At 43.5% G+C, this 144,179-nt stretch overlaps 1 protein-coding gene across 1 annotated transcript; it reads left to right on the top strand.

Moving 5' to 3' along the window:
• The first annotated feature begins 44,864 nt into the window (after positions 1 to 44,864).
• Positions 44,865 to 132,011, top strand: GLRA1 (glycine receptor alpha 1). Its single transcript, XM_061424109.1, has 9 exons — positions 44,865 to 45,743; positions 83,463 to 83,590; positions 89,109 to 89,176; positions 111,078 to 111,301; positions 113,977 to 114,059; positions 115,421 to 115,558; positions 117,648 to 117,862; positions 125,181 to 125,327; positions 131,551 to 132,011. Exons 1-9 carry the CDS (start codon positions 45,688 to 45,690, stop codon positions 131,863 to 131,865), a joined length of 1,374 nt encoding a protein of 457 aa, XP_061280093.1. The 5' UTR covers positions 44,865 to 45,687; the 3' UTR covers positions 131,866 to 132,011.
• The last annotated feature ends 12,168 nt before the right edge of the window (positions 132,012 to 144,179 follow it).

Here is a 144,179-nt window from a genome sequence, read left to right as displayed (position 1 = left end):
CCAGTATCTATCTTGGTAGCCAGGTCACACAATGACTTCTGATGTGCTTGCTCTCAGAAAACTAAGACCTCTTTAAGTATTTTTCAAAGTGGCTTCTCTAGACAGTGTGTAATTCAGCTCTACTGTTAACAATTAGTTGGTTCATAGCTGAATGCAACCAGGCAGAATCCATCGGAAAAAACCACCAAGGAAACTTATGTGTTCTGTCCCATTCAAAACTCTTTCTTTGAATGTAGCTAATTATTATCCGTTGGTCCAATAGGAATAGACATCCTGTTAACCAACAAAACAATCACCATCACTTATAAGCCCTTAGGTCTCTATTTCATAAAACATTTTCCTGTCAACAACAGAAACTAGTATTTTGAGCACCTATTATTAAATAAGTACCAGGCAAATTGATGGTCATAAACCCTTAAGATAATCCTGCAAGGTGGCGTTATTATTTCCTTTTCTTAAATGAAGAAACTGAGGCACAGGGGAGTTTAGTGAGCACTCCAAGGTTTCACAACTACCTCAATACTTTCTCTCCTATAAGGACCAGGTCTGAGATTCAAATCCTGGTCTGGATCCAAAGCTCATACTTTTTCCACCACAGCACAAGGGTTTTTGAGTCACTGGTGCACCAGTGCATTCTGGGCTGCTGAGCTTCTACCTAATTTCTGTTGCCTGAAATAAAAACACACGATGTGAGAGCTATGAGCTTCAGTTTTCTTTGGGGAGTTACTAAGGACTATAGCCTGAGAGACAGCCTCTCATGTGGCCCTGAGGGACTGCTCCAAAGAGGAAAGGGGGGTGGTCAGAACAGATGTAATTTTGGAGAAAGGGTATATGCAATCAAGCACACATCTTGGTAGAAGGCTATTGCCAGTCATAAGAAACTTATTTCGGATGATAAGGTTTTTAGTGCTTTTCTAAGTTTGGGAAGACACAAGAAATTGGGTTCATAAAACTTTTGCTTGAGCTTACCTCAAGAAACAAGAGAAAAATCAAATAAATAATCTAATTTACCCTAAACCAACTAGAAAAAGAAGAGATGAAGAACACCAGGGTTGGTATAAGGAAAGAAATCATAAAAATTAGGGCAGAAATAAATGAAAAAGAAACAAAGGAGAATATAGAAAAAATCAACAAAACTAAAAGCTGGTTCTTTGAGAAGATAAATAAAATAGACAAACCATTAGCCAGACTCATCAAGAAAAAAAGGGAGAGAATCAAATCAACAAAATTAGAAATGAAAATGGAGAAATCACAACAGACAACACAGAAATACAAAGGATCATAAGAGATCACTATCAGCAACTATATGACAATAAAATGGACAACTTGGAAGAAATGGAGGAATTCTTAGAAAAGTATAACCTTCCAAAATTGAACCAGGAAGAAATAGAAAAATCTTATCAGATCCATCACAAGCACAGAAATTGAAATTGTAATAAAAAATCTTCCAACAAAAGCCCAGGACCAGATGGCTTCACAGGTGAATCCTACCAAAAATTTAGAGAAAAGTTAACATTTTTCCTACTCAAACTCTTCCAAAAAATTGCAGAGGAAGGTAAGCTGCCAAACTCATTCTATGAGGACACCATCACCCTAATACCAAAACCAGACAAAGATGCCACAAAAAAAGAAAACTACAGGCCAATAGCACTGATGAACTTGAATGTAAAAATCCTCAACAAAATTCTAACAAACAAAATCCAACAACATATTAAAAAGATCATACATCATAACCAAGTGGGCTTTATCCCAGGGACACAAGGATTCTTCAATATTCACAAATCAATCAATGTGATACACCACATTAACAAATTGAAAGATAAAAAAACTATATGATTATCTCAATAGGTGCAGAAAAAGCCTTTGACAGAATTCAGCATCCATTTATGATAAAAATCCTCCAGAAAGCAGGCATAGAAGGAACATACCTCAACATAATAAAAGCCATATATGATAAACTCACACCAAACATTATCCTTGATGGTGAAAAATTGAAAGCATTTCCCCTAAAGTCAGGAACAAGACAAGGGTGTTCACTCTCACCACTACTATTCAACATAGTTTTGTAAGTTTTAGCCACAGCAATCAGAGAAGAAAAAGCAATAAAAGGAATCCAGATTGAAAAAGAAGAAGTAAAACTCTCACTGTTTGCAAATGATATGATCCTCTACATAGAAAACCCTAAAGACACCACCAGAAAATTACTAGGGCTTATCAATGAATATAGTTGCAGGATATAAAATTAACACACAGAAATCCCTTGTATTCCTATACACTAGCAGTGAGAAAACAGAAAGATAAATTAAGGAAACAATTCCATTCACCATTGCAATGAAAAGAATAAAATACTTAGGAATAAATCTACCTAAAGAAACAAAAAACCTATACATAGAAAACTATAAAACACTGATGAAATAAATCAAAGATGACACAAATAGATGGAGAAATATATCATGTTCATGGATTGGAAGAATCAATATAGTGAAAATGAGTGTGCTACCCAAAGCAATCTATAGATTCAATGCAATCCTTATCAAGCTACCAATGGTATTTTTTCACAGAACTAGATCAAATAGTTTCATAATTTTTATGGAAATACAAAAAAACTCGAATAACCAAAGCGATCTTGAGAAAGAAGAATGGAACTGGAGGAATCAACCTGCCTGACTTCAGACTATACTACAAAGCTACAGTCATCAAGTCAGTATGGTACTGGCACAAAGACAGAAATATAGATCAATGAAACAAAATAGAAAGCCTAGAGATAAATTCACACACCTATGGACACCTTATCTTTGACAAAGGAGGCAAGAATATACAATAGAGAAAAGACAATCTCTTTAATAAGTGGTGCTGAGAAAACTGGTCAACCACTTATAAAAGAATGAAACTAAAACACTTTCTAACACCATACACAAAGATAAACTCAAAATGGATTAAAGACCTAAACCTAAGACCAGAAATGGTAAAACCCCTAGAGGAAAACATAGGAAAAATACTCTCTGACATAAATCACAGCAGGATCCTCTATGATCCACCTCCCAGATCAATGGAAATAAAAGCAAAAATAAACAAATGGGACCTAATTAAACTTAAAAGCTTTTGCACAACGAAGGAAACTATAAGCAAGGTGAAAAGACAGCCTTCAGAATGGGAGAAAATAATAGCAATCGAAGCAACTGACAAAGAATTAGTCTCAAAAAATATACAAGCAGCTCATGCAGGTCAATACCAGAAAAATAAATGACCCAATCAAAAAATGGGCCAAAGAACTAAACAGACATTTCTCCAAAGAAGATACACAGATGGCTAACAAACACATGAAAAGATGCTCAACGTCACTCATTATCAGAGAAATGCAAATCAAAACCACAATAAGGTACCATCTCACACTGGTCAGATTGGCTGCTATTAAAAAGTCTACAAACAATAAATGCTGGAGAGGGTGCAGAGAGAAGGGAACCCTCTTACACTGTTGGTTGGAATGCAAACTAGTACAGCCACTATGGAGAACAGTGTGGAGATTCCTTAAAAAAAAACTGGAAATAGAACTGCCATATGACCCAGCAATCCCACTGTTGGGCATAAACACCAAGGAAACCAGAATTGAGAGAGACACGTGTACCCCAATGTTCATCACAGCACTGTTTACAATAGCTAGGAAATGGAAGCTACCTAGATGTCCATCAGCAGACAAATGGATAAGAAAGCAGTGGTACATATACACAATGGAATATTACTCAGCTATTAAAAAGAACACATTTGAATCAGTTCTAATGAGGTGGATTAAAGTGGAGCCTAATATACAGAGTGAAGTAAGTCAGAAAGAAAAACACCAATACAGTATGCTGCTGCTGCTGCTGCTGCTGCTGCTAAGTCGCATCAGTCATGTCTGACTCTGTGCGACCCCATAGACGGCAGCCTACCAGGCTCCCCCGTCCCTGGGATTCTCCAGGCAAGAACACTGGAGTGGGTTGCCATTTCCTTCTCCACCAATACAGTATATTAACACATATATATGGAATTTAGAAAGATGGTAATGATGACCCTATATGTGAGAAAGCAAAAGAGACAGATATACAGAACTGACTTTTGGACTCTGTGAGAGAAGGCAAGGGTGAGATGATTTGAGAGAATAGCATTGAAACATGTATATTTCCAAAGGTGAAATAGATCACCAGTCCAGGTTTGATGCACAAGACAAGGTGCTCAGGGCTGGTGCACTGGGATGACCCTGAGGGATGGGATGGGGGAGGGAGGTAGGAGGGGGGTTCAGGATGGGGGACACATGTATACCTGTGGCTGATTCATGTCAATTTGTGACAAAAACCACTACAATATTGTAAAATAATTAGCCTCCAATTAAAATAAACAAATAAAATTTTAAAAGAAAAAGAAAAAAAAAAAACACTTTTGCTAGAAAGTATCTATCTGAAGGTCTGTCTGCCAGTTTTCCCAGAGCACAGAGCACCTCATTCCTGACCTCCTCCCTGAACTCCTTTCAGGGGGTGTTGAACATTAGCAAGTGCAGTGGCCAGTGACTTGACCCTTTCAGAGCTGAATGGCGAGTAACATTCATTGGTTATCAAAAACATTCTAGAATCCTAAGGAGAGAGAGACCAAGGGACTTGTCCAAGGTCCCAAACACTGGCCATCCTTCTGAATCTTTAGCAGCTAGTATCTCCTCCCCTGATCCTGGATCCAGGCACAGAGGACCCCTTGTCCTGCCTTAAAAATCCACACTCTTGTTTCTGGCTGAGGCTCCCAGAGCTCAGAGGACCTCTGCAGGTCAGAAGGTTAGAGTGGGCCAAGTCACATCCCCTGCAGAGAAAACCAATCAATCTCATGTCGACCCACCTGTTCTCCACAAGAGCAGCTGATCAGCCATGGCTGATAAGAAGAAGGTATTCTAAAGGTCAAATGAAGGCTGGGTGTCTGTCTGCCTTCTTTCATGACAAATGTGTCTGAGACATGAGCACGGTGAGATGGTGATATTTTAAGATGAGTAGCTTATTGGGAACACTGAATTCACCCAGCCCGTGGCAGTCCCATTTTATCAAATGCGGTGTCCAGGGATTTCAAAAGGCAGAGCAATGGAATGAAAGCAGTGGAGTCCCAGAGGGCAGGGGAAACCCAGGACACAAAATCCTGGCATCAGCTGCTGGTCTTTGGACCTTGTTGCTTGGGCCCTTTGAATCTCAATTTGCTCACCTTTTTTTTCTTCATCATTTCCCTTTTTTTATTGAAGTCTAGTTGATTTACAATGTTGTGTTAGTTTCAGGTATACAGCAAACTGATTCATTTGTTCATGGGATTGCAAAGAGTCGGACACGACTGAGCGATTGAACTGATGTATATATATTTATTTTCCTATATATATTCATATATATTGTTTTTCAGATTATTTTCCCTTATAGATTATTATAAAGTATTGAGTATAGTTCCCTGTGCTGTACTAGGTCCTTGTTGGCTCACTGTTTTATATAGAATGGTTTGTTCATGTTAATCCCAAACTCCCAATTTATCCTTCCCCACTTCCCCTCCCCTTACTCATCTTTAAAATGAGGTCACTGTTTAAGCTATCATCGTAATAATACTGTGACAAGAACACAGAACTGCCCCCCTGGATTTCTAATCCCATGCTGTAAAGTGCTAGAGTTGCAAGAACCCTTAGAAAGCAACTAGCAGAGCGGGTTATTAGTGGACCCTACTTTCAAAAGGACTCTTGTGTGGAACTCCAAAACACAAAACTGATCAAATCCCAACTTCTGCTCTGGTTGTCACAGAACTGGAGGGCACAGAACAATCACCAGCACCTCTTTGAAACCTGAGTGCACCAAGGAACAGTCCAAAGACCATCCATTTAGGAGCCCATTTTACGAACAAGGAAACTGAAGCCCAGAGGAGTGAAGAAACTCAAAGTGAGTTTAGGGCAGAATCCAGACTAGAGTTCAGGACTCTCAGGTTCTAGTTGAGGGCATTTCCTACTACTACACAGTAGAATGCTCAGTCTTTGCCTCTGTGTAACTAAGCATGCCTGACATAAATTATACAGTGCCCTAGAAAGTAGCATCTCTTACCTTGGTTTCTACCAAAGCCAGTCTTCACACCTGTTAATAGCATCAGCTAACATTTACTGAGCACTTACTCTCTATCAGGCACGATGCTAAGCATTTTCCTATGCATCATGATCTCATTTAATACTCCCAATGAGCCTGTAAGACAGCTATTATTTTATTCCCATTTTAGACATGAGGAAACTGGCAGTTGGTTGAGTAACTTACTCAAAGCCATACAGCCAGCAAGGAGGTGAGCCAGAGTCAAACCCTCAGGGCCTATACCTAGGGGCCAATACACAGTCACTGGGGTCCTCAGCAAGCCTGAGGAGTTGAGGAAGACCTTTAAGCTGGAGTGTACTGATGAGACTGCTTCTGAAATAGAACCCCACTGCCTTGGCATTTATAGATAGCCTTGGCCTTCCCACCTCAGTGCAATTCTTTTTGAAGAAAGGGACCCTCAGCCACCTGTTATTTTTTTCTGTTTCTTTCTTTTCAGTTCGAAAGGCCCATGCTCTAAAATGGAGAATCAGCTCCTTGGCTTCTTTTCTCCCCAGGCTCCTCACCTTGTGTCTGAGATGGGTGAGTCAGCGAAAGGGTCGACCTTTACCCAGAAAGGAATTGGACAGCTTTTTGCGTGGCCACCAGGTGAGGGTCTCAGCAAACCTGTGTCCTCTGCTGATCTGACACAGACTAGTGACCTGACAGGTCTCCCACGATCACTAAGGCCACCAGCAAGTTCCGTCAGGGCTCCTCAGAGCCAAAGCCCACAGTGGTTACTGCAGCTTCCCTCCCTTCCCCCATTTCACCTGTGGCTCAAGTCTGCAGTTCTGCAAGGTGGATGAGACAGCTGCACCCTTGGTGTGCACACAACATCTCTGGAGTCTCATTAGGTCATCATCAAGCCCAACCCCAGCCTCGGCTTTGAAAGAAATTACTTTCCACCAACCAAATTCTGCAACTTTCGTTTGTCCCTGATCTTTTCTGCCTTGACCCCAAAAATGCCAGCTCTGCACAAGGCTGCTGAGACAAAGGCTATATATAAATGCCAGGGCATTGGCGTTCCTATTTCAGAAGCAGTCGATACACTCCTGCTTAAAGGTCTCCCTGAACTCCTTAAGATTGCTGGGGATCTGAGTGCCTGGGTCTCACTAGAAAGGACCAAAAAGGAAATGAGAGTTAGATACCCTCTTCCCTGAAACACAAGTTAGCAGAAATAACTGGGATGGCAGAGCCCACTGCCAACTCAGTCAGTACTTCCCCAACCCCAAAGGAACCCGGGTGTCAGCTGAGTCATTCTACAACCACGTAACAAAATACAGTCCCGAGAAGGATAGTACAGGGTGATACTAAATGGCAGGGGAAAATGTTCATGACTGTCTCTTCCAAGAAAATAGCACATTTTATTTTTATGCTTTCAAAGCATATATATTTGTTCATGTATAGATAGAATATATACTTAAAAATTAAAATTTTATTGTATGAACTGTTTTCTATCAAGGTCTTTTATTTTTTAAAGTAGAATAAACATCTTTCTGAACATATGTGTGCATGAACAGCATTAGAGTACTAGTGATTTTGTTCTTTCTTATGTCCATACTTTTGGCAAACAGCTATTGATTTTGCACATTCACATTCGACTTCTTTGGGGAACACCCATCCTGCCCACCCTATTGTGGCAGAACAATCATAGTATTCTCATTCCTGCCTCCATCACTGCCACTCACCCCAGAGACTGGCACGTGACTCAGGCTACCAAGCAAAGTTGTCTATCCCTCTACACAGAGTGGATGGTTCCAGGAGTGCCCTGGCCCAGTCTGAGCCTCTAAGACTTACTATCTGAATGTTGTCAGAGAGAGAGCCTTGCTCTTCCGCTGGAATTTCGAGTTTAAAATATCATAATAAGCTGAGAATTGTTGGGAAACTTATTATGCTACTTCCATTACATACAGGAAATCGTGCCTTAGAATGAAGGCAAGACAGTGTGGAAAACAGAGCCAAAAAAAAAAAAATGGAGAAAAAGCCCAAATGATTGAGATTCTGGATCCAGTCACACCTGAAGCTGAAGTGATTCTGAAATTTTCATGTGATCCAACAGATCTCCCCTTTAAACTCATTGAATTGGATTTCTACAACAGACCTAACACATGTGTTTTCTAAACAACAACTTCAGGTACGTGTGTGTTACTTTTTGTGAACAATGGAAAACAACCTCACTCATTCTTGAAGCTATCAGTGTGTTCCTCAAAGCTCATTTCTCTCACTTTATAGCACCAATTTTCTACTCCATATTCCCACATATTATTAATCGGTTCATTTTTCATATGTCAATTCAATTTAAAAATAGAGAACTAAATACACGTTTCTCCAAAGAAGACATCCACGTGTCCAACAAGTACATGAAAAGTTGTTCAACATCACTAATCATCAGAGAAATACAAATTAAAGCCACAATGAGATACCACCTCAGACCTGTTACAGTGGCTATCATCAAGAAGATAAAAGATAAGTTTGGGCAAGGATGTGGAAAAAAGCGAACTCTCCTGAGTTGTTACAGGGAATATAAATTGGTGCAGCACTATGGAAAGCAATATGGAGGTGCCTCAAAATATTAAAAATAAATCTGCCATGTGATCTAGCAATTCCACTTCTGGATACATACCCAAAGGAAATGACAACAGAATATTAAGAGATCTTAAGCTTTCCCACATCTACTGCAGCATTATTACAACACCCAAGACATGGAAACAAGCTATGCGTCTGTCAAAAGATCCATGAGTAAAGAAGATGTGGGGTGTGCGTATGTCAATATGTGGCTTTTTACGGCTTATTATGATATGTTTAGCTTGAAGTTTCAGAGGAAGGGCAAGGCTGTCTCTCTCTGACAACATTCAGATATTAAGTCTTAGAGGCTCAGACTGGGCCAGGGCTCTCCTGGAACCATACACATATTTATATGCATACACACACCCACACACACTGGGATATTATTCAGTCAGAAGAAAGACAGATGTCTGCCATTTGCAACAACATGGATGAGCCTTGCAGACATTATGTTCATTGAGGTAAGTCAGAGAGAAAGATAAATACTGTACGATACCATATATATGTGAAATTTTTAAAAGCCAAACTCATAAAAACAGAGAGTGAAATGGTGAATACCATTGGCTGGAGGGTGGGGGAATTGGGGAGACATTGTTTAAGGGTATAAACTTGCAAATAGACATAAAAAAGTCCTAGAGATTTAATGCACAGTATAGGGAACATAGACAGTAATACTATATTATAATCAAACTTACTAAAAGACTAGATCCTAATTATTCCAACCACCAAAAGCAAATGATCATTATGTGATGTGATAAAGGTACAAATTATCGCTGCAATGGAAATCATATTACAACATATAAATGTCCCAAGTCAAAGTCTTGTACACCTTACATTTTCACAATTTTATATGTCTAATGTGTTTCAATTTTTAAATAAAAGAAGCTCCCCAAATAAAAGGTGAACTTCCTTGAAAAAAGGAGCTATGTCTGCCTAACCCCATGATGCCTAGTACCCCAAACATTGTTCAGAGTAGGAACTCAGAAAACCCTGCCTTGCTACTCTCCATCAGCAGCTGTTCAGTTCAGTCACTCAGTCATGTCCGACTCTGCATCCCCATGAATTGCAGCACACCAGGCCTCGCTGTCCATCACCAACTCCCGGAGTTCACTCAGACCCACGTCCATCGAGTCAGTGATGCCATCCAGCCATCTCATCCTCTGTCGTCCCCTTCTCCTCCTGCCCCCAATCCCTCCCAGCATCAGAGTCTTTTCCAATGAGTCAAATCTTCACATGAGGTAGCCAAAGTACTGGAGTTTCAGCTTTAGCATCAGTCCTTCCAAAGAAATCCCAGGGCTGATCTCCTTTAGAATGGACTGGTTGGATCTCCTTGCAGTCCAAGGGACTCTCAAGAGTCTTCAACACCACAGTTCAAAAGCATCAATTCTTCAGCACTCAGCTTTCTTCACAGTCCAACTCTCACATCCATACCTGACTACTGGAAAAACCATAGCCTTGACTAGATGGACCTTTGTTGGCAAAGTAATGTCTCTGCTTTTGAATATGCTATCTAGGTTGGTCATAACTTTCCTTCCAAGGAGTGCCTTTTAATTTCATAGCTGCAATCACCATCTGCAGTGATTTTGGAGCCCAAAAAAATAAAGTCTGACACTGTTTCCACTGTTTCCCTATCTATTTCCCATGAACTGATGGGACCAGAAGCCATGATCTTAGTTTTCTGAATGTTGAGCTGTAGACATGCATTAAGTTTAGATTTCAACTTGGGGGATAAACTGCCTTACAGCCTTCTCATTCTCATTATGTTCATAAGAAGAGCCCTGCATGGGACTTAAGTCCATGGTCATATATTAATATAGAAGAATCAAACCCAGAATCACTGAATGTTAGAATGCAAAGAAACTTGAGCCATTAGAGGTTTTCAAACCACCTCTACAAAGGCCTAGGACTGCGTGTGGATGTAAATGGGCAGCAGTTTCAAAATCTGATGAGAGAACCAAGTAGTTATGTTGAATGTGCTAACCCCCCACCCCTGTTTCTACTAGAAAAACCCCCATTTAATCTATTTAAAAACTGAGAGTGCAAAAACACTCTTATGCTTTAAAAAAAATTAGACTGCAGATCCAATCAATGCTCTTATTCTACACAAGGGCAAGGGAGGAGAAGAGCTTGCCCAGGATCCCTCGGGGGTCACTGACAGAACTGGGTTAGAGCTTGGTCTCCCAATATCCAGGTCAGTACGTGCTCCACACTACTGTCTGCTTCTCCAGATGCCTTTGAGTTTCCCATCACCCAAGGCTTTTGAGAGCCCAAGACAGTGACTCTCCAAGGTCCATGACCCTCATACACCAAAATCACACACATGTGCGCACACACCCAGTCACTCAGTCATGTCCAACTCTTTGAACGCCATGGACTTCTGCCCACCAGGCTCCTCCTTCTGTGGAATTTTCCAGGCAAGAATACTGGAGTGGGTGGTCATTTCCCACTTCAGGCGATCCTTCCAACCCAGGGATCAAACCCATGTCCCCTGCATTGGCAGGTGGATTCTTTACCACTGTGCCACCTAGAAAGTCCCCCAAATCATTTGAGAGTTTATTAAAAACCCTAAAGGCTGGGTTCCACCCCAGACCTACTTAGATGTACAGTCAGGTGTGGGGTTCCAGGATGGGGTTTCTAACAACCATGCACTAAGTTCAGGTAGCACAAGTCTAGAGTCCATCCAGAAATGGAGGCTCCTGCCAATCTTCTCTGGAAATCCTACCCATCCCTACCAGTTCCCTGCCTGGCTAACCCCAGCCTCCTGGGGAGTGGTAATTGAATGTCACATGTTGAGAATAATCCTAGAAAATCCTTTGTCATCATGCTCAAGTCCCAACAGCTCAGAGTAATTAGATCTAGACAGGGGAGAGGCACAAAGGAATAGTATATTAATGCAATTTGAAGTTTCTGAGGCTCATGCAATGAGGGAGACCAGGATCAGCAAAGGAAAGCACAGCCATAAATCCCAAGTGAAGGGCAGCATGGGGGACCCACAGGAAACCTGGAATAGTCCAAGTTCATTTCAGCCTCTGTCACCCTTGCTGTCTGTCTCCAGTCTGGTGTCCCATCAAACAAGGACATGCATACATGGTGGCAAACATGGTCCTTTGCAATGTTAAGCAGTGATGGATGCAAGAGCTCCCCTCTCCTCAACTGGCTATGTTTCAGCAACTTGGTTTCTAATAAAAACTAAGAGCAATTCTTCCTTCTCCAGATCTATTAAGTCAGAAACCCCAGAGTGGAACCCTCAGTTCAGTTCAGTCTCTCAGTCGTGACTGACTCCTTGTGACCCCACGGACTGCAGCACACCAGGCTTCCCTGTCCATCACCAACTCCTGGAGCTTACTCAAATCTGTGTCCATTGAGTCAGTGCTGCCATCCAACTATTTCATTCTCTGTCGTCCCCTTCTCCTCCTGCCTTCAATCTTTCCCAGCATCAGGGTCTTTTCCCGTGAATCAGTTTTTTGTATCAGGTGGCCAAAGTATTGGAGTTTCAGCTTCAACACCAGTTCTTCCAATGAATAATCAGGACTGATTTCCTTTAGGATAGACTGGTTGGATCTCCTTGCAGTCCAAGGGACTCTTAAGAGTCTTCTCTAACACCACAGTTCAAAAGCATCAGTTCTTTGGTGCTCATCTTTCTTTACAATCCAACTCTCACATCCATACATGATTACTGGAAAAACCATAGCTTTGACTAGATGAACCCTAAGATCTATATTTTTATAAAGATCCCCACTGATTTTTATGTAGCCAGCCCAACTCCAAACTACTGGGAACCCCCATACAGGTCCACATTTGAAAGCTGCTGGATACTACATAAAAAAAAAAAAAAAAATTAGGGTAGAAAATGCATTAAAAAACAGAGCCTGAAAGGATGAAAGAATTAGAAAGTCACCATCTTTTAACTACTAATGAGAAGATGATCTAGACAAGATCATCAGTGTATGAAACCCACTAGCCATCTATGAGGTCTATGGGGTCGCACAGAGTCGGACACGACTGAAGTGACATAGCAGCAGCAGGTGAAAAGTTGTCATGGTGGGAACCAGGCTGACGTCATGGAGCTTAGGACAACGTGACATTACATGCCTGGAATGTGGTAGAAAAGAAGGAACCCATTCACCATACCTGCCTATAAGGTCATCTAACCTAAAATATTGAGTCTGAATATAATCACATTCTAGACCTAATACCACTTAATAGGAAATACTGGGGCTAAAAGAACAACTTAAATAACAATACGAAGAAGCAATCAACTAAGTTCTTAATACATGATCATCAACAAAAGAACCCAATTTCAAACAGGCTAAGGTGATATCAACAATCAACTATTCGAGGGCAGCTTTGAAACAATCTGTGAAATTTAAATGTGACTGGTTATAGGTGATATTAAGGGGTTATTATAATTACTACTAACCATAATATTTTAAGTCATTATCAGTTAAGCTAGTTAGGAAGAATTTACAGCTAAAATGACATGATTCTGGCATTTACTTTATTTATCTATTTAATGGCATTTACTTTAAAATGCTCCAGCTTTTCAAAAAAGTAGAGGGATAGTCAGAACAAGATTAGCAAAATGTCAATAACTGCTAAAACTGGGTGTTAAGTTTGTTTATCATTCCTTACTACATGTACTTTTAAACATCTCCAATTAAAAAAATATATATATATATTCATTCTAGGCACAGTTACTCATCCCTAGTAGGAAAAGGTAAGTGGGTGGATAAGAATGAAAAAATAAACAAGCAAATAAAAATATAATTTACTAAAGCATGAGGGGCTGCTCACTATTGCCCCACATAAATAATGAAAAAACTCTTTAGACACTCATTCATTTTTGCTTCAAACCTTATTTCAGGCCTGATATTTAGATTCTGTAAGGTTAAAAATAACTTGGAGTCAGGGCAGGGGCAGAGAAGGGGTGAAGTTAGCATCTAGTACAGCAACCAAATTCCGAAATTCAGGCAAAATATAAAGTACAGAATAATAATTAAGAAAAGTTAACTACGGTTTCCATCATGATCTAGTGGATAAGAGTCTGTATGCCAATGCAGGGGACACGGGTTTGATCCATGGTCCAGGAAGATCCCACATGCCCCGGAGCAACTAAGCCTGTGCACCACAACTATTGAAGTCCATGAGCCCTAGAGTCCTTTGTTGCTCGGCCACAAAAGAAGCTGTGACAATGAGAAGCCCCATAGACTACAACCAGAGAGTAGCCCCTGCACGACCTGAGGAAGCCCACACACAGCAACGAAGACCAGCACAGTCAAAATAAATAAATCTTAAAAAAAAAGTTAACTAGATTGACCTTACTCTAGGAACTTAGTATTATCTTATTAAATCTCAAAGCACCTTTAAAGGCAGCTACCATCACCCCAATTTATAAAGAAACTTAGTCTCAGTAAAGTCAGGTAACTCACCTGAAGTCATGCGGGGTTGTGGCGGGGGGAAGTTGGGCCATCACAGGGCAAAGGGAGAAAATGTGCTTGGGAAGATGGGATCAGTTCTTACTTGTTCCTCACAAAAACAAGTTTAATGATGGAGAAGTCAATGTTCATGCTCTGAACAACGAGGCAACCTGAAGGCCCAGGGGGCAAATAGAGGGTTTTATTAGTACTACCAGTTTTCTTTTGTCTCTGGAAGAGGAAGGAAGCCTGCCACATTTAGGAAAGTGGCAACTTCTGCAGAGGCTCAACCCCTGAGACCCTCCTCTGGGATTTGCCTGCCCTTCAAAGTCAGTTCCCACCAGAAGAATCAGTCTTTGGGGATTGAGACCTTGGAGTCAAAGAGACATGGGGCTTGAACTTAGCCCCACCACTTAGCAGCTGGTGACCCAGGAGGGCGTACGGTTCTTTCTAGGCCCATGAGTGAAGTGGGATGACAATTGTCCCTCACTCACAGGGTGATAACAAGGTTTTCACATCACGTGTTTGACTCCATGCAGGTGATGAACGAGTATCAGTTGCTGTTGGGATGATGAAATTTCACATTCCACTGACATTTTTCCTTCTTCCAGACCCCTTGAGCTCACTGGCCAGTGAACTACAACCATAGGACACCAACGCCTGGCACACAGCAGGCAGTCAATAAACATTCATGTCTCTCCCACAGGCTTATAACATTATTGACTTGTGAACATGCTCCTCAACCAGCACACAAGTACAGAAGGTCAGACTGGTCTTTCAATTCTGTATCCCCCATTGCGTGCAGCAGAGCTTTAGGGATTCAACAAATGCTTCCTGAAAGACCTAAATGAATAGCAAAGGGTTGGCTGTGTCTATGGGACAGAGTAACCAGGGCCCCGGGCACTTCTATAGCACAACCTCCAGTCGAGTCCATTCCTACAAGACATACTGCAAAATCTAACCAGTCCAGTGAGGGTGATTCAAGCCCCAGGTGACCAGAAGCAATTTCTCCCGACTCTGCAACACCCACCTCCTCTCTCCGCTCTGCCAGGCCAGGGGGTGGACACATCCCTTCCGGTGATTTGTGATGCCTCTGCTGGGATGGAGGGAACGCAGCAGCGGTGACAGTGCCTAGCGGGGACGCATGCAGCAGGCTGTCCTGCTGGAGAGATGCAGGCTGGCCACAGAGCCGAGCACAGGCTCCCCCAGGCAGGGCGTGCTGCCGCGCTGACCACAGCAATTCATCATGCTTAAAAACCTGCCCACAGGAGGGGCCCTGCACAGAGGCTGGGGAGCCGAAGCCGCAGGTTCTCAGGGAAATTCAGGGCTGGGATCATTTTTTTGGTTTTTTGTTTTTCTCTTTTTCACCAAGCCTAAAAGAGTGGTGAGAAACATCCAATCTGCAGGATCCTGGGAGGAGCACTCATTGCGGACTAAACAATCAAAACAATGTATGAAAACTCGACCTCGCCCACGAGACAAACTCCCTTTTTCCTGCAAAATATTTCCTCCTGTCCTTCTGCTTTAGACACCATTTTCTGTGCCAGAAAGAGAGCTCAGTTTTGAGACCCAGGTGGTCTAGCCCAGCAACTGTGTGACCTTGAGCAAATCACTTCTGCCCTCTTGACCTCAGCTTCCTCGTCTCTCAGAAGAAAGGGACAAGCCAGACCAGAGTTCACAAAGTTAAATGATTAAGTGGAAGCAGTTTACATCTATATTTGTATCTATGTCTATACCTGTGTCTATATTGTTGTTTAGTTGCTTAGTCCTGTCCAAACCTTTGTGACCTCATGGACTGTGGCCCACCAAGGCCCTCTGTCCATGGAATTCTCCAGGCAAGAATACTGGAGTGGGCTGTCATTTCCTTCTCCAGGGGATCTTCCTGACCCAGGGATCGAACATGCATCTACTACATTGGCAGGCAGAGTCTTTACTACTGGGCCACCAGAGAAGCCTATACACACACACACACACACACACACACACACAAATATATTTATTCAATGTGTGGGCAGATGGTAATGGTACTAAGCTGTTTACACTGCCACTTGACTAAAACCCTGGAAAGGTATAACAAAATAACACAGCAAAACAAAACTATCACAAGCACATTAATTAGAGAGTTACCGAGGACTATTTCACTTCTGTGGCATTCTCCTTCACTTTCTTTCAATGGTATCTACAGTTATCTCCCATGGCTCCATCTGCGTGGTGCCCTATCAGAGTTGGCAACAAGGTGCATTCGTGGCAAGTAGCACTGTAGCCCTGCAAGAGATTCCTTCTCCCAAAAAGTGAGTGGAGAGAGGTGAGAAGGAAGGGTGGGGATAGGAGGGAGATTCGTGGGGGGATGGAAAGGGAGAAAAAGGAATCTCCTCCTTTCAATCATTTCTCAGTATCCCTACAAGTCAGAAAAGTGAAACTCAAGGGGGTTACATCATTTAGCCTTAAGTATCTCCGTGCAGAGCAGAGACAGGATTTAAACCCAGGCCTGACTAATTGAGAAGACCCTGCTCTCTTCTTTCTCCCCCTTTCCCCCCAAATGGGGTCAGTGAGAGCCTGGTTCTGACTGAGCCAAACAAAAAAGCACCCACCACACACACATGTGGGATTCAGGGGAGAGAAAAGAAAATACATTCAGCAACTAAGCATTTCAGAGGTAGATGTCTCCCTAATGTACCTTACTCTCTCCAGTACCGTTGGTTTCTAGCACTTGCCTGCATTCTTCCCTTTGCCTAGAAATTCCCCGCCTCTGACTAGGCTCTAAGGACCAGTTAAAGACTTCCTCCTCCAGGAAGTCTTGCTGATTCATCCCTCTCTGCCAGCCCTTGAAGTTTTCGCTTTACACAGTTGACAGCCCACATTACTGGTAATAAAAATATGAATATAAGGCACAGCAGTAGTTTTTATTGAATTCTAACTCTATGTCAAGCTCTGTTCTCAGTGAGTAATAGATGTAAAGTTTAATCCTTACAACAACGCTGTGAGGTGAGTATTTTCAACCTCTTCCTCCAGCAGTAAAGTTAGGTAATTTGTCACAGGTCACAGGTTCAGAAGCCATATGGACCACGTGGACAGGATTCAGACCCAGGCAAGTCCAGCTGTGGGTCATCCCTCACCATCCCCTTGCACTGCCTCATGGTCCCAAGCTTCTTTACAAACAGCCTCCTCATTTTTCACCTCATGTCAGGCTCATAGCAAACTTCAATTATAAAAGGAGAGTAATCTTAAAAGAAAGCAAAAAACCTGTTCAGTTAGGAAACTTGCCAAAGGAACATACTGGGTTCATGATCATTCTGAGAATCCAGGTCCCATGGACCCCCACTCCCATGACTGGACTTGTAATTAAGTCTTGCAACCAACACTGAAATGCCTCCCAGAGGTGGCATGGCTGGGACCAAAGATCCAGAGTTATGAGACACTGCCGGGGACCAGGGTTGCGTGACCATGAAATCATGGACAATATTCAAGATCCTGGGAAGAGGAGGCCACAGGTCCTGGGCAGCAAATGCTGACAATTCTGTGCCCTCTGGTAGAAGGTGTGAGGCTGCTGTGCTTAACCCAAGGCTGCATACTGCATGTATCCAATGGAGGATGGAGATTCAGTATGTGTGAGTTTCTCTTTTTCAGGAACTCTATTATCTGTGAAAGTCAGTAGTGTCATCCCCTTCTTAGAGAAAATGAAACTAAGGCTCAGAGAGAGGAAGGTCTGGACCAAGACAGCAGAATAAATCAGCACAAAGAATGAAACCCAGGGTTTTTCTCACTTTATTCTCTCTTGACCAGATATGACCCCAGCAGCACCCAGCAGGCCCAGACAGGGGACCATCACTCACTGGAGAGGTGGCAGGGAAACCCCAGCTATCTGGCTTGTTCCTGGGCATGTCTCCAGCCTCTGTAGACAACCACGCCACGTGCAAGAAGGGTAGGGTGCTACCATCTGCACAGAGCCTTACTGAGAGGTCTGGGGTGTCTTGGTCGAGCTGTTAGCTGGTTCCAGCAAGTGAGCACCTTTAGCCTAATCTAATACAGGCCTTTAGCCCCAGCACGGCCGAAAGAAATCACCCTGAACTCCTCTCATCTGCTCTGTAACAAACAGCTTCCTTGGTCAGGGAAATATTTTTTAAAAATCCTGGCAGCAGGAAAAGAATGGAATAAATCCTGTAGGGTTTATGGATTTGAAAGGAAAACAATCCTGTTTTGGTCTGTCTCCATATAAAATAAGATTTCTTAATGTTCAATCTCCTGGGGTCTCCTTGCTGTGGAAGCCAGGGATGGTAACCCGACTGCAAGGGTCTGCATTGAGATGTCCATGGGCGATAAGGAAGTCACTAAGGAAAGCAGAGGAGAAAGACAATTCTTAAGTCAGTTAAAGCTCACTAACAATTAATGTCCTTTGTCAATGGAATGGGTGGGCTCCACAGGACAATGAGTCAAAGGGAGGCTGAATTAATCTGTTGGGGACCCTGTAGCAGATCCTTTTGGATAGAATTAAGTAGAGGCCTTCAAGGCCCTTCCAAATCTTGGGTTCCGTTCCCATGATTCTTGGAGGGCATCTGTTCAAATAGCATAGATTTCAGAATCAGGACAATGCAGTTCAGTACTTGCTCTGCTATTTAGAGGCTGTATGAACTTGGGGCAAGTGTTCCTGACCTGTGAATCACGGCTGACTTTCCTCTACCTCTTTGGATTATCAGTGGGGTTGACAATGGCAGGGGGAGGGGGGCTGTACCCTGCGAGTACACAGGTCCTCAGAAAATATTAATTCCCTCCCTCCCTCTAAGGGAGCGCAAGGAATTCCAAGATCCCCTGATCCTAAGACTCATAGCATTTCTTAAAGTCTGATTACAAATAAAATAGGACAAGCAAAACATTGATATGGAAATCTTCTTTCCTCTCTCTCAAGAGCACTAAGGCGATCTCAACCTTTGAGATGATGCCCGTGTTGATTTTTATTTCCAAGCTTGCAATTTGGCACCCTTCTCTAAGCTTTTTTTTTTCCCCCTTTTCCTTCAAGTGACAGGCTGAGCAGTTACTTTAGCCAAAAAAAAAAAACCAGGCTGAAGTCTGCACCCTTCCTTCCAGAAGATAAATTATGTTGGTTTTTGCAGTGAGTGAATTGGGGCAGGAGAGAGATTTCACTAGAATAAAATGTTCTGGCTGAAGAGGTGACTTGAAGTGGATCTGCTTTGTTTGCAGAGGTTTCCAGGCCCCTTGATGTCCTAGGGTTGCCACTCACTTCCAGGCCATCCAGTGTGGCCTGGGGGCAGGGCAGGTGGTAGGGGGAGGTGGCAGTGCCAGAAGACTTTGGAGCACAGATGGCCCTGGGTGAAAGGGTCCCAGCCATTGCTAAGCTTGCCTTTCTCCTCTCCCTTCTCTTGGGGACAAAGCTATAAGTGGAGATAGGAAGGAATAAACCATCCTGTTTCTTTTCAGAAGGAAAACAGCTTTTAGTAGGATTGTCCAAGATATCACACCCGAGGAGAGAGAAGGCTTCCTTTCACTGACTCAGCATTTTCCAATCAGTGCAACACCCGCTTCGTGCGGTACAGGAGATGATTTGGGGTAAGACGCAGACACGATGTTAAATCACATTGAGTCACTTCGTGAAAAAGTTATTTCCTTTCCAACTCTTCTCAAAACCTTCTCATTATGAAGAAGAAAGTCTCCGTTTGGTACCAGTGTGTCTTTCTAACACTCTACTGCCACTTCTTAATCATCCTTTTCAACAAAAAAAAAGCAGGCCCTGGCTGAGGTCCCTTAGGCAACAATATCTGCAAGAATGTAATTACTTTTTCTATTTTTGTTATATTTACTTTCACATCGCCTACTTCTTAAAGCAAGTGGTAAAGGCTTCCCATTTATCGTAGTATATAAAGATCCTTTTAAAATAAATATACGTATGCTTTTTAAAGGGAACTGATTTTTTTTAAATATTAAGTAAACAATATAGCTGGTTCCCCGATATGACAGCAATCATAAAGCTAGGATACAAAACACTAAAATTGAAGAAATACTGGATTAGTGGGAAAGAAATACACTACATGCAACTTTTTTCCTCCTTTCTTAAATTAAATAATATATCTTGTTGCCTTGTTTTTTCCAGCTGAAATGAAAACTGAGGCTCTTTAACTTCCTTTTTCCTTTGTTTTCCCAAGGCTTCCCTAGCAACAGAGGAATCTGCAGCTGAAAAGAAGTATGACTGCATCATCTTCCTTTCCCTTAGATTCTAGGTGAATGCTTTCAGCAATATAAATGCTCACTATACTCATTTACTTATTCATCTATTTGATTAACATTTGCAGATGCCCACTCCTTTGAGTCCTTCTGATACAGCAAAGAAGAAAGCCAGGTCCCTGCCTTCCTCAGGCTTCTAGGCTTGTTGGGGAGACTGACTCTAACTACACAGGCAGTCATGATGCAATGTCACAAGGACTGGAGTGGGCGAAGCACATGATGCTTGGAGCACCAAGAGGGGCTCAGAGGGAGCTTGCTGGGCAAGGGTAGCTGTACAGTTGACCTTGAATTGCATGGGTCCACTAATATGCAGATTTTTTTAATAGTAAATACTACCTGTCTGTCTGTGCTCAGTCATGTCTAACTCTTTCAAGACCCCACAGACTGACCACCAGTCTTCTATGTCCAGGAATTCTCTAGGCAAGAATACTAGAGTGGGTTGCCATTTCCTTCTCCTGGGGATCTTCTAGACCCAGAGATCAAACCCATGTCTCCTGCATTGCAGGCAGATTCTTTACCACTGAGAAGCCCAGGGAGCAAAGTAGAGGGGGAATATTTCCATATCCTGCTAATTCATTCAATAAAGAAATACTGATAGAGATTTTATTATGTGACTTCCAGGCACATTGGAAGATAGTGGATTTAGACTTTGTTCTCCAAGGACTACAACCCTACACAATCCAGGATTGGTTGAATCCACCAATATGGAAAAATATGGAACAGAGGAAACTGGTAGATGATGAGACTTTCCTGGTGACTCAGATGGTAAAGCATCTGCCTACAATGCGGGAGACCCAGGTTCAATCCCTGGGTTGGGAAGATCCTCTGGAGAAGGAAATGGCAACCCACTCCAGTACTCTTGCCTGGATAATCCCACAGACGGAGGAGCGTTGTAGGCTACAGTCCATGGGGTCACAAAGAGTCGGACACGACTGAGCGACTTCACTTCACTTCACTTCATATAATTTACACAGATTTTCAAACTGTGCAGAGGTCAGCTCCCCTAACCTTCATGTTCAAGGATTAAATGTATATTGTTACTGTTAAGCCTATAAGTTCTAGAGTAATCAGACACAGCTCCCAGTACCATCTCTCTCTTGCTAAGAGACAGTGGGCAAGTGACTTCAACCTCAGTCCCAGTCTATTAAGTAGGGATAATCATGTTATCTTCTCTTAATACTATGGAGAGGATTAAATGAGACAATGACTATAAAATCCTTTAGCATGCACCCAGCACATAGTAAATGCTCAATAAAGGCCAAATAATTTCTTACAGCATCTTTCATCCAAATACTATCTCTTACATACACACATACAAACACACAATTTCATGCAAATATCCCTGCCTGAGCAAATTCTATGTGAAAAGGCAAAGAGAAGTTAAGAATATTCTCAATGACTTCCCTGGCAGTGGCGTCAGTTTGACCCCTGGTTGGGGAACTAAGACCCTGCACGCTACATGGCATAGTCAGAAAAAAAAAAAAAAGAAAGTGTTCTTAGAGCACTCAGCAGATCTAGGACAATACTAAGGAAAAATACTTTCTTGCTTCAGATCTGATAGTATTTCCTTAAGCACAATTTGGTCTGGAGTCCTGGGTTTGTAGTAGAGTTGATTACCAAGGTCAAGATGAAGAAATTCAAAAGAAAGAAGAAAGAGAGTGCTTCTCAGTTACCAGTAAGAGAGGAGGGGGAAAAAAGCACCTGAAATCATGGTAAATAACCAGATAATAAATGTTAGAAGCAGAAAAATAAGATCAAATACTCCCTCCTTAGCTTAGAAAGACTTCCAGATTCCATTAGAAAGCATGAGGAACTGGAATGGGTATTTATGAATGCACAATGTCTGTGACGAAAGCTAGAACTATTGAGGAAAATCAAAATATCTCTTTTTTATAATGCTTTCATGCTTATGAAGCAGATTCACATGCTTCCAGTCCTCACAATGGTCCTAAGAGGCAGGTAGTATCATTAGCTCCATTCATAATAAATGGAGACCTGAAGCGGGGAGAATGGACTTGGTGTGCCCAAGGTCACCTGGGGGCTAAGTAAAAGTGCAGGGGCCTACACCAGGCCTCCTGAGTCTAGGGGTTTGTGAACTTTTTCTACAAAGGGCCAGACAGTAAACACTTCAGGCATGTGGGCTGTGCCATCTTTGTCACAAATGCTCAACTCTGCCCTTGTGGCATGAAAGCAGCCATCAGTTCAGTTCAGTTCAGTCACTCAGTCGTGTCCGACTCTTTGTGATCCCATGAACCGCAGCACGCCAGGCCTCCCTGTCCATCACCAACTCCCAGAGTTCACTCAGACTCACGTCCATGGAGTCGGTGATGCCATCCAGCCATCTCATCCTCTGTCGCCCCTTCGCCTCCTGCCCCCAATCCCTCCCAGCATCAGGATCTTTTCCAATGAGTCAACTATTCACATGAGGTGGCCAAAGTACTGGAGTTTCAGCTTCAGCATCAGTCCTTCCAATGAACACCCAGGACTGATCTCCTTTAGGATGGACTGGTTGGATCTAAGCAGCCATAGACCTACATAAATAAATGGAAGTAGCTGTATTTACAAAAGAACTTATATTTGAATTTCATATAATTTTCACGTGTCACAAAATATTATTCTTTCAATTGTTTTCAACCTTGGTAAAAAATGTAAGAGCTGTTCCCAGCCGGCGGGCCACACAAAACCAGGCAGTGGAGCAGATCTGACCTACCATCTCCAGATCTGACCTTGCCATCTCCTACCTAGGAGACCTCAGAGATGAATGAGACATAACCTCTGCCCTCCAGACCTGAGAGAAGAGGATGCACAATCAATTCTCCACCTACAGAATTCATTTCAGTTAAATTTTGGTCACTGCGTATGACTTCCACGACACTTGCCTCAGCTGCAGAAAATTTCTATTATTTAATCCTTTTTGTCCATCAACTCATTTTCCTTACTTCCATAGCTTCTTTTTTAATATTATAACATTTTTATAAACAGAAAACCCATATTACTGGCCAAAATCAGAAGATGAACCGAAATAAAAACCATGTAATTAAATGAGTGCTATTAAATTCTAGCTACCTACAACCACTCTGGGCCTGAGGCCTGCTCTGTCCCATGCCGTTATTTCAAAATGAGAAACTGGTGAGTGGCAAAAAAGTGTGAAGTCATAGCAGCACCAACAGGAGACCTTCTTGGTATAAACAGAAATACTGAAGTGCAAACAACTGCCTTACCACATACTTCATTTCCACATCTTTGTCCATGTAAACCATATTCCCAGACACCAGACCCACGAAGCCCAAAGTCTGGAAACTGCTCTAACACAAGCCAAGTGCCCTAGGTTCGTACAAGCAAGAGAGAACCACGCAGACGGAGTGCAGGAGAAGCTATAGAGAGGAAGTGGTCTTTTTCAGCAGGACTTTGAATGATGTCTAACATTTCATTAGCCATCAAATTCAGAAAGAACACTTTAGACCAACTGAAAACAAAAGAGTACAGAAAGATGGAACAAAAGAGATATGACTTCTAAGCTATGAAGGGCCTGGAATAGCATGCCGCAGGCTGTGGATACCAGCCTTCTTGTTTTCTCAATGTTCCCCAAATCAATGGATGCTCGAGGCCATATGTTTAGGGTCTTCTCTGAGAGGGAGATAAGGAGATTGGACCAGGGTTTCTAGAGAAGACCCATAGGATCAGAGAGAAAATGAGGACTGATGGCTCCTGACTTTTGTGCCACTGAAGACCCATTTCTCATTTACCTTCGTGCATTCCTGGCTTCAGAATGTTTCAATGACTTAAGTCCTGAATGATTTAAGTGTCAGTGATTGTCCTTCTGTTTGCTTAACCAATGACATACATTCTTGTTAGTTACCATGACAGATCAGTATTGACCATACTGAGTTGCTCTAGTTCCAGCCAAAGTGAAGGGAAGTAATTGGGGTGGTCTCATTTGGGTGACTCTGTCTGGCTTCAAATTAAATGCTCTCAGTGCTCAACCCTGCTGCCCTGTACTGAGACCACACCTACCGATGGAGGGCCAGTTCTCCAAGGCCACCAAATGTATTATACGGCACAGAACTGGCCCAGGCCTAGAACAGCACTGATGGTAATTTTTAAAGAGAAAGAAAGAAGAGGGTATCATATGCTCAATTGCTTGCTCTCACTTCCATTTGGAAACCCACACATAAATATGGGAACTGTTCTCCTTTACAGACTGCAATGTAATCACAGAGAAGCAAATGCGGTTTGCGGGAGCTGCCTCCCACCTGCAGTGCTCCCAGAGTGTTCGATAACTCAATAACCTCTCAATTGGTTGGTGGAATAACACTGTAAGGTGGTGTGGCTGCAATGCAGCTGCAGAAAACACCCAGTGGGGCCTCTTCCGGGAGCCCCATGGAAGCAGCAGGACTGGCCCTCAGCAGAATCATCAGAGAGACCCAGCCCATCTTTTGCCCCCTCAGTTATCGTCACCATGCAGTGCACACAAGGCTTTGAGGCTTGCAGACAGTTCACCTTATCTCACTGCATGTGCACATTCCCTGGGGCGAGAAGGGGGACAAGAGAGCTGAGACCCTGTGTCTTACATCAGACGACTCCAAACTTCCACTCCCTAAAATGACCTCTCCTGACCCAGCCCACCTACCTGACATTCACAGCTTCCTTTCCAGCATGGAAGATGGTCTCCAAAAAATAAAAAATGGTTCAAATTCATTGTGGCCTTCCCACGCTCTAGCAGATACTTTCTGTGTGTGAGCTCCCACATTTTCAAGTCTGTGTTAATTTCTAACTCAACTTGGCCCAGCTTGCCTTAGCCCTCATTAAGCTGCTCTTGAACATTTGTGCAGTTTGGCCTTCACTTTGCTCTTACGCTTTATTCCTCACTGCTCTCCTCCATACCCTCTGTGGAGACCCACAGGCCATCTCCCAAGGGAGTTCTGCCCCTACTCCTGGCCCCAGGTAAGCTGACTATCTAGCATGCCCTCCTCTCATTGGTCTACCATTCACCTGTCTCCAAAGTCTGAATTCCACCTCCTCCAGGAGCTCAGACAGTAAAGAATCTGACTGCATTGAGGGAGACCCAGGTTTGATCCCTGGATTGGGACGATTTCCCTGGAGAAGGAAACGGCAACCCACTCCAGTATTCTTGCCTGGAGAATTCCATGGACAGAGAAGCCTGGCAGGCTACAGTCCACAGGGTTGCAAAGAGTTGGACACGACTATCAGTGGCTATCACTTTCACTTTCCAGAAGCCAACAAGTCCCTTGGAGTGTGCTCACAGCTCTGGTGCTGCTCTGTTCATGGACCTCGTCATCCTTCCCCATGTTACTGGAGTCTACTTCCCAACTGATGAATCCTTTTGGGGAGGGACTGTGCCATTTTAGATCCAGCACCTCTCCCAGGAGAAATGTTGTGTGACTGAAGAACTCACTCCTCGAATTAGAGGGTGAACACAGGTTTGGGAGGCAGATACCACCTTGACTATAGTAGTGTGTCATCTTTAGATTACACGTGGCCATGAATGACGAACTCTCCAAACCTTAGCTGTTAGAGGCCCAGAATACACTCCTCACGGGTTGTTGGAGGATTAATTGACACAAGGCACACCAAACTCTTAGCATATTCCTGGAGCAAGAAAAGCATTTAATAGGTGATACCCATTGATATTGAGGTCTTCCCTGGTGGCTCAGTGGTAAAGAACCCACCTACCAATGCAGGAGACAGGAGTTCGATAGCTGGTTCAGGAAGATCCCCTGGAGAAGGAAATGGCAACCTACCCCAGTGTTCTCACCTGGGAAATCCCATGGACAAAGGAGGCTGGTGGGCTATGGTCCATGGAATTACAAAGAGTCAACACAACTTAGCAATTGAACACGCATGAATGAACCCACAGAGATAGACCTAGAACCTCAACTTTCTGCCAGATTCTGAAATAGGCACTGGAGATTCTGCAGTTGTTCAAATAGTGTCTGCTTCATATCTGAATTATTTTATGTAAGTCTTATCTACCCAATTAATGGTGCTACCATTTATTTAGCATTTACTATAGTAATAAAATAATACATGCGTTATGCTCAACAGTTTATATTAGTTACCTCCTGTAATCTTCACAAGGTTACTCTATAAATTGGACACATTTACTACACTGGGAAACAAGGCTAGAAAGATTTAACTAACTTGCCTAAGGTCACACAGCTAATAAGGGATCACACACAATCACACATTATCTGACTCCAAAGACTGATCTCATAACCTCAACATCAAGCTCTCTCCTCGTCTCTAAGAACTTGCTGTTGACTTTTTCCCATTCTCACAGTGACCTCTGTTACACAGGGGTTAACACTTTAGGTTACCATCAACTTAAATGTGTATCTATAAAACCCTTAGGGGTAGGACAGGTACCAGTAAATAGGTTTCAGAGAGATAAAAGGAGTGGGGGGGTGAGGGGTAGGCAGGAGAACTGGTTTTCAGGTCAACTCTTCTTCACCAACTACCTGACATTCAGTGTGTGGACCAAATGAGTGACTAGAAAGAGGAAGCCCAAGGAAGCACTGGACTGGAGACCCTGAGTGGTTAAAAGAAACCTAACAACTCAAGGGATGGGGAAAGTGGGCAAAACAAAAAAAATGAAGCAGAGGAGAACCAGAGCAGAGCCTCACGTATGTGAGAACAGCTGCTTTTAACCTTTCTTGCCCAATCACCCTCTTGTTTGACAAGAGGCAAACCTCCTGACCTCGGGTCTGTCATTACTAAAACAGGGTATTGAGAGTCCACCCTGCCAGGCTTGGTGGATCATAGGGAGACCCCACTAGGATTCCTCAAAGTGCTTTGAAAAAAGTTAAAGAAGGTATATTTTGAGGGTGATTTTTAAAAATTTCTTTCTTGGAGGGCTATAACTGTGATGTGATGTGATATGATGAAAAATGCACCATCTAAATGGTTTAGGTGGTACATTTTGATAGTTCTGTTGGTAGAGTCTGACTGCAATGCAGGAGACCCCAGTTCAATTCCTGGGTTGGGAAGATCCACCTAGAAAAGGAACAGGCTACCCACTCCAGTATTCTTGGGCTTCTCTTGTGGCTCAGTGGGTAAATAATCCACCTGCAATGTGGGAGACCTGGGTTCAATCCCTGGGTTGGGAAGATCCCCTGGAGAAGGGAAAGGCTACCCACTCCAGTGTTCTGGCCTGGAGAATTCCATGGACTGTATAGTCCATGGGGTCGCAAAGAGTCAGACACAACTGAGCGACTTTCACTTTCAAAAGGTTTAGGAAGCAGTGTTTTGCATCCTGTTTTGCTTCTTGGGGCTGTTTTACTACTTTGAGTAAACTCCTTCACTTCCTGGAGTCTATTTGTTCCTACTTATAAATCAAGGATATGAACTTTGATGTCTGGGTTGGCCTGAGTCATAAACATGAAGGTGTACACATTAGCCCATTGTACGGATGGGTCATCATATGAGTCTGGGGTTTCTACAACTGTGTTCTGTTTGTTAAATGCATTATATAAATAATAAATAATAATATAAATAATAAATCCTCATTTATAGCCCTCCTAATAGAAGACAGCATGATTCACTTTAAAGTGATCCAAGTTTGGGGGTCAGACTTAGAGTCTCAACTCTATCCCTTACTAGCTGGGTGGGCTGAGTTACTGTGACCTTTTTCCTGTACATTTAAAACAGAAATTAAAACACTACTTCATTCCTCTCCTTTAAAATGGAGATATCGTGTAGATAAAACATTTACTAAGCACCTACTGTATGTAATCATTTCTTATCAAGGAGCTTATATAAAAGAAAAATTATATAAGAGAGTCTTTGAGTCAATTTTTTCCACACTTGTTAAATCTCAAGAGGGCTTCCCTGGTGCCTTAGACAGTAAAGAATCTGCCTATAATGCAGGAGACCCGGGTTCGATCCCTGAGTTGGGAAGATGCCCTGGAGAAGGAAATGGCAACCCACTCCAGTATTCTTGCCTGGAGAATCCCATGGACAGAGGAACCTGGCAGGCTACAGTTCATGGGACTGAAAAGAGTTGGACATGACTTAGCAACTAAATTATTAAATCTCAAATCTCTCAGGACAGAGAATGAGTCTGGGAGCAACCTTGCTCTCAACCAAAGGATTGCCTGGAAACTGGAAATCTCCTCTTGCCCTGTTCTAAATGGCCAAAGGACAAGAATGGATTTTCTGATCCCAGAGTACATGTTTTGTTGATGCACTAAGAACCCAAGCACTGGAAATTCAGGTCAGGGATTTGGGGGGAAACTGAAGAAACTGCCAACAGCCTTTTGGGAACCCAATGTTAGACATGAAGCTTTTAAAACAAAAAAGGACCCCTTGCTTCTGAAAATTAGAAGAAAACTGACTTTAATGAGCGGCAGCAACCAGGATCCCAGGAGAGTAGAGAAAGGATATTGTGTTTTTATCTTGCACTGTTGGCTTTGGAAAGTGGCTGGAGGCCTCAAAGGCTCAGATCTCCAATCTCAAAGTCAGCTGTCAGCTAACTGCTCAAAGGCAAACACTGCAGGGACTCTGAGAGCCCTGCCGGGACCTCTGAGATGTTACCAAGAGGAAGGATGGACACAGCCCCCAGGAAGCGCAGATCACACTCAGGCTAGGGATCATGGTGGAAGGGGAAGAGTGGTGGTAATAGCAATTATAATAATAATCCTGCACTTTCTCTGTGCCAGGATATGTTTCTTTTTTGTGTGCATGACTACACACTCTCCCAATGAGGTGGATATTGTTACCATCACCATTTTACAGATCAGGAAACCAAGGTTCAGAGACATTAAGTAACTTTGCCAAGGTCACACATTAGCAAGTAGCAAAGCCAGGATTTAGACGCTGAAGCCCACATTCTTAGTCATTGTGACCACCATCTATGTGGGTATCAACTGAGTAAGATTTACCTTTTGAGTACAAGTTTTTCTCCCTAGAGCATTCCACGACCAACCACAATGAAGATCTCTTGAACCTAGAAGCCTAACCCCTCCTAAGATGCTGGAATGTCCTCTGCACTCATCGTCACCCCAAATCTGCTTTCATGCCTTCAATTACACATATTAACTACCTTATAAGGCATATCCACCACCTTTCAAGAGCTTTGGTTACAGGAAATCCTACAATGAGCTGAAACATGTTCCTCTGAAATGTCTACCCATTGGGCTTATTTCTGCCTTTTAGGGTCGTGAGAACAAGTTCAATCCTTCTTCCACCTAACGGTCCTCTAGGTACTGAAGAAACAATTCTGGACCCTTGGAATACACCTTACAGGAGTTGTCACCTCCTGCCACTCTTATAAAAAAGAAAAAAAATTAAGCATTTATTTACTTGTTCACACTCTCAGTAAACATTCCCCAAATACCCAGCATAGATCAAACACTCTGCTATCTATGTGCTGAGGGGACAAGGGAGCTTAAATTCTCAGAAAGAAGATAAAACTATACACAGATCATTATATACAAGGTAGAAAATGATGAAAGCATAGGAATACCTGGAGGGGTGCCACACAGGTTCTGACAAGAGATCTTTTCCAGCTAGGTCGTGTGTGAAGACAGCCTAGAAGAGACACCATCAGAGCCTGGTCTGGAAGAATAAGAAGTATTACTGACCATCTGCTGTTCCAAAGACCTGGGTGGTCAGAGGGTCCTGTTGCAGTAAGGAAATGAGAGTACTGGTCTTGGAATGGATCTGCTGTCCTGTAGCGCTCTCTCTCTCTCTGAACCTTATTTTCCTCTTCTGTAAATTGGAAGTAGTAACACTTAACCCTGACTACCCCCACATTGCCATAAGGATCAGGTGTCATGGTTTTGAAATAAGATGATAACAAGGGGAAAGTGCCCTGGGTATGCAAGGAACTGATAAATCCTATTTTCCTGTTTGAGGATCCCTCTGACTCTTCTACAGTTTGGTGAGAGCTGGAGGAATCAAAAGTTATGTGCTTTGGTGAGAATGCCACTGAAGGGTTTCTATGCCACTGAAGGGAGCAAAAGAAGAAGGAAGAAAACTGAAAGGATGGAGTTTGCCTAAGCATGAGTACGACAACCAAATCACAGCCTCACTTCCTCGGCACCATCTCATTATAGAATAATCCTATAAGGCGTGATCAAAGAAAGGATCAGCAACTCAAACACATTATCAGCCACCTAAGCCTTTAGAGGAGAAGGCCTACTGAGAGATTAAGACACTTAGGACCTGTCTGAGAGGTTTCCCTGCAGTTAGAGTTTCACTAATTGACATCCAAGCATCAGCAGCCATTCCATCTGATTCATCATTACCACCACATGAGAAAGAAGTGCCCGCCCTCACACAGAGTCATGGTCTGAAAGCAGAGAGCAGAGGCAGGTACATGGTGAGATTTTCTTCAAGGCACATAAGACATGCTTCTGCCTCTAGTCAGGCTACAAGGATGCACTCTTGGGTTAGGTACAAGTTGCATGTCCACATGGCCAGTCAACCATCAACAGGCATTTATGGAGAACTACATGAATCAGGGCTCTTTCCAGTGTAAAGGGAAGAGAAATGCAGCTGAAACTGGCTTAAGAACAAAATAAATGGATTGGTCCATTTAACTAAAGGGGACAGAGGAGATCACGGTTTGAGGCTAGCTCAATGCAGGTGCTCAAATAGTATTATTGGGAATCTGGCTTCTCTCCAACTCTCCATTCTGATTTCCTCAGTATTGGCTTCATCTTTTTTTTCCCTTTTAATGGGAGTCGGGGGGTGGGAAGCGGAGTGGGCTCTCCAATTTACATCCTCAAGGCATTAAGTCTAACTCATTATGATTGGATAGATTTGAGTCATATGTTTATTCCTGAGCAAGTTACTGTCCAGGGACTGGAGTAGATTGATTATACAGTCCTGTATCAGGCTCTCCCACTCTTGGATCTTGGGATAACTCCACCCAAACCACCTGGAGTGACAGTGGGTGAAGTGACAGGGTATTCCTCAAGCAAAATTCAGGTACTGATACCAGAAAAGTGAATAGATACTGGCAGGGCAAAAACAACGGACACTTATTCTCAAAACTCCTCCTGGCACAAATCCACACAACACAGCCACATTTTTGTCATCAAGGAAACTATTATCTAGTTGAGAGGAAGTTGCCACGTGTAAAATTAATAGAAAACCTAATTGATTATAATAAATAACCTGAAGTGTACAATACAGAGCATCAGTCTAAAAAGTGATGGTGGGAGTTTAAAGTGCAGGCTTGGAACCAAACCCCAGTACCACCAGTTACCTGCTATAACTGAACACTTGATCTCTCTGTGCCTTAAACATTATCCCTCTGTAACATGGGGGCAATAATAGAGTATCCTCCACAATGTTATTGTGATAACTTAATGAGAGAGTTTATCAGGAGAATGAGCAGAGTGCATGTTATATGGTAAAGAAATCTTGTAGGATTTCATTCATTCATTTAATGCTTACAATGTGCCAACAGGCATTGGCAATATAGGAGAGAAGAAGAAAGTTCCTATTATTGTGGTGCTTACATTCTAACATGAAAAGGTAAATATGTAAATGAGCAAAAAAAATTTAGATGAGGCTCCAATCCCAAAGAAAGGCAATGCCAAAGAATGCTCAAACTACTGCACAATTGCACTCATCTCACATGCTAGTAAAGTAATGCTCAAAATTCTCCAAGCCAGGCTTCAGCAATATGTGAACAGTGAATTTCCTGATGTTCAAGCTTGTTTTAGAAAAGGCAGAGGAACCAGAGATCAAATTGCCAACATCTGCTGGATCATGGAAAAAGCAAGACATCTATTTCTGCTTTATTGACTATGCCAAAGCCTTTGACTGTGTGCATCACAATAAACTGTGGAAAATTCTGAAAGAGATGGGAATACCAGACCATCTGACCTGCCTCTTGAGAAATCTGTATGCAGGTCAGGAAGCAACAGTTAGAACTGGATATGGAACAACAGACTGGTTCCAAATAGGAAAAGGAGTATGCCAAGGCTGTGTATTGTCACCCTGCTTATTGAACTTCTATGCAGAGTACATCATGAGAAACGCTGGGCTGGAAGAAGCACAAGCTGGAATCAAGATTGCCAGGAGAAATATCAATCACCACAGATATGCAGATGACACCACCCTTATGGCAGAAAGTGAAGAGGAACTAAAAAGCCTCTTGATGAAGGTGAAAGAGGAGAGTGAAAAAGTTGGCTTAAAGCTCAACATTCAGAAAATGAAGATCATGGCACCTGGTCCCAACACTTCATGGGAAATAGATGGGGAAACAGTGGAAACAGTTTCCCTTTAAATAAATAAATAAATATTTCTCTTTAAATAAAGTCAGACTTTATTTTGGGGGCTCCAAAATCACTGCAGATGGTGACTGCAGCCATGAAATTAAAAGATGCTTACTCCTTGGAAAGTTATGACCAACCTAAATAGCATAGTCAAAAGCAGAGACATTACTTTGCCAACAAAGGTCCATCTAGTCAAGGCTATGGTTTTTCCTGTGGTCATGTATGGATGTGAAAATTGGACTGTGAAGAAGACTGAGTGCCGAAGAATTGATTCTTTTGAACTATGGTGTTGGAGAAGACTCTTGAGAGTCCCTTGGACTGCAAGGAGATCCAACCAGTCCATTCTAAAGGAGATCAGCCCTGGGATTTCTTTGGAAGGAATGATGCTGAAGCTGAAACTCCAGTACTTTGGCCACCTCATGTGAAAAGTTGACTCATTGGAAAAGACTCTGCTGCTGGGAGGGATTGGGGGCAGGAGGAGAAGGGGACGACAGAGGATGAGATGGCTGGATGGCATCACTGACTCGATGGACGTGAGTCTGAGTGAACTCCGGTAGTTGGTGATGGACAGGGAGGCCTAGCGTGCTGCTATTCATGGGGTCGCAAAGAGTCGGACACGACTGAGCGACTGAACTGAACTGAACTGAAGTATTAGGAAGAAAAAAAAGAGTGATGATGATGGCGGAGAGGGACTTCAGAAAGGATGGTCATGGAAGGCTTTATTGAGAAGGTAACATTTTAACTAAGATATGAATGAGGAAAAAACAAAGCATAGGAAGATCTGAGTTCAAAGATAAGTGGAAAAACATCCGTAGCTTGCTGAGATAAGGGGAGAGAGGCAGGAAATGTGGTCAGTGAGGGAGGTCGGGTTGACCATGATAAGTCCATGGTGAGGAATTGTATTTCATTCTAAGAGCAAATGGAGTTCAATGTGAAGATTTAATATTTTAAAGATTACTCCACTGCTGTGTAAAGAATGAACTATGAGTTGGATGTAAAAGTAGAAATAAGAGCTAGCAAAGAAAAACTGCTTGAGGGAAGAGAAGAAGTAGAAAAGTAACAAAGGCTAATCCCTGAGGAAAGCATCAGGTGAGATAGACAGAAAGATGGAACCAAAAGTTAGCGCGTTAAAGAAGCCAGGCACATAACACAGAGTGGTTGTGGGACACTGTCAGCGGCTCCCTATTGCCTCCTGGCTATGAAGAAGTAATTTGTATCTGACAAACCCTCATACTGAGAACAACTATAAAAACTGGATCAAAAATAAAATCAGGAGTTGGAAGGCAATGGGAAACAAGGCAACTGTGTCTTGAAGGGCCAGAGGAAAGGAAACATATTGAAGTGGGTCCTAAATTAGTGCTTCCTCCACTCATTGTGTTTTCTGATACTCACTGCAGGACAAAAAAGGCAAAACAGAAAACAGGGGCCTAGCAGTTCCACTGGGCTGAAGGGACAAACAAAAAAAATAGTTACAGGCAGCCAGAAATTACGGAAGAGCCAATATACTAGAGAAAAAGGAACCACAGAAAAGTGAGCTGCATATTTTGCAAGCAGTTTCTGTCACTGTTCAGTCACTGAGTCATGTCCAATTCTGTGCGACCCCACGGACTGCAGCACACCAGGCTTCCCTGTCCTTCACCATCTCCCGGAATTTGCTCAAACTCATGTCCATTGGGTCCGTGATGCCATCCAACTATCTCAGCCTCTGTCACCCTCTTCTCCTGACATCAGTCTTTCCCTGCATCAGGGTCTTTTCCAATGACTTGCCTCTTTCAGCCTCATTCCTTCCAATGAGTATATAGGGTTGATTTCCTTTAGGATTGGGTTTCTCCATACATTTGCCAAATTCTCAGATGCACATGTATGTGGTGAGAGTCTGAGGAACCAAGCAAATCTAGCTGATAACCTCCTCTAGGAGGTGAAGCTCATTTTCCAGTCCTTGAGTAAGAGCTGGACTTAATGACAGAGTTGCTTCCAAAGAACAGAAGATGAGAATGGACAAATAGTGGCTCTGCAGTGCAGGAACCTGCCAGACACTACCTTACCCAAATGATCAAGGTTAACATCTACAGTGATAAATCACGGTGATATCATGTACCTGATGATATCAAATGACAAGAAGGGCACTTCACCACTCTGATATTCTTCCAAAAACTCATTACTTCAGTCTAATCATGAGAATAAACTAAAATCATTCAAACTCAAACTGAGTGACATTCTCCAAAATACCTGACCAGGACTCTTCAAAACTGCTAAGGTCATGAAAAACAAAGACTGAGAATCTGTCACAATTCTGAGGAGATTAAGGTGATGTGATGACTAAATATGATGTGGTATCCTGGACCCTGAGACAGTAAACAGACTATCAGGGGAAAAAAATGAATTGAAAAACTCCAAATAAATCCTACAGTTTTGTTATTAGTAATGTACCAATATTTATTCCTTAGTCCTGACAAATGTACCGTGATATGTAAAGCATTAACATTAGGGAAAACTGAGTGAAGGGCATATGGGAATTTTCCATAAATCTAAACATAAAACAAAAAGATAGTGATGGGAGATACCATAGGGAAGATGGTCAGGGAAAGCTTCGTTACAAAATAGAAATAAAAGACTGGTTTTGAAGAAGCACCTGCAAAGAGGTTTAAAAAAAAGTGAAGCAATGCTTTTAGCAGTCCCATAGATTTGGGGAAACAAAAGTTGGAATTTAGGACCCATCAAAGGGAAGATACAGCTGGTTTTCAGCTGAGACCCTATAGGCTATACCCAAGGATAAAGGGAATCAGAACAGATGCCCCTCACAAAGCCTGAAACACAGCTTCAGATCACCTCGACCCACAGCTGGATCAAGGTGAGCTCTCCAAACTCTGTCAGCCATGAGGAAATTCAATCCTTTCTAGAAGATAACATGATTCAAAGCCACTATAATTTTTCATAGACAATTTAAGGTGTTCACTTCAAAAATACCAGGCATGGCAGTATACAGGCACAAATGACCTAAATCCAATTTTTAAAATACCAGGCAACAGAAACAAAGTAATAGATAACCCAGATTTTAGAATTATCAGACAGGAACTGTAAAATAATTATGATTAATATCTTCCAGAAAATAGGTGAAAAGATGGAGAATTTCTTCAGAGAAGTGGAATCTATTTTTAAAAAAGAAAAAGAAGTGGAAATGCCAACCTGAATATTAAAACAATTGAAATTAGTTTAATAAATAAGTGAAAAACAAGGTTAAACACAGCAATGAGAAGATTAATCAAGAGAGTAGAAAACATCCAGACTGATGTGGAGAGAGGGATATAAAAATGCGGAAATAAGCATGAGCAACATAAGGCATATAATGAAAAGATCTAACATGTGAAACTGGGATTCTAGATGGACAAGAGAAAGTAAAGAAGCACTAATTAAAGAAATACTGAGTATTGATGAAATACATCAAGACACAAATTTAAAAGACTTTGAGCTTCAAGCAGTATACTCAAAAAGAAAATCTAAAGAGATGGGGGAGGAATGGGAAGCCTCCTACACTCTTGGTGGGAATGTAAATAGGTACAGCCACTGTGGAGAACAGTAAGAATATTCTTTAAAAAACTAAAAATAAAGTTTCCATATGATTCCACAATTCCAATCCAGAGCATATATCCAGAGAAAACTGCAATTCGAAAAGATCCATGCACCGCAGTGTTCATTGCAGCACTGTTCACAATAGCCAAGACATGGAAGCAACCCAGATGTCCACTGACAGATGAATGGATAAAGAAGATGTGGTACATATATACAATGGAATATAACTCAGCCATTAAAAAGGAATGAAATAATGCTATTTATAGCAACATAGATGGCCCTAGAGATTACCACACTAAGTGAAGTCAGAAAAAGAAAGACAAATCCATGTGATATCATTTATAGGTAGACTGTAAAATAATGACATATATGAACTTATTTATGAATCAGAAATAGACTCACAGACACAGAAAACAAACTTATGGTTATCAGGGGGGTAAGAGGAGAAAGGAATAAATTAGGAGTTTGGCATTAACAGATACAAACTGCTATATATAAAACAGATAACAAGGTCCTATGGTATAGCTCAGGGAACTATATTCACTATCTCATAATAAACTGTAATGGAAAAGAATATATATAATATGTCTAAATCACTTTTCTATACACCAAAAACTAACCCAATATTGTAAATCAACTACACTTCAATTTAAAAAAGAAAGAAAGAAACCAATCGTAGGGAGCCACTGCGATGTAAGGCAGAAAGAATGAAATGATATCATTGAACAATACACTTCCAAATACCTTAAGGATTTAATATTTTAACTAGAAAATATTTTGAACTGAATAATATTGAAAATATAACAATTTGTGGGATGCATCTAAAGTAAAAATCAGGAAAGAATACAAAGTTATATATATATGTGTGTGTATATTAAATACATTGCATACATACATTATTAGAAAATAAGAAAAGTTAAAACCCAATTATATAAGCATCCATTTCAAAAAGCCAGAAAAACAAGGAAATTAACCCCCTACCAAAAAAATGAATAAGTTGAGAGGGGAAAAAAAATAACAGAAAACAAATTTATAATATAGAAAAAATTAAAGCTGGCTATTTGAAGGGGCTAATAAAATTGCTAATACCCTAGAAAAAGTAATCAAGAAAAAAGAGATAAAGTACAAACTACCAGTATAACAAACAAAAGACATCACTACAGACTCAACAGACTAAAACGATAAGAAGATGACAGAATTTTATGCAATTAAATGTGAAAATTTACCTAAAATGGACAAATGCCCAGGGAAAAACACAACTTATTAAAACAGATACAAGGATAAATATACAGTCTTAACAGTCCTACACCTACCAAATAAATTGAATCTGTAAAGTAAAACCTTCTACTAAGAAACCACCAGGCCTAAATGGCTTCACCAATGAACATTTCTAAACATTCAAAAAAGAAATAACACCAATTTTACACAGACTTTTCTAAAGAAAAGAAAAGAGGAAACATTCACAACTCGTTGATGAAGCCACCACAATCTACACCAAAACCTGAAGAAGACATTTTTTAAAAGGAACATTTCGTGTCAGTTCCGCTTGTGAACAAAGATGATTTTAATTAGACAAAAACAAGCAAATGAGAAGCAATAGAAATTAGAATAATATTAATATAGTCCCTTTGGTAGATAATGCCTGGGAGGGGACATAGAGAGGCAGGCAGGTTATGTTCTCTGTCATGATAGCTTACTTTTTTTCTTCAATATCTTTTTTTTTAATTTATTTTTAATTTGGAGGATAACTGCTTTACAATACTGTGTTGGTTTCTGCATTACATCAGCATAAATTAGCCATAGGTATCCATATATCCCCTCTCTCTTTGCCCTCCTTCCCACACCCCAGCCCATCCCACCCCTCTAGGCTGTCACAGAGCTCTGGGTTGAGCTCCCCGTGTCATACAGTAAATCCCCACCGGCTATCTGTGTTGCCTATGGGAGGGTGTACATGTCAAAGCTGCTCTCTCCATTCATCCCACCCTCTCCCTCCCCTACTGTGTCCACAAGTCTGTTCTCTATGTCTGTGTCTCTGCTGCTGCTCTGCACACAGGCTCAACTCTACCATTTTTCTAGATTCCATATATTTGCATTAATATATGATATTTGCTTTTCTCTTGATAGCTTCCATTTTGTTAATAGTTTGTGCACTACACACACACACACACACACACACATATATCTGTTTTCCCCATTTTAAACAGTTTTTTTTTAATTTTACATAATTGTATTAGTTTTGCCAAATATCAAAATGAATCCGCCACAGGTATACATGTGTTCCCCATCCTGAACCCTCCTCCCTCCTCCCTCCCCATACCATCCCTCTGGGTCGTCCCAGTGCACTAGCCCCAAGCATCCAGTATCGTGCATCGAACCTGGACTGGCAACTCATTTCTTACATGATATTTTACATGTTTCAATGTCATTCTCCCAAATCTTCCCACCCTCTCCCTCTCCCACAGAGTCCATAAGACTGTTCTATACATCAGTTTTTAAAGATGCAGTACAAGAATCTCTTTTCATCACCTCCTCCCTTCAGGCAACACTGTGTAGGCTCTTCTTGTTTTACTGTTTGCCATAGTTTCTAGCACCGAGAAGGTACTTAAATAGTTGTTCAAAACTGAATGAACAAACCTTTGGTGAAACATGTAAAACCACAGCACTGTGTCACACACACACAGCCAGTGTTTAAACTACATGTTCTTTTAAAACTAATGAATGAATCACTGAGTGAAAACTCAGAAAAAAAGATGTATCCTCTGCTGAACTTTGTTGATGCCAAAAGTCCTTGTAGAGGCAGTAGAAAATGAGAGACCCAATAAGAGGAACAGACTGAATAAACATGAAATCAGAGTCAAGGGCAGATTGAGAAGAAAGCAGGGGAAAAAGAGGCAGAGATGGCTTGAGGGAGAAAATAAAATGAAGCATGAGGGGTAATAAAAAGTCTCACATGGACGTCAAGCTGCTAGAGCCCAGGGTGGAAGTACAGACCTGGCAGTGAAAGAGAATCCAAGAGTCTCCAGGAAGAAAGCCAGGGTCTGATCAACATGATATGAAGCTTTTGTCCTCTCTCATCCAACCTTCTCTGCTTGTATTTTACGTCTCTGAGTGAAGGCATTGGGAGCCATGACTTGAGAGGCAGGAGTTTTGAGGTCTAGATTCAACTTTGTGGTGGAACATTAAGCCAGTCACACCACTTTCCTGCCCCCGGGGTGACCAGGCTATAAAGTGGAAGGAAAGCTCTCTCAGTATTTTATGCATCTGCCTCCTGTGAGACCTGTATACAGGTCAAGAAACAATAGTTAGAACCAGATATGGAACAATGGACTGGTTCCAAAGTTAGGAAAGGAGTATGTCAAGGCTGTATGTTGTCACCTTGCTTATTTAACTTGTATGAAGAATACATCTTGCAAAATGCTGGGCTGGATGAAGCACAAACTGGAATCAAGATTGCCGGGAGAAATATCAATAACCTCAGATATGCAGATGTCACCACCCTTATGGCAAAAAGTAAAGAGGAGCTAAAGAGCCTCTTATGAAGGTGAAAGAGGAGAGTGAAAAAGCTGACTTAAAACTTAAAACACTCAAAAAACTAAAATCATGGCATCTGGTCCCATCAATTCATCACCAAAAGACAGGAAAACAATGGAAAGTAACAAGACTTTATTTTCTTGGGCTCCAAAATCACTGTCAATGGTGACTGAAGCCATGAAATTAAAAGACACTTGCTCCTTGGAAGAAAGGCTATGACTAACTTAGACAGCATATTAAAAAGCAGAGACATTAATTTGCTGACAAAGGTCTATACAGTCAAAGCTATAGTTTTTCCATTAGTCATGTATGGATGTGAGAGTTGGACCACAAAGAAGGCTGAGCACCAAAGAATTGATGCTTTTGAACTGTGGTGTTGGAGAAGACTCTTGAGAGTCCCTTGGACTGCAAGGAGATCAAACCAGTCAATCCTAAAGGAAATCAACCCTGAATATTCATTGGAAGAACTGATGGCTGAAGCTGAAGCTCCAACACTTTGGCCACCTGATGTGAAGAGCCAACTCATTAGAAAAGACCCTGATGCTGGGAAAAATTAAAGGCTGGAGGAGAAAGGAACAACAGAGCATGAGATGGTTGGATGGCATCAATGTCCACTGACTCATTGGACATGAGTTTGAGCAAGCTCTGGGAGGTGGTGAAGGACAGGGAAGCCTGGAATGGGGTCACAAAGAGTTGGACACAACTGAGCAACTGAGCAACAACAACCATTGAGACTTCCTAAATAGCTCTGAGTTCCCTTCTTTAAAGCCCAAAGAACATAGGACTTTCCTGGTGGTCCAGTTACTAAGATTCAACACTCCCAACGCAGGGGGTCCAGGTTTGATCCCTGGTCAGGGAACTAGATCCTATCTGCTGCAGCTAAGACCTGGCACAGCCAAATAAATAAAAGATCTTTTAAACCACAAAGAACAGACTATTGCTTTGTGACTAAAAATGTTTAAAAGTAGCAAGTGCATTCTCTAAGTTGAGTTAGGAAAGGCTGGCAGCAAGCTGGCAGCTCCTTGGAGGAAAGTCTCTTCCTTAGTCCCATTTTAAGACCCAAATTCATCATAACACTTCAGCACAATTAGGCAAGCTGCTTAGTTGCTCCAAATATCCATCTCTCTTTACAAAGTATCACCAGAGCCTGTTAAAGCAGCACTGAAGTCTCCAGCACTCTCCTCTGTGAATGTCATTCTGGACAGAGGATTGCCATTGTGTTAATTACATTAGCTGGCTCAGGACAACATAATCTCACCTGAATAACACTGTTCCTTCCTCTTCTTTTCCTCCCTCTTCTTTTCCTCCCTTCGGGTTCTCTGCCTGAACATTTTTGTTCTTCTTTCATTCACTCACTCATTTATCCTTGCACGAAATAGTTACTGAGCATTTCCTATATGCCAGGCACTGTGCCAAGTGCTAGGTATATATCAGTAACAAGCCTGGTAAAGCTCTTCCCTTGTAGATTTCCTTAACCTTTATCTTAGTTGGAATTAAAAAAAAAAAAAAACAGTGGAAAGATCCTTTAGCCAAAATTAGGGTACCTGTATTCTTATCCCAACTCTGCTAATTTTCCTCTTCAATATATAAAAGAGTGGAATAGGAACAGTCTCTAAGAATCTCACATGGATTTTTTTTTCAGTAGCTCCTAACTAGTCTGAAGCTTTCATTTTGCCTCTCTCCTCCCTGCACATTTATTCTAAACACAGCAGCCAAACTAACCTTGTTAAAATGTTGTCAGATATTGTTACTGCTTTGCTCAAAACCTTCCAGTGGGTCTCACTGAAAATACAACTCAAAGTCCTTACTATGCCTTGGAGGTAGAATACAATCTAGTCCCTAACTACTTTCTAAACTCTTTTCAGGCACCCTCTCCTTCACTCACTCCACCCAGGCACACTGGCCTCCTTGCTGTTTCTTGCACACTCTAAGCATACTCCCCCCTCAGGGTCTTTGAATTTGCCTTTCTGATGCCTGGAAAGCTCTTTCTCCCCTCCCTGAAGTTCACAGGGCTCATTTCCTCACTTTCTTCAGTCATTTTTTCAAAGATCTCCTTTTCAGAAGGCAGTCCCTGATCTGCCATGCCACAGTTGCAGTCCTCCAACGCTGCTGCTAGTCGCTCAAGTTGTGTTCAACTTTCTGCAGCCACATGCACTGTAGCCCATCAGGTTCCTCTGTCCATGGAATTTCCCAGGCAAGAATATTGGAATGGGTTGCCATTTCCTTCTCCGGAGGATCTTGGCAATCCAGGGATCAAATCGACGTCTCCTACTTTGCAGGCAGATTCTTTACTAGTGTTACCTGGGAAATGTGATCTGACTACCCTATGTAAAAGACCATCTCAGAGTTGGTCTCTGACCCTTTACCCTGCTTTTTCCTTTTTAATCCTTATTATTGCCTAATACATCATAATTTACTTATTTATCTTCTGTCTCCATCTGCTAGAAGATATTCTCCAATGGAAGAGGGATATTTACCTGTTTTATTCTGTGCTGTATACCCAGTGTCTAGAGCAGTGCCTGACATGAAGTAAATGTTCAATAAGTGTTTGTTGAGTTAATGAAAGAATGTGTCTCCTCTAGTAATAAAATAAGGTCTCAGTGCATGTCATAATTTAGTCATATTTGGAGGAGTTCAAATCTGGCTACTGGGGCCTATAAGGGACCAATAAAGTACTGGACTTAGGCTACAAAGGATGTTCACCAATAGCAAAAGACCATCAACTGAAGCCAATCCATCCCACTCCATTAAGAGTTCTGTTTCAGAGTATGGTGGTCACCCTAAGATTAGACTTGAATGCCATTGCTTCTATGCAGCTTCTTAGTGGGAGAGGAGTGGGCATGACTATCTTTGTTTGACTTAGGCCAGAGAGGTTTGGTCATTTATCCAATGTCATCCAGGCTTTTTAAAGCTGAGAGAAAATAAGAACAAAAATCCCTGACCATGGAGGTCATGGTTTTTATTTGCAAAAGTGACATACACAAGACAGGAAGATCTGGGTATACTGTTTAAGGCATAAGAAATATGTGAGGTATGAAGTAAAAATGAGAAACTTTTACCACTGTAAATCTGAAGTGACCATATGTCCCAGAGGTACAAAGTACTAGTTATCTTATGTATTATTACATCCCCAATGCTTGGCACATACTCAGGTTATGTGTGCTAGTTAAATAAAAGTAGAAGCCTCACATTAAACAGAAGCCTACTAGAAAACAGGCAATAATTACTCTCATCTCCTGCAGAGGCCACAGTCTTAGAGCCATTCACACCCATAAACAGCAACACCACACACACACACACACACAGCATCTCCTAAAAGAAAAGAAAAACTAACTGTACACACAGCATCCCTACCTGCCTGCAGCTTCCTAGCCAGGTCAGGAGCAAAAACAAAGTTGCCAGCTCACAGTTTACTTCAGTACCTCCACGGGCACAGCAATGACACAGATGGATACAAACATATACGTCTATGTGGACAGAAACCTATTCACAAACCCAAGTGTACAAATACACATATACATTTCACATTCACTTCAGAATTAGGCAGGTGGGATAGGCCAGTTTATATCCACAGAAACATGTGTGCTTGTCTTTTCCAAGCAAACTCAAGGTGGGCACATAAAGAAGTATAGAAACACATTCACAAAGATAATATTTATTTCAAGGTATGACTGTAAGAAGTAAATGAGATTATGTGAAGTGCACAACAGTGCCTGGTGCATTGAAGGCATACTAACCAAGGTTACTGATAGATAGATAGATAGGAGTAGATAGATAACAGACTGACAATATAAATTTGTATCAGACTCATGTGAATATTCACCTTCAAAGCAAAATTTCCTACTCAGTCACTAGTCAGAATTTCATGGGAGTTCTAAACAACTCATCACTGTTCTGGTGTGGGGGAGCCAATAGAAAAGGAAGTAATGAAGGGTGTGCTGTAACAGCGTGGAAAGTAGGGGGCGAATCCCTGCTGATAGGAGACTGGTGGACAAAGTTTTCCAGACTTCTTTGCTCAGAGAAAGCCTGAGCTTGGAGAGAAATAAGCTGTTAAGAACTATTCTAGGGAGAATTTTTGAGGCTATTTTGGAGGCTATTCAGCCTCCAAAAACTCAAAAGAAGGAATTCCTAAAGCTACTAGGTAAGAAGGAGGGGTTACCTCCTTTCAGTAGGCTGGGAGAGAGAGAGACCCCAGTGTCCCAGCCAGTTCAAATCAGCCAGAAAATCCTGCAGAGGCTATTAATCTACTAAAGTCCAATAGCTTGGAGAAAATCTGATTAACTCCACCTCCCCAGCTGGGCTCTAGAGTGAAATGTATAGCTGGTTTCTGAGATTCAAATAAGCTGGGGAAACAGAAGCAGGAGGAAGAAGGAAAAACCAGAGAATGGGAGCAGTAAGTACTGGATACCTGGATGTACAACTTTGCACTACTATTATTTTGTAGCAAGCCGCAGCTCTCTGAGGCTCTGTTCCCCAAGCTTATGAATGTAAATAAAACTGTCTCCTGCCCAGTAGAAAGAGGACATATCTTGCAGTGAGGCCAGGAATGCTCCCTCTCCGCTGTGTAAACCGCTCAAGGAATTTCTCCTGTCTTTTCCTGCTGCAGTGGTCCTGAGGAGAGAGGGAGTGGGGAATCTTCCTTTATGGATCAGACTTCTTTCTGAAACCTCTCCTCCCTTCTCCTTTTTTTTTTTTTTTTTGGTGGAGCCAAACCATACTACTTCAGAGCTCTAAAGAAACTCAGAGATCAAGTTCAATTCTTCCCTTTCAAGATGATAAACAGAGCCCAAAGTCACGTCTGAACTGGGACCCGTGGTGTTTGCTTCACTAACGTACAACTACAGTCTTTAAAAATAAAGGCAATATTTTGAAAGACCTCGAGAGATTAACTCCATAACCTCCCCCACTCCACCACCAACCTGCAATGGAGAGGGGAGACACGAATCTCATTCAGCACTCTAAGCGTTAAACTCAATCCAGAGTCTAACACGCAATTGGCCAAACACTGGGAAAAGATCTGGTTTTCGCAGCCACGGGCCAATGAGCGCTTCGAGTGGGAGGGTTTGAAGATACTAAGGAGTTTTTCCCCCCTTTTTTTCTCTCCACCCCCTCCCGTCAGCCATCTCCCGCCACCCCCCTACCACCAATCCCCCACGCCGCCAGTTTGTTAAATTAATGCAGTAAGAAAGTCTGAAGACCTGAAGGAGTCCTGGCCTGAGGAAGATGGGCGAGCTCAGAAAGCCGAGATGCATCTGAAGCCTTGTGCTCCTGAGCCCCGCGGGGTCGCCATGGACCCCGGCAGCCCCTGAAACTTGCCCTGAGCTCTCTCACGTCTGCAGCCCCAAGCAATGGGACACCTCTTCTGCAGCGATCATAACTTATTCGGCGGGGACCAGAGAACAGGGATCGCAAGGCGACAGCAGACGGGTACGCAGGCAGGGTAACGAGATTCCGGGACTCGGTGGTGATGCACCAGCCTGGCACATTCTCCGGGATTTAACTGAAGGCAACACCGTCAATCGCTTCCCCTAGCGCCTAACCCCCTCAGGCCAGCCCAGGGGCATAAAGCCCTGATCTCCCTACCCAGGATGCTCGCCCAATCTAACGGTCCGAGGCCAGCGCTCTGATCTCCATAGATTTTTTTTTTCCTTTCACGGGGCTGGCCGTTTAAACAGAAAAACAGGGGTAAAAAAGAAAATATACCCACCCCCAAACGTGCCTCCCCAGCGCCGCAGGGAGCCAACAGACACGCTGGAGTTTAACAAACAGCAATACTCTTCGCGCTCCTGAAAAGCAGGGCTGGACGCTCTCCGTGGTGCTGAAACGCTTAGAGGCTGCCTCTGTCCGTGGTACCTAGAGCCCCGTTGCTCCGATTTCCCCTGGGGCTCTCCCTCCGCGCCCCTGTTCCCCACCTCCCCTTAGGATTTGGATTATTTTCTTCAGCAGCGCTCGCAGGTTTTGTAAGTGCCAATTTGAAACATTTTTGCCCCCATAACTCGTGGACTACAAAGCACAAGGACCTGAAAAATGTACAGCTTCAATACTCTTCGACTCTACCTTTGGGAGACCATTGTATTCTTCAGGTATGCAATTTTTTACTGACCACATCGCTCTGATGGAAATGGGGGAAAGGAGCATGGAGGCTGACTCTGTCCGTGATCCCCTCATTCGGGGGGAGGAGGGTGCTGTATACCGCGGCAATCGGGTCCTTCCATCCCCCGCTCCGTCCCTCCACCCCCGCTCCAACCGCCCGCAGGGTGTCTGGCTTGTGCGTGGAGGTCTGAGACAGTGGCCGCCCTGGCAGCTGTTTCTTGCGATTTGTTTGTCCTTCTGCCTTTTACACTCCCTGCCCCATCACTCTCCCCCAAACCCCCTGCATATTGACTCTCATTCGGCTGAGGACTTTAAGGGGAAGCTTTAGGAGTTACTCAGTTTAATTAGGACTGCATTCTCTCTAACCGCAGTGCCGAAAATCTCAGCTCTCCCGTCTGGGAGCCAAGTGACAACTAGCGGTGACGGGGAAGGTTGCACTCGAACCCACTGGACATAGAACATATTATTTTCTCTCCTTTTTTGTTGTTGTTTTCTTTTTCTGCGGTGTGGGGGTGGGGGGTTGTTGCTGAGGCTCAGTGATTGGAAACAATAGCGTTATGACCTCAGGTTGTAAAGCTCTGAACGTGGGTGCAGAGGGGAATCTACTCAGGAACAGACTCCGGAACACATTTCTCTTTTGAAACTTTGACTCCCTCCTATCTCCCATTCATCTTTCCAAACTCTGCTTGCTAACTGCAGATCCTGAACTGAGGGACAAGTCTCATTTGTTTTGTTTTTTTAATTTCTGTCTATCTCCAACTCAGGATGAGTTCCCCCAGCCACCATCTCCTAGGTTAAAATTTTCTGTCCATAGGCTTAGCATTCTTACATTAGCACAAGTGAAAAGTGAAAAATCACATCTTCAGGAAGCATTGAAATGTACAGTCTTTTCGTAAGTGGGTGAATCATGCCATCTTCAGAGATGGTTATGATAAATTCCATTTACATGAATTGAAAAAAATTAGTCTTCTCCCATGACCTGCAGGGATCATTAATCTTCTTCATTTTAGACGTCTGCCTCTCATGTTTTACCATCACATTGGATTAACAGTCACTTGAAAAATCCACTCTAGGTTATTTTTAAAAATAAGTAAACCAACATATATTAGTCTCTCCCATCATAAATCTACAGCAAATATTTCTTGTTGGATTTTTTTTCATTTTTACATTATTGTGAACTCTGCATATGAATTGTTGGTTTGATTAATCCAGTGGTTGGTTTATTAAATGAATGACACCTCTCTCCAGATTGTAAGGGTCTACACGTGATCCTCTCTTCATATATTTCTCTTGGGATGAAGAAAAGACCTCTCTCCTTCTCTGAGATACCCAACGCTAAAGCTTCTAATCTCCAGTTCAAATAATTATTTGATAGGCCATAGTCCTGCCCATAGCTCAGAATACAAATACTCAAGGAATCAAATTTAAAAAGTGCAACAATCCAGGGCCTTGTGAAATGTAGCTACTTTATGGGCTAAAGGGCAGGAAGTATGCTCTGAACAATACCAAATTCTTTCTCTTCTACATACATAGTAGAAGTGGAAAATGCTGTGGAGGTGGGATACTTGGTAACATTTGTATGCAAATTGATTCTGTTTGGCTTTCTGAGACAGAATTGAACCAGAGAGATTAAAGTGCAAATTAATAGGACCAAGCACATCCTTCCTTCCAACTCCTTTTTTTCTTGCTGAACAGTATGTAATGCTTGATTTTTCTTCTCTCAGACATTGTCTTTCACAATAGAGAGACAGTCTGAAAGGTTGGCACTGTAATCATTTAGATAAGGTTAGGAATCCACTGTGTTAATTTTTTAAATTATGGGTGGTGGCTTATCAGGACGCATAACTCCACATCTCCATCCCCTACCTGCGACAAGGCAGACAGGAGCTACAATGAATATGGGATATAATGCCATGTGTTTATAAGGAAAGAAGAGTCATGACTATGGAGAGCTGGGAAGGGAACGGTGCTGTTGCACTTTCAAAATACAGAAATGGCTACATTATTTGGGGAATAAAGGTTGTTTTAGAACATGAAACATAAAATAGGAAATATAAGAATTGAACTAGGGAAATACCCTCAGCAATTTTTCAGAGAGATGAGAAAAATAAAAAGGTCACAAGGAGAGAAAGTACTGTCTATGTCTAATTGGCATTTTCATTACTCTCTCATTTTTTAAAGTTTAGGTGAAAATACAGAAGCCTTAAAACCTGGGGGCTCAAGAGAATGTATGTAGAGGTAATTGGAGACTGGTTCCCTAGCAGATTCCATGTGAATAACACCTTCTCCCCCAGGGGACAGGTACCATGTTGCAATGAGCCAATCCAATCATCTCAGGCACCCAGGTAGTCCTTAGATTAAATGAAGGCCAGCTGCTCACCTTGCTGGGGAAATCTGGGGGCTAGGAAAGAAAAGGCTCTTGATGACAGAAGTGCTGCTGCATCCACACACAACCAGCAAAATGACAACAATGACAGCAAAACAAACAAAACAACATGCAAAGTGAGTTTGCATGCCAACAAAGAGAAGGAATTGAAGCCTTAGAAAAAACTGAGGGGGAAGAATAAGAGGATACAGGGGGACAAACAGCATTGCAGTCCTTACAACTGTGTCCCTGTAAGTAAAATGAAGTGAGTTGGCTGAAGTTCTTGTCCTGATATTTTAAAAAACCTGCGGTTCTAAAATTCTATGAGTGATATTCAAGTATTCAATAAACTAAATGCTGTCTCTTTGTTTTTAGTTTGGGATGGGGCTTTATATCCAGACTGGTCAAAAGCAATAAGCAAAGATATGTTTTTGTTTTTGTTTTTAATGGGAGCATATTCCTTTCCAACCTCTTTTTAAGTAGAAGGAAACTTGATTTGATTCCCAGAGCCCTTACACTGGCTTATGGCTGGGAAAGGGCCCAGGGTGAGCCCCATATTTTCTCATCTTCTGAGTAACTCAATAGATCCATGGTATATAATCATGTTTCTCGATCTTGGCACTACTGACATTTTGAACATTTTGGAAAATTCTGTGATATGAGGGCTGAACTATGCATTTTAAGATGTTTAACAGTATCTTTGGCATCAATAACCCTCTCTCCCTTAGTCATGACAATCAAAAATGTCTCCAGAAGTCTGGGATGGGAGGAGGGCACAAAATTGCCCACAGTTGGGAACCACTGGTAAAGAATGATCAAATATTTAACCTAAGACTCTGATGAACCAATTGTAATGAGGAGGAAAGTCTTTTCTTTAAGAAAATGCCCCCCTGGAACACAAAAGGCACAAGAGTGAAGCAAACAAAGACCTAGCTTGTGCTTGAGACCAGAATAAAGGCAGAGGAGATAAACCACGTCTAACCCATGGGTGGTTTTCCCAAAAGATGATCAGCTTTCCTTTATTATCACTTCTGTCTGCCAACCCATAGGTGTTTCCTTGCACAGAGTTTTGTACTGAATATGGTACTCTCTGGCTAAGAAAGGTCATGGAAACCTTGAAGGAAAGCTGTCTCTACCTCACTGAGGTCAAAAGGAGCATGGTAAACAGATTGCTTCATATCTCAGTCCTGAAAAACCACCCAGCTGAAAGGTAAATGAGCTTTCTTCTGAGGAAGCTCTTCTGGCTTCCCGTTCTCCAAGCTTGCCAAGGGGAGCAAATGACAACCTGGATCTTTCCCTCCTGGTAGCATAGCTGTATTCCTTCTCAAATCTTACCTGCTGCATTTTGGGCACTGCAGAAAGTGTCTAGGAGCTTCTGGAGCAGGCCAAGGACTTTTTCCCCAGGAAAGATGCCCCTTGGGCAACTTTGCATTAGGGCCAATCAAAATGTCAGTCTACCCTCTTTGGGGGCTCAGGAAGCTTGAGAAAGAGAAACTCTCATGTTTTTCATTCCTGAGGGACATTTTGGACAAGAACGTCAACCTGGTAAATGGAGTCATGAATCAGCACATAACTTCTGCATACTTACAAAACTGGGAATGACCTATCAGGGGAAATGGAGGGAATTTATTTTTGAGACCACCTTATGAAAGAGGCTGCGACCATGCGGTGCCGTGGAAAGCCGATTTGAGAGCCTTACTTGGAGAGTTTGGCTTTTCTCTTATCCTGCAGCATGGCTCTGATGAATCCCTTTCCTTCATAGGGACTCAGTTCTCTTACCAATCCACTCAAACAATTAACTCCGACACCTCTAATATCCCTCCCAACTCACATAAGGTCTTCATAAAAGACAGAGGCCCATTCCCACAAAAGCTCAAGCTGAATTTACCTCAGTGACGATACTGCCTTCTTTCCTACACCAGGCATTTATTTGTGTTAACGTGCCCAGTCCAAAACTAGGCACTCTGCAGGGGAGACAGAGCTAATAGATGCCACAGTCCCTGTCCTTGCAGAAAGGGGAGACACTGCTCCTTTTAAAGCTCCATTAAATACCTTTTTCCTTCGTCAGAGGGCCCGCAGAGCTCCCCTTCAGACAGTCTGTGCACGCGGCCTGCGACAGCATCACATTTATGTGGGCGTCATTAACTTTATTTCCTTCATCAGCTGGCAGAAGCCAGAATGATTTTTAAGATGGATGGCACTGTCTCCTGCCTGGCCATCTTGACACTATTCTGCAGGTTCTCTGCTCCTTTAGGCAAAGTGGCCTTGGCCTCAAGGGTAGAAGACCCAGGATCCAGAATTTAGCTAGTGGCATGCCCTTGAGAGGGTTTCCTGACCTTTCCAGCCTCACTTTCCCCAGCTATAAAATAAAGAGAATTGACAAATCACTGTCTCTAAAATTAATTTTCCCTGTGCCAGTCAAGGATTATCACCTCCCAATCTCCTTCACAATAGAGCAGTTTTGGTAGCAGGGTATTTCAATTATTATAAGAATTATATTCACGTTCAAAGGTCTAAAAGAATTGAGGACCATAATAAATAATCTCACTTCCTGGAAAGCTATCCCAATCTAGACATGATTATTGACAGATTCCATAAATATGTCAGTTTCCCCAGAAAATGCTTTGTATGATGAGAAAATATGACGTCTGATCATTATCCTCAGAGATCTGAAGAGAGGCCTGAGAAAGAGACCAAAGGCGTCTATACTCTTGTCAGTGATTCTGTTTAGGTTTTTCCCTCCCCTATAAGGCTAAGTTTTTAAAAATTTGTTTACCAAATCCCATCCATTGTTAACTTGTTTTCCCCATCTTTACTAACCAAAGATAAACTGCCAGAAATACTGAACATCATGTGATAAGCAATGCCACCACAATGAGTTAACCTAAGAAAATACAAAAGAAAAGGTGTGATGCTTTCTTGTTAGTCTATAGAGCCTTGTCAGAAGTAAATATGCAATTTGATAATCTCTGAAATGTTTAAAATGGATTCTGAGTCCTCATTACTATTTAATAAACCCTCTAGGTACTCAGGGACCCCATTTGGGAAATATTAGATTTGAATTATTCTATATGGCTCCAAGAGAAGAACTGGAATTAATAGATTAAATATATTTTTAATGCACACACACAAATTCTGTTTTAATGTAATTCAGAACCTTCTGACAGATCAGTCAACTGTGTACCGGCTGCCTCAGTTGTAGTGAGGGTCCCTGTCAGTGGAGGTATGCAAGCAGAGACTGGAAATCCACCTCCCAGGAGGGATGTAGAAGGAATTCAATCTACTTTTGTGAATTGGGATTTGTAATTTGCTGCAGAAAAGTAAATGAAATGCAGGTCAGAGACAAGTCTTCCCCCGGCTCCTGATCTCCAAATTATCATCTGATCTCTGTAAATTTTCCAAGTCATGCCATAAATACACATCCACTCGTGCCTTTTCCTTCTCTGAAATGGCTTGGATAATAAATTGGGCGATGAACACGCACATACACACACAAACTCATATGCGACCAAGGATTATTAAAAGGAAATCACCTTGGTTATGTAAGACTCTGGCTTTAAGAAATGAGAAGGACCTCAGAAATAAGACAATGTCAGAGCCAGAAAGACCACCAGAAAATTCACTGGTTCACAGACCAGTCCTCAGGCACAGATGGTGTTCACAGGACTGAATGGATGAAGGCCTCGCAGCCCTAAACTCCAGCTGTCTCTCCTGAACCAACTCCCTGTTCAGCCTCCCACAACTGAAAACACCATCAGGCCAGCCAGGAAATTCATTCAGAAAGCACATTGGAAGGGAACAATGCCCTGAGATGCTGGGGAGAGGGGCTTCTATGCACAGTGCTTATGCTTTGTAGTGCAAGCCCTTATGAGGGGTGCTGAAGCCCTGGAGCTTTTGAAACTCCTTATAAAGGATCCCTTTGTGGTTTTCTGAAGTTGATATTGTCCGAGTCCCCCAAGGCTAATTCAGTGCAATTAGATTACCACTCTCTGCTTTTGAATTCGGCTGTTTTTCAGTGTCTGTTGCTAAATGAGTTTACCGTCTTAACGGGGAGCTGCTGACAGTCATTATCCCAGCCGTGAAATGGGCAGCGTTCTCTCTTGCCTCGTATACTGGGCAACCCCAGGCCCCTAGAGAACAAGGCTCTGCTCCCTCACTCGCGAAGTCCAGTCTCCATCTCCCACCCATTCACGCCCAGAGAATATTTTGCTAGAATCATGGAGACTTAGGGCAGTTCTGTAATTCAACAGCTCTCACATCTAGCTATGAGGGGCTTGTCAAGCATACAGTTTCCCACCATCATACTAAACTAACTAAAACAGCATCTCTGAGGATGGGGACCCAGAAACCTCTAAAGGTAACAGGAGTCACTAAGTCAGAGCTTCTCAAACTTCAATGTGTGTGGATCCCCTGAGGATCTCATTAAGATGCTGATTCAGACTCAGGAGGTCTGGGGTGGAGCCTGAGAGCCTGCATTTCTAGCAGCCCCCAGATGATGCTTCTACTTCTGTGGACCACAGGTTTGAATAACAAGGCTCTAAACCATTCTGACCCGGGACTCTGGACATGGACCAATCCATTTATCTTGCAGATCGGGAGAGAACAAATGACTTCCTCAAAAGTGAATGCCAGCCCACCCAAGGCCCTACACAAATGTGCTCATCCCCCAAACTTATTCTTCCACAACACGTTGTGCCCCGGACTCTGCTGCTGTGCTTTGCTTCCTTTGACCCTTTCACTTGCTGTGCTCCCTCATAAACACAAACATGCACCTTAAGAAGGGTTCCTCAGGGAGCTATTTGTATCTCCAAACTAGGGGGGTAATCCTAGTGCACCAAATATTCTCATTCACACAGCTGGGAAGTACAATTGTGTGATGGGTGGATGAAGAGAAGGGGCACCTGAGGAACTGGCTTTGAATGCTGGCACCAAGGGGCCCTGGAACACAGCAGTGAGTCTATAGGGACTGATGGGAGAGGCAGATCAAAGGTGATCAGAAGGAGAGAATCTGTGCTTTCTTTCTCCAAGGATGATCTCACTGACAAGTCTTCCTGTGGACATTGTACTATTAACTCTGCATAACTGGAGGCTTATTTAGGACTCCCCAGATGTTCAGAGACTGCCATCCCTTCTGTCATCTGTCTGATCTCAGAACGATGTCCTTCCTTCCTTCCTCTCTAGCCCTTTAACCCGTCAACCTTTCCAAAAAGCATATTAGTATCTTACACATCTAATAGAGTGACTGTCAAGATCTTCAGCCTTTGAGAGCTGCGTGTTTACTGCTCTGCGCTCAGTTCTGCAACACTCCCCAGCTCCAGAGGAATGCGGCAAGGCTGCTGCAACCCTGGCTGCCAGAAGACTTGCGGGGTTCTCTTACAAGAGCACTCCACAGTCTATAGAGTGTTTCGCACCTGCATTCCCATATGAGCTTTCCAACCACCTTAAAAAAATAGATATAAGGCAGTTGCTACTATCCCCATTTTAGAGTCAAGAAAACCGAGACTTAGAAAAGTGACTTCCTTAAGACACACTGTTAATCTCAGGGTTATGTCAGATTCAAATACAAACTTCCTTCCTCCTAGCTCACCACATTGCCTCTTTCTTCTTAAAGTTGGTGTGTGTGTGTGTGTATATATATATATATATATATATATATCCCTAACCTACAGCTGGACTATCTACATCCCTAACAGTATATACAGTGCCCTCCTTAATAGGTACCCCTCTTTATATATTCCTCTCAAAGTTGCAGCCCCTGTGAACTGATATGGCTATCAGGCTAATAGCCTCCACCCTCGACCAGGGGGCCACAGGGGTTATGAGCTGGGAATTTCCCATCAGGGTTTTGATTTGATAGTCATTGTCTTCGGATTCTTAGCCTGATAGGTATTTCTTTCTCTCTTCTTAACCTTTTTAAATTGTACTATATATATATATATATATATATATGTTCTATTTTTTAAAAATGCTAATACTAGACTTAAACCTAAAATCCCCTTTGATGATGATCTCCAGGTCCCTCCCAGCTTTCATTTCTTCAAGAGGTAACCTACTTGATAACTTTTATTCATATATGTATATATTATATATGCACACACATATATATAAATATACACACACAAAGTGATAGTATATATATTGTTCAATAGTTATACATACATATGTTTAAATATATATTGAAATCTATTGAACTATATATACTATCTATTGAGCTGTATATACTATTATTCATTGAAATATATATGCTATCTTCATGGAATCATATTGCCCATATGATTCTACAACTTACTCTGTTCACATATCAGCATGTCTTGGAAAGCTTTATCTGTTGAGGTGAACATCTCCACCTCATTCTTTTAGCTACTGCAGAACATATGTTATGGATATCCCACTGTTTTCCAGCCACTTCCGTATTGATGTACATTTCTACTTTTTTCCAATTTTTCCACTGAAATCAGTGCTGCAATAATCACAGTGAACCTACATCTTTGTGAATGAACACAGGCCATTTTTCCAGGCAGATAACAAGAACAGAAATGGAATCGCTGGGGCACAGAGCTAGCATATCATTTACGTTAACAGATACTGCAGGAGGGTATCCCTTCCTTCCTTCCTTTACGATGCTCCATCTCAGCCTTGACTGCAACCACTCAATACCAATCGTTAACTATTTATCAAGTGTTCATTGAATGCTAGATACTGTGCTAACAACATCATGTGCCTCATGTCACAAATCCTTAGACCTAAGTATTATGATATTCCCATATTACAGGTGACAAAACTGAGGCATAAATAGGTTATGTAGTTTACCCAAGGTAAGGCAACTCGTAAGAAGCAGAGCTAGGATTCAAAGATAAGTCTGAGTGCACAAAACATTCTCTTAACCATTGTATTGCCACTGTTATTCCAAGAATGAACCTGGGAGGAAAAGCAGGGAGGAGACTGAACTGGAAGAAGATGGAGGCAAAAAAGAGATGAGTTTGCTTCTTCAAATAATCAAAAGCTCATCTCCTGCAGGTGGTTCTAGATATAAAGTTAACATACATCCATAAATGGATGTGAGTGTTTAATCTCCACCCTTCACAGAGGAGGAATATTACACTACTTTCCACCCTGGGCAGAGAGCATGTGGTTAGAGCTCTGTCTCAGGGTAGAGATGGGTCCCTGCAGTACAGCCTTTCTTTGTCCCCTAATCACTCCACTGAAAGCGCTATCGGGGATGATGGGAGAGAATGACTGAGCAGGGAGGCAAGGAAAAAAGGCAGCATAATCTCAGGCTCATCTTTTTCTTTTTTAACTGCCAGTCCCTGGAATTCAGACCAAAGACCTTTTCAAGCCTCATGCTCTAACCTCCAAACACACAGGATTGAGGATACCCAGTTTCCCTTCACCTTCTGTACATAAGATTGGAGAGGCACCCCAATATCCAGCATCGGAGACCTCACCACAAACTCGGGACCTGCTGCTCCCAAAGCAGACCCCGAGGGTTTCTCAGAACACCTCTAGGCCAGGAAAACATACCCAGATGAGGGCAGGGAGCAGAACGGGGAGAGGCAGCAAGGACCAAGCTAGCTCTCCTTTACAAGCAGGAGCATCACTCTAGACAAGGCCTGTGGGAAACCCAAACAATGCGTCTCAGACACCTATTCCCAGCAGCCATCTGAGGGACACCAGAGACAATTCTGAATGTGTCACTAGCAGGCCTGTTGCCAGTAGGAGAAAAAAACACAATAGAGATAAAGTCTTCTCATCTCAACCTCCTAATGTTAACTTTTGAAATAAACTTGCTGTTTCGTCTGTTTACATTATAAACATTATACATGTTTGCCATAAAATATTTAAACCACAAAGGGAGATATGCTTAAAGCTAAAAGACACAGAAGTCCTACTCCCTAAGGTAAATCACTTAACAATTCAATATTCATCTTTCCAGATAATCTTAATAACATGATAATGACAAGAAGCCTTTCTAAAATTTGAATATGCATTAACTCATGTAATCTTCAGAACAATCCTGTAAGGATATACTATTATTCATCCCATTGTATAGATGAAGTTACAGATGAGGAAACAGAGAAGTTTAGTGATTTTCCTAGGGCTGCCCAGCTTAGAAATGGCAGTGCCAGACTGAAATCCAAGCCGTGAGACTCAGAGTCTTTAACAGCTGTGCTCAATCCTGAGCTGTTTCTGTTTTACAAAAATAGGGCTATACTAAATGCTATGCTCTGCAACTTGCCTTTTTTCACCCAGCAATACCTTGTCAGTACACATACAGATGGATCTCATTCATCTGCGCATTTATGCTGCCCTTCGCTGAGAACACCAGGCTCAAGTATGACCCCACTCTCAGCTTGCCACAAAAGAGCCACCACTTCCATTTCCAGCTCCTTCACTTCACACAAACCAAATTCTACCTCAGTTGAATTTCTCATTGGTCTGTTACATGCCCATTGTTCTCATCTCTGTACTTTTCTCCCACTGGTCCCTAACGTTCCTTAAATCTAGGAAGATCCCTCCCTCATTTTCGCCCTGAAAGGCACACCCACCAATTCTGGATTCAAGTTCATTTGATTTTTGAAACCTGTCTCTGTCACTTCCTAGCTGTATTATCTTGGCAGTTTGCTCAACCCTTCTGAGCCTCAAGTTCCTCATCTTAAAAAATGGAGAAAACTTTGCCAATAGACAAATGCAGTCACCTTTAAGCACTTTTTCTGAGCAGAGCACAAGCCCTTAGTGAATTCCCTCTCCACTTCTCTCCGATCCTATCCACACCTCACAAGCCAACTCTAACAACACTTCCTCCATGAAGCAACCCCAGACTGCCACCATCCCTACCCAGAACTGGGCATGGATTCTCCTTCCTAAATCTCCTCGGAAATGTAGGCATTACCTTCAGCACTCAGTTCGCACACTGTGGCCTTACAAACATTTGGGTGCCCTTCTACTTGTTCAGTTGGACAATAAGCCCTTCAAAGACTAGGTTCTTAATGGGTTTCTTGGTTCATGTGAAAGGCCAACATGAAGAAAAGGTGCTCACCAGGGTTTTCAGCTTGCTCCGTTCCCCTCATTGACAGTATTACCCCAGTGGCTCATGTATGTTAGATATTCAGATCTTGTTGAATTGAATTGTTTTGTCCCCATATACCTGCTCCCATCCTTCTCTTATTGGCTCTGCTGAAGCCCAGGACCAGAAGGCTTCCAACCAGCCAATGCAATGCACTGCTATGTCTCACAGTGACACCTTTTTGCTCCAAGAAATGAGTCACAGTGAGAGTGAGCTAGACATACAGCTCAGCCCTGGCTCGAGAGCTATTGCAGAGAGTTGTTTAGCCTTATCCTTGCTGTCTAGCCAAGGATGTCCAAACTCTGGGCCTCTCAAAACATCTGTGCCATTGCATATATGGCTGCCTCCCACTGGGGCCTGGGTCCGCAGAGAGGCCCCTTTCCATAAGACAAGGCAAACTTTTGAAAATGGCTTTCAGTTGTGCAGGAAACACAGACCTCACTGGAGCCAGTTTTTGTGATGTGACCAAAAACATCTAGTAGAAAAGAAAAACTCTTGACAGGAGCCAAGAAAAGACTGCATCATGCCCAAAGGGAAGGGTCTTGGAGGAATTCACTGAAAATGCCTTGGAATATGAAAAGCTATACCTCCTGACAAAGAGGGTGACAAGGTTCAGTAAAAGAGTCAACCTCCACACCACCTCGATTGGACAGCCTAGAGAATAGAGCAGAATTTTCCTCCCTCTGAAAGCCCTGCTCTGACTTTGTAACTGAGTCTCAGTTTCTCTATCCCTAAAATAAGATTGGACTTCATAAAAATCCAACTGTCATTGCATAATTCTTAAGTTGACCCCAGCAGTTAAAAACTCTGGCTTGCCATCAGTCAAATATGTTCCGGAATCCTTGTTAAACCACTTGTGATGGTATGAAAGAAAAGAAAGTGAAGTCACTCAGTCGTGTCTGACTCTTTGCAACCCAATGGACTGTAGCCTACCAGGCTCCTCCGTCCATGGGATTTTCCAGGCAAGAATACTGGGGTGGGTTGCCATTTCCTCCTCCAGGGGATCTTCCCAACACAGGGATTGAACCCAGGTCTCCCTCATTGTAGGCAGATGCTTTACTATCTGAGCCACCAGGGAAGTCAAAACGCGATGGTATACCCCTCTATGACTTGCAGCAAGATTGTTTTTAAGATGTCTAAGCCTCAGTTTTCCTCATCTGTAAAATGGCAATGATAATTATCCTTCCCTGCCAAATCACCCTAAGAATTCAACAGGAAAAGACATGTAGAGTGATATCAATGCACGTGCAAAGCATTGTGGGATCATAAAGAAGAATCTGACTAACTCTGCCTAGGGGCTTCCTCGGTGGCTTACATGGTAAAGAATCTGCCTGCAATGCAGGAGACCCAGGTTCAATCCCTGGGTCAGGAATTGAAGATCCCCTGAAGAAGGAAATGGCAACCCACTCCAGTATTCTTGCCTGGAAAATCCCATGGACAAGGAGCCTGGCAGGCTATGGTCCATGAGATCGCAAAGAGCTGGACATGACTGAGCAACTAATACACACACAATTCTGCCTGGGGTTGGGGGGTGGGGGGCAGGTGTGGTGCAGTACAAAGTTGAAGACAATTTTAATAGGAATCAAAGCACTTAAACTGGGCCATAAAGAATGACTAGGTGACACCTAGTGACACCAGGTGACAAAGAGGGCCAAGAGAGGATGATGCAGGCAGAGGAAAAGGGCTTACAGAAAGGGAAAATGGGAGGATGGGGAGTTCAGGAACACTGGATGGGCCAGCTATCTCCCGTGACCTAAGACTCAGCCCAGTCCTGCTCTGCCCTGTTCTCTCCCTATGGGTCTTTCATCATTCGGAAGCAAGGCTGAGCAGGGATAATTTCTTCATCATCTAAAAAATATTTATTGACTTTATACCATAAACTAGTAATCTTCCTACATTTGGGGGACAGATTCGGTGATGAGCAGAAGAGATGCGGTCTTTGCTCTCACACAGCTTAACTTCTAGAGGTGGTACAAACAAAGAAACAACCCGGGAAATCAGAATTTCAGGTCATGGTCAGTGCTCCAAACCCAGTCAAACAGGAGAACAGGACAGAGGAGGGTTCACTGGAGGCCACCGCAGGGTGCCTACACTTTCACATGCTCTCTCCCTTAAAGCTTACATCACAGCGAAGTGGGAAGGGGCTGTTTCCTTTTACCGATGAGGAAACTGAAACCCTGAGCCGAAGAGTGATTCATCTACAGTCTCACAGTCAGTAAGTGCCAAAGGCAGATGACCTCAGTCCATGCAAAAAAGTCAAAAATACTGAGGAAAAAAGATTCAATAGGGGGGAAAGCAAGAAGCAAACAGTATATATAGTAGGATCCCATTTTTATTTTTTTAAATGTTTCATTGTTCTCACATGGGAAAAAAGTCTAGAGAAATGGACCCAAAACTGTTCATAGTTGTTATTATCTATTGAGAATGAGACTATTGGGTGCTTTTACTTCTTACATTAAATATTTTAGTAATGCTTATATGTTTTACAACAATATTTATTACTTTTGAAAGCTGGAAATTTTTTTTTTTTTTAAGAAAGAAAGAGGATATCAGAAAGCATGGGCATAAAAATAAACTTGGAGCTCACCTTAATAAAAAGACAACCTATACCAGGTAGGGAAAAAAGACACTTGGAGAAAGGTGAACCCAGGCCCAGTTGCTTGGTATCTTCCAAGTAAAATCAAGCCTAGGGGCTGAGACAGTTTGGGGTTTCTGAAGGACTTTCTCAAGCAAATGGAAGTTGCTTTTCCCACTGAAGTCATTGTGCTGGAAGCAAAATGTCATTGGAAAATGGAAGCCAGAGTTACATTAGAGATTTGGGTTTTTACAACAAGTGATGGTTGGAATATATTTTCATCAGAGTGACTAGAGCCCTGCACAATTCTGTATGTAATTTCATAGCATCCTCTAGGTCATTAAAAAAAAAAAAAAAACTTAGGGAAAGAATTTTCTGACCCCATTCCTTCAATTCCCAGGGGGAAACTGAGGCCAGAGGGAAAAGTCAACCATGAATTAATGTCCAGCCCAGACAAAGATGAAGACCTCTAATTCTCTTCACATCAGGATGATTTTTCCTAAAATTTCATGATTGTCCCACTGATAGTATGTAACATAGATTTCAGTGGTTCAGGATAATTTTGTTATACTTTATCATGAATTTTATTTTCCTAGGTACTAGAATTACCAATTTCATTATAATCAGTCAGTTAGTTCAGTCGCTCAGCCGTGTCTGACTCTTTGCAACCCCATGAATTGCAGCACGCCAGGCCTCCCTGTCCATCACCATCTCCCGGAGTTCACTCAAACTCACAGACATCGAGTCGGTGATGCCATCCAGCCATCTCATCCTCTGTTGTCCCCTTTTCCTCCTGCCCCCAATCCCTCCCAGCATCAGAGTCTTTTCCAACGAGTCAACTCTTCACATTATAATACTGAGAGTTTATTTTAAACAACAACAAATCAAATTAAAAAGCAATTAAGTCACAGTATATGAATTGGACAAAACCTGTCAGATGATATGCAACTGATTTGGGCTTGGGGAGTACTGTATCCTATCATTCTACCTTGGACAGTGCTATTGTTTTAACTGGAAAATGCCAGTAAGACTTGTGAGATTGGGTAGGTTCTGAGCAAGGCTTAACTTGAAGTCCTAAACAGCTTCTCAGAGTGAATCATAGACATGAGCTGCTATCTGAATTCAAATGGTTGGGAAAAGATGGCACATTTGGGTAAAAAGTAGGTATATTCACCTGGCAGAGCACAGTGGGGATGAGGTCACCAACAAGTGTCTACTGAAGCTACTTTCACAGGTTTCCATCCCCTTCTTATGTAAGAATGACATCTGTGACTCCCAACCCTGTGCCTGACAGACAGGAATTCCTCTAAATAATATCTATAATTAATAATTTTATACAAAGCATGCATTAAGAACCTACAATATGCCAGGAACTTCTCTAAACGCTCCACATACGTTAACTAATATTTACAGCAGTCCTCTGAAGTAAGTACTAGTTTCATCCCCTTTTGTGGATGAGGAAACTGAGGCAGGGAATCTTCCCAAGCTGGATGCCTGTAGGCCAGCCACCTTGCCAATCCAATACAAAGTCTTCCTAAGACATTGTACAAACCTCTCCAAAGATGTGGTGGGGCAGGGGGGAAGGAACAGGGCCTCTGAGGCAGAAAACTGAGAGGCTTTCTCCAAACACAGCCTTTGCCAGTGAGGAAGGGAGGTGAGGAGGAGCTGACAACACCCTTCCCCTCAGATCTGCTGCTCAAAGCCCTGATTTCCTTTCCGTCTATCACCATGGGGTTTACGAAAAGATGGGGGAAAAAAAGAATAGTACTGGGCAAGGAATAAAGGGGGGGACAAGAAGGGAGAGAAAAAGAAAGAGAGAAGAAGAAGAAAGAAGAAAGAGGACTTATCTTGGGTCTACTCTGAGTGGGTTTGGCCAAGAACTCACATGGGAGTCTTTCCCTCCCGGGACCACAGTATTCTAAACTGTAAAATGGATGGAGGGACTGGACTCAGTTCAGTTCAGTTGCTCAGTCGTGTCTGACTCTTTGCAACCCCATGAATCACAGCATGCCAGGCCTCCCTGTCTATTACCAACTCCCGGAGTTCACCCAGACTCATGTCCATTGAGTCAGTGATGCCATCCAGCCATCTCATCCTCTGTCGTCCCCTTCTTCTCATGCCCCCAATCCCTCCCAGCATCAGAGTCTTTTCCAATGAGTCAACGCTTCACATGAGGTGGCCAAAGTACTGGAGTTTCAGCTTTAGCATCATTCCTTCCAAAGAAATCCCAGGGCTAATCTCCTTCAGAATGGACTGGTTGGATCTCCTTGCAGTCCAAGGGACTCTCAAGAGTCTTCTCCAACACCACAGTTCAAAAGCATCAATTCTTCAGCGCTCAGCCTTCTTCACAGTCCAACTCTCACATCCATACATGACCACTGGAAAAACCATAGCCATGACTAGATGAACCTTTGTTGGCAAAGTAATGTCTCTGCTTTTGAATATGCTATCTAGGTTGGTCATAACTTTCCTTCCAAGGAGTAAGCATCTTTTAATTTCATGGCTGCAGTCACCATCTGCAGTGATTTTGGAGCCCCCAAAAATAAAGTCTGACACTGTTTCCACTGTTTCCCCATCTATTTCCCATGAAGTGATGGGACCGGATGCCATGATCTTCATTTTCTGAATGTTGAGCTTTAAGCCAACTTTTTCAATCTCTACTTTCACTTTCATCAAGAGGCTTTTTAGTTCCTCTTCACTTTCTGCCGTAAGGGTGGTGTCATCTGCATATCTGAGGTTATTGATATTTGCCCTGGCAATCTTGATTCCAGCTTGTGCTTCTTCCAGTCCAGCGTTTCTCATGATGTACTCTGCATATAAGTTAAATAAGCAGGGTGACAATATACAGCCTTGACATACTCCTTTTCCTATTTGGAACCAGTCTGTTTTTCCATGTCCAATTCTAACTGTTGCTTCCTGACCTGCATATAGGTTTCTCAAGAGGCAGATCAGGAGGTCTGGTATTCCCATCTCTTTCAGAATTTTCCACAGTTTATTGTGATCCACACAGTCAAAGGCTTTGGCATAGTCAATAATGTCTCTCTCAGCTCTATCATTCTAGGATTTAGAAACAAATGAAGGGAAAGGAAAACCTAGAAGACTAGGAGGGGAAAGGAATGTTGGTGGGAAGAAGCAAATGCTAAGGAGGAATAACAAAAGGAGGAGGAAATAAGAGGAGGAGAAAGGAAGGCATTTCCCAAAGCAGGTGACATCTGCTTATTTTGTTGAAAGAGGAGAAGGAAGAACTTTCACATAAAGAATTACAATAAAAGCTTTATTCTCAGCAGCCAACTCATGTCTCCCACCAGTGAGTCATGCTGATGTTGTGGGGAGGCGTGGCTGATGTTGGTGAGAGGTATGGCCGGTGTTGGTGAGAGGTATGGCTGGTGTTGGGAGCCATGGCTGATGTTGGTGGGGGCCATGGCTGATGTTGGTTAGAAGCATGGCTGGTGTTGGTGAGGGGCATGGTTGCTGTTGGGAGCCATGGCTGATGTTGGTGGGGGCCATGGCTGGTGTTGGTGAGACGTATGGCTGGTGTTGGTAAAAGGCATGGTTGGTGTTGGTGAGAGGCATGACTGGTGTTGATGAGGGGCATGGTTGGTGTTGGTGAGGGGCATGGTTGGTGTTGGGGGCCATGGCTGATGTGCGGGGGGACGGGGGGGGGCATGACTAATGTTGGTGGGAGCCATGGTTGATGTTGGTGAGGGCCATGGCTGATATTGGTGAGGGCCATAGCTGATGCTGTTGGGGGCCATAGCTAATGTGGGTGAAAGGCACAGCTGATGTTGGTGAAAGGTATGGTTGATGTTGATGAGAGGCATGGCTGATGTTGGTGAGAGGCACGGACAATGCTGGTGAGGGGCATCACTGATGTCTGAAAAACAGGGGCCTAAAAGGAGCCCTGAAAGGAGGAAGAATTGGCATGTTCTCTGTGTCTAAGAAGGACAGCCCTTCCTTAGCAATGAGCAACAATGATCAGTATACTCCCAGGTTCTAGGAGACGTCTTAGGGAAATGACTAGAGAATATGCCCAAGGGAGCTACAACTGCAACATTACCACATAGTGCCTATGAGGATGCAATCCTGAGAACCACTGAACAGAGAAAATCCCAGACCAGAAAGAAATCTTCCTAGATCATTTTTTCCAACCTCCTGCCTCTAAGCATCCCTTCCCTAACTGCCCTGTGCCAAAGGACTCAGCACAGAATGACATTCAGTCCTATTCTTTCATCTTTTCATAGCTGTCTGAGCCAATCCATGCACTGAGGTCCTTGAAGACAGAGAGTGCCCCCAACTGATTGGATATATGCTTAATCCACATGGAAGGTGCTGGGCACACAGTGGGCCCTTCACACCCATCTGATAATTGATCAATACGGTAAAATGGCTCTAGTCTCTCTCAATAACATCTATATTGCTGCTTAAGATTACAGTCTAAACATACTGCATTGCATTCACTCCACTATCTACCCCTGTTCCAAAGTCCAATCTGTCATTTGCTTGAGAGGACACCTAGGTACCTGCCTCTGCAGAAGTGAGCTAGCGTACCTACTCTGCAGGTAACATCTCCAAATCTGGAAGTGACCTCCAGGAAGAAATGAACAGATAGGCTCACTCTATAAAACGAGAAGCACGGGTGCAGATAAATTTTTTAAAAACCATAGATAATTGTTCACTTAACATATAATGAACAGATTCCTGGCTAAGCAATTTATCTGAATGTTTTACTCTTCCAACAAACCTAAAATTAGAATTAAGTATTCCTAGTTTCCAAAGGAAGAAACTGAGGGTCAGAGAAGATAAGCAACTTTCAAGGTCATACAATAAGTAGTAAACTCGACTCTAGCCTACTCCCTGACTGCTTCATCCTTACAGTACGATACTAAGAGTTCAGCCTGTGTGTGAACACTTCCAGAAGCAAGAAACTCACCATCTCCTTAGGGAGTCTCTTCCATTACCTGATAGCTCGAATGGTTAAAATATTCTTTCCTCACATTGGGCAGCCACTTCCCACTCTGAAAGTCCCATCTGCCTTCCCTAGTCAGTTGGAACAAGTCAATAGCCTACAGAAGGTACCTAAACTGTGGAACCAGAAGGGTCAGGTTGTATTCCTACCCTACCACCTACTAGCCATGTAACTTTCAACCAGGTCATTTCTGCCATCTGTGCCTTGGTTGCTTCATGTGGATGACAGGAACACAAATACATACCTCATGTAGTGCTCTGGAGAAGAAGACATAAACAATATCTGCAGAGGGCTTGGTTCAGTGCCTGGCAAACAGTAAATATCCAAGAATATTATTTTACTAAGTTGAGTCTCTCTTCCCCATGACAGCCCTTCAGAGATTTGTTAAAAAATGATCTCTCTGTCTATGTTTTCTCTGAGCCAAACACCCACAGAGTCTTTAATTATTCCTTACAGGTCAATTCCAAGTTTGTTTACCAGCCCAGTTGTTCCTTTCTGGACCTGCTCCAACCTGTTAATGTCCCTCTTAAGATGCAGGACCTGTGATGGAAAATAATAAATTAGCCAAGATGTGAAGTACAGTCCACATCCGGTATTTCTTGCCATATCAGCTTCTTTTATCTCTAGGTTTTTCTGAATTTCTTCAGAATTGTCAGGTGTAATCTAGACTACATAAGATTTTAATGAAGAATATTTGAGTCTTACCAACAAAGACTTTTATTTTTATTTGTAATAACGGCTAAGATACTAAGTAGTTTTTATCTAGCACGATATCAACACCTGATTTTCTCCTTTAATTACAACCACCCTAGGAGCACTATTATTAACGCTATTTTACTGACAAAAAATTTAAAAAACAGATTTGAAGAGGTTAAGTAACTTGCCCAAGATCATACAGCTACACGGTAGAACCAGATTTGAGTTCGCCATGATATCCTACTCCCCATTGCAAGTGTTTATGGTATGCTCATTATATATAAATATTTTCAGGGATAAAAATGGAATATGACATAGGCAAAAAAAACATAAGCAGGGCAGTTTAATAGCAAATGAAATGCACTGCACCAAACTACGCTGAATTGCCAAACTCCACTGTCACCAAGATCTCTCCTTCTCCCCTCCAGCACATTCCAGTGTCTAGGGCTTCTTGGGTAATAAGCATTAAAACAGAAAAAGGAAAAAGAAGTGGTCACCTCTCTTCTTCAGCTACCACTTACTCACCATTGCCTTCAGCGCTGGCCACTAGCAGACTTCCCCTTGTGAGGAATTCATCTTCAGTGAGGAGCCAAGCTGCTGGTCCTGGAGTAGGGAGGGGTCCCTTGACATTGCTAGAGGCTTTCTGCCTTAGAAACATTCATACCCTTTGACTCAGCAATTTTGCTTCCAGGCCATAAACACAGGTTTGTGAGCACGGGGGCTTTTCACGGCATAAATTATAATAGTTCAAAATTGGAAATAATATAAATGGCCATCAAAGACGGACAGCTAAATGAATGCTGATATAGTCACACACTGGTTCATGCAGTCACTCACAATTATCTTTCTAAAGGTTTAATAACAAGAAGAAATAAAATTCTCATTTAGAACCTTCAGTAAAAAAAGCAGGAAACAAAACTGATTATAATCTATAAAGAAAAAAAAAACCTAGAGGAAATTTACTAATATGTTAACAGTAGGTATCTAGATAATAGGATTTCCAGGTAGGTTTTACTTTTTCTTTGAACCTTGTTGTATTTTTCTAATATGCATTCATGGCTTTTATCATCAGAGGAAAATGTTATTTTTCTAAAGGATGGAAAGAATCTGGTCTGAGGGCTGCCAGCCAGCTTGTGAAGAACAGTTTTTGCCACTGGACAGTTTCCATCTGTGCAGCAGCAATTACTACTCCGTTACCATCAGATCATCTTAATCCTATTGATTGAAATGCCAAAGTAATTCTATTAATTTACTACTTAAGAGATAAATTACTAAGAACAGAGCAGAAGAATTACCAGAGAATGCTGTTGTATTCCTCTAGGTGTGAATGTGGGTGGTCTTTGTAGATTCAAGTGTAAAATGCAAAGAAGCCTCTAGAAGATCATATATTCATTCCCTATCATACTGCCTAGAGCAACCAATGAAAATTGAAATCAATAAAAACTGTCTTGAACATTTACAATGTTCCAGGTACCAAAGTAAGCACTGCAGAAGAACTATTTGATCTCTGTCACAACTCTGTGAGTGACAACAACAATACCTGTTTTACAGATGCAGAAACAAAGATGATAAGTAACTTGTCTGAGGCCACACAGGTCGTAAACAGAAGAGCATGAATGCCCAGGGATCAAACCCACCCCCCCTGCAGTGGAAGCCTGGATTCTTAGCTACTGGACCACTGGTAGTAATCTGTAAGTTAGGACAGGAAGGATCGACACTCTATGGATGAGGAAAGTGATGCTTCAGTACAACAAAGGATGCATTCATGATCACGGAAGAAAGAAGAGAAATGAGTAGTAGTCAAACTTAGGACTTCTGATCCTACACCCAGTTTGTTCCATTTGCCTCAGAGCCATGCAACAAGAAGCAGAGGGCCGTGGAATTTGGATCCCTGTTTGGTCCTCCTATGGAGCACAGGGAGGTGACCCCGCTAGAGGATCCTGAAGATATAGGGTGAAAAGGGAGGAAACCCTCAAAAGGAAAAGACAGTCTCAGCAATGACCCTTGCCACCCTTTCACCACCAGCCCTCCTTCCTCCTAAAACCAGGAAGGGACACTAGTCATCTAGCATCATCATCCATCTACCTTGTTTTCAGCTCATTGAGTCCCTCAGGTTTCACTGACATGTCTTCTGAATACTCCTCAGTAAATACTACTTGCAGAAGCTGGTACTAAGCTGCAGAGGAGCAGGAACTTAAAACAATGCATATTCAAGTTGAGTGAGCTATATTAGCACATTTGAACAGCTGCTCCAAAACATATGGCAAAATTCCACCTCAATTAGAGTCACATATCAACTCAGCCACCAAATTACCTTGATTACGTCATTTAACCTTTCCAAGTCTCCATTTCCTCAAGTGAAAACTAGAGAAGAAAATGGTACCCACCTCACCGAGTGGTTGAGTGGATTAGAAAGCATGTATGGGAAACTTCTTAACAAGGTGGGCAGCAATTAGAAAATGATCATTGGTAGCCACTGCGATTCTTGTTAGTTAATCTCTTTAGTCAATTTCCTTGTCTATAAATGGAGATGACATTCCTTCTGAATGTCATCTAAATCATTAATTTATATAAGGTGCTCAAAAAATATCTTTTTTTTAACGCACAAGATGTCCCAGTTCCATAATTCTATGACTCTTCTACCCACTTCTTCCCCAAGACGTTAGAACCTGCTAAGTAAGACAAAGAAGTTCCAGTCCACTAAGCATAGCTGCAGCTCTCTGTCTTAGAGGATTCAGGGGAATCAAGGAGGGCTATTTAGAGCCTTATTAGAGATTGGAAGCATCAATAAAACTCTGTATTTACATACAAATACCCACTTCAACTAAATCCTCTCAACTCACAGTTAAGTGTGCTCTTTCTGAAGACCATTCACTCAGTTTATTAATGGCAGATGCAGATTTGAATCCAAGTTGCTTTTTCTACAGTTTAAGGTCATTTCTTCCCCAGTGCCCACTGAAGACTGTTTACTATTTTCTCAACACCCTCCTTTGAATCATAGTCTCTTGGATGCCTGAAGACCACACACATCTAAGATTCACTCTTAGGAAAGAAAACCTGTTTTCTCTGGAACAAATAGACCCATTTTGCCAGTACATTTCCTAGGGGTTCATTGCAACTTGGCTTATTTTCCACATTAGGTCTGAACCAGCACAGATTTGGGAGGGGAAAGTAATATGGTTTTCTAATAGGTTCAGACATCCAAGCACTAATTGGTCTTCACACAGGTTTCCCTCAATTAATTTGGGAGTTCTTTGAATACAAGAGCTATAGCATATCTATTATTAAGATATTTAAAAGAGAAGTCTCTGGATTTTGTTGTTCAGTAGCTCAGTCGTGTCCAACTATTTGGGACTCCATGGACTGCAGCATGCCAGGCCTCCCTGTCCTTCACCAACTCCCAGAGATTGCTCAAATTCATGTCCATTGAGTCAGTGATGCCATCCAATCATCTCAGCCTCTGTCATCCCCTTCTCCTCCTGCCTTCTATCTTTCCCAGCATCAGGGTCTTTGCCAATGAGTTAGCTCTTTGCATCAGGTGGCCAAAGTATTGGAGCTTCAGCATCAGTCCTTCCAATGAATATTAAGGACTGATTTCCTTTAGGATGGACTGGTTGGATCTCCTTGCAGTCCAAGGGACTCTCAAGAGTCTTCTTCAACATCACAGTTCAAAAGCATCAATTCTTCGGCACTCACCTTTCTTTATAGTCCAACTCTCACATCCACATATGACTACTGGAAAAACCATTGATTTGACTAGACAGACCTTTGTTGACAAAGTAATGTCTCTGCTTTTTAATATACGGTCTAGATTTGTCATAGCTTTTCTTTCAAGGAGCAAGTGTCTTTTAATTTCACGACTGAAGTCACTATCTGCAGTGATTTTGGAGCCCACGAAAATAAAGTTGGTCACTGTTTCCACTGTTTCCCCATCCATATGCCATGAAGTAATGGGACTGGATGCCATGATCTTAGTTTTTTGAAAGTTGAGTTTTAAGCCAACTTTTTCACTCTCCTCTTTCACTCTCATCAAGAGGCTCTTTAGTTCCTCTTCACTTTCTGCTATAAGGGTGGTGTTATCTGCATATCTGAGGTTATTGATATTTCTCCCAGCAATCTTGATTCCAGCTTGTGATTCATTTAGCTCAGAATTTAGCATGATGTATTCTGCATATAAGTTAAATAAACAGGGTGACAACATACAGCCTTGATGTACTCCTTTCCCAGTTTGGAACCAGTCTGTTGTTTCATGTTTGGCTCTAACTGTTGCTTCTTGACCTGCATAGAGGTTTCTCAGGAGGAAGGTCAGGTGGTCTGGTATTCCCATCTCTTTAAGAATTTTCCACACTTTGTTGTGATCCACACACAACAAACTCTGGGGTTAGCTGTACCTAAATAGGGCTTCCCAGGTGCTGCTAGTGGTAAAGAACCTGCCTGCCAATGCAGGAGACAAGAGATGAGGATTAGATCCCTAGGTTGGAAAGATCCTTTGGAGGAGGGCACATCAACCCCCTCCAGTATTCTTGCCTGGAGAATCCCATGGACAGAAGAGCCTGGCAGGCTGCGGTCCAAAGTATGGCAAAGAATCAAACCCAACTGCAGTGACTTAGAACAAATAACATTTAACCTCTATAAATCTCAGTTTCCTCATAAGTAAAATGGGGGTAATTAATCCAACCCAAAGGATTATTACTGAACTGACTGACTGAAAGGATTAGATTCAGGATTCAGTACCATAAATAAAGCTCTTTGTGTAAGGCCTGGTCCTTTATAACCACTCAATAAGGGCTGTTATATTTTTATTATTTATATTCTACTCAGTCATCTAATACAACCTTTGACATACAGTAGGCACTTCATAATTATTTCAGAGAAATAAGTAAATAAGTGAAGCAATAAATTAATGCCATCTCAAATGAGATGATAATGATCTCAAAGTACTTAGTGAATGCAAAAAGTTGACTGACCTAAGAAAGGAATTTATTGCTACAGCATCTTTAAGCATCATGCCCTTTACCACTCTAAAGTTGATAAAGGAAGGTGGTATTTCAAAGATGGGTGAACTGAGACAGAGAAAATAAAATGAAAGACAAGTTGACTACAGAGAAATTCTGAGTGACAATTTAATAAATAGTCAAGAAGGATTTATTCACTCCCTTCCTGTCTGTTGGGTCTGGCCAAATAGTCAAGCAGAAGATGCCCCAGACCCTGGTCACATTAGGGCTCTGCCATCTGAGATGCTGAGATGAGATCTTAACCTTTCAGTTGATCCTCAGTGTCATCAGCTGTACCTGGAGATGCTGTCATGCAGGTGGCAGGAAGATCAAATGAATTGGAAGTGCCAAGTATACCAAAAGTGTTATTTGTGTGAAAGTGATCGTCAGATTCTTCTCAACCCATAATTTCCAATTCTCAGAGCTCCATGAATTCTCACTCACAGTTCCAAAGAGTCATACAAACATTTCTACTATAAACCAGAGCAACACCTCAGAGGGACTCTGGAAATCTCTATCACTTGGGATAGTCAATAAAACAGTGTGGGCTTTAGATACCAACAGCTGACTATTGATTATAAGTGGGGTCGGCCACTTACAAGCTATATGACCTCTGCTAAATTTCAGAAAATGCAAGCATCAGTTTCCCCATCTAAAAAATGAAGGTAATGCTGTCATCATCATAGGATTGAAAGTGCTCAGCACATAGTAAGTACTCAGTGAATAGTAGCTATTACTATCATTAGCTAATAACACATCTTTCTGTTTTTATCATATTACTATTAATATTTCTCAATATTCATACTCCCAGAACTTTGCCACATCAAATGACAATTCCCTGCTGATCAATGCAGTCTTTTTTTCCCAAAACTTTTTGTATAGAATCCCTGAGCTGCATTCTCTACAAAGACATACTTTTCCAGTGGGATTTATCTGATTAAAAAGAAAACTGCATTGAAGGTAATGAGAGCCATTTGCTCTCCTGTCCAACTCGTGGGATGCATGCTAATTACACAGGGCCTGCTAAGAGCTTTGACTCCAGCAGAGTAACCCCCATAGGCCTGTTCAGCAACCAAGCCTCTGAAGAATAGCCCCCCACCCGAATTCCTAACATTGTGACTCATCTAGGGGGTTACTTGAAGCTAACAGGCTTAAGCCAATAATTCTTTGTGGAACCAGACCACTGAATGACACTGAAGATCAGAGGCACAGGAAAACTTCCTGAAGTGAGATACACAGGGACAGTCAGAGCAAAGTGAGACGATGGTTGCAGAATTATATTTAGTGACCTAGGAGGGGGAAATGAAAGGCATAGGTTTGACCTAGAACATTAATCTCAGTCATTCTGTAGGATGGCTATACATGCTCCTGAAAGAAAAAGATGGCTTCTCCTTTTATTTTCCTGCCTTGGACTTTCCCAGAGGACATCAGGTATTTTCCCCCAGAGACTGATTAAAGCTATCAGGGCCAGAATTCAGGGCTTTTTGACTCCAGTCAAATCACATCATTGATGCTAAGTACCTGCACAGCTAAATTCTGCTTCCTCTGAAGTACCAGGCGTATACAAGCCATTTAACAAATACCTATTGAGCCCTGACCAGGTGCCAGGCTTTGCACTTCATGAAAACCATATGGAAGAAGTTTGCCAAAGTCATGTTTTTGGGGTCTTGTCTACATAACATATAACTGTCCCAATTTGGGGAAAAGGAAGGTTGGAGACATGAAGGTTGAACTTGAACCAGAAAACATCAAGGACTGCCATGATTCTGGTCCTGAAACAAGCACATGAGGTAAGAAGAAGGGAGATGAGAAGAAAGAAAACATTGGCACGGTTTAAGCAAATGCAGTGTGGTATGCCAGAGTTAGACAATCAAGCCACAAGCTCCTTAAGCCTTAATTTTCTTACTTTAAAATGGGGGCAGACATCCCTTCCTCTCAGGTTGTTTAAAGGATAAACTGTGATAAAATATTTAATGTTAGGGGATTTTTTGCCAGCAAACAATAAAAATTAAAATGAAGCTTTCTGAAAATTAAATGAGATGCTGTGAGAGGCAGACATCCATCTTTAGGTGACCACACTTGATTATCCACAGGAAACTCTACCTTTGATCGACTGGGTTTGAGGACCTAGGATGCTCTAGGAGGACAAGGACTGGGGTAAAGCAAGTGAAGGCACAAACTTTAAGGAGGCGCTCACTTTCAGGGCTCTGCACGTGCAGGGTTGGTACCTACACAGATCTCAAAGTAAGAGCCTCTTTGAATTTTGACAGGCGCCTCATTCTTCTCACCCTACTTCATGAGGATACTTAAATAAAAGCAACAGAAGAATTAATGGAGGGAAAGCTATCTAGAAGAACAGACTGGAAGCAATGCTAAGGAATGTGAGATATCCCAAGAGAATCTGACTTCCCTAAGGGCAGGGGAAGAACCAGATGGAACCTCAAGGTTCCTTTCAGCCTCAAGGATCCAAGGTTTGTTTTGTTTCTTTAACTCTTTGGCTGCACCCCTGAAGCACATGAGACCTTAGTTTCCTGACCAGTGATTGAACCCCCATCCCTTGCGTTGGAAGGCAGAGTCTCAACCACTGGACCACTGGGTATGCCCCCAAGATTTCATCTCACTGCAGACAAGAACCCTGTTCAAATACTTGCACTTCTTATCCAGATAATGGTTCCTTATAAGAGGCAGATCTAGCTGCAGAAGGTAAGACAGAAAAGGGAAGGGAGTCCTGCTTCATAAGACCTGGAGAAGCAGGCTCAGGGCATGCCAACTGCACCATTCTGCTCCCTAAGGGGTGCTTAGCAGATCATGAAGTGAAACTAATAACATGTCAGGCACTCCAGGCCAACCTAAGCCCCTTACTGCAATCAAATAAAACCGGAATTGCACAGCTGGCCAAAGCCAGCCAGCTGTTGACCTGAGGGTGCAACCCAGGCAAAACTGACAGTGACCAGCAAGGCCCATACTGTGCAACAACCCCCCGAGTCCCTGGTGTCACAGTAACAGACAGGAAACTGGTTCAGTCCACAAGGTCAGAGAGTGCCAGCCTTACTCAGCCTCATCCCTTCCTAGGACCTAGGATACCTACCCCTCACACCATCCCTCCATTCCTTTCTAAGGACAGCCCCACAGGCAGAAGAAAGCTTTCTCCCCAGAAATATACAACATGGACATCAACAAATGTCAGGTCTTCCCAAACGTGTACAGAGGCAAAAGTTCACAAAACTCAGAAAAATTCTGATTTCTGTCCCCATCTGCCTCCAAATACTGCCTTCCTCCTCTGAACCACCAGAGCACTCCAGTTATGCTCCTTAGGCTGAGGGCAACCTCTTATAGTTGTTTATATGTACCTACTCTAGTCTATCTGCTGAACTATAAACAATAAGTGGGCAAAAGCTACTCATCGACAAATGATCATTGGAAATTCCCTGGCAGTCCAGTAGTCAGGACTCTGTGCTTTCATGGCTGAGGGCTGGGTTCAATCCCTGGTCAGGGAACTAAAATCCCACAAGCTGTGTGGTGTGGACAAGAAAAAAAAAAGAAAAGAAAAGATCATTGAGTGCTACTACCTGTCAGGCACTGTAGACAAACACCAACTCAGTCCACACAGAAGGCTTCTTCTGTAGACAGCAACGTATTTATCCGCCTCTCCTCCACAGCGCCTTATTCATGTAGTAGGTGCATAATAAATTAGAAGGATCAGAGGACTGCAGAGCAAGAGAACCCATAAGAATCAGACAAACCCCTACTCAATAATCTAGTCTCTTGACAGTGACTGATAATCCACCCTGTTCCCCTTTCCTGCTGGGTCAGGCTCCAGACCCATCTTCCAAGCAGCTGCTCAAAGTAAAGTGTTTACCATGGCTGACCTAATCCAAAACTTCCATTTCCCAAATGGAGAAACTGGGGACCATCTGAGAAAAAGAATTAGCCCAAGAATTAGACCAAGAAAAATTTAGACACAGAGCCAAAACTACATCTCAGTTTCCCAGCCCCACCTTCATATTTCTCCCTCTATTCCACAATGACTTTTATAATTGTGTATGAAGTAAAGGGAAAACGTGGAAACAGTGTCAGATTTCATTTTCTTGGGCTCCAAAATCAATGCAGGTGGTGACTGCAGCCACAAAATAAAAAGATGCTTGTTCCTTGGAAGAATAGCTATGACAAACCTAGACAGTGTATTGAAAAGTGGAGACATCACTTTGTTGACAAAGGTCCATATAGTCAAACTATGGTTTTTCCAGCAGTCATGTATGGATATGAGAGTTGGACCATAAAGAAGGTTGAGTGCCAAAGAATTGATGCTTTCAAACTGTGGAGATGGAGAAGACTCTTGAGAGTCCCTTGGACAGCAAAGAGATCAAACTAGTCAATCCTAAAGGAAATCAACCCTGAATATTCACTGGAAGGATGAAGCTGATGCTCCAATACTTTGGCCACCTGATGTGAAGAGCTGACTCATTGGAAAAGACCCTGATGCTGGGAAAGATTGAGAGGGCAAGAGAAGAAGGGGGTGACAGAGAATGAGATGGTTGGATGGTATCACTGAGTCAATGGACATGAGTTTGAGCAAACTCTGGTAGACAGTGAAAAACGGGGAAGTCTGGCATGCTGCAATTCATGGGGTCGCGAAGAGTCTGACATGACTTAGTGACTGAACAAAAACAACAACAGGAAGCAAATGCTCCTGGAAACATAGACAGACCTTCTGTCAACACCTGACTAAGTTGACCTGGGACTTTTTATAAGGAATAAACACCAGTTCATTAGATTACCTCCCTGCCAAGGCAAAGGGGATGTTCTGGCCCAAGTCAGAGGACACATCTGCCTGGAAACCAAGTTGGACGCCCACTATTTGGAGGGGTCTTTTGGAGACTGCATTTCCCAACCTTGGCCAGGCTACAATTTAATTTAACCAGACAACAGCTGAGAAATCCAGATGGATTATTTGTACTAACAAGGCATCGAGGAGGGACAATCTTCCTTAACTTCCAGACCCACCACAAGGACACAGAACAGGGAATGCATTCCTGGCTACTCCCAACCTTGAAGACTCAGTGCTCCATTCTCAATTCTTCATCCTTTCCCTTTTTCTGTGTCCCTCCCACTCTCTCTCTCTCCCCCATTCATTTCCCTCCTTCACTCCCACATATGCTCACTAAACTTCTCTTTAATTCTCCAAGTCCTCTCTCACCTCTAGACTTTACACATGCTGTTCCTTCTACCCAAAACACTCTCCTTCTCTGTTTCTTCCAGGTCAATTCCATACTCAACCTTCACGTTTTACTGTAAAAAACACTATCTCCACAAAGCCTCTTGGAAGCCACCTCCTCTCCCCAGGTGCAGTTGGTACACACCCTCTGTGCTCACTGACTTCCTGGTTTGTAGCACTGGCCATGCCACAGACACCTCCACTTTCCTCTTCCTCTCTCTCCCACCCCCACTTCTCTTCTTACTCTGTGTCTCCAGCTTCCTCCTCCAGCTCCCTGCATCCCTCCCTTGGCTGTCCTCAGCCTCTGAATCACTCTTCTGCCCCTCATTTTGCCCTCCCTCCCTTTTCCCCCCAATCCCTGACCTCCTGACTTCCCTGCCCATGGTGAACTCAAGACATGGAATCTGTTGGCGTCAAGATGGAGGGACCCCCCACAGCTACCCCCACCCACCGTGGTCCTTGGGCATGTGGTACCATGAAGGGTCTAATTGAAATAGTTTCTCCCCAGGCTAACTGCCAAGCCCAACTCATTTGAAATTCAGATTGACAACTGCACATTGATTCCCTATTTCCAATTGATGCTGCAACTAGGGAATGAGAATCTGAGCATTGATCGGGCATGGCTTCCAACAAATCCCTGAGAAATGAGCTGTTCCACTGAAGAAAAATGAGGGGACTGAATGGAAAGGCAGCAAGACACACACACACTCATCCTCCCCTGAGGGCTCCAGATAAATTCAGGTCCCAAGACCAGATGAGTAAAGAAGAAAATTTTAAAAAGAGGGAATATTATAGATTACTAAAATGATGGTTTAGAACCAGAAGGACTCTTAGAGATTATTCTAATCCCCTCATTTTATAGCTTGGGAAACTGAAAGCTCAAAAGGGAAGTGATTCATCAAAGGTCACAAAGCCCCCTCTTTACTCTGTCACCCTCCCTCCAATGCCACTGTAGAACAGACTCCTGGACTTTTGCTTAATCTCTGTCATTAGGAGTCAAAACTGAGGTCCTTTAAGTACCAAAGTTTCCTAACTCGACAAATGCCCTAAGAGGCGCTAGACAGTTCAAGGCTCTGTCCAGTCAGTGCAGCTATCGCCATAAGCCTTCTCAACGAGGGACAGAACCCTTAGTCCCAGGAGACCTTACGGACATTCTGAAAATGACTATTAATCAAATCTGTCTAAATCAAGTCTGATTCACCACATTACATCTCAGTAATCCCTGAAACAATTTGCATCATTTCCAAATACTTTCATAGGGTCAGCAAATCCTAACAATCAAGTATTTCATTTCTCGTACTCACTCCCAGCCTCTGCGTCCAGTCCCTCACTATCTACAAGCAAAGGCTTAAGCTCACCAGAGGCAGTGGCTGCAAACGTGCATAAAGGGCCCCTGGATGCCTATTTTCTCCGCACAGAGGCGCAAAGCACAGATTTACTTGAGGGGGCCCTAGAAATAATTCTGTGCAAAACGTGCTGTCTAAATATAGCCAGAAATGTACAATGATCATCAAGTGGAAAGGCGTGGCTATTTGACATTCAAATGGAGGATGTATCAGAAAAAGAATTAGAGACATTTTGGACGAGGGCAGTAAGGGATGGGAGGCGATTTTAGGTGGTTCAAAACATAATAATAACCTAGAATCATCATTTCAGTCATTTGCATTATCCCAGGAAGAAAGTCTCCATTGGGTGTTACCGTGTCTCTAACACCTTTCCAGCACTCGCTGATCTTCTTTTGGAACTGAAGGCAGATCTCAGGTTCGGGATGTCAGCCAGCAACAGAATTTAACTAGGATTTTAAACTCTTCTCTTTCTGTTTTGTTTTCATTGTATTCACTGCTATGGTTGTCCTCTATTACGGCAAGTAATACTGGTTTTTCATTTGTGAAGAGTGAAATACAAAGTTACCTTTCTTTTTAAAGAAGTGAGATAATTCAAGGAGAACTTTTTTCCCTAAATAACAAATATTTAAAACATATCACCTCCATATCCACTTTTAAATAAGTATAAATATTTCAACATCTGACATTACTGTGACCGAAACTATGAATTTTCAAGATGATTAGAAATATACACAGAAAACAAGATAAAGCCTTCAAAACGTACATGTCAATGCAATGAAAACTTTAAAGTGACTAATAGTAGAAATGATTAAAAAAAAAAAAACTCGGAAAAAACTGTCAGTGTTCCAAGAAACCATGATACATGGGAGGGGCTAGACTAGAGAATCTCAAAATTTCCAAGAATTCTACTGTGAGCCACCTAACAAAACAGAGACGCATTTATTTGCTAAGCCACACTACTTCTTCCCCAGTTTCAAGTGTGGTAAATTCAGAGTGTGTACGGGGATTGCCAGGGGTCAGACACAGGTTTTGATTTTCTTGGCTGTAACAATACAACAGAGCTTCAAAACAAGTAGTAACACCACCTACTATCATGATTTATATTCTTCATAGTTTACAAAAGTTTTTCCTATACGTCATAGCATTTGGAAGAAGCGGGGCTTGAAAATGTGAGTTCTAATCTTTTCCCTTACTCAAGGGCTGTGTGATGTGAGGCCAGTTAATTTCTCAGAGTCTCAGTTCCCACCAGTTCAGTTCACCATACAAGGACTGTTGGTGAGTCAAAGGCCAGGTGACCAGACTGTAAGTGCCTTGCTGCAGACGTATGAGCTAGGATAATCAGAAGATGCTGCAGCTTGGGGAGGATTCAGATATTAAATGGCATATTTTGCTAACAGCAAATGGTAGGGAATATTTTGGGGCAAATTCATTTTCTCACTGTACTGCCTAATGGGATTCAGGATTATGAAAGAGGCCTGAGGGCAAAAGAAGTCTTATGCTATAGTAACAGCTAGGAGAGAGGACCACGTTCCCAAACCTTATTATCTGAGGGGAGGGGCTGAGAGAGGATAGGAGCTTATGAAAGCTTCATAACTGCCACTCCTGGAGTGGTTCGAGAAGTGAATCATAGCAGCAGTGAAGTCATAAATCACCGGTTATGTGCCCGTGGTTCCCTTTGTCACACCAGAGTCACACAGAAGCCATGGGTCTGGTGCTGAATGGAGAAAAAGCTGGGACTATGGTAAAGTAAGGCCACGGAAGGCGTTTGGCAGGACTTCCAAGTCATGCAGGGGCTACAGTGCAGCTGAAAGCAGCAGTGAGACCAGGAGAAACTCCAGACTGACTCTCAACTGCCACACACACACACACACACACACACGGTAATGGAAGAGCAAGACAGTAGACTGAGTGCCAGCAGTGAACCAAGACCCATCTTTGCCATTTTTTACCTGTGCTACCTCAGTGACTCCTTGTGCAGCACTTTTGGTGTATCAGGCAACTGCAGTTTAGAGACGTTAGGTAATGTTCCCATGGTCACACAGCCAGTAAATGACTGGGACAGGATTGATTCCAAATCATCTGTTCTTTTCACTCTTTATGAACCATTCTATATTACATGTGACAGTACAATTCAGTAACACACACATACAATATATATACCACACACGTACAGCCACAAAGGCATTTGACATTTTCACACCCTGTACCCCATGTCTACATACATGCCATGAAAGTGAAAGTTAAGTCGCTCAGTCGTGTCTAACTCTTTGCGACCCCATGGGCTATAGACCACCAGGCTCCTCCATCCATGGGATTCTCCAGGCAAGAATACTAGAGTGGGTTGCTATATGTACACACAAAAACACCCATACTAAATATCACTCTTAACAACACACTTTGACAGGAACACAGGTCTTCATATTTTTGTATATCCAAATCTATGTAACACAGTTCACTTCAGTTCAGTTGCTCAGTCGTGTCCAACTCTTTGTGACCCCATAGACTGCAGCACGCCAGGCCTCCCTGTCCATCACCAACTCCCTCAAACTCATGTCCATTGAGTCAGTGATGCCATCCAACCATCTCATCCTCTGTCATTCCCTTCTCCTCCTTCCTTCAATCATTCCCAGCATCAGGGTCTTTTCCAGTGAGTCAGTTCTTCACACCAGGTGGCCAAAGTATTGGAGTTTCAGCTTCAACATCAGTCCTTCCAATGAATATTCAGGACTGATTTCCTTTAGGGTGGACTGGTTTGATCTCCTTGCAATCCAAGGGATTCTCAAGAGTCTTCTCCAAAACCCAACACCACAATTCAAAATCATCAATTCTTTGGTCTCAACCTTCTTTATAGTCCAACTCTCACATCCATACATGACTACTGGAAAAACCATAGCCTTGACTAGATGGACCTTTGTAGGCAAAGTAATGTCTCTGCTTTTAAATATGCTGTCAAGGTTGGTCATAACTTTCCTTCCAAGGAGTAAGCATCTTTTAATTTTGTGGCTGCAGTCACCATCTGCAGTGATTTTGGAGCCCCCAAAATAAAGTCTCTCACTGTTTTCACTTTATCCCAATCTATCTGCCATGAAATGATGGGACTGGATGCCATGATCTTCGTTTTCTGAATGTTGAGCTTTAAGCCAACTTTTTCACTCTCCTCTTTCACTTTCATCAAGAAGCTCTTTAGTTCTTCTTCGCTTTCTGCCATAAGGGTGGTGTCATCTGCATATCTGAGGTTATTGATATTTCTCCCACCAATCTTGATTCCAGCTTGTGTTTCATCCAGCCCAGCGTTTCTCCGTACAGAGTTTCTATGTAACACAATCCCTCATACACACCCTAGTCCCCACACATCCACCCACATCCATCCATTTATAAACAAAACATGCATATTCATCACAGCTAGAAACCTGCCCACATCACACAAACTCACAAACATCTATACTCACACTTGTAAAAACAGTATAATGCATTGTCCCTTATTCTTTCCATCAAAACAAGCCCTTTACAGCCTAGATGTACATCAACAGATGAATGGATAAAGAAGCTGTGGTACACATATACAATGGAATACTCAGCTCAGTTCAGTCGCTCTGTCGTGTCTGACTCTTTGCAACCCCATGAACTGCAGCACTCCAGGCCTCCCTGTCTATCACCAATTCCCGGAGTTCACCCAAACCCATGTCCATTGAGTTGGTAATGCCATCCAACCATCTCATCCTCTGTCATCCCCTTCACCTCCTGCCCTCAATCTTTCCCAGCATCAGGGTCTTTTCCAATGAGCCAGCTCTTCGCATCAGGTGGCCAAAGTATTGGAGTTTCAGCTTCAATATCAGTCCTACCAATGAACACTCAGGACTGACCTCCTTTAGGATGGACTGGTTGGATCTTATACTCAGCCATAAAAAGGAAAGCATTTGAATCCATTCTAATGAGGTAGAAGAAGCTAGAGCATATTAAACGGAGAGAAGTAAGTCAGAAAGAGAAATGTAAATATCGTATACTGACCCATATATATGGAATCTAAAGAGATGGCACTGATGAATTTATTTTCAGGGCAGCAATGGAGAATCAGACATAGAGAACAGACTTATGTACATGGCGGGAGGAGAGGAGGGAGAAGGGGATATGTATGGAGAGAGTAACATAGAAATTTACAATACCATATATAAAATAGATAGCCAGTGAGAATTTGCTGTGTGACTCAGGGAACTCAAACAGGGGCTCTGTGACAGGCTGAATAGTGGGATGGGAAGGGAGATGGGAGGGAGGCCCTGGAGGGAGGGGACATGGGTGTACCTATGGCTGATTCTTGCTGATGTATGACAGAAAACCACAAAATTCTGTAAAGCAATTATTCTTCAATTAAGAAATCTTTTAAAAAGAGCCCTTTAGGATATGAATAAGGAATCTTCAGATTACTAAGCATGAGTGCAACCATCCTAGAAAATTTTCTGAAACTTCAAAGGAATAACTGATTATTTTCACTATTTTTCATTAGTGAGTATAATAGTCTACTTATTCTAAAATTGCTAATCCATACATGAATATTTCTGAATACTTCCTACTAACCAAGATATTTGACTAATTAATTAAAATATTGTTTCATTCATTCAGCCATTATTGAGCACCAAGTAAGTGTGAGACATACCATGGTAGACACAGTAGAAGATTAAATAAACAGACAATGAAGGCACCCCACCACAATTGCTGGTCTCGGAACACAAACACGAGTAACTTCCAAAAAGATAGCACAGTCATGACACCTGCATGGCTGGAAAGGCCCCAGTGAGTGAGGGGACGTGGCAGGGGAAGGGACACAGACAAGATGATCCTAAAGCATCTGGTCCTAGAGAACGGGAAGACGTCAGTGCCACCAGGGCAACTTTGGGAAGGAAGCTTGGGAAGGAAGCTGCAGCATCTGGTTTGGAATGCACTTGAGGCATGGCTTGGCAGGACATCCAGATGGACATGCGCCCCAGGTGTCTGCAAATGAAGAAAGGGGGCCGGTGGGAAAAGACAGGGTGGAGACAGGGCTATGAGGGCCATCCATTAGAGGGGACCACTTAGACAGCGACAACGCTGACACCAGAAAAGGATCCACGGCAAAGAACACAAGAGGCAGCGCAAATCCTTGGGGAACACCACATCCAGCTTGGCCAGGTGACAGAAGCTCTCATTTTTTGCGACACACACATGCATCTCTACACATGCACCTCCGCCAGCATACAAGCCCCAGAGCACACACAGTGGGGCTGCACCAGCTTCCAACTATCTCCTGGATATAATCATTTCAGGTCAGGGAAGCTCAGTCACCCAAAGCAACAGAAATAATTGATCATCAACCCTTCAGCTTCCAATCTTGACTGTTCTAGACATGTGCATGCCCCCAGAGAGTATGGCAGGGGAAGGGCCCCTGTTCTTAGACCTCAGTCATTTGTACTACGTACTACAGTACAAAGGAACACCTAAAACTGCTTTGCTGTGGGGGCAGGGTGACAGAAACAATGTGAAGCATCCCCAGTTTGATTTCAAATCCCCCAATTCTGGCTACATCCAGGCAAGTGACCCCTGATTTACCTGGAACCTACATCTCCTTCACTAGCTGTGTCTCAGTTTTTTGAAAGTGTTTTGAAACTTTTTTGAGAGTGTTTTTGAGAAAGCATTTTTGAAAGTGTTTTGAGAGAGTCCCATAAGTATAAGCATCTAAGTTTGTCAAAGGTTCTGAGAAGACCCAAGGTAAAGACGCCTGGTTCTATTTGTGTTCCCAAATGCATTTGACTTGGGCATCTTCTTTAAAAAAAAAAAAAAAAAAAAATTAGCAGCTCATTCTGAAGAGAAACTTTGGGGAAAGACTGGACTGTTGTTGTTGTTTAGTCACTCAGTCATGCCTGACTCTTTTACAGCCCCATGGACTGTAACCTGCCAGGCTCCTGTGTCCATGGGATTTCCCAGGCAAGAATACTGGAATGGGTGGCCATTTCCTCCTCCAGGGGATATTCCTGACCCAGGGATCGAACCCACATCTCCTGCATTGGCAGGAGGATCCTTTACCACCGAGCAGCTAGGGAAGCCCAAAAAGGCTGGACTACTTGATCTCTAAGATTTTTTCTGGCTGCACTGTTCCATGGACCTCTGAAAGTATAGGCTCCCAAAACACAGGGCTGGGCCTCGTGGGAAGTTATCCCTTCAGTCTCCTCTCCCAGGGAAACCAGCAGTCAAGGGTGATTGCCCAAAACCTTAGAGATGCAGCCTTAAAAGAATCAGCAGTTTCTTAGCATCAATCAGACACTCTCGGCCACCTGCCAGGATCCCATGCAGGCTGATACCTGGGCTGGATAAACAAGGTAGCCTGGGCCTTACCTCATTAAGGACCCATATTACCTACTTCTCCAGTGGTTCCTAGAACTGGGCTGAGCAAGGCTGGGATCTGATCTCAGTATGAGAAAAGCCCTCATTAACCATCTACCTCCTCTTTCCTTTCTTAGTCTTGCTGCTTCCAAGGAGGCTGAAGCTGCTCGGTCTGCTTCCAAGCCCATGTCACCGTCCGATTTCCTGGATAAACTCATGGGGAGGACTTCTGGATACGATGCCAGGATCAGGCCCAATTTCAAAGGTAGATAATCTTGCCTTTCAGAGCCCCAGGGATCTGCTTTCCCAGATTGTGGCAGCAAGCCCACTGAATTGTATGCAGATGGTATGAATTCCATGACTCTTTTCTCTACCCCTAAGGCAGATACTATTAGTCAATTCACCAAGGCCAAACAAAGCCTCGGAGAGTACAACTCAACAGGATCTCTGGTTGCCTGTGTCAGTATGGGAACTAAACCCACTTGCTAGCTTTACTAATGGACAAGCAATGAACGCAGAATGTAGAGAAATGAGTTCAGGTTTCGCTTTGGGTACAAACTTATTCTCTGAGCTTAGATAAGCCTCTTCCTTTTTCCCGGTTTCAGTCTCCTGGCCTGGGCAGGGATGGAGCAGGCTATCTCTGTGGTTTTTACACTGTGCCTCATGGAGTCCTGGCGCTTCTTCCCTGTGTCCCAAAAGAGAGAAACAGAAGACACGAGCAAGTCCCCCACCTTGCTTCTCCCCCAAGCAGCTGTACTTTTATTTGTCTTAGATGAGAAGCTTCTAACTACAGTTCATCCACTGAAAGCTTCCCCTGGAATAACAAATAATTTTGGAACTCTCACTTAATAAGAGCCACAATTTCAAGTGCCTAGTAAGATAATAGGGGGGTGGTAGAAATATGCAAAAAAATAGTGCTGCAGGTCCCTGGAAAGTAGGCAGCCCTTCCGTCCCCCCAGTCCCTCGTCACCGTACAGGACTGCGGGTCTTGTGCTGCCTGACCATCCAAAAGTCCAAGAAAAGCCACAAGTCAAGATTTAGGAGAAACTTCCTGAAACCTAACACATGTAAATACAAGCAAAACATGTTTGGGAGCCAGATATGCCCTTATGGGTGGCCCATTTATTAACCACAAATGAAGTGATCTGAGAAGCTTCTTCTGGCTCACAGTCCTCTGAGCTCTTATGTCTTACAACAAGAGGGGCCAGTTCCTGTCATCCACTGATGCCTCAGGAAACTGTAACCATCCACCTCTAACTGCTGGGCAGGTTTCTGCATGCGCAGACTTGAGGACCTCCTTGGGAGCCTGTGCACCCTGCCTTCCTCCCAGCACCCCTGCAAAAATCTTATTTCAAAGACCCACAGCCAACCCTCTGATCAATCCTTGATTCCAGATGCCCTTCCTTGCTGTTCCTTTTGGCTCAAATCCAAGACCGAACAAGAGATGTGACAGCTGTTAACAGCTTCCTAGTATCGGCTCCCTCAACCCCCCACCCTCCAAGTCCCCTTCTCAGAGCGCTCTGCAAATGGAAAACAGGCTGGGAAGTGCACTGAGGCTTGTGTGGGGGCCCAGTTCCCACACCTGTTGATGTCGAGGTGCTCTTGCTCCCCAGCACCTCACTCCTGAGGCCATTCTCTTCCAGGATTGAACACCACCTTTCTTCCCTCAAAGACAGTGAGTCGGCATATAAGCCCTTCACCAGAGTCACGGTCTCAAACACCCAGAGGGCCCCAGCAGGTAGGGCGCACAACTGAAATAGGATGGGGGTAAGCAGAGAGAACCAGAAAGTACACGCTCTGCTAAGGGCAGCCAGGTTCCCGCCAGGTAGGAAGCAGGCCCTGGGTGGCGTGCCTTCCCAGATGAGACTTAAGTCAGGGGTTTATGTGAAATCTTCCAAGTTGGCAGCTAAACCATATCGTTGGGAAACACCATTGGCCAAATCAAACACATCAGAGAAAACTGACCACCAGTTTGCATCTGCAGCTTCGCAGTTTTCAGCAATTCCGTCCCCCAGCGCCCCCTCGTGGGCTCCTTCAGAACTCCAGGCTGAGTAGAAGTGCCTTGGTCTTGTCCACCTGCTGAACATAGGGGCCTCCGAGTTTCATGTGCTAGTTATCCTTTGTGCGTATCACTGTACTTGGCACATAGAAGGCCCACAGTAAACCCATCATAAATGAACGCATGAGCAAATGACCCTAAAAATATGCTGCTGCTGCTGCTAAGTCGCTTTAGTCATGTTCGACTCTGTGCAACCCCATAGACGGCAGCCCACTAGGCTTCCCCGTTCCTGGGATTCTCCAGGCAAGAACACTGCAGTGGGTTGCCGTTTCCTTCTCCAATGCATGAAAGTGAAAAGTGAAAGTGAAGTCGCTCAGTCGTGTCTGACGACTCTAGCAACCCCATGGACTGCAGCCTACCAGGCTCCTCCATCCATGGGATTTTCCAGGCAAAAGTACCGGAGTGGGGTGCTATTGCCTTCTCCGAAAAATAGGCTATGTAGAATAATTAAGTGACTTACCCAAGTCATGCTGCCAAGACTGGGGACTTTAACCCAGCTAGCTGCTCTGACTCAATTCTGTCTAATGCTAGTGATTTATTTAGTTGCTTACTGCCTGATTCATTTATTTATTTACTTACTTACATAGCGGTGGACATAACCATTGAATCAGGGCCCTTTCCCTCCCCAACCTGAAAACATTATTCCAAACACTCGGACCCAAAACATACCGGACAAGACAATCCCTTGGGCCTTTCCCAACCCTACACTATCTCAACCCCCTATAATCTCCTCTGACTTGGGCTCTGAGCAAAGCACATCTTCTTGGAACCCCACCCCAGGTGAAGAGGAGCAAGATCTCTACTTTCCCTTGTGGTGAGGGCTGAAACATTGATTGCAGGGTACCTCCTGCTTCTGAGCCCCACGGCCCCTTTCACATGTCCCAAAAGCCCCCCACAAACTACAGAGCTCCTGTAAAGGCCAGGCAGAGTAGGCCCCTATGACCCCAAGACAACAGGAAGGGGCCTGCCTTGTTTGAGGACCCCACAGAGTGATGAATCACTCAACAGTTTCGTCTGAAGATATGCGTGCTGGGGAGAGTGGGCTCTGCAGAATACAGTGGCAGTGAAAATCCTAACACTGAAGTAGAGCGCTCAAAAACTGGATTCTAACCCTCTTACTAGTTACCTGATGTCTGTGACCCACAGTAAATCACTTGACGCTTCTGGGCCTCTGTTTCTGCATCTGTGAAATGATCCAGGAGAACCAGGCCCTGCCAGCTTTGATATGCTGTATCTTCGCTAAGACTCTGTGTATCACAATGGCTCCCAGGATCGAGGGCACGGCCCAATGCAAACATACACACAAGACCAAAATTAAACTTTAATATTTAATGAAATATATACATTACACTGCTGCCAAAGGCAGCCAGATTGTAATTTTCTTGAGGATAATTTAATTTCAGATTTATTTCAATGAACCACACCTCCCCATGAGGTCCTTTTGGCTGGCGCCCTCTCGCACACATAAATCAGGATCTAATTTATATGGGAGTCACAGCACCAGATACTGGCAGGGCCTGGGTGGGAACTCTGTGCACGTCATTTCAAGGCACAGGCAGTAACTCTTTGGGGCATCTTAATGGTATGAGGCTAAATGAAAAGAGAAACCTGTATCTGAGTCTAAATGAGGAGCTGGGGGGGAACCCTAATGAGCCTTTGTTCTGGTGAAAGTGACCAAGAAGGCAGATTTCTGCTCAGCATAAGGAAAAAATTTTTAGCAGGCAGAGCTATCCAACTATGGAAAGTGCTGCTTGAGATGAAATGAGTTCCCCACTGCTAGAGGTGATCAAGCGCTCAGCCCTGAATGAGTACCAGTGGTTCCTAAACCCAGCTCTGCATGAGGATCACTCAGGCCACTCATTAAACAATAAACTCTGGGCTAAATCCCTACAGATTTGGGTTCACTGGGTCTGGGGTTGGGCTGAGGAGTCTGTAGTTTAACAAGTTCCCCAGGTGATTCTACGTCTGCACCTCAGTTTGAGAAACGGTTGGTTAAGTGATCCTTCAGAAACACTCCAGCCCTGCAATCCTATACAGTAACCTTGTAATTCAACTGAGAGCTTCCATAAGGGAATTCCAAACCCATGGAGCTGAGAATGACTGCCCAGATCAAGATCTACTCTCCCAAGTCGATGGGGAAATTGCATTCCAGAAAAGGGAAGGGGCATGCCTCAGAGAAAGAGCCAGTGAGAGTCTGGGGCTGTGTCTCAAACACAGGGATCCTGGCAAGCCCTTGGAAGGAAAGCCTGGATCCTCACAGCAGGATTGAGTCCCTTTCTATACCCTAGGATTTCTGAAAAGAAAAGAATCTTGGCTGAGTTTGGTGAAATGCTTGGGCTAATTTTTCAAGATGAACAGAGAGGAGTGGGTATAAGAAAACTTGGATTCAAGTCCTGGCTCCACCACTTGCTGGGTACAGAAGCCCAGGTGAGCTACTAAAGTTCTCTGCTCTATTATGAAGCTGGGAATCTCATTGCTAGAGGGACCTAGCAACAATAATTTTGCCCTGCCTACCTCAGGACCTCATGGGGATCAACCAGAAAGTGGACCTGGAAAAAATTTACAAATGGCATGTTGCCATTTTCAAGTGAAGGATCATAACCTGTTATCCAAGTCTGAACCCCCTTCAAAATCAGCTCAAGGTCATCATCACCTTCACAAGGGCTTCCCTAATGCCTCGCTCTTCAGAACCTCTCTCACACCTGGACTCTTACTGTTTATATAACTTTTACCCACGGCCTCACATTCTTTCCTGGTTATTTTATACTGGCCCTCTTGCCAGCATGAGTGGAAACCCAGTGCTTAAAATCCTGGATTTTGCCACATTATGATCTTGAGCATGCCCCTTCCTTTCTCTGAACCTCTCTCCAAAAGTATAGTCATTAAAACCACTAGCTTCAGAATTAGACCAATCTGAACTCAGGCTTGACCGTTTACTAGCTGTGTGGCTGTGGACAAACAGCCTCTCTGAGCCTGCTTCCACGTCTGTAAAATAATGGGAATAACCTTGTCTTCTCATGGAGCTACTGAGAGGATACAATGAGATAACATTAGTAACACTCTCAGTGCAACAGAAAATCCTGCTCAGTTAATGGTAACTAATTGTACAAAATGAAGAGACTGGGCTTCAATTGGACAAAGGTCCTGCTAGCAACGAGATTCCAAAGGGCAAATAATCCTCCTCTTCTTTCCTACCCTTGCAGTAGGATTCAAAAAGCTTGCTTGGAAAGTATTTACCAAAGACTTATGGACTTCCCTTGAGGTTCCCTCTGGATTCCTCAGCTGGTAATTCCCATCAACGCCCTTTCAGACAATCATTCTTGGTTCAGAAGTTCAAGGCAAGGAACTTGCTGTTTCTTGCAATTCCCAAGATGGCCTCCAAATGTTGTAGCTGTAAATACATTTCAGCCACAAATTAGAAGGCAGCCGGTGGGGTTTGGGGAAGGCATTTCAACCATATGGCAGGATGATGAATCATCTCGTGTTAATGAAAGTACATCTCAGCCTCTGGTGTTCTGTACCTGGTGCTCACTTGGGGACCTGGGAATCTGGCATAATGATGTGGCTACGAGTCCCTGCTGCCTAAGAGTGGGGTGGAGGACAAGTCAGGGTCTCCTCCGCCAAAGGGGATCTATACCTAAATTCAGCATTTCATGAATGGGTCTCGTCTGGGGGATTTTTTTCATGGCCATGGAGCTAAGCAAGAATCTCTTTTAATTGGCAGGTCCCCCAGTGAATGTCAGCTGCAACATTTTCATCAACAGCTTCGGTTCCATTGCTGAGACAACTATGGTGAGTGAGTCAGAACACAGGCTGCTACTTACTGCCTGGGAGATCTCTCCCCCTGAAATATTTACCCTCTGTACTGGTCTTGCTCAAAGAAGTGGGAAATCTGGTGTTTTTCAGGGTTTCATGGGATTTGGACATTTTTACTGTCCTGTTCAATGTTTTGAGTGAAGACATATATCTGAAAATGACCAAGGAGCTAGGGGGCTAGCACATGCTAAACACTCAGGATTACAAAAGCAAAATTCTATCAAGAGGTGAAAGTTTTAGATTAAAAGAAAATATAAAGACCTGCTTGTAAGTGTAAAATTCAGCTGTAGAATAGCAAAAGACAGGTTATACAAGCTGAGATGGGTATACTTGGTTGATTCTTCTATGTTTGTATATATTTAAAAATTCCCACAATTAAAATTTTAAAATATATCTGTTAGAGTAGAAAAAATTCTAGAAGGAAAAACAACCAAAATGTTAATAGCAGTTATCCCTGAATCATCGTCTTATGGAGGATTTCATATCCTTCAGTACTTTTATATTTTTTCTAATTTCTGCAAGGAGTAAATCTTATGTTAATAATTATAAATAAATGTAATCTACTTTAAAATATTTTTCTCAATGCTTGAAAACAAAAATTCAATTGTACTTGTTTTGAAGGGTGCAATAAAGCTTGTGAGAAAACAATTAAAGCGGCCTCAAATCAACTCTTTATGAGCAGAGTGAGAAGCAGTCAGTCAATCACCAAGTCCTATAGATGTTACTGCCTTCAAATCCTCTAAACCATCCATCCCTGGATGCCCACCTGCCTCTAGTCTAGCTCAGGGTGCCACGGTGCCTTGCTCACATTACTGCAAAGTGTCCCCAACTTGCCTCCTGCCCCCTCCAATCTATTCTTCCTCACACTGTGGTCTTTCTAAGATACATACCTAACCACACTGGTCCCCTGCTTTAACACCTCCCCCAGAGCCCCCTCACCTTCAGCATCAAGCTTGCAAGGCCCCTCTGATTCTGGTTGGCTGCATCTCTTCCCTCTCACTTCCCATTCTGGATGAATGGAATTGCTCAGCCTTCTCCACCCGGGAGGTGCTTGCTCTCTGGTTTCCAGCCTTCTCTTGATGCTGCGGAGGCCTCCGCCCAGGGCCCCCACTCCAGCTTCCTTTCCATTGCCAACCCTCAGATTCTTAACTCCCTGCTTAGGATGACCGCCACAGGAAGCCTTCACACTCTTAACACGCATGTACACGTGTTTAAGTTCATATGTGCGCTGACCTAATGCTAGGATGGGTTCCTTCTACCTGTTCTCACGACGTGTGCTGCAATCCCCATTGAATGCGCTGGCCGTGCATTCTCACACTCTCACCATCTGCCCGTGTGTCCCTCCTCTCACTGGAATGTAGTTCAGTTCTTTGGGGGCCAGAATCTTGTCTCATTTCCTGTGGTAACCTCAGCACCTGGCACAGTGATTTAATAACAGGTATTCAGTAATTTTTTTTAAATAAGTAAGCCAAATCTGATATATTGTCTGTTGATTCAAACCATTATTTGGTCTGAAATATTTATACCAATTAGATCTAACTTTTTAGTCCCAGATTGGCAAAAATTGCTGAGTTCTATATGTCATGGGGCAAATGATCCAAAATCTATCCTTTTGCGGAGAGGTCTGTTTTAATATGGTCAAATCAAGCAATCAAAGTCCCTAAAACTAACAGGCCTTTAATCTCCACGTGGAGATTGTCCCGCCTATCTACTAGAACAAGCATGGTTGCTTTTCACTGGACCTCCAGGTCCAAAAGCCAAGTCGTCCCACCCTGTGAATGGATGCCTTCTCAGAGCTCCTAGTGAAGCCCTCTGCTGTTCTTCTCCCTCCAGACCAGACATGCACGGACATCTGCATCACTCATAGTGCGTGTGGCAAATGTTGAAACTTCCACTCTTCTTCCAAAATGGTAAAGAGTTATCAAACCAAGTAACGGTTTACATATGACCCCGTTACGTAAGGAACTTGGTTATTTGAGACAGGTGTACGCATCTGCACTCCAAGCCCACCCCTGCTTTCCTATAACAGTCGCATGGAAATCTATTTCCTTATTACAGATTACTAATGGAGTGGTGGTTTGCTCTTGTTTTGCATGGTGGTTAAAAGCTGAGGCTCTGAAGGAAACCTGGATTCACTCACTTTATGTAAGAGGCTGAGTTGCTTTGTTATCTTTAAGCCTCAACTTCGTTGTCTGTAAAATCCCAGGGGTGATTAATGTCATACTACTTCACCCAGTTAATTTCTTTTGCCTCCTGAAGTTATTATGGATGGAAATTATAAACAGGAAAGCATTTCTCAGAGTAAATGCTTTGTAAGTGCTCTTACTGTTTCCAATGACGATGATGAGAATGATGGGGGCAATGATGGGGGCTCTGGGCACTGAAGCCCCAAAGTCACCCCAGATTAGTTGTGTGATCCTGAGCAATTCCTTGAGTTCTCTGAGCCTTAGTTTTCCCTTCTCCAGTATATCCTGTCTACCTCTTCAGACTTTATTCCTGCTACATATGCTTTCTACAGAGACAGTATAGCAATCAGGACATAGTCTTTCGTGCCCGGACGAAATCTGAGACTCAGCTCTGTGGACACGCACAAGGTAGCCTACGTCAGCCTCCTCCTTCATAGAGCAGGGGACCAAGAGCATCCACCTGGGACTGTGTGAGGACTGGCAGATGAGGCATGGAAGCGCTGAGCACAGGGTCAGACACAAAGGACACACACAACGGATGGTAGTTCTTATTTCAGATGCCACTTGGCATTTTCAACAGCTTTCACATTTGTTCTCTCACTTCATTCCTTCACCAAACACTTGCTCTGAAAACCACTCTATAAAGCAGACTTGGCAGACACAATGCTCCCCAGTGTACAGCTGAGGAAATGGAGATTTGGAGACACCCCCATCCCAGAACTAGTTAGTGACCAAGCAGGAAATAGGGTCCAATTCTCACAACTGCCAGGAAACCATCCCCAAGAAAAAGATATGTAAAAAGACAGAATGGTTGAAGAGCACAGACATGGGAAACTGAGGGACCCCAGGCCCACAAACACACTTAAGCAGCAACCTAAGTGTTATCCAAAGTGGAAACCCAACCTCAAATCATGCCAGGCTCAGCATGGCTCAGGAGAAAATAGTACTGAAAATGGAGGTAACCAACGAGGGGAGGAGCCCAGAGAGATGGCTGCCTGGGGCAGAGATAAATAATGTTTAGACAGAACATGAAGGACTGGCAGTGAGGTACTTCTTTGGGAATGGGCCACAGCTGACACAGTTTTGTCTTTATTAACTAAAGTTAATCCAAAGTAGAGTTGTCATTTTCTGGCTTCCACATTCAGTAATACGGTGATTTTTTTTTTCCTATGGGGTTCTTAATTATCAATATGTGTTTAATATACATTGCAGATAATTCAGGAGAAAACCTAAAATCTCAAAGGTAGAAAAACTGCTAAGAAACTAAGTCAGTCTTTATTTTACTGAAAGGGAGTCCAATGTCTAGAGTGGTGACACTGACTGAGCAAGGTCACACAGCACGCACTGGGTGCCACAGAAGCCCAGGTCCAGGCCGCCTTGCAATGGCCAAGAGCTCCACTCCCCTGCAGCTTCTTTCTCCCCTAGATCCCACCAACCAAACCCTCTGGATCACTTTCCCATTCAAGCCTATTTCCTTGTCACTCAGAATATGCTTAGAAAACAAGATTGCATTCAAAAGCAAGACTACAGACTTGTATTAATATGGAACACAAAAAAGGGCAATGACCACACGTTAAATGCTACTGTGTGTCAGGCATTATGCAGAGCACTCCATGTGTATCATCTTATTTACACCTCACAACAACCCCCATGAGGCAGGACATGTTATCTCCATTTGTGTTGTTTAGTCACTAAGTCATGTCCAGCTCTGTGATCTCATAGTCTGTAGCACACCAGGCTACTCTGTCCTCCACTATCTCCTGGAGTTTGCGCAAATTCATGTCCATTGAGTTGGCCGTGCTACCTAACCATCTGATATTCTGCTGCCCCCTTTTCCTCCTGCCCTCAATCTTTAGGGTCTTTTCCCAGCATTAGGGTCTTTTCCAATGGGTCAGCTCTTCACATCAGGTGGCCAAATTATTGGTGCTTCAGCATCAATCCTTTCAATAAATATTCAGGGTTGATTTCCTTAGGATTGACTGGTTTGATCTTCTTGCAGTCCAAGGGACTCTCCAGAGTCTTCTCCAGCACCACAACTCAAAAGCATCAATTCTTTGGCACTCAGCCTTCTTTATGGTTCGACTGTCACATCCATATATGAGTACTGGAAAAATTATAGCTTTGACTCTATGGACCTTTGTTGACAAAGTGATGTCTCTGCTTTGCAACATGCTGTCTAGGTTTGCCAGTTTTCTTTCCAGAGCAAGTGTTTTTTAATTTAATGACTGCAGTCAACCATCTGCAGTGATTCTGGAGCCCAACAAAATAAAATCTGTCACTGCTTCTACTTTTTCCCCTTCTATTTGCCATAAAGTGATGGCACCAGATGCTATGATCCTAGTTTTTTGAATTTTGAGTTTTGAGCCAGCTTTTTAACTCTCCTCTTTTACCTTCATCAAGATGCTCTTTAGTTCCTCTTCACTTTATGCCATTAGAGTGGTATCATCTGCGTATCTGAAAATGTTCATCGCTCAGTTGTGCCTGACTCTTTGCAACCCAGTGGACTGTAGCCTGCCAGGGAAGAATACTGGAGTGGGTAGCCATTTCTTTCTCTAGGGGATCTTCCCGACCCAGGGATCAAACCCAGGTCTCCTGCATTGCAGGTAGATTCTTTACCACTTGAGCCACTGGGGAAGCCCATATCTACATAGCTGAGGTTGTTGATATTTCTCCCACCAATCTTGATTCCAGCTTGGGATTCATCCAGCCTGGCATTTCACATGATGTACTTGGCACAGAAGTTAAATAAGTAGGGTGACAATATATAGCCGTGACATACCCCTTTCCCAATTTTGAACCAGTCTGTTGTTCCATGTCTGGTTCTACAGATTTCTCAGGAGGCAGATAAGGTTGTCTGGTATTCCCATCTCTTTAAGAATTTTTCACAGTTTGTTGTGATCCACACAATCAAAGGCTTTAGTGTAATCAATAAAGCAGATGTTTTTCTGGAATTCCCTTATTTTCTCTACGAGCCAACAAATGTTGGAAATTTGATCTCTGGTTCCTCTGCCTTTTCTAAATCCACTTGTATATCTGGAATTTCTCAGTTCATGTATTGCTGAAGACTAGCTGGAAGGATTTTGAGCATAACCTTGCTAGCATGTGAAATGAGTGCAATTGTGCGGTAGTTTGAACATTCTTTGACATTGCCCTTCTTTGGGATTAGAGTGAAAATTGACCTTTTCCAGTCCTGTAGCCACTGCTGAGTTTTACAGATAAGAAAACTTAGGCTCACAAAGGTTAGGTCCCTTGCATAAGGACACACAGCTAATCAATCGGTGGCAGAAGTAGGAATTGAAGTCAGATATCACCCCAAACCCCATGTTCTCCTGAGCCAAATGTAAACACTTAATGTCCAGATATTTGGGATTATCCAGCCCTTGCTTTTTTTTTTTTTTTCATCATAAGGAAGTCAGAGTTGAAAGGGAACTTCACTGAACAGACATACCCAGGCCCCCATACTTCCAGCCCAGGGCTCGGTCTCACCAACCATACAATGAGCTGGTCGTGTACCCTGGGTCTGTGGTAATATGGTCACAGTCCAATGTCAGAAACTTTCCAGGCTGTGTCTGTTCTCTAAGAGCAGCAGGAGTGCAGAGCAGCTCTATAACCAGCTGGAGTCCCTAGGCCTGACTGTCTGCCTCTCAGGGCTCAGCTTTATTCACCAGAGCTGAGAGTAGGCAGGCAGCCAGCAAAACAACAGGGGTCTCCATCCATTCCTGACGGGGCTAGCGCTGAGGCTAGCTGACCTTCATTCAACCTTTGGAGTGATTCTGAATCTGTGCAAAAAGACGAAAGTAGAAGTTGGGACAGGAAAGTAGGAAGGAGAAAGGGAAGGAGGACTGCTGGTCTACAGCAGCACCTCCAGCACTCCATAAGACAAAAATGTGGACCTAGGACCTCAACGGGACCACACATGCTTACGTGGGCGCATCAGTGTGTGCTCTGCAGCATCTATATGTCATTGGAGGATGTGCACGCATGTGTATATTGTGGGGCCATATGTTTGTGCAAATGCACACATAGGCCTGTGTACCTGTGCACACTAGTTTGAATATATTTAGACAGGTAGTGTTAGTCCCTCAGTCGTGTCTCTTTTCGACACCATGGACTGTAGCCTGCCAGGCTCCTCTGTTGATAGAATTCTCCAGGTAAGAATACTGGAGTGGGTTGCCATTTCTTTCTCCAGGGGATCTTCCTGACCCAGGGATCGAACCCACGTCTCCTGCATTACAGGTAGATTCTTTACTGTCTGAGCCACCAAGAAAGCCCATATAGACAGGTAACCTCAGAGAGAAAAGTGTCTGATCATGTATGGATATGAACATAAGTAGGTATACTTCTATGGTTATAATCACACATGTGAACATGTGTAATGGGGATGTGCATGTATCTGCATGTACATTTAAGAATATGTGAACATGGTTAAGAGTTAAAACACATGAAGGGTATTATTTTCAGTTATGTAACTGTGTGTGGATATTTGTGAATATTGATGCATGCATTTAAGTATGTATCAGCATTTGAGCCATCCCTCAAATATGAATTCTGTGTGCATGCATGTGAGAATGTATGTCCATACAAAAAGATATGAATACATGAAAGAATATTTAAATGTGTATCAGCATGTGGGTATGACTATACAGTGCGCAGGTGTACATGTGAGTGTGCACACATGGGGACACACAGACAGCTGGAATTTATGTGGAACTCAATGTCAACAGATGTGAGAGAGAGACAGAATGTGCGAGTGTGGCTAATGACATCCTTTGGGCACGAATCCCACGATAAGCACGTGTGCTCCAGCCTCTCTTGCCAAGGGTTGGGCTAGCCTGGCATAGAGACAGGCACACTGTGGCCAGGACCCCTGGTGATGGGTGACAACCGAGCCAACTAGAGCCCACGTCCCTGGCCTTATTTGTAGATATTAGGGGAGAATTGGACAGAGCCCTGAACCAGGAAACAAGAGACGAGTGTTTGAGCTCTAGCTCTGCCACTGTCTAATACCACTGAGACTCACTTCTCCCTTGGCACCTGGCTCTAGGAATGGAGTGTAGGAATACACAAGAAATGGGTATGAGAGTCCTTTATGAATGCTACAGAAATGTAACAGATTATTAACTACTAAAATAATCAGCCACAGTCACCAATACATAAGCCTAAGTGGTTTTTTCCCCCTTCTGTTCCCTATTTATTCATTGTTTCCACCCCCATTTTTAAGGTCCTATACTGAATGTCGGAGAAGGCAATGGCACCCCACTCCAGTACTCTTGCCTGGAAAATCCCATGGACGGAGGGGCCTGGTGGGCTGCAGTCCATGGGGTCGCTAGGAGTCGGACACAACTGAGTGACTTCACTTTATTTTTTCACTTTCATGCATTGGAGAAGGAAATGGCAACACACTCCAGTGTTCTTCCCTGGAGAATCCCAGGGACGGGGGAGTCTGGTGGGCTGCCATCTATGGGGTCGGACACGACTGAAGCGACTTAGCAGCAGCAGCAGCATACTGAATGTACTAAAGGCAGCATTACATAGGCTCAGGGGATATAGATCAGCTTTACTCACATTACGCTAGGCTTTCCTGTACCAACAACCACCACCCAAACCCTAGAGTCTTAAAATCACAAAGACTGATATATCCCTCTTCTAAAGTCTGACACAGATCTGGGGGGCCCTCCAGGACTACTGTCCTCCACGTCATGGCTGAGCCTTGCATTTCCACATTGACACATGGTTTCACACTTGCTGTGCAAAGAAGGCATTAAACAGTAGCACACTGGCAAGTTAATGCTTTCCACTCAGCAGTGACATCTACCACCTCTGCTCACATTTCACTAACTGAGGAAAGCCTCGTGGCCCTATCTGAAAATGACTGTAATCCTCCCATAAGGAAAGAGACACCAGACATTTGTGACTAGTAGGGCCCTTCTTTTAAGGAGTCTCCTAGAGAAAGGAAACCAGAGACAAAACCACAGTGTGATGGGTGAGATTACAGAGGTGTGCACAGGACACCGCCAGAACACAGAGAATGGCCGCACCAGCAGCAAAGTTAGGGCATGCTCACTGAACAGGCACGACGTGCCAGATGCTGTGAAATGCTGTGTTGTGGTTTTGAGTAGATTTTTTTTTTTGGAGTAGAAGTCTGATCATGGTTCTCTCCATGTTAAAACCTTCCAGGAGAGAATGGCTTAGTGGAATAACCCAAACAGAAGGGGTTTAAAAACCGGTGTGTGTGTTCAACGGCGTTAAAAGAGGAGCCATGTCAACTAAGAAAAGAGAACTGTATTCAGTGGATTTGGCAATGGGATGTGAGAGGAGGGAAGCATGTATGAAGGTGGGGAATGTAATTCAGGGACATGAAGAAAGCAAAAGACAAAAATATGAGAAGACACTGGGAAGATAATTCTTTCACAAAGCTTGCTGTGGAAAAAGATGAGGTGGTGGTGGTCATTTATTGAGCATTTTTCTAAAAATCAGGCATTGGTAGTTAGCAAATTATGGAGATTATTTCATATAACCTAATAATTCCATTTTATAGATGAGGAAACTGAAGCTCAGAGAGGCTTAATTCACCCAAGCTTTTCCAGCCAAGAAACATCCTCACTAGTTATCGGATAAGAGGAGAGGCTACTGTGCCAAAGGGAGGCAGGGTCATGGAAATACAACCTTGTCCTGGTCTTCTGCACTCAGATTTGGATAACAAGTAGGATTTGTGCAATTCTACAGAACGGGTATCTCAAAAGGCCTTGGCCACCCATCCTTGTGGATATTTGGAAATGAGAGTTCAAGATGTATGAAAACAGCTTCCATGTAAGGAGATTAAATGTCCTTATGTCTAACCATAAAAGTTAACACATTGTTTAGGAAGCAGTCACTTCTCAATGCCAGCCTACTTCTGGGATCGATTGACTAAATTGAATCAACTGATTGAATTGAACTGGGATCAGTTGACTGAATGAATTGATTTTGAATCATACAAGATAAAACTTAGGTCCATCCACTTCTTTCCAACTCTGCTGCTGTCAGGTCTAGCTCAACCTGGCACCATCTCTCTCCTGCTTGACTAAAACGGCCTCTTAACTGGCCTCCCTGCCTCCTTTCCTCCCATCCTCACCACTTCCCATAGCGCCAAGAGGAAGCCTTTTAAACCCTAAATCAGATCACAGCACTCTGCTTCAAATTCTATGACAGTTTCTTAATCCTTTTACTACGTTCTGCTCCTTCTGTCCAGAAAAATATTTGCATGAATGACTCTCATTCTTTCAGGTCTCAGCTATCTTTTCAGAGGTCCTTCCCAACTCCCTATCTAAAAATGTCCCCCATTCCAGTCACTGTCGCTTCATGTTCTATTATCTTCAGTTATATCTAAAAAGTAATGGTTTGCTTGTTAGTTTGTGATTTTGTTTGCTTTCTTATTGAGAGTGGGGACCCTGTCTCTCTCAATCATCCCTCTATTTCCAGTACCGAACACGTTGCCTGAACCAGAGGAGCTCAGTCAATATTTGGGGAGAGAATTAACCTTGAAGGTTCTCCAGTTGAACCCCCGTCTGTTCTCAGAATCTCTGCCACAAACATTGTGTTTTTGGCTTGCACACGCCCAGTGATGGGAACCCCTGCACCTCCCAAGGCAGCCCGTTTCATCTTGGGACACCTCTTACATCTCCGTTTGCCCAGAGCTTTCATTCTGATGCTGGGGCCACAGAGAACCAACCTATGCACCTGACAGCCCTTCCAAAAACTGTGGTCAGTCCCCTCACTCCCTCCCCACACCTGGCTCCCTCGGTCATTCTCCCTGGTTCTGTCTCTTTGCCTCCGGGGTGCTCTCCCAGTACAGCCAGCATGTCAATGTCCATCTTGAGCCAAAAGGCCAAGAAGTGAACCCAGGCCCCGAGGAGTGCTCAGAGTGGAGTGCACTGGGACCAAGCCCTCCACACTCTGGGTTAGTGGGCCTCAAAGCATTGTTTTTAACAGCAGCTACATACCACAGTTCATTTTTAAGCTGAATCTTTTTTCCCCACGTCTTTTTATTTTTTGAAGTATATAATTGTTTACAGTGTTGTGTTCGTTTCTTCTGTATACCATGCACACATGTATTCCCTCCCTCTTGAGTCTCCCTCTCACCCCCACCCATTCCACCCCTGCAGGCCATCACGAAACACTGGGCTGAGCTACACAGCAGCCTCCCATTAGGTCTCTGTTTCACACATGGTAGTGTATATATGTCAATACTACTCTCGATTTGTCCCACCCTCTCCTTTCCCTGCCATGTTTGCAAGTCCGTTCTGTAGTCTGAGTCTCTGTTCCTGCCCTGCAATACTATTTTTCTAGATTCCACATATATGTGTTAATATACAATATTAGTTTTTCTCTTTCTGACTTACTTCACTCTGTGTGACAGACTCTAGGTTCATCCAGATCGCTACAAATGACCAAATTCCATTCCTTTCTATGGCTGAGTAGTAGTCCATTGTATATATGTATCACATCTTTATCTATTCATCTGTCGATGGACATTTAGGTTCCTTCCATGTTCTGCCTGCTGTAAATAGTGCTGCAATGAACATTGAAGAGAACCATATGGTGCAGTGGTAAAGAATCCACCTGCAATGCAGGAGACCTGGCTTCTACCCTGGGTCAGAAAGATCCCCTGGAGGAGGAAATGGCAACTTACTCCAATATTCTTGCCTGGAGAGTCCCATGGACAGAGGAGCCTGTGGGCCACAGTTCATGGGGTCACAAAGAGTCAGACATGATTGAGCAAAGTCACCTCTCTTATGTCTCCTGCATTGGCAGGAAGCCCACCTATAGACCTACCTCATTCTTAATGCTCTACCCACCCTTAAATTTAGAAACATTACAATGGTTTATTATTATTACATTCAAAACATTACAAAATGATTTTAATCAATATTTCCAGACTTGCGGCCTACCTATAAAATTCCACGGTCTGGACATAACATCTTTCCATGGTATTTAACCACTCCTCTCTGAGCTTATGAAGCTTTCACTACTACAAACAAGTGTCACCGTGAATAGTCTTGGATGACTCTTTGCATGTTTCCTTAGGATATATCACTGAGGTGGAATTACTTTATCAAGGGACCTGCACTATTGTGACAAATATTATTGCCCAAATCACTTCCAAACAAGCTTCAATAATTGACTGTCCCCACAACAGTGTTTTTATCCTTGCCAACTCAAGATATTACCAAGCTTTTAAATTTTACCAAATGAGATTTAATGGTATTTCGTTGTCATTTTTAATTTTCACTCTAGATTCTTAGTGAATTTGAGTATCTTTGCCTTTTTGTTTGCCTGTTTTTACATACTGGGCTTCCCAGTTGGCTCAGTGGAAAAGAATCCACCTGCCAATGCAGAAGACATAGGAGACACAGGTTCAATCCCTGGGTTGGGAAGATCAGTCCCTGGAGAAGTGAATGGCAACCACTCCAGTATTCTTGCCTGAAGAATCCCATGGACAGAGGAGCCTAGTGGGCTACAGTCCATGGGGTCACAAAGAGTTGGACATGACTGAGCAACTGAGCACGTATGCACAATTTGAATAATATCATAAGTTCCCTCTTTTATATGTACCTCCATAACCCATTTGGAGTTTAGTTTGCTGTAAAGTAGTTGATGATGGTTTAACTCTATTTTTCTCCGATTAGATAATTTTCCAGCATTATTCTTAGTAGCCATTATTTCTCCACTGATTAGACATGCTGTCTTTAAATGCCATTTCCTCCTCCAGGGGATCTTCCTGACCCAGGGATCAAACCCTCACCTCCTGTGTCTCCTGCACTGCAGGTGGATTCTTTACCCACAGAGCCAACTGGGAAGCCTATATATATGGTGGGCTACGAAACAGCTGTGTGTATAAATAGTCTCAGTTTATTGTCCCCTTGCTCTGTTTTCTATGTCCAGGAGAAAAAAATCCTCTGTTGTTCCTCCTTTATAAGGTTTTATTGTCATTTCTAGTCTATTTTCTTTTTCATATGAACTGTAGAATCAGTTTGTTGATCCTATGAAAATTGCCTGAGTTTAATTGGGATTGCAATGAATGCATAGATTCATTTGCAGACAGCTGACGTCTTAACAATACTGTATGAATGTGGTATGTCTCTCCATTTATAGAGATATTCCGTTATGCCTCTCAGTAAGGTTTTAGAATAATTTTTTCACATATATATATATGTATAACTTCTATATATATACACACAAGTCACACATTTCTTGTCAGGTTAGTTCTGAATATTGTGTGATGTTGGTTAGCACTGTGGATAAGATCCTTGTTTGTTGCTTTTTCCATCACACTTTCAGCCTGTCTACACAGCTAAGGCTAGGTCGCTTACACCCTGGAGTCGAGGAAATCCAAGAAAAAGTCTAGTAAATGTCATCCAGTTAGACATAGCTCAACACTCCACAAAACCTTGGTAAACTGATGACTGAGAGGAAGCCAAGAAGAGAGGCCTCACATTTGCTTTTAGAGTCTGTTCGAGGCAGAAAACAGATCATAGCTAGCCTTGGCACGGTCTGCTGGACGGCCCTCTCCAGGACTCCACCAAGGGAGGCATCACAGTCTTGAATTTACGGCAGCACAGGGTTGGCACTCCATCAGGTCAGATTCAGGAGGGCTGACTAATGACAACCAAACCCATGAAAAACTGAAGTGGGTAAAGAAGACCACCAAGTCATTTTAATTCATAATGGGACTTCCCATTCCAATAATAGCATGCACGTGTCCTCCATGAAAGCACTCTCTTACCCCTCTCCCAGTACCAAGAAAGCACATGAAAAGTATGCTTTTGACATACCAAACTGGAGGAAAAGAAGGTTTTGAGGAAATTTCATGTGGGCCAGAGACAGGTCTAAGATGCCATCCTTGTCTCACCGCATAGAAACCCTCTTTTCAGGGACTTCCCTGGTGGTCCAGTGGTTAAGAACCTGCCTTTCAATGCAGGGGACATGGGTTTGATCCCTGGTCAGGGAACTGAGATCCCACATGCCTTGGGGCAACCAAGCCTGCACACCACAACTAACGAGTCCGCATGCCACAGCTAGAGAGAAGCCCGTGCACGGTAACAAAGGAGTCCACATTCCGCAACTAACACCTGACACAGCCAAACAAATAAAAAAAGATTTCTTAAAAAAAAAAAAACTTTTTAGTGATGAAAAAATTGGTGCTCCCCCAAGCAGGGTGACCCCGCCCTCCAGATGCTAATTTACCAATCACCAAATCCCTGATCCTCAAACTGCCCTTTCTTGTACCACTGAATGAATGTCTTCAATATGTTTATATAATAGTTCTCTAAACAAGACATGATACAATAAGTTAGGGTTCCACTGATTAAATAACAAGTAGAGGCCTGTTACAAATCACTGCGATTACACATGGGTCATTGTGATGGTGCTGAGCCTTGCCGAAGTTCTCTGCTGCATGTTCATCTCTGCTGTTAGTTTAACTCTCAGAGGTCAACCTTATTTCCTATATTTCCAAGTTTTCTAGTGGCTCAGCTCACTTTTATGCCCTGTACTGCCAATATTGGGCTTCCCTGGTGGCTCAGTGGTAAAGACTCTTCCTGTCAATGCAGGAGATGCAGGTTCGATCTCTGGGTCAGGAAGATTCCTTGGAAAAGGAAATGGCAACCCACTACGGTATTCTTGCCTAGGAAATGCCATGGACAAAGGAGCCTGGTGTGCTGGTGTCCATGGGGTCACAAAGAGTCGGACACAACTTAGCGACTAAACAACAACTGCAATATTGTCCTCTTTCCTCTTTTCAAGTGAATAGTCACCCTTCAATCTGCATCCTTTGGTAACCAGTTACGAATCCACCTCAGCTTGTATTACAATCCAAAGTTCTCCACCTGATACTGACCATGAGGATATGTCTGAGCCAACCTGTCACAGGGGCTCAGTGAGGTCCCAGTACACTATGTCCACTATATTTCTTTCACCTCCCTATCTAGGAACTTGGTTTTCAAAAAAAAGAAAAGAAAATAGAGAGGCAGCATGTAATTGTCAAGAGAATATGAAATTGGGAGCCAGACATTCCTGGATTCATATTCCTGCTCTAGCACCTACAAGCTATGGGACTCTAGGCAAGTCACTTAACCTCTGTTTAACCTCTCTGAATTTCAGTTTCCTCCCCTGTGAAATGAGTATAATAATATACAGTGTTCTAGGTTGATAAAAAGTGTAGAAACACAATGCATATAAAGTTCTAGGAAATGTTAGACACCCAATAAAAGTAGCTGCTATTAGCATTTTTATGTAATTATTAAACTCATGCTGGGCTTTAGTGATCCCCTAAAGACAGACAAAGAGGCTCTGCTCCACTGGTCCAAACCACCTACAGCTCCTCACAACAAATGCAGTCCTGATTGTGTGTTATCCAAATGAGAATTCTCCAGGCGGGGTAGTGACTTAGAAGAGGGAGGAGTAGGCACCTGGAGCCCAAGAGGCAATGTCAGGCGTAGGGACTCCGCCAGCTCTGAACCTGAGTGTAGAGCAGACAAAGGGTCAAGTCCAAGGGGCAAGCCAGGAACAAGGCAGGAGTGCTCGCCCGCTGGACCTGGGGCAGAAGCGTTTAGACCTTTGCCCTTTTTCAATACTTTCTGCTAGCTGCAGGTCTCTACAAACCCACAGGTACATAATAACAGCCAGAGGCAGTTGCTGATGGCACCGAGGTATCACAGAACTGTGGCTCAGTACAAAACTGGGAGATCCTGGGTGGTATAGTCTATATGCTCAGGCTCTGGCATTAATATCCTGGGTTCAAATTTCAGCTTTGCCACTTACTAGCTGTGTGATGTCAGGAAAAGCACTTTAACCTCTATGTGCCTTCATTTGTCATTTGGTCACTCAGTCGTGTCTGACTCTTTTGTGACCCCAAGGACTGTAGCCTGCCAGGCTCCTTAGTCCATGAGATTTCCCAGGCAAGAATACTGGAGTGGGTTGCCATTTTCTTCTCCAGGGAATCTTCCCAACCAGAGATCGAACTCACATCTCCTGCATTGGCAGGCAGATTCTTTACCACTGAGCTACCAGAGAAGCCTGTCACTAACTTTAGACAAAGCGTTAAGAATTCTCAGGCTCTATTTATCCATAAAACAGTGTCCCTGTGAGAAGCTGGGGAGAGGGTTCATTCAAGCACTTAGCACTGTGCCTAGCACTCAGTCAGGACTCAGTAAACTCTGCACGTGCTGGTGAGTCAGCTCCACACTCTCGCAGGACTGTGAAGAGACTGGGGCTGACTCTCCTCACAATTGGGGGCAACATCTATGACTTCAGTTCCACAGTGCATCTCGGAGGTCTGGAAAGCTTGAAAAGCAGCAGCAGCTCATGAATGAGGCCTGGACCCTTTTTCTCTCAATGCCCCTGTTCCCCGGCTCTTAGCAGACAGGTCCAGCTCTCAGGCATCTTATCCCAAACCCAGTCAGAGCTGTCTCAGAGTTTCTCTAAGAGATCAGAGCCTACCTGATGGCAGATTCACCTTGGTTCTCCTCCTCCTGCCCTCAAAGTTCTACAAGTGATTAGGAAAAGCAATAGAGTAGGGCAAGATTTCTGTATAAAAGTACCACACTGGATTGCTGTGTGGCCTAGGAAAAGTCTCCTTTCCCTCTCTGGACAATCTGTAAAATGACGGAGCTGAGACAGAAGTCTACATGTAATATTTGAGGAAGAAGATGACAGTGATGACAGAGAGCAATGATTCCTATGTCCCACTCCCGATCCCTACTACCTTAGTTTAGCTCCTCCTTCTCTTTCACTGCACTGTCACAGTGGCCTCAAAGCAGGTCTCCCTGGACCTGTTTTCTCTCACTTCAACACTTCACGGTCACACCTGCCACACTGATCTTTCTGAAGTCATACTGTGCTATTGCTCCGCTGCTTAAAACCTCAGTAGTACCCAACTGGCTACAAAATAAGATCCAAATACTTTGGTTTGGTAGTTAAGGATACCCACAGTCTCAAATCAATCCTTTCTACAGCCTCAACACAGCAGAGTGATTGAGAGAATGTGCTTTATATAATCAGACAAACCAGATTTCAACCTCACTATTTGCTATGTGTTTTTTGGACGAAATACTTAATTTTCCTGAGCCTTCATCTATAAAATTAAGGTGAAAATACTTATAGTCATAGGAATGTTTTAAAGATAAAATGAGGTGCAATTTATGGCATGCTTAGCAAAATGCCTAGTACATAGCAGGTCCTCAATAAGGGAGACGTTTTATTACTTACGCAGCTGATGGTTGAGCTAAACTGAACTGTGTGAATGCCCCTGCCTACAACCTTGCTTATGCTATTCCTTCCACATGAAATTCCTCTGACGCTCCAACTCTACAAACCATATCCTGTATACACCAAGACTGCAGCCCTCAGTCCCTCACATCCAGTCATGCTTTATGTCTGTATTCCTCAGCCCTGTCCTTCTTCCTCACACATTACTGGCCTCCTTTCCAGCAGAAATTAAGTATTGCTCTTATTTCAGAACAATATCAGATCTAAAGATGCTAACTTCAGGAGGATGAAACAACCTGATAGGGGCCATTTCAAATGCTACCTTCTCCCCAAAATCACTTCCAGATTCACCTGGAAGTAATCTTAACAACCTAAAAGCAGTATCTAACAGCTGCTTAGCTAATAGCAGCAATATCTAATAGAACCTTTTCTGACCATTATTACATTCACTTTTGTACATTAGGTTTGTGTCCATTCCTTTCCTGGATGGCTAGGTAATCTGAGCTCCATGAGGGTAGAAGCCTGAGCCTCCACACTCATTGTTTTCCTACTGGGCCTCATAAGTGTTTACTGAGTTGCATCTCATTTAGAGAAGAGACATTCCTTTGAGAGCAGGAAGAATCTGGTTCTTCATTCTCCTCTTGGGTAATGTCTCTGGGTTCTGACTGCAGTGGGCGCATACCTTGCCCTCCATGTCCCCTTCCCACCAACACTCTCACCAGGCTTTTAGCGCTTTCCCACTAAAGTACCTCATGCTTCCCATTTCACCACAATTTACAGTTTTAGAGGAGGTTACTGGGAGAGGTTAGAGTGGGAAATTAGACATAACAGGAGTGGGGAGAGGGGTGGCACACAGGAAGCCTTCAATAAATGTTTGTTGAATGAAAGAACAGATGAATGAATGCTCTACCTCGGTCTCACAAGCATGCAAGCTGCCCAGTTTCCAGAAATCAGGCCATCAGGGACTCTCAGAGGTGAGACTGGAGGGTGGATACTAGAGCCTGCTGAGCCAGAGCTCTGGCAGCCCTGCCCCCTCGGACTTAGAAGATGGGCCACCTTGAGGGTCTGAGGACTAGAAGCCAACTACAGGAGGTAGGACCTGAGATTCTCGGGTGGAGAACCCCAATGCTGCTCCTCCTGCCCATGAACTTGAACATGGACGCCCAATGTGTTGAATACCAACCAACGTTGAGTGTACGGCCAAGTAAGCGAGACAGCATTTAGCTCTCAGTCGATTACAGCAATTATATTGATTCCTTCTGAATGGCATTTCCCACTGCTGTTTACCAACCAGGGACAATAAAATCAATCGAAGCAGAGGGGAGGAGCCAGGCCACTGGGAGGAGGAGACAAGTTGCCTGTGGGTGTCAGACACAGTCTCCACATCTCTTACCCTCACTACTTATGAAGCATGTCATAATAAAACCCTACAGTTTTTATTTTGTTTTTCTTCTTTTAGGTAATGTATGTTTCTATTTTTTATAATCAACATGCATTACTTCTGTAATAAGAAAACTAAAGTATTTTTAAATATCAGTAATAAAATGCAACTATAATAATGTCCTTCCCTACTTGGAATTCTCTGAAGACTCCACTCACTGAGTGCCTCATCCCACTCCTGCCCTGATTCATTCACTCGCTGTTCTTTCCAAGGCATGTGCTCTTGCTTTGCTTCCAGGCCATCACAGGGGCAGTTCCAACTGCCCTAAATGCTTTTCCTTTTCCACTCTGCCATACTTGGTTTCACATTAAATATTGCATCTTCCTGGCACCTTCCCTGACCCCCACATCCAAATCCAGATGGAGATCCTGAATTCTGTATCTCCCAGTGACCTGTTTTAAGCCTCAGCAGAGCCCTGTCTCTGTGTGGTGTAAGCACCATACAGTAGGCTCTGGGACACCATAAACATGTCTTTCTTGTTCTCAGTGGATTTTCCAGTTCCTAGAACAGTGCCTGGCACTTAGACACTCAGCTAAATGTCACTGGAAAAAATAAAAGTAATAATCATTACCTATGAGATTTGGAAGGATCTCCCCCGGTGGCTCCTAGATGGGTAAAGAATCAGAGGGTAAAGAATCTGCCTACAATGCAGGAGACCTGGGTTCGTTCCTTGGGTCAGGAAGATCCCCTGGAGGAGGAAATGGCAACCCAGTCCTGTATTCTTGCCTGAAGATTTCCATAGACAGAGGAGCCTGGTGGGCTACAGTCCATGGGGTCACACGATTGAGTGACCTTCATTCACTCACTCACTTAGAGACCATCTAGCCTAACTTTTTTTATGAGTGGCTGCATCACCCAGCTTGAGAAACCTTAGTTTCTCAACCAGGGATTGAACCCAGGCCACAGTAGTGAGAGTGTAGAATCTAAACCACTGGACTTCCAGGAAATCCCCTCCTAACTCCTTCTTTTAACAGTGGGGCCCAGAGAAGTAAATCCAGATTCTAATCCCAGGTCTTCTGTGAACTGTTGTGTGACCTTAGAAAAGAGTCTCAGTCTCCCCAGCCATAAAACGGGGAAAGCTCTCTGTACTCCAGCTTTTCCTGGCTATGTTCCTCCTCCTCCCCCGCCAGGTACACAGACTGGGTAGGTAGGCAGGAGAGTACAAGAGAACTACAAGGTCAGGTCCATTGTCTCTAATTGTTTCCCATCAAGTTAAGGAGATAAGACATGGGGAGGAAGTGCTAAATTAAACATTTCTGGTGATTTGGTTTTACCAGATCAGAAAAGGAAGCAATCAGGAAAGCCTGTGGGCATTAAGGCCCCTACCAGAGATACGGCTTAGGCTGAGCAGGCTGTAGGGATGAGAGAAAACAGTCCCCACAAACAACTGGCCATCCACTGCCAGGGGACATAATCAACAAGTTCTCACTAGGAGGTTGGGCTGATGTGGATTCAGACTCCAGCTCTGCCACTTACTGGGCTTCCCTGGTGACTCAGACAGTAAAAAAAAAAAAAATCTGCCTGCAGTGCAGGAAATGTGGGTTTGATCCCTAGGTTGGGAAGATCTCCTGGAGAAGGGCATGGCTATCCACTCCAGTATTCTTGCCTGGAGAATCCCATGGACATTGGAGCCTGGAGTGCTACAGTCCATGGGGTTGCAAAGAGTCGGACACGACTGAGCAACTGACACTTTCACTTTCACACTTTCTGCTGCTTGCTAGCTCTGGGCCTTGGACAAGCCTCTCAACCTTTCCAACCCTCGGTTTCCTTAAGGTCACTGTGAGAATACGAACGTCTAGCTTGCAGGGGTTTTGTAAGGATTAAATGTATGTGATGGTATCTAGAAGAGTGCCTGGTGCCTAACAGGCCATTTTAGATGCCACTTTATTTTCCTCCTTCCAGACACATAAACCATTTGACATGTCACTGGCAAGAACATCAGAAGTGCAGCTGGGGTTTGGGGACTTGAAGGCTTTTTCTGTCCAACCATTCATAGTCTGTTTACTCTGACATGCATTGCCCAGTGCCTCATCTCTCTCTCTCTCTCTCTCTCTCTCACACACACACACACACACACACACACACACTTCATGTAAAATCCACAGGACAAAAAGAGGCCATTTCTAATCCCTGATCAGATGGAACCAGATTGGGAGCTATCCATTACCGTCAGTAGGAAAAACAAAGCATCAACTTCCAGTCTGGTCTGAAGTTTTCCCTCCGCCCTGGGACTTATAAGATATGAAGTTATGAGACCAAATGCCATTTTCTATGGGCCTGGAGGGAGAGGCTTCAATTAAATTATAGAACAACCCTATAAAATACCTTGGAACATTTTATGAAGCTGTTGATATTTCTATAGGAGAACAGAATGAGGCATGAGCTGAGGGGGAAAGTGGTGGGGTGAAGGTGAGGGTGGGGAGAAGGGCTGTTTGTTTCAGTTCGTTCGTGCTGATGACAGACCAAGAGTGATTAGGATTTAGAGGCAGCCCCCCAAAAGAAAGCAGAGCACAACCTCCCTTATCCTGCCAGAGAAAAAGCAATAGCAGGTGCTTACGAGTAGAGATTATTACTTGAAGGAGAACATTTAATGTTGGACTTGAACTGAGGTTATAATATTCTAGGGAACTATAAACCCTCTTGGGAATCCAACAGAGAGAGCTAGACCCTTCTTCATAGGACAACACAAATACACCCCAATTTCTACTTGCGGTGAAATATTCATGGGCCGCAAGTTAACAATGTTTCTCTAACAAAATTTAAAACTTTCCTTAATGGAAATATTTCTTAACTTCACCACCCAATTTCCCACCATGGAGACCTACCCATGCCATGAATTGCTTCTCAGGATGTGAATACAAACTAAATGGATTCTTTAAGTTCCTCTAGGATCCAACGAACAAATTCTCAGCTAGTAGTCAAGGCACCCAGGCTCCAAAATGGGCTCTGCTTTGCCTTTTCAGAGAGACACTGGCCAGTCTCAATTATTTTTTGATTTCAGTTTCCCCATCTGGGGAAAAATAAAAATGGAGAAGCAGATAGTTTTTGGCTAGGACAGCAGTTTCTAACCTACATTCTGTAGAAGACAAGTAGCCTGCACAAAAAAAGAGTTCTATGGCCAAAATGAATCAGGGGAATACTGAATAGTCTAGTCCCTTCTTGGAGATACACACAACTCCTTAGTATATTAAGGTCTCTGAGAAGTCCTACAATAAAGAAATCTGATATATTTGGTTTAATCAAACATTTCCCTACTTGGTTTGATCATAATCTTTTTTCAGTGGAGTAACTACACTACAATCCCATCAGAGAGCATTTTACTTGGCACTGGGTTTAAAACTCAGTAAGGTGTGTCATCTATTAATCCTCCCCAAACAAACAAGAGGTAATAGGAGGCGGGTACTAAAACAGAGTGGTATGAATTCTAAGACCAGCAGAACACTATAAAATCCCTCCACCCAACCTTCCTTCACTTCTTGGGAACTGGGCGAAATAGTATGACTGCTCAGGCATTAGCTTTTAGTCTTTCTGTTCTTTCAATCTGTCTAGAATAGTGACTCTCAAAGCTTAGTGGTCAAGAGAATTACTGCACTGATGGGGTTAATAATCAAAGGGGGACTTTATCTGTGATGGATTATTTCTCTTATCTAATAAAAACTGATGCAAACATGACAAAATGTTAACAGGATGAAAACAGGTTAGGGTTACTATGGACTTCCTCTCTTTTTTTCGTTTTTCAAAAGAAAAACATCTAAATAATATCAGTTCAGAGTTGAATATGCTTAATAGGGCATCCAGAGAATTTTCAGGGATAATTATGACTCCCCTGATTATTGCCTGATGCACAGACTTGACGGCTCACCCCCACATGAGATGCAGCCACACTCTGATAACATCCTCCAGAATGGGCTTTGGGGAACGCTGACCGGAAGCACCCAGGCCCTCCACCACGTGACAGTCCAGGGCCTAACACTGAGTCCACCTCCTTGTCTCCTGGCTGTAGGACTACAGGGTCAACATCTTCCTGCGGCAGCAGTGGAATGACCCCCGGCTGGCCTACAATGAATACCCCGATGACTCGCTGGACCTGGACCCATCCATGTTGGACTCCATCTGGAAACCTGACCTGTTCTTTGCCAATGAGAAGGGGGCCCACTTCCACGAGATCACCACAGACAACAAACTGCTGAGGATCTCCCGGAACGGGAATGTCCTCTACAGCATTAGGTGAGTCCTGTCAGGCTCAACACCCCCTGAATCCTCAGAACACGCCTTCTGGGAGGAGACACCAAGAGGAGGTCCAAGCAAAGGTGAACAGGCCCTGACAACCCAATGCCTTTGCAGAACAGGCAGAGCCTGCTCTGCCGCTTACAATCAGCAAGAAAGAATCAAACACCATGGGAGCTTCTACAAGTCCATGGTTCATTATAACCAGGGAGACTAAGGAAGCAGCCTAGAGAGGGAGGGTTAAAACTAGGCCCCCAAGCTTCCCCAGCATTTCAGTAAAACAAGATGGGAAAAGAGTATTCGAAGTCAATGCCCACCCCAGGAATGTTTGGTTACTCAAGATAAATAAGTTCCAGAGAGCTGCTGTATATCAGTGTGCCTAGTAATACTGGACAGTACACTAAAACATGCATTAAGAGGGTAGATCTCATGTTACATTTTTTTTACATAATTAAAAAAAAATAGCAGGAGCAAAGGCACGAAGTCTGAAAAATCACAGCAACTTCAACATAAATGGCCTGCCGAGTGGACAGTGCTGCTCACAAGTATAAACCAGGGATGCTCCGTCCTGATTATAAAACCTTTCTATCCTCTATTTCTTGCACTGACTTTAAGAACCTGAGACCCTCTTTCCAGGTTGGGAGGTATCCTGCAGACACTAGTTGGGGTCAAACCTTCAGAATTTTCTGCCACACTCTGCACCCCCCATCCCACGTAATTCCCAGTCTCCTGCAAGGCATGGAGGGAAGAACCAGTGTCCATGTAATATTCTTACTATGCATCATTCCCTGAGAATTTACCCACTAGGCTGGGACTTACCACGTATGATTTCTAATCCTCCCAACAACTCTATGAAGCAGGTTTTGTTATGCCTATTTTACAGATTAGACAAGTGAAGATCTGAAAGTTTAAGCAACTTGCCAGAGTTCCCACAGCTATTTAGTAGCAGAACCTAGAGTCTACTATGTTAGTGTGGATCTAATGCCCACTCTGAGCCTAGAACATTCAACAGGCACTCAAATATTGGAAGAACATATTTCTATTTCAAAGAGCTTAAAGGGGCACTGGTCCTAAATGGCTCCCTGTCTCCACCAGTTCCTCAGGGGAATATCTTTTGAATTCTATCAGGAGACGAGCTTTAAGTGTCCAGGCCCATAGAAGAAGCCGTACAGGCCCTAATCCCCAAGTGTGACTTGACTCAGACAGGGTAGGAGGGGGACTCAAGGACCTCAGGAGAGAAAGGAGGCACTGCGGGAGGGCAGGCTGGGAGGAATCAGGGGCCCACACAGCCTTGCTCGCTTGCTGCCCACCCCACCCCATGCACATCCAGACTGGAAGAGTGACAGGCTCAGGACGGCCACCAAGGCCCTGCTGGCTAGGGATTTGCTGCAGCCAGGCTAGTTTCACATCTCCGGGAAGCTAAGCCCCAGTGCAGCATGAAAGAAGGACAAATCAGCAGAAAGTGATGTTCCAAGGTCATTCAACTTCAGGAAATTAACCCAGCGTGACAGTTGCCCCACTTTAGAGCTTTTATCTGCAGAAATTCAACAATGTGCCCTTTCCCTTCCCCCTCCTCCTCCCACTCCCTCTTTTCCCTCCTTTCCCTCCCTCTCTTCCGCCTTGTACTTAAAGGGCCCACATCCACAGCCGTGGGTAAAAGCTGGAGGGGGGCGTTCACCCAGGGCTGTGTGCCTCACCATGTGGGGCCAAGGTGCTGGCAGCTAAGCCCCACATGACTACCAGTTAGGGGTCTTTGGACATTGAGGTTGGCTTTTCAGGACAGCAGTGCTAGAAAGCCCGTCAGCAATTACATGAGTTCAAAATCCAGAGGCCAGGAGCAACAGCTTTGAGTCCTGGCTGAGCCATCAGCTTGCTGTGAACTGACATGCGCCCCTCCCTGGCCTCCTCTACACCCTGGTTTTCTCACCTGTCAAATGCGGGAGTTGGCCTGTCGACTGAAGTCTCTTTGGCCTCCACTGGTCTTTCTTCTCCACTCCCTGCAGCAGGGGCCTGGGACTTGGCAGAGCCCTTCAAACTGAAGCCTTGCATCTCAGCTGAGCTGCAGACCTCGGATTGTGCTAAGGGGACTCCCTCTGCTTGAGACTGCAGCCTCTGCCAGGGTTGAACAACCCAAAATCAACAGCTAGCCCAAAAGCTTGGGGCAACCACTGCTTCCCAGCTGAGCCCAACAGGAGCCCGCAGATGGGAATCAGCTGTGTTTGGACACTGAGAAGGCAGGGGGCCTCTTGGAAATCACCTTTGATGAGTGTGTGAAGGGAGGAGCCAAGAACCACCTACACACCTGCTCCAGATGCACCTGGGGATGCCTAAGGCCTGGTCGCGCTCAGTTTAAAAGTCAGGCTCTGTCCGTACCCAAGAGCTCCGCAGAAGAGTAAGGATGCGGGCCTCCAGGCCTCAGGCACTTGCTAAAGGCAGGTTTCTAGAAGCCAGACAGACACCAAAGAAGCCCAGAAGTTCCACAGACTCTGTGTAACTAGAGGCAACCTCCTTTCTCTCTCTCATATGGAAACGTGCATATATTACTTCAATAAACGCTTAGTTCCCTGACCTCCTTGCCCTCTCCTAGATAACTAATTCACTGGTAGTAACTAGCATGAAGGCACAACTTCCCTGGTCTGTGGATCCAGCATCATTCAACTCCTTTCTCTTCCCAGGATCACCCTGACATTGGCCTGCCCCATGGACTTGAAGAATTTCCCCATGGATGTCCAGACGTGCATTATGCAACTGGAAAGCTGTGAGTCCCTTGCATGAGGCCTCCATTTTAAAAAATCAGATCCTCCTTTACCCATGGGACCAGCAGAAATCCCCACACAGCTGCTCCTAACCCCTGGACCCCAGGAGATTACTGTGCTGTGTGCTGTGTTTAGTTGCTCAGTTGTGTCCAGCTCTTTGCAACCCCATGGACTGTAGCCCACCAGGCCCCTCTGCCCATGGAGATTCTCCAGGCAAGAATACTGGAGTCGGTTGCCATACTGTAACAGTCCAAAATACCAGATGAGGGGCTTTGCTCTTGGAAAGTGCATCAGAAATGTAACTTCCCTTACACGGTCTGACTCAGGTCCAGCTCTAGAGCCAGCAGCATTCTCCAAAGAGGCACTATTCCATGTCCTCTGTGAACATGCTCACCAGGAATAGAGAAGTAATAGCTTACATAAGTCAGAGTCCTTAAACTCCCAGAGTTGCCTATTCCAGCAGGGGAGAGAGATGTCTGTCCACACAAATAATTCTAACGCAGAGCAGCAAGCGGTTAGATGTACAAAATGCTGTGGCCTCAAGGCAGAAAGGGTACTTCCTTCTGATTGGGAAGGAGACAGGATACAGAGAAAGCTTTATGGAGGAGATCACAGGTGAACCAAGATTTTAACCAATGGGGTAGCTCACTTACTTGATTGGAAACATAGAAACCAATCTGACGAATTTGAAGACTGGAATTAAGTGGAAGGGCACAGGGGTTCAAACTCCTCACAGATTTGAAGGAGAAGCTAAAGTACAAGAACCAGGGCAGAGCATTTAGGCAACAGGAACTAACAGACCATTCCCTGGAGTAGCACCTCCAAGGAGAGCCAGCTCCCAACCTGCTATCACTTTATTCAGGCTGGGAGGAATCAGGGGCCCACATGGCCTTGCTCGCTTGCTGCCCACCCCACCCTATGCACATCCAGACTGGAAGAGTGACAGGCTCAGGACAGCCTAAATGAGTCACCATCTCAGACCTTGTGCCCCAACTGACAGCCCCACCATGACAGCAATCCATACAGTTATTCCCCGGGGGTTGGGGGGAGATGTGCTTGCAAGGATGGTGCACAGGCCAAAAACAGCAGAGGTCAGCTGAACTTGACAACAGAACTGAGAGCTGGGATGCTCAGGTGGGATGCTGGGAGGAGTGAGAGAGGTAACAGGGTTGTGAAGTAAACACAAGCAATTAAGCCAGCTTTAACCTCCCATGGGAGGAGGAGGGTGGGAAATAAAGCAATGTAGTCTCTTGAGTTCCACTGAGGGTCTGATGCCTCTTCACCTCTAAGCCTAAACACCCCTGACATGCTTCAAATAAGAGCTTCCAGGTGGTGACTTCTCCTCCTTCTGATCCCATCCCAGTTGGATACACCATGAACGACCTCATCTTTGAGTGGCAGGAGCAGGGGGCTGTGCAGGTGGCAGACGGACTAACTCTACCCCAGTTTATCCTGAAAGAGGAGAAGGACTTGAGATACTGCACCAAGCATTACAACACAGGTAGGCGCAAGGGGCCACCCTCCTGGGGTCCCATCCTGCTGCAGCCAGGGCCAGAGGTCACTGCAAACCTTCGTGCCATCACCATTTCAGTGGGTCTTATGAGGCACCCACGGTGGATCTAATTCTGCATTTATTACCCAGGGGTTAAGGGAGCGTCTCTTGAAAGCAAAAGTATTTCCCACCATTTCCTCCTGAAGTCCTGGGGCAAGTAACTTGAGCTTGGACCATGGCTCATGACAAGGGGAACTGGGAGACACAGTCTTTCTTCCAGGTAGCAGTGTGCTCAGCTCAGGGTAGAACCTAAGGCAGAAGGGAGAGCTGGCAGTGGGAGGACATCTAGCAGTGTCACAGAGCGGCTGGCACTTCTCAGAGGGCAAGAGCAGATGATGTTCCCACTAGATCTCAGGAGGGAGCTTCGAGCCAGCACTGAGGATTAGTAAGCAGTGAAGTTGGAAAGGGTCCCCTAGAGTGTGAGCTATGAGGGGAGAAGGGAAAAGCCCACTCTCTATCTCAGCTCTCTACCTCCCATGCCTAGCCCAGGCTTTGCTAGAAGAATGAACACAGGAATGAACTGGGGCAGGACCAAGACTGGCTTCGCCTGCCATGTTTCAGGCAGGGAAGGAGCTTATGGAACACTGCAGACAAAAGGCAGCCAGTCAGTATGCCAGCTGCGTGTGGGGGGCAGGGGGGCTGCTGTCTGAACGCAGCCCAGTGAAGTGGAGGCACATGACAGGCTGTGACAGGGGCCAAGGAGAGGAGGAGGTGAGGGCGAGGAGTTGAGGGAAACCACTGTGCGTTCTGATGCAAGTGGAAGGCCCAGAAGAGCAGGCAGCCTGGGTTCTGCTCTGTTTAGGACAGGTGTCCCTTTCCAGTGACCTCGGAGATAGATATCCTAGAAACTTCAAAACTACTCTCTTCATCCCTGGGAAGCTGAGACTCAGAGAGAGAGCAGACCAGTCATCCCTCAGTCTCCAAAGGAACTGGGTTCCAGGCCCCCCAAATTACCAATATCCGGGGATGCTCAAGGCCATGGTCAGCCCTCCTCACTGGAGGATGCAGGGCCCATGGGTCCGGAAAGCCAGTGAGTCCCCAGGTATCAAATAATCACAGCCGGCTCTCATACACCACAGCGTTTTTCTCATTCATTATCTCAATGGCCCTTCATTACCCACATTTAAGTAAGAGCTGAGTTCCGGGCTAGTTCTGTGGATTCAATGAGAAAAGACTGGCAAGGCCCTGACCACATGGAAGGTGCAGTCCAGGGAACTGTACAAAAATCCCCTGGCAACTGTGTGTCAGTGGACTGGAGCCAAGACCCCACCAGGGGACGGCCCAGCCCAGCTCAAGGGACACACAGACTGGGAGATGCGTTGTCCACAGCCTGGTGCAGAAGACAGAGAAAGAGAAAGAGAGGTCGACTTGCCTACTCAGTGTACTACACCTTAAAGGATCCAATGCTCACGTGAACAGAGCTGAAGGGACATGGGGAAAAAAGAAGCGCCCTGCCTGGGGGAGATGTCACCATTAAACAGGAGAGGCAGGATTCCTTGGCGGGTTGTGGGGTGGAAGAAGGGCATTCCGGGCAGAGGGATTATCAGGCTCAAAAACTCAGAAGTGTGAAAGTACAGAGGATATTCAAGGCAAGGGCTGGAGTGTAGGGGTCATGGGTGAGGTGAAGAAAAGGGAAGTGGAGTGGAAACAGGCTGCACTGTGAAGGGCAGACCACAGAGGCTGACCTTCTCCCTGTAGGTATCAAATAATCACATGATGAGGCTGATGGCGAATGACATTCTGAGCACTAATGGTTTGTGAGGGCTGTGCTAAGTTCTTTACTCATTTTACCATCTCATTTGCCATCGCAGTAAACATGAGTAGCCATGTGAGGTTGGTGTCATTATTATTTACTATCATCGTCATCATCCCCGATTTACCACAGATGAGGAAACTGAGGCACAGAAAGATTCAAACGCTCACCCAAGGACACGGCTAGTGTGAGGCTGGACCAGGATTCCAGCCAAGACTGTTCTGACCTCAGAACCTTGTTCCTATCCACTAGGCCACTTTGCCTTCCCACTCTAATTTCCTGCAGGCAAATTCACCTGCATCGAGGCCCGGTTCCACCTGGAGCGACAGATGGGCTACTACCTGATCCAGATGTACATCCCCAGCCTGCTCATTGTCATCCTCTCGTGGATCTCCTTCTGGATCAACATGGATGCTGCCCCCGCCCGTGTGGGCCTGGGCATCACCACTGTGCTCACCATGACCACCCAGAGCTCTGGCTCTCGAGCATCCCTGCCCAAGGTAAGTCCCACCGCCCAAGAGCACAGAACACCCGGACAGACATGGAGGACACACGTCTCCCTTTCCCGCCTGAGATCAGGCCTGCACAAGGAATTAGGCATTATTTCTTGATCCTCTAAACTCAGCAGGATCCAGCATTCAGATCCACAGAAACCCTTCCTCCAGAACATTTCCTGTATAGAACATCATGTTCTGTAGAGTTGCCAGATAACCACATTTTGTTCCATTCTCTACCAACACTAGACACATATTCTGCTTCATCTGCTATTAACACTCAACTCCACTTCCTCCAGCCGCTTCACAGCAGCGCTAAGGACAACATTCCACTCCTTTCACCATCAATGGCACTTTGTGTCTGGGGTCTTCAAAACCACACCATATACAAAGATTCAAAGGACTCAGAGACTCAACAAATTGTTGAACTCACAGCTAAGATTCCTTAGAGTGATTAGGATACACATTATCCTTAATCCATAGATTAAGGATACACAGCTAGTTGATAAGAGAAAAAGACACAGGCAGAGTCTAGAGGGATCCGTGTGCAAGCTTCCTCACTCTCTCCATCCCATGAGGGACCACACAGAGCTCACTCTCACCCCAGCAACAAAAATACAGCTATATGTGTGACAAGTTTCCACCCAGAGAAAGAGAGAAATTGTTCTGAGATTTAAGATTCAATATCAAAGGTTTTTATTAGGTGCTGGTTACACAAGTACCCTCTGCCCACCACATCCCCAAATTCCAGACTCCAAAGAGGAAAGCAGGTGTTAGGCTTAAACCACACTGTTTATACCAGTGGTCAAAACATGGACGGGCATGCTTATCAATTAGGGAAAGTGGGAAGATGCCCAAAATCCAAGTTCTAGATGTCAACCAAGGGCCACCCTGGCCAGCAGGTCCTTCGTAAGACAGCAGTCCGGTGCCTGCTCTGTTATACTCTTTTCTGCAGTACCTCAGTCTGATTCTGACATTTCTAATGTTAAACACCACCTTCTGTCACATTCACTATTAACTCTTGAACCATGTTCTGCTCTGTTCACTATTAACACTCAGCACATTTCACTCCACACACTGCTAATGCCAGATACACATTCTGCTCCATGCACTCCGTGCTAGACCCAGCATTCTGTTCCATTCTTCTCACACCAGACGCAGCATCCCACTGCATTGGTACCAACGCCAGACGCTAATCCTCCTCCAGTCAATTTGACGATGAAAGCAGCACTGTTCCTTTCACCGTTAACACTAGACCTCACATTCTGTTTAATTCACATTTAACACTAGACGGAATGTTCTGCTTCATTTACTATTAATGCCAGACACCACACGCTCCTCCACTCACCCACACTTGAGGTAACAACACGGCTCCATTCACTATGAGCGCGTGATGCCTCAATCGGCTTTACTCTCCTGTATCGAGTGCTAGGCGCTGTTTTCCACTGCGTTCGCCACAGTCGTTGGAACCACTTTCCACATTCCTCAACACCAGGTCCAACATGTGTGTGTTAAGTTGCTCAGTCATGTCCATCTCTTTGTGACCCCATGGACTGTAGCCTCCAGGCTTCTCTGTCCATGGGATTCTCCAGAGAAGAATACTGGAGTGGGTTGCCATTCCCTTTTCCAGAGGATCTTCCAGAACCAGGTCTGGTCTCCTGCACTGAAGGCAGATTCTTTACCATTTGAGCTACAGGGAAGACCCAACATGGTGCTCTGCCATTAATGCCAGACACCAACCATACTCTGCCCCCTTCAGCCTTATGCTAAATGCAACATTCTGCACCATGGGCAATGAATACGGCACTTCACGTTCTGTTCTGGTGCAGAAAAGTTGGAAGAATAAGCAACGAATACCTAGTAGCCTTCACCTCAACTCCAGTTATCATTTTCCACATTGTCTTTATCTTTCTCTCTAGATAAGCAGGTAGATAGATGCAATTTTTACTGAAGCATTTGAAGGTTACAGACAGCATGACAATTCACCTCTAAATAAGGACAATGATCACATGATATTATCACAACTAAAAAATTAACATTAATACAATAATATCACTGAATTAGAAATAATTCCATAATTTCACCAAAATTTAAAGAACCTTTACGTTTTCTCAATGGTCCAAAAACTGTCATCAGTGGACATGGTGAGGGATCCAATCAAAGATCCAATAAACATACACATTGCATACGGTTTACTCTTTTAATCTAGAAGAGTCTCCCCACTGTTTTCTTTCATGACACTGACTATTCCATTAACTTTTAATGTGAGACATGACATTCTACTTCAATTGTCATCTATGCTAGACACCACTCTCTCCTCTATCCATCCTCACAAGAAAACTCAACAATGTGCCCCTTGTACCATTAAGGCTAGACTTTGCATTCTGCTACATTTACTATAAAAGCTTGAAACCAAACTCTCTGTTTACGGTTACCAGCTGACAGCACATTCTGCTCTGTTCATTTGCAACAGCAGGAGGAATATCTTGCTTTCTGTTCCTTATGTTAAGCTCAACATGCTGCTCCTCGCTCTATGAATAGTCTATGCCACAGTCCCCTTCACTTATAATTGACTCTAGACTCAACATTCTGTTCCACCCATTGTTAACACTGGCCTTGAGAGTGGGCTCCATTTGCTAATAACACTCAACCTGACAGTCTTGCCTCTTTCAAAGCATAAAATTCAGTGGCATTTAGTATATTTACAAAGTTGTGTACCCTCGGCAGTGTCTAATTCCAGAACATTTTCATCACCCCACAGAGAATCCCCATCTTCATCAACAGCCACTCCTTGTTCTCTCTGAATTTGCCTCTCCTAGATGTCTCACTTAAGAGGAATCACACAATATGTGCACTTTTATGACTGGCTTCTTTCATTTAGCATAATATTTTCAAGGTTTACATATGTTGTAGAATGTATCGCTACTTCATTTCTTTTTATGGCTGTATAATATTCTGTTGCATGTATAGATCACAATTCGTTTACCTATTTATTAGTTGATGGGCATTTGGGTTATTTCCATGATTGCCTGTTTTAAATAATGCTGCTGTGAACAAGCATTTCCTGTGTATAAGTTTTTGTGTGGACATATATTTTCAACTTTTAAATATATATTATTATATTGTACATTATAGTCATTATATTAATATATACTATATATTATATATAAGTTACAGGTATATTATATACTCAACTTCTCTAGGAATGCCAAATTATTTTCCAAAGTGGCTATACCACTTTATAATACTGCCAAGGTTCCACTTTCTCCACATCCTCATTAATGTTTGTTATTCTACCTCTTTGATTATAAATATCTCAATAGATGTGAAGTGCTATCTCATCATAGTTTTGATTTGAATTTTCCTAATAACTAATAATGTTTAGCATCTTTTCATGTGTTTATTGACCATTTTTATATCTTCTATGGAGAATCAATTCAAATCTTTTACCCTTTTTTTAATTGGGGCATTTCTCTTTATTGTTGTAATAGTTCTTTGTGTATTATCGATTTTAAACTCTTAAGAACATGATTTGCACATATTTCTCCCATTCTACAGGTTTTCACTTGATTGAAAATGTTCCTTATGCACAAAAGTTTGTAACTTTAAGGAAATTAATTTAAATTTTCTATTGTTGTTTGTACTTTTCGTATCATTCTTAAGAAACTAGTGCCTAATCCAAGATCATAAAGATTTACACGTACATTTTTTCTAAGAATTTCATGCACTGTGCTTAGCCGCTCAGTCCATGTCCAACTCTTTGCAACCCCATGGACTGTAGTCTGCTAGGAAGCTCCTCTGTCCATGGAATTCTCCAGGCAAGAATACTGGAGTGGGATGCCATGCCCTCCTCCAGGGGAATCTTCCCAACCCAGGAATCGAACCCAGGTCTCCCACATTGCAGGCAGATTCTTTACCATCTGAGAGTTACATAGGTTAGCTCTAAATATAGGGTTTCAATCTATTTTGTTTATTTTTGCATATGAAATGAGGGAGGGATATCATTCTTTTGTTGGTGATATCCAGTTATCCCAGCACTGTTTGTTAAAAAGATTATTCTTTCCATCCATTGAATTCATATCCTTCTCAAAAGTCAAATGGCCATAGGCTTTGACTAAGTAAATCCCAAAATATGGGTTTACTTCTGGACTCTCAATTCTATCCCATTGATATATACACACACACACACACACACACACATTTATCTTATGTCAGCATCACACTCTTGAGTATCATAGCTTTATAGTAAGTTTAGAAGTTGAAGAGTGTGAGTCCTCCACCTTTGTTCTTTTTAAAGATTGTTTTGCCCATTCTGGCTCCTTAGCATTTCCATATGAACACGAATATAAATTTTAAGATCAGCTTGTCAATTTCTGCAGCAACAATAAAAACAAATTTTAATTTTAAATGCATTGAGTCTGTACAGGAACTTGGGGAGTATTGACATCTTAACAATATTAGGTCTTCCAATCCATGAACACAGAATATCTTCCCACTTATTTAGATCATCTTTAATTTCATCCCACTGCTTTCTAGACCCCGTGGTTTCTAACGAGAAATCAGCTGTTAATCTTACTGAGTATACCTTGTACATGATGAATTATTTCTCTTTCTGCTCTTAAGATTCTTTTTTTTTTTTTTTTGGCTTTAGACAGTTTGATTATGGTGTGTCTAGGTGTGGAACTCTTTGCGTTTATCTTACTTGGGGTACATTTAGCTTCTTTGATGAGTACATTAGTGTTTTACATCAAATGTGGGGAAATCTCGGCCATTATTTGTTCAGATATTCTTTCTGCCTTTTTCTGTCTCTTCTTCAGAAATACCCATCAAACACAGGTTAGTCCACTTGATGATTCCCCCACACGTTTCTGAGGCTCTGTTCATTGTTCTTCATTCTGTTCCTGGGACAGGATAACCTCAAGTTCACTGATTCTTTCTTCTGTCCACTCAGACATGTTCTTAATTCTCTCCAGTGAAAGTTTCAGTTCAATTATTTTACTTTTTAACTCTAGAATTTCTATTTAGTTCTTTTTCGTAGCTTTTCATGCTCTACTTAGTGAGACTTTGTTCCCACACTTTTCTTTAGCTGGGTAGCTAAGGTTTTTTTGGTTCTTTGAACATATTAAAAATATAACTGATTTAAAGTCTTTGTGTATTAAGTCCAATATCTGGGCACAACTATTTTTGACTGTGTTTTCTCCTTTGTATGGGCCTAACTTAATAAATCCAGGCTTCTATAACAAAGTACCATAAGCTGGGTGGCTTATAAACAGCGTAAGTTTGCCTCACAGTTCTGGAGGCTGGAAATCTGAGACCAGGGGGCCAGGGTAGTCTGGTTCTGGTGAGGATTGTCTTCCAGTTACAAACTGCTGACTTACTATTGTATCCTCACAGGGCAGAAAGACAGCAAGCTAGCTCTCTGGACTCTTTCTATAAAGGCACTACTCCCATTCATGAAGGCTCCACTCTCGTGACCTAATTACTTCCCAGTGATGTCATCTCCAAATACCATCATATTGGGATGAGATTTCAACATACGACTTTTGGGAGGACATAAACATTCAGTACATTGCATTCACCATACTTTATTATTTTTTGTATATCTTAAATATTTTTGATAAAAATTATACATTTACATGGAGAAAGCAATGGCAACCCACTCCAGTACTCTTGCCTGGAAAATCCCATGGACAGAGGAGCCTGGTGGGCTGCTGTCTATGCGGTCGTACAGAGTCCGACATGACTGAAGCGACTTAGCAGCAACAGCATACATTTACATAATATAATGTGGCATATCACTGAGCCAAGCAGTTTAAAACTTTGCTGTAGCCTTTACTTTCTGCTTATTCAGAGTTGACAGCTAAGAGCCTTCTCAAGTCACCCCGGACATGCACATAGGCCTAAAAATGCACATTGGTTCCCAGGAATATCTCATAGCTTTATGGACAACTCATTCCCCAAGTTTTCCTTTTATTCTTTTTGATCAACCAATTGTTTGCCTCAACTGTTACCAACTGCCTGAGGCTGATGTAATGTTCAACACTTGCCAATGATTGTTTTCAACAAATGCCCTCAAGGAAAAAGCTGCTCTCTTTGGGACAGCTCCAAGTCAGGTCAGATAAAGACAGTCTTGTGAGTGGTCTCTTTCCGAGAACCATAAGACAGGTCAAATAACAATTCCCTGAGAACACAGCTTTAAAGAAGCTCCTACTCCCTTCTGCCCCATCCAGTGGCTGTCGGGATACTGGTGTTCACTGTGCCTGCAGGCTGTTGCTTTACAAGACTAGCACAGAGCCACACACGAGGCGATGGGAACAGGGCAACTTAAAACATCACAAAGGAAATAAAAACATACATCCACAGAAAAACCTAAGTTCACAGCAGCATTATTCCTAATAAGAGCCAAAAGGTAGAAGCAATCCAGATGTCCTTAACTGATGAATGGATCAATGATATGTGTTATACCCAGAGTACTATTATTTGGCCATAAAAAATAAAATACTGACATATGCTATGATATAGATGAATATTGAAAACATTATGCTAAGTGAAAGGCCACATATTGTATGATTCCATTCACATAAAATGTCCATGATTGGAGGAAGAGAATTGGGGGAATAAGGAAATGATAGATAAAAGATAGTAGGTTCCTTTTGGAGGTGATGAAAATGTTCTAAAATTGACTATGATGATGACTGTATATAATTGTGAAGATATAAAATCATTTATTTCTATACTGTAAATGTGTATGATACATGAATCATATCTCAGTAAAGCTGGGTTATTTCTAATGCCATGAAGCCTGCTGTTCTTACTAGGATTCAACTGATTTTCCCAAATAAATGTTTACAGGATTGCTGTTAGACTTTAATTCATTAACAGAGTTTGGAGAAAAGCTGGTTCTGACCATTTTTTAGAGAGTCCTCATTGCTTTTTTGCAGGGGGAGAGTTTTTGAAGATCTTGCTCTGCCATTCTCACTGATATCCTCCACTTACTTTTACCATTAGGTAACAATTCTCCTATCACCTTCAGTCTGAACACCACATTCTATTCCATCAATGACAGAATGATGGACACACCATCCCCCTTCTCTTTAGGGCTCTTCTAGGCACCATGTTCTTTTTTCTCAATATTCTGTACAGTCTTCTTGATTAATTTCTCATCTGTTTCCTTCAGTAACCTCCATCCTAATATTCCAGCTGAGAGGAAACAACAGAAGATGACGGGGAAGGGGGTTTCTAAGGAGCAGAAAACATTCCTCCACACTCAATATTTCACTCTGTTCTCTCCTCATCTGTGTTCTTCCCCCCACCTCTGCCCCAGGTATCGTATGTGAAGGCCATCGACATCTGGATGGCTGTGTGCCTGCTCTTCGTGTTCTCAGCCCTGCTTGAGTACGCCGCCGTCAACTTTGTGTCTCGGCAGCACAAAGAGCTGCTCCGATTCAGGAGGAAGCGAAGACATCACAAGGTAGGCCTTTGGCTCAATGCTGGTGGTAAACAGAAGCGTTCTGGGCAACCTTGTCTTATGATACTTGTTTTCCTGTATCATTCTTCTCAGTGGATAAAGCATGCACAAAATACGGATCAAAGTTCCACAAGTCCTAGTTTCTCCTCCCATAAATAAAGCCCTGATTGGGTTTATGGGCACTCATTCTTCTAACACTAATAACACTAATTATCAGGTTACACTTGAAGACAGAATTGATGGAGCAAACACTGATGGGGCCAAGATAGCAACTAGCTATAAACCCAAAGCATGGAAGGCTGCATGATGTTTGCTGGTGTTTTCTATGAGCGGGCTGCACTGTTTCAACGGGCCTGATTCCAGAAGTGATTGGTATCACAGAACATGAGATCTTAGAGTAGACTGTCCAGTTTCCGGGCCTTTGTTTCCTACCTTCAAGAAGAGGCATGCTGCACGGTCTTCCCCTGGAGTGAATTCTCTTTCCTTATGAGAGACAGAATAAAGAAATGCTTTGAAATTAAATATTAAAGTAGGCATTTAAAATATGCAAATAATACCAAATTTATCTTGTCATTGCTGCTGCTGCTTCTAAGTCGCTTCAGTCGTGTCCAACTCTGTGCGACCCCATAGACAGCAGCCCACCAGGCTCCTCTGTCCCTGGGATTCTCCAGGCAAGAACACTGGAGTGGGTTGCTATTTCCTTCTCCGTATCTTGTCATTAGGGTTATGAAAAGAAAATAGTACATTACTGTATACTTGAAAAGTTTGAGTCCTAATGAAGAAAGGCATTTAAAAAACAAAAGGAAAAGAAATACTTGGCAGGGACTTCCTTGGCAGTCCAGTGGCCAAGACTCCATACTTCTATTGCAGGGGGCTGGGGTTCAATACCCAGTCAGGGAACTAAGATCCCATATGCGTAAGATTCTGCAAGCCATGTGGTGAAGCAAAAAACAAAACAAACAAACCTGGCAGCCCGCCTCTGAAAAGTCACCAGCCTCTGTTAACTCTGTGGGAGCAAAGTGGCTACATACCTAAGTCTGTAACCACTCCCCCAGGAGACCTTTCTCCTAGGGATCAGAGGACTTGCTTTTCTCTCCAGTCTCATCTTCATGTCACTTTCCCCCTTGCTCTCTGAGCACCATCCACACTGGCTTTTTTCATAGTTCCTCAAACACACACACAGGACTTCAGGTGTCTTGTTCTCTCCACCCAGGCTGCTCTTCCAGTAGACTGGTTGCTCTTCTAGTGCACTTTGCTTGGTATGAACCTACTCATTTTCCCAGTTCTCAGCTATGGCACCTTTCCCTGATACCCTAGTCAAGGTGCAGGCCCTGTACTGAGGTGCTGATGCCAGGCTGTTAAGTGTGATCATGCAGGTTGTATCCAAGGGCCCCCAGCCAAGGAAGCTCTCTTCTCTTAGGTCCTGCCCTGGCGTGGACTGTATCAGCCAGAGGAAGTGATCCCAATTCAGACACCCAGAGCAGGGGAGTACCGCTAGTCTGATATGCACAAAGACACTTTATTGTCAGCCAAGACGATACTCAGTTTCTTTCCTTCTAGACACGAGTTATAATTACAATTCAATCAGGAGTTTGTTTCATGCGCACCACCCACTGAATGGTAAGTTCCATCAGGTCAGAGACCACATCTACTCTAGCTCAGTACTACTGATACAGCCCTGGTGTTTACCACAAGGCCTGATAGATAGTGAACATGGAATAGGAATTTGCTGCACAAATGCACAAAGGGATAAAAAAAAAAAAAAAAAACACTAATGGAATAAAAAAAGGAGACCCTGCAGACGGAGAGGCTGCCTGGGAGCTTTTCCAGCTATAGATGAGGGCAACCAAGAACTCAAACACTGGCCACACCACACACCTAGGCCCTATCTACCTTAGACTGACCTACTGAAAGCAGCTGTCTACCCAGCCACAAGAATTGGGACAAAGGACTCTGCCTCTTGAGTTCTCTTTGCTATGTGATTTTCAGCTAGCCTCTTCTAGAGACCAGCATCCACATCTGTAAAATGGGCACAATGGGGGACTGGTGAAAGATGAAATCAGATCCCATTTAAGTTATATTCCTGCCACACAAGTACCAGGAATTAAAACGATCCAAAGGCACACATTTCCCTCAGTATGTTTCTTAAACATCAGCAATCTGATTCAATTAACTTCTAGCAGATTACCGCAGGCGGCAGGCAGACGTTCCGAGACAGAGGCTGTCCACGAGAGTTAGGATAAAAGCTGCACTCGAAGAGGGAAGCAAACATCTTGGGTGCAGCTGGCCAGACAGGACTTCTTGAAAGATCCTGGTTTTAGTCTTTCCATTACTGTCCATCAGATACCTAGCCTCCGATTCTTAACACAATCTAAGCAAGGAACTGACCAAACACAACTGTCTCTGAGATTTACTTCTATTTTCCCTTTTCCCCGACCAGGGGCTAGCAGCTTTATGCATTTCCCTCTGCAAAAAGAATGTCAATAATTTATCACAGAGATGCTTACATGGGAAGACTATGTCCAAAATATTTGACTGGTACCAGGTCACTAGACTGTGCCCTGCATAGCTCCAGCAGGCATTCTGTGCATGGACTAAAATATAAATGGAGCCCCTTGCAGATACGTAACGTTGTGGGACCTATAGTGTTTGCAAAGGTTGCCTCCACCCTTGCCAAATGCCTACCAGTTTTACGTATTCGAGGAAAACAAAAGCTTTGTCTCTGGCCAGGTAAAATGTGAATAAGGCCACTGTGCAGATTTGATCAGATTCCTCTGCTGGGTCCCTTCCTCATTCTCTCACAGCATGTTGGTTCTGGAAGAGCTCTCAGAGAGGGTCCCATCCAGTCCTCCCGTGCAGATGAGGACAAAGAGGAGGGGAAAGTGACCAGGATCTTGGAGGCACTGATGGGAAACACACAGAGGCCTTCCAAGACCCACGGCTGATCTCAGAAAACACTGACCACACACCACCAGCTGCTTATCTGTTCATCAGCGTCTCCATCCTGAAGCAGATAAAAATAGCCCTGCATTTATTAGATCTTAAGTAGGAACGAAGATTTACCCCAAGGCAGAGGCCAAAAACTAGTAGCTAGAAGGTCAGATTTGCCATGCAAATATCTTTAAGTTCACCAGCAGTATCTTAAAAATCTGGAATGAAGTGCCAGCATTCAATGAAGTGCCAGTGATTACACTTCCAGCTTCACTCAAAACATCACAACCTCTGGTCCCTCTGGATTCACATCCCACATGGTATAGGCTCACTGCAAATGCCTTTAGGTAAGGAACGCAGTCCACGGCCCCAGTTCCCTTCATCACTGTCTCTCCTGCCTGGCCCCTGGTGTGCATCGGAATTAGTGTGACCTTGTGCCCACAGGCTCTGAACTTGGCACAGATGTCAGAAACTGAAGGCGCAGAATCGGGCTCACCATAAAAAACAGCTTCCTTTGGAATAAGGCCCTGTGGATGTGGCTTGCAGGCTGGCCGTACATTACCTTGGACTGCAGAAACCTCCCTTTAGCAGAAAGTTTGCAGAGGGGGTTTTAAGCCCCAGATGGTGAGTGAAGAGGAACTAGCCACATGTCTGAGTTTCTCTGAGCCCATGATCTTGGCCGGGCTCCTCGACTCCCACCACCCTCCCATGTTACCTCATTTGCTGGGCAGAAACCATCTGGTCCTCGAATTCCCCAGCCAGCCTCATTAGTCAGATTATTAAGAAACCTCTGTGAGCCCGACTGGGCAGGCACACTACCAACCTCCCTGGCTTCGATCGGATTTCCCGTTCCAGTCCCGCGCAGCTCCAGATACAGTTGGGCATTCGTTGGCTGCCATCTGCTGGCTCGAATAGGAATAGCAGGCTTTGTCCAGTTATCTCTAGGGAATTTCCTTTCTCCTGGATACAATGTAAAATTGATCACCTTCTAACCAGATAAGGCCTCCACACACCCATCCCCTCCCCTCTCATGTTTAACTGATGAAGAAGGCAGAAAATAATTTGCCCAAAGCAATACAGAAAGTTAATTTTGAGTCTCCGCCTGCATAACTAGAGCCCAGCGAAAAAACATTTTCAAGCACACCCTCCTCTCACCCGCACCCGCCCCACCCCCACCCCCCCGTATTGCTACAGTGAGCGATAAACGAGATTGTCAGACCCAGCCCCGCTCCCAAGCACAGGGTCCAGTCACTTGGCCAGCTTCCCCCAGTCCTCTCCTCAGTGCTGGCACTAGCCCTCTACTGTTGTCCTTCCCACAGAAAAATACTGGTTGAGCACCCATCTGCCAGGTACTGAAGCCCACCTTCTTACCCTCACTTCCTGCAATGAGGGTGTTGGACCAGATTCACTGGTTTGTGAAAGATGTCTTGAGCATTCATATGTCAAATCCTCCAGGTGCTAGGAATACAACACCATTTTAATTTAAATTAATTTTAAAAAAAAAAAGGAAGCTGGGACAGACTGGATATGCAAGTAAACCATTTGGTCAACAAACATTTGCAGAGTTTTGAGCTCCTTCTCAGGAAATATATTCATATGTCTAGTGTTGAAGGTGCAGTAAGCATGATGTGCTTTGCCTTCGCCTTCATAGAGCTTACACTCTAATGAGAGAGACAGACGTTAATCAAGGAAAACAACGCGATAAGAGATCTAAAATAAAAAAGGAAAAGCCGAGAATCCTGATGTATGGATCACACATCAGGGACATTGAGCCTAACCTCAGGCTCAGGGAAGGCATCTGAGTAGAAATTAGTTCAGAAAAGAAGGGGCTGGAAGCAGGGGCAGGGTTGGGAGAGACAGACTCAGCAGAGAGAACCACCTGAGCAGAGTGCAAGAGGAGTGTGGCACTTCCCAATAGATGGAAACACCACAGGGCACAGAAAGTCAAACGGAGCATCCACAGATGGGCAGTCCAGGTCATCATGTAAAGCTTTTAATTATCCTCAAGTCAGTGGCAGCCTATTAAGAAAGTTTTAAGCAAAGGATGATGGATAAGATCCATGTCATAACAACCCAGAGGGGTGGCAGGGCTGGGGGAGATGGGAGGCTGAAGGGAAACGGGGCTGGAGGTCATCACAAGCCCAGATGAAGGCCCAGGCTGGGGTGGCACAGGCGGAGCTGGACAGACACCAGGGCCCCCAGACTGCCCTGCACAGGAACAAGCAGAAGACAGAGCAGCTGCCCACAAAGCACTCACTCTCAAGTCAGCAGTGTGAGCCGATAAAGCCCCCCAGAGCCACACACTGAATCAGCAGCTCAGCGAGACTCTGAGGACCACGTCAGAGCTCACAAGGAAGGACCACAAAGCCACATGTGATGCGAGCAGGCAAGAGTGCTCCCTTCCCCTCCCTGGATCCCCTCGATCCAGATGAGGAGAGGGGGAAGTGAAGCGGGTCAGGCAGCAGGCGCTTGGGTAGTGAGCATGCAGCCAGGTGGTGGGAACGCACGAGGGATGGCTGAGAACGTGCAACGCAACAGGCAGGTGTGCAGAGCACAGGCAGGGGAGGCGGGGAGCCTGGAAAGGTAAGTTGGAGCCAAATGATGAAGGGCTTGAGAAACTCCAGATGAAAATCTTGATAAAAATCCAGAGCCTGTCTGAGGTCACACCTGTGCCAGGGATACAGGAACATGGAGGTAAGAGGCAGCTGTGGTCCCTGGGCTTGCAGCCCTTGCTTGCTCCTGATCCATTCACTCCCTCCCCAAACCCACACACAGAAGCCTGGGGGATGGGGTAGGGGAGAGGGCAAGGAGGCAACAGAGGCAAAGCAGGGGATCTTTCCAAATTGTCCTCTGGGTTTCTAACAAAACGGCATTCAGAGTATCTGCTCAGCTACAACTTCTGATGATCGAAAAGCATCTTAAAGGAGTGGAGTGAATCTTATCCCCACTTAAAGAAAAAAATTAAATTAAAAACCCTGAGAGTCACAGGAGGAAGTGACTCTGAGGAACAGTCTTCTGAGGAAGTGACCTGCCCAAGGTCATACAGCCACAGGTGACTGAGCCAAGGTCATTGCACAGGTCTCAGACTCCACACCACACACCTATCCCCTGGTTTGCATCTGTTTCGGCATTTGATGGCGCCCCTCTATAAGGCATAACTCCCCAGCCAGCCACAGAGCCTTCAGGCGCCTAGAGTGGTGCCATCTGGGAGGCAGGGCGAGCCAGATGGGCACGGCCTGGCCCCCAGGGGAGTGCCTGCAGGGAGGGTGCCCAGCCCCTGTCTTATTTTAAGTAGAGCCCCATGTTGAATCTGTTCCAGGAGGATGAGGCTGGAGAGGGCCGCTTCAACTTCTCGGCCTACGGCATGGGCCCAGCCTGCCTTCAGGCCAAGGACGGCATCTCTGTCAAGGGCGCCAACAACAGCAACACGACCAACCCCCCTCCGGCACCATCCAAGTCCCCGGAGGAGATGCGAAAACTCTTCATCCAGCGGGCCAAGAAGATCGACAAAATCTCCCGCATCGGCTTCCCCATGGCCTTCCTCATCTTCAACATGTTCTACTGGATCATCTACAAAATCGTCCGCAGGGAGGACGTCCACAACCAGTGACGGGTCTGGGCTGGGGGTCGCTGGGAGTGGGCAGAGTGGGAGGGGCACAGGAATCTGAGGGCCGGAGGAGGAGGAAGAGGGGAAGCGAGGTGCGTGTGCGCCATCTCTCAAATGCGGCGATGCATGGCTCAGAATGTGGCACTATCTATTCAACCTTGGGTAGGGGTGGCAGGGGGAGGGAGGGGTTTTTCTAATATGGGAAATGAGAGGCGGGGAGGAAGGGGAGGGTTCGGGGTGGGCGCAGCGGTGGAGAGTGGTAAAAACCACTTTCAAAAATTTGAGTCCGTGGGCTGTGCAGTTTTCCTGTTTGGAAGGAGAATACAGTCTGCCCCAGAGCAGCAGCAAAGCCATGTAATATATATGATATATATTCATGCTTAATATTAATGCAAAACCACAAGAACAAAAGACTTGTTTCTTAACCTATCAGCCTAGTAACTGCTTAAATTTTTAAAAGTCACAGAAGTGATGGACAATTTTTCCCAGAGTGGAAAACAGTCACGAATCAGCTTGCTCTGGTGTGTCCCACATCACACCCCTCCCAGCGCCATCCCTGTCTTCAAACTGGCCCAGGTGGACTCATGCCAAAAAGCCATTTCGCCTCTGCTTCAAGGGGGCCGTGCGGCCCAGGCACGGGTGGTGGAAATGGGGGAAGGTGGAGAGAGGAGAAGGGGAGTGACTAAAGAGATGGGACGATGCAGAGGACCGAGGATGGAGAGTCATCTTCACCCCTCCAGGCTGGGGACCTCTCTCTCTGCTGCTCCTCTCTAGGCCCTCTCATTTCTGTGCTTCTCCACCCACCCCACCTACCATCCACCGCCCAGAAATGGCCCCCATGGTTTTTCTCATCATATTGCTAATATGCAATCTTTTTTATGGTTAAAAAAAAAGTAATAATCTCAAGAAATAATATGCAGATAGACTGAGTATAAACAGATGCACTTTTTCAGATGTCTATTTTTTTGGAGAGTGTCTTTGGAATTGCAAGGAGGGGTATGTTTGGGAAGGTGGGGTTGCAGGATGAAACAGATGTATTATATTGTGGCTCTATGGAGTGGAGTTTTACGAGGTAAAAGGGCAGTCATAGGCTGCTGCCGCTTAGATACATGGATACGGGTGGAAAGAAACAGTGATGTTTATAAAGTCTGTTCATTACATTCTGACATTTCATATACCACAAAGAACATGGGGAGCTTGGCGGGGGGGAAAGAGCCCATTATATTTTTGTAAATCTTTTTTTGTTTTTCTTTTTGGTGCTTTGTTTAGCTTTAACATTTAGGAAAGTTAGACAAATTCTCTTTCCTTCTAACTCTGAAGTGCCAGAACTATCCCAAGATAGCTAGGGTACTCCGGGGGAAAAGAAGAGGGACTAGGCAGTGGACCGCAGGAGTGGGGGAGCCTGCTCCAGGACACGGATGTGGACAGGTAGGAGGTCTGCAAGGCGGGCCGTGGGATCAGAAGGGAGCTGTGTCTGGCAGCTGGCACACCACTGCACCGGGGGCGACAGCACTATTACTTGCGGCATCCTCCCTGCTATGGCCTACAACCAGGATACTGGGATTGCATTTCTTTCTTTGCACTTTTGTGGATCAGAGTGGTAGGCAGTTGACAATCAGTCTGTACTGTGACTTCGGGTTCACTTGGGTCTTTGGAGCATCCCTAACTTAGGGCAGGACAGAAGTGAGACACTGGGAACCTAACCCCACCCTAAAGCACCTTCCCCAGGGGAAATGTCTCCCATTCCCCATGGTGCAATAGCTAATTCCCACAAAGGCCCAAAGAAGTGGGTCAAGATAAGGACCCAGAAGTGATTCAGGTCAAGAAAATGCACTATGCAGCCAAAAAAGGATTTGGCTTTGTGGCTTTAACGAAAAAGTTGTTTGCAACCAAGTTCCAAGGTCAATAAATCATTGCCTTCCTTTCTTTTGGCCTGTGTAGAGCAGAAAATGAAGCTGTATTCTAGCTTTGCAGGGTGTGGGATGGATCCTGGAATCACTTTTTCTAAGAAGCACTGAGGGATGGGAGCCAAGTGAGTAGGAGTTTGAGTAGGAAATGAGAGTAAGACTGCTCATTTCCCTACCATTAACAGGTGTCTGGGAGAAGGCAATGGCACCCCACTCCAGTACTCTTGCCTGGAAAATCCCATGGATGGAGGAGCCTGGTGGGCTACAGTCCATGGAGTCGCTAGGAGTCGGACATGACTGAAGCGACTTAGCAGCAACAGGTGTCTGAGGAGGTGAAAGTTAAATAGAGGGATGTGAACAATCACTACCAATTAAAAACTAGAATATCAGATGTTTGACTGCTATTAGCACCTTTCATGAGCACTACATTCACTTTATTTAAGGGAGGCGGTGGGGAAAAACTTAATTTCCAAGTGGTACATGGGTCTCTGGAGAGGCCATCGGTCCCTTTCACTAACACTTTATTCACTTTATTTAAGGGGAAATCATTTTAAATTAAAAAAAAAAAAAAAAACACTAAAGAACCCCTTCTCTCTACTTGACTCATTATTAGACTAAATTCAGCATGTCTGAAGTCTAGGTGAATCAGGCAAAGGCACTAGGCCACTATCAGCAACTAAGACAGCACCAGTCACTCCAAGACATTCTGCTTCTGCTCGAACAGCAGAATCACACTGGTCTCCTTACATGAGAAGGTGTCCAGAATCTCTTTGAGACGTGGAAATCACTGGGCCATCTGCCCAACCTCTGCTGGATCCTTGAACTTCTGACACAATAGTGAATTTGTGTGCCCGCTGGGTGCTGCCAGGTCTAGCTGACAGTATCCACCAGACAACAGAATTATTTCAAACACAGAGGAGACGAAATCTTTTCTCAGGCTATTCTAAACATGGTATCCCTCACAGAAAATAAATGTGAGGTGATGCACGATAGCAATGAAAACAAGAATGTGAATTTTAGGCTTGCCACTAATATGCTTGGGTGACCTTGGGTAAATCACTAAGCTTTGGTTTCTTAAACTATACAATGGGGAGAGTGTCACAGGTGATTTCTAATTCCCTCCTAGCACTGACTGTTCTATGTGTTTGAACTGGTCTGTAGGAATTTCACACATCAGAAAGTTTAATATCATTTTGATTTCTGAACTCTCCAGGTGGCCATGAGCATACATATGCACATGTATATAGACATACAATTCTTGTTGTCCTTCATCTTTGGACAATTGGCAGATTTGTTTTTTCCTTTTGCTCTACTTTATCGAAGGTAAACAGTGGTGATGGAAAAGACAGCAATCATTATAATGTCAAAAATCCCATCATGAATTAGGAATGGAGCATGCTCAAGGAGAAGACATTATCATTAATGTATAATGTAGTAAGGATTTAGCAATTAATTATATGGATCTCATCATTATAGAAAATCAAAGTAGGCAATTTAGGCCATTTTTTTTTTTTGATGGCTCTAATAAACAGGCAATATTTTTGTAATTTCCTTTCAATTTGCTCACAAAGGACATCATGCCCTGGGACTATGCATGCCAAGTGCTAACGTCAAACTGATTTAGGTGTAACAAGTGGTTTACTGGTTTTCAAACCCTTTACATGTATAGACCAGTACTGATGCATGGAGGAGAATCGATACTGCCATAGACCAGTGGGTGATTTCACCCACCTCCAAAACTGCAGCTATTCCTAGGAGTCAAATTTAGGAGATGTCAATTAAGCAGATAATACCGACAACTTCTCACCTATTTGTTTACAACAGATCTCATTTGTTTCAAGAGCAGCCAAAATAAATGGCTCAGCTCTGCCATCCTCTGGTCCTTTCAAGTATTCAAGAGTCCATTCTTGACAAATGCTATAGGGAGTGACCAAGGATAGACACAATTGAAAGGAAAATGTGTCTATTAGAGAGATACCGTGAACTTAACTCTATTTTTATTTTGTCTTCAAAAACAAAAGGTAATTTGATCCAAATTACTTCTTTTTCTAAGCGGTCATTAAATTTAAAAAAAAAGGGGGACTCCTCTAGGAAGTTCACCAGTATCTTTCATAGGCTATTTTTTCAAACTAGGGAGAAAATAAATATGACAGGAGACAGTTCTTTTCATTAGAAGTATGCACTTTTATGAGCATCATTAAAAAGAGATGAGATGGTGTTTTGTGAGGCTTCATATTAGATTGCAGAAGAGATCGGTGGCCCAGCTAAGCCAGTACCATCACTGGTAAGAGCCATGAAAATTAGATTTCTTAGTTAACTGCAACACTGAAATTGAAGGGAGCTGAGTTATCAGCATGTCTGCAGTAACTGAAGTTGGAGAGCCGCAGGTACAATCTGTATCAGCTGTGGGACTGGGCTGGAGATCTGAGATGTCCAGATATCCCCCCCATCTGGCTGGAAGCCCAGCCCAGGGACAATCAACACCACTGTGAAAGCTACCAGACTTATTCAATGAGCACCTTCTACACATTTAAAAGGCTGCCCTCCAAGCCAGCTCTGAAGAGCCAGGCAAGTATCAGGTTTCCTCTGTGAGCTATGATTCTCAGATTGACTGCAAGGCTTGCACTTTGAGGGGCTGGTAAGGTCTGTTGAGAAAGGATGAGTGGATCACTACCCCCTGATTAATAAAACCAACCAGACCAAAAATTCTAGAAGCAGGATATTCTTAAAATATAACTTTTCTTCTTCCACTAAGACCCTTCTCTCAGAAACCAATTCCTGAAATTTGAATGAAGAACCCTCCTATTTCCCTACAGCTCTAGGAACCAGAAGCTTATCCTGACCAGAGGAAGGAGTAAAAGAATACACTTTGTTTTGATTGAGCTGGGCTGCTCTTAATTACTTGTAACACTGTAAGGAAAAGCATATGTTGCAAAGGCTTCAGTCTCAGAGTATGATGAAATCCCTATAGATAGGAGGAACTTCTGTAGACAGGTTGAAATCCCTATAATAATGAGGAATTAAAAAAAAAAAAAAGAAAGAAATTCTGCCCTTCCCATCCTAGTCCACGGGTTAAGAGAATGAAAGCGACGACTACTTTCTGGCTGTCCCAGTTAAAGATCTCAGGATGTCCAGGAGGACAAGGGCAAGCTGCCAACATCTCTCCCATCCTTGAGGCATCTAGAATCTTGAGGGCCCAGACTAGACAATGCCTCTACCAAGTTATTATCCTGTTGCTTCCTTAAGGATTTCTTAGGCTGTAAACAGCAATGGCAGGAGATAAGTTTGCTCATATGTGGGTGCTATTTCATGCTGTTTTGATGGAGCCGTGTGGTTCTTTAAAGCAATAATTAAGGTGCTTCATCATTCTTTGAAACAATGAGATGAGTTCTGAAGTAGAAATTATTGCCCAATAATTTTTAGGATCATTAAGGCTTCTTTAGCTAGGATCCAGACCATTACTTCTCCCTCTTCTCTCTCCATCCCACGTCTGCCTCCTTCCACTGTCTCCCTCCACCTCCTCTGTTTCATCAGTTTGTTCACCTTGTTTTTGAAACCCAAGTCTGCCAGAAGATGTGGATGTATTTCTGAGGGGGTGGGGAATGGGGTATTCGCGTGGGGACTAGAATGGATTAGTAGCTCCTGTCTCATTTGCTTTAAGGCTGTGATTTCTATTCTTCCTCTAGCTCTTGCATTTTGAAAAATTCAATGCTCTGGGAAATGTTCATTGGAACACTGAGTCAGTAAGTCAGACTATAGAGAATGGCAAGCCAAAAATATACCCTTCAGAGAGCGCAATGACAAAAATTATACTCTACGTAAGGCTATTAACCAGCTTTAGGGCAGAACCAGGTCACTAACCTGGGGGGTGAAAGATGCTGACTGGTGACAAGATTCCAAGCACGATGGGTCAGTCGCCCTGCTTCCCACTTCCTCAACATTGCCTTGTTTTAGGCCTGCCTTTCTTCAGACTCAACTGTGTTCTCGTGCAACTCCAGAAACCCAGTGCTCTATGTAAACACACCTGTTTCCTGAAGTGGACAGAGGTCAGTGGGAAGTGGGTCCTCATTCTGGCACTACCTCAGGCTCACCAAGGAAATATAGGTAAGCTAGCTACTCCACCTTTCTTGGCCCAAACACCCCCTGTAAACAGAGGGCATTGAAGGAAATTTATCAAAGCCAAATTCTGGATACTTTGATGGGCTGATCAAGAGTATACTGTGTGTTCTAAAAAGGTTCCGTTGCTTCCCCATTTCAGTGTCAGGCTTGGGATCCCACCCCAGCCCTTCAGTGGGCAGGTAGGGAGAAATTAACAAAGTGGAGCATATTGGTCCTCAAAGAGATTATCATCTTAATTTTCTGGCCATGAAAGTCTCAGGTATTTCACAGGACGGATAAAACTAACTTCTCACCTGCGAATCCCATCCAACATCAGGACAACATTCTGCTCTTGTAGTTTAGCATGTATGTCCTGTAAAGGCTGTACCCCACTTCCCAGGGCAGTTGTTTGAATTCTCTATGCCAGAGACTCTGGAAGAATCAACGAGAAATGTGTCAGAGCTGAACTTTTGAAATACCCCTGTGGAAATAACTGTAGCAACTCCAAGTTCCCCCTAGCTTGTCACCACACATCGTTTCATGGGCAAGACTTAGAAATATTTTCCTCTGTCCCTCTCTCTCTAGCTGCAGTTGAAGGCAGAAAATAAAAGGGGAGGGGAGATGCTTCATACCATTGGGAAGGTTCATCTAAATTCATACCACTAGCTAGGTTATACTAATAAAGAGAAGAACTATTATAGCAAGTATGGTGCAGTAGAGCCAGCTGTCTGCAAACCCTCCCCTCCCCCAAACAAACCTCATCCTTGCAACGATGTTCCTGAAATCATTTCTGTAGCTCCAACAAACACTGCTTATAATCAGAAAACACTGCTCCTGCCTTTCCCACCAGGGATGTATTTATGCTTTGTAGCAATAGAATCTCTTCAAAATGCTTACAGGATGACATGACAAATAATCTTCACTCCCTTTATCTGGCCCTAAAATTAATGGGAATAGTGCAGACTGAACTCTTTTCTGGTTCCAAATTTTTAAAAATTAATAGACTTTTAAATGATAATGCTTCCATTAGGAAACCAACTGCTTCCTATCCCAGCTCCCCATCACCGTATAACCACTTCCTCCTTTGTCCCCAGAAGATTCAAGCTAGGCATATTTTAAAAGACCTCTAGAATGGATAGATCTGTGATAAAACATATATAGTGAAATAGTAGTTGTATCGTCACTGTAAAGTTCTATTTTCCCCTCAGTTTCCCTGTCTCTAAAACAGGAGTATTGAATTAGTTGAGCATGAAGTTTTCCTAACTGTAAAGCTTGTTGATTTTTTTTTTTTAAGGCCACTAAAGGTACAGTTGTCCTTTAGTTGCAGAGAAAAAATAAGGACTTCCCCAGACTCTGTGATGGTCTTACTCTTCCTCTTCTCCTCTCAACTTTCCTCTCTAAACCCACTCATGATTTTCCTAGTACAGTGGAAAAGACACGAGCTCTGAGTTAGAAGGCTGACAACCAAGTAGGTGAGTGATCTTGAGCCAGACCATCACCCCTCTGACTCTCAATTTCTTTCTGTATTTGGGGATAATACCCACATCACAAACCCACTGTGTCAATAAAATGATATAATGTTAACTCCATCCCCTTGTTGTAAACTGTAGAGCATTTTCATCATCTCAGCCACTCTGAAACTCCTTCTTACTTCTTCCTGTTTGCCAGAAGAGGTCACCAAAAAGCTTTCTTTCACAACTGAGGCTGGTACCCAGAGGGCCAAAACCCACGCACCCTCCAGAGCAGCTGATTCATGCTGGGAAATTTCATGCCTAGGGAAAATTCATGCCTAGCGCCAAGCATTCTCTCACTGGTGAATGAGCTCACTTCAGAGGCTGTACACATTCCAAGAAACCTAAATTCTAGTACCGATTCCACTTAACAAGCACTGCGTCCCTTTTTCCACAGACACCATTTGAGTACTACCTAAATAGAAGCACCGTATTTAGTAAACTGTGAATAGTGCTCAGTCACACGTAGACTATTAAGATTACTGTATGTCAGTCTATAACTTAATTCCCACAATGGCCCTCATCCTATTTCTTCTTTTATAGGTGAGGAAACTGAGGCTCAGAAACATTATGTTACTATTACTAGCCCAAGTCCCAGCCTTGCCCAAGTTTGACATCATTATAGACAATGGGAAGCCAAGTTTTGAAACAGGCATGACATTTTTACCTCTTCCACTCATCTGTTTTTGACTTCAACAAATTATTTCACTGTGACCTTAGTCACCTGCTTGTAAAAACCTCTTATCTTCCCAAATTGTTGAGTATAAAGTCAAGCAATTGATGTGGTAGTTTACTTTGTCATTAAAAAACAGTATATCTAAGATACAATAGTTTAACTCAAAATATTATCTTCTATCTTCTGATAACACACACGGTTCCTTTTGCCTAGGTACATCCCAATATACATAAATGTAACCTCCTGTAACGTTACATGCCAAGGCATACCATTTTGTACTAGACTGGAAATCAAGCATCGTGTAAATCAAGAACCAAAATAATCCTTGGCCTCCCTCTTGGTAATAAACAATACAAACCAGCCCACCTTTAAAGACTGAGAGCCTACTAATCCAGTGTTTAGTACATGAAGGATTTGGAAGTGATATGGGGCCATTTTCTGGCTATAGAACTGTGGAAGCAAGCAAAATCAGTTGACAACAGGGCAGAGTGGGAATAAACAGCATTTGGAGGACAATGAGAACACCTTGTGTGTAGTCCTGTAGGAGGGGTCACTGTGACTTGGAATGGCTTGGATTTGGCTGGACTCAAGGGCAAGAACTAGACCTTTTCTGGAAGTCTTACTTAGGTCCCTCTAAACACTCAACCAAGAACCTACTACAAACAGTACACGGCACAGGAACCAAGAGTAATTACAGAACTTAATTTATGAAGTGAAATGTGATATGGATATGAGTAACTAAGCCAAAAGATATGTAACAGATGAGACAGAAATCAGGAGAGGTCTCTTGGAGGATGGCTATCTGGGCTCAGACTTTTAACAAGAAAGCAGTTTCCTTTTTAAGTCACCTTTCAAAGTGTTAAACCCAAGATCACCACTTCCTTCAAGTAGCTGCGGAGGTAAAAAGGGAGCAACTCTTTATAATCTATGAATGTAACCCACTGCCACTCCCAAAATTTTTTAATAAGCTACTACTTGTCTCCTTATGTTTCTGACTAAACAATCACCTAGGTAACTTGATGTGTACAAACTAGTCAGACCAGTTCATGGGAGTAGGCTTCTTACATTTCTGAGGTCCCCTTTGGCCTCATCCGTGACTCTACAGTTGCACCCACAAGTCTGGCCTTTGGCATAACAGGACCATGAGCTATAAGCAGCAATGCCAGGCAAATCTTGGCTCCTGCTCTGAGGGCCAGAGCCGTATTCTGTGTAGCTGTCTGGATGCTGGTGAGCAAAAATGGCACTCTGAATGAACCCTACCTAGTGACCACAAGTCAGGTTCAGCAGGTCTCCAGGCAACTGTTGAGTGCTTGCCTTTAGGTGATTTTTCAAAATGTCTCAGCCTAGAGAAAGCCGTTTAGGCCTTCAAGGTTTGAGCTGGAAGCTCAAGGGGGAGGTTTCAAAAGAAAGTGTTATAGCCAGGACTAGAGTTTACATATTCTTTCCAGTTTTCCTATCAGCTTTGTTTTTAACCTCCCTACACCTGCCTGTCTTCATCTACCAGCTATTCTACTGCATCAAGGCAGTTTACCATGAAAGCAGGGTATCAGAATATAACAGAGCTTCTTTTCTTACAACACAGGAAGGGATAATAGAAGTTCTGAAGTAATTACTAGTGTGGAATGCGGGAAATATGTGACAGAGAAAGGAGGGTGCCATGGACTGAACGTTTCATGGCTGACAGGCCATTTGAGAAGTAGGAACCTTAAAAAACATGTGAGATTTTGACAGATGGGAGAAGAGTATTCTGGCAGAAGGAACATGACTAAAAATAAGGAGGTAAATAACAAAGGGCACAATATAAGGCACTGTGATTATCCATTTGGCTGAAGTCTAATGAATGGTAGGCATGTTTGGAAAGACAGATTTGGAGTACATCAGGACTACCTTAAAAGTAGAAAAAACCAAAAGGGTATCCCTTCCATGGTTTGTAAAGTAGTTCATTCCATCCCCTCGCCATTAGCTGATATTAATACTTCCAACCCAATTCAAACTTACCGGTACTTTCTTGCAGGAAACTCAACTTTATCTTAGCAGCAGATATAGTAAGTACCCACTAGAAATTCACATCGTCAAGGACACCAATTCAAGCCAAGTATTAAGCATTTAGTTTGTGATAGGTAGGCACTAGAAAGAAGACAATAAAGGCACATTCAGCTCGCTATTCTACAGTGATTCTGAGAAAGTTACTCTTAGAGTTTTATCTTTTGTCAAATATCATGCCAAGCCAATCTTAGTACAAGGCAGGTATTTGTAAAGGAGAGACTGTGCTAATATTATTACATTTTGTTGATCTGAAATATTAAACAGAGATGACCTAAAAGACAAGTACAGTTTAGCACACCCCTTTTTTTTCTCAGCTTTAAAATAATTCTCCCAACCCAGAGACCATCTCTCCATTCAAAGCACGAAATCATGACTATAAAGTAAAAAGTGTATGGAGGGGGAAAAAGTCAAATATGAACAGGAAAAAATAAAATAAGACAAAAGTAACTGGGTTTTAGTAAGTCATTGCCTATGGAAGTATATAAAAAGAATAGTTTCTTTCTGAATGATTTACCTTTCTTCAGAAAGAATATTTTTGGGAAAGAGAAGGTTAGTATTACCTATCCTAGTAAATGAAAGACTGCCCCAAGTCTTTTTTAGAAGTGGTGCTTACGTATCAAATAATCACTTTGCTAAACTCAGTTTTTCCCACATTAGATATATTTCTACCTCATTTAAAGTGTACCATGCTCAACATGTCATTTAGCCAGACTACGTAAGGGACAGAAAAAAAAAATGGACATACCACAGTGCATTTCAGAGCAGTTTTTAAATCCAGACTATTTCGTATTTTGATGGTTCGATCTTCCCATATTGGATCCATTATATTTTCAGCACTAACAACAGTTACAATGAGATGAGTAAATTAAATCCCAAAGTGTGCATCTTTGCTACTTAGTATATTGGACCCAGATAAAATACCTACCCAATGTGATTTCTGCACACATTAAACAAAAGTACAATGTTCTTAAAAAAAATTTTTTTTTCAAAGCAAGTTAAATAGCCAAGTTCTACTTTCAAGACAAACACACCAACTGACTTGAGCAGCCTGCAAATAAGTTTGAAAAACGATGCAATACACACCTTCACTGTTGGAATTAGACTCGACATGTACAACATGAACCACAAAGAGTCTAAGACAAAACCCTAAATGATTTTACGCCTGGAGGTAAGGCTGTCGAAGTGGATCCCTGTCTCATTGTCTGGGTCAGTCCAAACTCAGTTTACCTAGAATGTTTCAAATCACTGCAAGCAATGTAAATTAACTAGTGTCATTCTGGGTGAAGTACGCTTGGAAAGTACAGTGACTGCTCACTTTCTAAGTGTTCAGACATACTAAAGTGCTTCCAAACCACACATTATCTGGTCCTCTCCCAGGACAAGCCATTTCCAGAGACCTCATTCTCAAAACTGACTGACCCAGGGAACATGGGACATGACGAATTACCTTGCAACCAAAGTTGTGAATGCCCTAAGGCCCTGCTTGGAAACTGGCCCATAGACAACTGGGGATGAACAGGACTATTTGATATCCAATTCATAGCTAAGTCAACATTAATGAAAAAGCAGTTAATCTACAACATTCCAAAATGAGTGATAACATTATCAAATAAATGCTCAGTCACTGTACCCTATTTACATAATTTATCTTAGACTTTCTTTTTGGGGGGGGTGGGAGGGGACAAGATTCATTCACTGAGATGGGCCAATCTCAAGATTTCCCCTCAACCTTGCCAAAGTAAATGACTTCTGCATCACTGGAAGTCAGCTCCAAAGGACTTGCCCTTCAAGCTTTCCCCATTTAACTCATGTAAATATTTGCACAAAAGATCTGCCCTTTGTCTTAAAAGTTGCCTGACTTGATGTTTAGGCAGAAGAGCAAATCCCATGTATGATACTTCTGCAAGTAATTTTACATTTCCTTTTTTCCGAAAAGGTAACTGCCAACTTACATGTGTGATACAGTGGAGATAAAAGTTGATTACTAAGGGACCTTCCCTGGAGGTGTCCAGTGATCAAGACTCTGCTTCCATTGCAGGTGGCATAGGCTTGATCCCTGGTCGGGAACTGAGTTTCTGC

This window comes from Bos javanicus, chromosome 7 (genome assembly GCF_032452875.1).
Source record: "Bos javanicus breed banteng chromosome 7, ARS-OSU_banteng_1.0, whole genome shotgun sequence".
Classification (NCBI taxonomy): domain Eukaryota; kingdom Metazoa; phylum Chordata; class Mammalia; order Artiodactyla; family Bovidae; genus Bos; species Bos javanicus.
The sequence above is the reverse complement of the archived record's forward strand: the minus strand, read 5'-3'. Positions and strand labels throughout refer to the sequence as shown.

Coding starts and splice junctions, on each gene's coding strand:
- GLRA1 (XM_061424109.1), top strand. CDS start 45,688: ATGTACAGCTTCAATACTCTTCGACTCTACCTTTGGGAGACCATTGTA. Junction 89,177..111,077: donor CCATTGCTGAGACAACTATG/GTGAGTGAGTCA, acceptor TCCTGGCTGTAG/GACTACAGGGTCAACATCTT. Junction 125,328..131,550: donor GGAAGCGAAGACATCACAAG/GTAGGCCTTTGG, acceptor TATTTTAAGTAG/AGCCCCATGTTGAATCTGTT.